The sequence below is a fragment of the Carica papaya genome, chromosome 4 (genome assembly GCF_054855325.1).
Source record: "Carica papaya isolate Zhongbai chromosome 4, ASM5485532v1, whole genome shotgun sequence".
Classification (NCBI taxonomy): domain Eukaryota; kingdom Viridiplantae; phylum Streptophyta; class Magnoliopsida; order Brassicales; family Caricaceae; genus Carica; species Carica papaya.
Genome location: NC_142312.1, coordinates 7,375,354 through 7,519,532, shown reverse-complemented (window position 1 = coordinate 7,519,532; position 144,179 = coordinate 7,375,354). Strand labels below are relative to the sequence as shown.

The window sequence follows — 144,179 nt, the reverse complement described above, 5'->3', positions numbered from 1 at the left end:
CAAGAGGAAAAAATTAAATCCCCAATTCATTGGGTCATTTTAAATCTTAGATATAATTGGTAGGTCCAACCAAAGACTAGCACTACCTCCAGCGCTATCCAGAGTCTATAATGTGTTTTATGTATCCATGTTATGCAAGTACAACCCGAACCTCTCACATATCCTGTCCCACAAGCCTATTTCACTACAGAAGAATTTATCCTATGAGGAGGTACCGATAGACATTGTAGACTAAAAGAGTAGAGTATTTCACAACAGAAAAATTTCATTCATCAAGATCTTATGGTAGAATCAGACTTATAAAGAGGCCACATAAGAACTAGAATCAGACTTCAGAGCTCAGCACTCCCACATGTTCGACTGACTGAGAGGGTGATAAATTTGAGAGACCAAATTTTTCTTAAGTGGAAAAAGTTGTAATATCCGAACCCAAAAATCAGTCCGGGATAATCTTTTTTATTTATAAAGTTATATAAATAATTAATTTAATTTTTATTTAAATTAATTTAATTTAAGTTATTGAAAAAAAATGAAATAGGGAGGAAATTGAAAATAATTTTGAAAAAAATGAGTAAAAGTTTGAATAAATTGGGTGTTTTTGAATGAAAACTTGAAAATAGGGAGCAAAATCATAAAAAGAGAAAATTTGGCCATGTGGGATGGTCCAATCAGCAGCCATGGCACACTAGAGTATGCCACGTGGCAAACAGACGCTGACATCAGTGCCACACGAGCGATCCACGTGTCTGGTGATCTGACATCCCCGATCACGTCCCACACGCATGAACGACTTAGATGCATTCTCCCTTTAAGCGCGATCGGACGGACGAGATCAATTACGATAAATAGTCTAGATTTGATCACGCAATAAGTCTAAACAGGCAACGATCGGATGACTCTCCTTACTACATGTCGACGTGAATGGATGACCCAAATCAATATGGGATAGGTATTTAAATATCGCATCTCAGAGAACCCTAACCCTACCTACACCTGCTCTCTCCGGAGAAGAAGAACCAAACGCGGGAGAAGGAGACTGACCTCCAGTCGCCACCACATCGAAGCAACTGCCGACTGCAAAAAAAAGGTAAAATTTTTCCTTTCCTGCTCGAAATTCAATTCTGAGTCTCCCTGTGGCCACATCGGAGTAAAAAGGACAATAGGTGAGCTAAAAACTACAGACAAAACCCAGTGGAGCCACCGTAGCCAAAACTCTAAAACTCCTCCAATGAGCCCCTTCTCATTTCCTGTTTCATTTGACCATTGTGTTCACCGTTCTTTTCTATATATATTGGCCAAAGAAGAAACTATAACTTCGAAGGAAAACAGATGGAGCCGCTGCACCCTGAGATCCACATGCCGGTAGGTTCAATTTCTTTCGATTTTTGGCCAACCAAGGCCCTCTAACATATTTTTCTGCAAGGATACGTGCCAAACCGACCAAAACCAGTCAAATTGAGGCAAATTGCCGCTTTAGGGGGTGGAGCCAGCGTCGGAGTGCGTTGGCGCCGTCATTCCGGAACCCTAAAATTTGCCGAAAAAGATTTTCAACACCGATTTTAGATTTTTAGGGTATTTTTATATACGTGACGAGTATTTTGATTACCACAGAAAAAATTCAGAGAATTCGAGACCCGTTAGGAGGTGTAATAGATAGTACAATGTTTCAAAATACTGATCTGAGTAAGAATCCCTCACCTTATTTACTGTTACAGTAAATTAAGATTTAATGATGGATAATTTTGGATTTTGTGATAATTAGAAAAAATTCTAAAAATAATTAGAAGTCACTAGTAAAGCCGGAATTGGTTAGATTATATTTTTACTGATTTCCTTTTTATTTTTCTGTAATGGCTAAATTGCTTATTATTATATTGTGCGTTGGTGGTTGTTTGGATGATGAGAATCTATATAAATGAAAGTTTGCTCGGTATCTTGGGAAATGGTGAACGGACATTGTACATAAGGAACCCTACTGAAGACATTACTTCAATCGAACGGCGCTGAGAAATCCTATACCATAAGGGTTTTGAGAGATATGGTTTACCTTCATATCAGACGGGGTATCGAGGCAATAGTTTTTTTGGTGTCCATTACCGAACGGGGTATGGAGACGACCGGATTAATTGTTAAATCTTGATACTGGGTCCACGAGTAGAGATATATCCCTATAGACTCGCAGGAGTCCCAGTAAGTAGCTTAAAAAGGAAGAATTGTTGATCCTATGCATGAAAAAGAAATGTTATTTGGATATTTATCTGCATAAGTTGATTTTAAAAAAAACTGTAATGGTAAGTATCGGATAGAACGTTTTAAAGTTAAATGTATTGTCTTAAAAAAAGGCTCTGTTAGTTGTTTTCTGATTTTTACCAACCTTCGATTTTCTGTATCAGTGATTAGTATTGTATTCTAGTTGGACTAGTATAGTTCACCCTTTTATTAACTATTTTATATCAATAATACCAAGTTCTAGATCCCGATTAAGAAGAGGATTGTTAGTAGTTCACTTCCCGAACTCCCTTTAGATGCTAGTGAAGGTTACCTATAGGATATCTATTCTTTTTTTTTTTAATTATCGTTTGTCTTTTTATGAACCAATCTAGAAATAACATTTCTGTAGTCTTATTGGGTATTCTAATTTACTGTGTAAAAAATTTAAACCCTAAAATAATTATTCGTTTTCGCATTTAAAATATAAATTCATTTCCTTTGAGATCTGGGCTATTACAAAATTAATCTGGACCGCATGATCAGATTAAATTTAACTATTCGATCACACCTAAAGAGAAAACGAATTTAGGTCGTCCATGCGCGCGGGAGGAGGTTAGGGCACTTGGATCCACTGGCACACTGACCGCCCGCGTGGCTTCCCATATAGAGGCATGGACGCGTGTCTGCCATACAACGGATGGCAACCGACTGCGCTGCTAATGTGGCAATCCACGTGGTCAATTTTTTTTATTTTTACTTTTCCCTTAGTTTTTTAGATTTATTTTTAAATAGATCATCCTATTATTTCTACTTTGACCCTAATTTTTAAAAATGTTTTCAAATACATACAAAACATAATTTTTTTAAATTTTTAATTTAAAATTAAAATAATAATTTTTCAAAATTATTATTATTAAAATTTAATTATCTCGAACCTTATTTCCGGACCCAAGTGTTACAATATATATATATATATAGTTCTTGTTATAATCATAGGATTTTATGTTAATACATTTAAAGGGCTTAAATTTTTGTTATCTGTTTTGGTTTTAATAGAATGTGTGCATGTAATTTACAAAACCCTTGATTGTTTTAATCATGGATTACTACTAGTTAATGGCTCTACTTAACACCATTCTCCTTTACACTCAACAACCTCTTCCAAAAACACACTCTTGTTGCATTAGTTAATATCTAGAGTTATACTATGAAAAAATGTTTTAAAAAATAATTAATTATCAAATGCTACAATCAAATAATGTAAACTAATATAAATTCCCACTAAATGCTATTACTGTTACAAAATTCAGAACATAAATGCATACACTTATTGAGACTATCTGCATCAGTTGACAGTTTCTTTTTTTCATTTTATATAAAGTGGTGTTATTTTTTTATGTGTTACTACTTGTGACATGGTATAATTGTTAGTACAATAGGTATATACTATTCTACTGTTTGGATAATAAATTTTAATCTTACACTAATTGATAATTTTTAGGAAAAAAAAAAAAAACTCATGGAAGGAAAATAACAATTAATCGTTGGATTTTTTTAATTTATCATGTAAGTTTATATATGTAAATTATTGTGCATAAAAAACTATTAAATTAATTGGACACGGTTAAAAGTTATCTGATACGGTCAATTGTATATTGAGTCTTAATGCATTAAATTAAAGTGTAGACTTTATTTGTATCTATAAAGACCAAATATGTAATTTATAATTTTATGACGGGACAAATTAAGAATATAAAAAATTAACAAACAAATTTACTTATAAATACACAGTTATGGTCATCAAATTATACGTAAAGTTTTTTTGTTATGATGTCTCATCACCAAAAATAGAGATATTAAAATAACTTAAAATACTACGTGCTAATTTGGAAGATCTAATACAGATTTCTTACGCTATAAACTAAACACAAAGATGATTTATTCTTAACAACCACATTTCCGGATATCTAAATTCCTATGAATAATATGTTATATAAGTTTTGAACTAGATGGGCCTACTGATTTGGGTTTTTAACACCCGACCCGACCCAACTTGACCCAACACTGAAAAAACAATTCTGATTGTTCTTTTTATTATATAATCAATTACAAGTTTTTCACACATTATTTAGAATAAAAATTACACAGATAACATCTAATTAAATCAACCAAATCTAAAAAGTCAATTTAATTAATTCAAATATATAAATCCGATAACTGAATAGATTTTTGAATGTTTTGATTTTAGGGAGAACTAAACAATAACATAAAATTAGCTGTTGAATAATCTTTTTCTTTTTTAAAAAAAAAAAAAAGTTTGTATTAAATAAATTAATCTATCAATTAGCTCGGTAAAAGAGAATTAATGTGAGGTGTGATGGAAATATGAAACGGTGGAAGTTTTAAAATTTGACACTTTTGGTGTTAGGTTTTTCAATTCGAAATTTATTTTGACAACGTAATTAAAATATTAATTAAGTTTACAAATTTAAAGAGAATTGAAGGATACGCCCATCGGAGCATTAGTTAACTGGTTTAATTAAACACTCTGATACTGAAATTGCCAAAATAAAACATATCAAAACGAAAAATATAAAAATGAAATTTCCTCTAATAATAACAGTAATAATCAAATTTCTTCTTTTATTATTATATATAAACTAAAAAAGATTATATTATTATTATTATGGTATTATAAGTGAATATTTTTATTATAAAATAATAATAATTAAAAGTAAATAAGTGTCCGCATAATCCGGGAGTTGTCTCCGAAATGTTGAAGAAAATGGGGAAATATTTTTAAGGTAATTAATTAATCAGTCAAACTTTTTTAAGTAATTTACATTCAAACCCCAACTTCCTTTGTCTTGAAAGAGAGAAGAGAAATACACAAAATATGTCAAAAACATTTTCTTTTTTATTTTTCAAAAAACAAACATTATATATAGATCATGGGTCGGTCAATATTACAAAACATGAAAGACCCCACCAAATCATATATATTCTAACCACCATATCTTGGAACTATGACTTCTTTCAACTAAACCTACAAACACCCTTCCCCCCTAATTACGATCTTGGACGAAGAGCATCGAACGGCCCGTGTGCGACGGCAGTTGTTGATCCCCACGGATTGATGGGAATCGAACGGTGGTGGGTGGGTCCAACCATCTGGATAGGCCGCGCTTCTACGGGAGTTGATGCGGATGCGGATGCGCCTGATGGTGGGACCGCAACGCGCTCACATGACGGACACATGGTGAGAGTCGTAGGTGGGGTCATCTGCATGTAGAATTGCGGGGAGAGTTTCAGTGCTCTCAGTTCTTGTACTTCTTTCTGCAACCGCCTGTTTTCCTCCGTCAGATTTTCACAGCATCTTTTCAGAAACTCGCAGTCCACTTCCGTTTGCTTCAACTTAGTCCTGTGCAAAACACGTTTTAGTGAATTGGACCGACCCAAAAGGGTATTATGGTAAATTAATTGTCAAATGACTAGAATACCCTTCGACACGAAGAAAAATCTCACCTTGCCCTTCTGTTCTGGAACCAGACCTCTACTTGCCTGGGCCTCAATCCCAGCTGTTTGGCCAAAGCCAACTTTTGCTTCTGCAGGCGTAATAAAAGCCAACCATTTGTTACTTAAATTACAAATATACCCTTCCTCGGAAATACACATCGAAAGCACGGGACTTTTTCGACCCGGCTGTTTGTTTGTTTGGTTGCCGAGAAAAACTCAAGGAAAGTGCACCACTTTTTCCTCATTTCACTCCCTCAAGTGGGTCAGGATTCAAGATCCGTACCACCGAAAACCCATTTCCCTCAGTTTCTCGCCAACCAAACAGACGACGCGAAAAAAATATATATATACTTACCGGGTTGAGAGTGTTGTGCTCCTTGAAGCTCTCCTCGAGGATCGCAGACTGATCTTTAGATAGCCTGAGCTTCTTTCTTGATGTATCACCGTCTTCTTCATCGCTGATACCACGAGAGCAAGCTCTCTCGATTTCATTATCCTCTCCGTTACCTTCTCGCTCGCTTCTCTTGCCGCTGACGCTAGATATGGTGCTGTTGGGAGAGGATACGCCTGCTTCCTCTTCACAATCTGTGGTTGACGGCAATCTGTTAACGTCTATTCCACGGAGGAATGATCTTGTCTCCGCCCGGCAGGCCTCGGAGTTTGGATCTGCATGGAAGATGATGGAATTAGCTACAGAAATATCAATGACTCGTTAAAAATAATTGGGGGTGATTGTTGTTAATATTGATTAGTTGTAAAAAAAAAATGTGTAGAATCAAAAGGGTTAAGAAGTTTGAGAGGTAAAAAGAAAACGATAACCAAAAAGTAGTGATTAGAGAGAGAGAGAGAGAGAGAGAGAGTATGCATATGTATATATACCTGAAGGTGAGGAGGAGAAGGGGAGATTCCAAGAGGGCTTATTGAGAGGTAAGTTAGAAGGGGGAGGAGGAGGAGGATGAGCAGAGGAAGAAGAAGAAGAAGAGAGAAGATTAAGGTGGAGAGGACGAGAGAAGCTCAAGGAGAGACTCAAACCCAGATCTTCCTTGTCAACCATCATTTCTGCAACTGGGTTTAAGCTTGTATAGTGTATGATTATTATAAGAAAGAGAGAAGGAATTGGTTGTTGAAGGAAAGTAAAGGAGTTTTATAGGTTTGAGGAGGTGAGGATAAAGGAAGTGAGGGGGGAGGGAGGTTAATATATATATACAAGTGCAAGTAGTGGTGTGTAAGTTGAATGATGACATGTTGTCAGAAACCCAATTATCTCAATCATGGCTCTTGCCTCCCCCCTCTCAAATAATACCTAACTCTACCCATTTACCTCTTTTACTTTCTAAAATAAAAAATAACCAAATAAAAAAACATTATTTTGATTTAAAAAAATGAAAGCCAAGTAATAGTAATAAAATTAGATGTGGCATGCAACATACCATGGTTGATGAAAATGGCAATGAGCATGCTGATTTTTGTTGGTGGGTAATTGATTATAATTAGTTTTGACGAAGGCATGCTTCATTCAAACCTTTTTTTTTTTTTTTTGACAATCGTTGATCAACCACCTCTCTCTTCGGTCAATATACCAAACATTAATCAATTCAAACTATTTATTTCTCCAATTAATGCTTAAATTCCTCTTCCCAACCAATGATTTAGTTCTCTTTTTAACCTACTTCACTCCATTTTATGCTTATTTTTACTCACTAATATCTTCTTCTTCTTCTTCTTTTTTAATAAAAAAAATTATAGATTCGAAAATAGTGTACTTTTACATATACAAACTTTTTAACCGAACTTGTTTAACTTGGGTTAGAACGATCTATCTTTTTATTAAAAATATATATATGTTTTATTGTAACTTTAAATTTTTTATTAATTAATGTAGATTTTTTTTTTTTTGGGAGGGAGGGGGGGATATAGTTGGGGGGAAAAGCCCATACAATGTTCACCAAATTAATGAGGAGTAGTCTTAGGGTCATAATTGTTTGTCCCAAATCCCAACTGGAGATGATGCAAAATCACAATGAATCTTCACACACTAGTAAGGGTGGGCCCACCACAGAACCAACATCAACGGCTGTGATCAAATCCGGGACGGAAACAACCAACGGCTGTGGGTTATTTGTTTGTGGGGTCCTCATATCCTGCGCTATATAATTGGGACCAAAAACCATCGAAGCCAGTTGAGCTTTGACAACCATCAAATCATGAGTGGATTGTTATGATTGGGACCAGACACACTAGCGTATGTGTGTGTGTGTGTGTGTATATATATATTAATTAAATAATAATTGTTATTTTATTTAATATTAATGAAATGTGGGACCCACATTAAGTCCTCCCTTTTTTTTATTTTTTAAATTTTATTTTCTGGAAAAAAAAAAAATCTCTCCTTTCTTTACCCGCGAGATATTACTAAGACAAAAGCGTCGTTGTCTAAACCTTTTCAATTAAAACAAACTCCTTTTCACTTTCCATATTGCACAGCCGCATTGGAGCGCGTGTTCATCGGTTACTGAAGGGATGGGGATGGAAATCGCGTGGGAAAGTAGGTGGTCCTAAAAGTAAGATAGCGTGTAACTCCTGAGATGAGATGGATCGGGTGTAAAAAATTATTTGATATCTCCTGTCGCCGCTATTAACCTTTTTACTAAAACCAAAAGATAAATTTTTTCATTAAAAAGTATTTACGTAAGTTCGACCTTGTAATATTTCTTCATTTTAGATTTTTTGAATTTTCAAAATATAACAATCCAAGTTATTTAAATTTTTAATTTTTTTTTTATTAATATGAGTTTTAGAATATATCTGTAATAAATCTAAAATTTGTAGAGAATTTATATCAATAATCCAGAAAATTTATATTTATCATTTGAAATTATCCAATTTATCTATGTAATTTATGAATATAATAATTAATTTTATATTATATTGTATTCAAAAAAATTAATGGTTTGAGGAGGAAGAAAACAAGGAAGGTACGTGGGCTAAGAGAAAGAAGACAAAGGAGAGTGGAGTTCACGTGGAAGGGGAAAGTGTGAAAATGCAAGTTTTTAAAAAAATTTAAAAAAAAAAAACGAAGGTCACGTGAACCAACATGTCTTAGCCTCGGTACACGTGCTCCACGTGGGGCCCAACGCACACGGTCGTGCGTTGTCATCTTGTCCCTCCACTCTCCGACACTCCCTTCCTCACAATCATTTGAAACTCCACAACCATAATTTCTTAATTTTATTTTTATTTATATTAATTTTATATTCTTTAAAAACCCCCTTCCTCCCCAAAATAATAAAATTAAAGATAATACTTTTAACATTTAAATAATAAAATGGAACGGAATGGAATTAAACAAGTTTTTTTTTTTTTTTTTACTTAAAATTGAATTTATACATTTTTATAACTTAAAATTAAATTAAAATGTTATTTAAAATAATAATTTAAATAAAAAGTAGGAACAAGCAAAGCACGTATACATCCCTATCCCCTATCTCCAGGTTTTCTTGTCACTTGGTTTCCATATCTTGTCCTGGATTTGCTGAATTTACAAAAAAAGCCCTTCATTTTCACTCAAATTACACATTAACCCCCAAACGGAAGCTCCCAACTTTGATAAGCTAATGATTAGATCCTTTATTTTATACATATACATATATATATATATACACACACACACACACACACACAACAAAAATAATGTAAATCATTTGTTTGAAGAGAGTAATTGTTGCCTTTTCTTTTTATTTTATGGGCATATCTTTTCTAAAGTTTCTAGAATTTTTTTTTTTTATTTTCTAAATTTTTTTTAACATATTTTAAAAAATTTTTATGTGGGAAAAAGAATTAAAAAAAAAATAATTTTATTTTTTTTAAAAAAAAAACTAAAAACAAAAAAAAAACTAATTTTTTAGTTTGAGGAATTTTAATAATTTAAATATATGAAATTTAATTTTTATAACACCAATTATTAGTTATTTTGAATATTAAAATCTCACTGTTTTTCAATATTAATATATTTGAATCTTTATATTTAATAACCGATATTTATGTTTGCCTTGAATTTTTATTTTAGGTTAGATGAAATGAAGCAAGTTGCATTATGGGGATGGAAGAGTTTAGTTAATCAATTACTTATAATATATGTTCGCATGTATATATATATATATATATATATACATGCAATCGAGGCCCGTTTCACGTGCATGCATCAATATTGCTATTTGCGAAGACATGACAACCATCAATCAAAGTTAAACCAAACAATTATGAATCTCATTGATTTCATATCTATATATATATATATATATGTCTTTTTAAACAGTTTCCCTAAATTATTGTTCTAATTTGGTACACTCATAATTCATATTTTGGTTCAAATTAGAGATCATAATTTCAGTATGTATCGAGCATAAAAATCGTATATATTATATTATAAAAAAAAATTTATTCGTTGTTGTATAAAGCTTTACTAATTTCAAATTAATTAACTTTCAAAAACTATTTTTAAAAAACTTTAAATCAGTTGGTGTAAATATATTGACTTACTTATATTTAGAAAAAAAAATTAATTTGCTTAAATAATATATTAAAATTAACTAAAATTTTTACCATTATCTATTAGAATCAGAACCATCTAAGAATTACACTGTATTATAAACATACTCACTTATAAGTACATACTATCCTTCATAAATTGTAATTTGAAATATATTAAACTTTGTTCTTTTGATAAAATAAAATTAATAATAAGCTCATCTCATAGAGTACTAAAATATGCACATAAATAACAATAATAACTTTCTTCTAATTTAGGGACTCACTCTGAATATCTAGGTTTTGTATAAATATATCATAAATAAAACAAAAAAAAAAACTTTCCCAATCTTTAATTATAATTTCCAACAAATAAAATATTAAGATATGATTTTAGCAATTTGTATTAAAATATAATTTTAACAATGTAATGACGCATAAATTAAAGAAAATAAATTTGTATTTTAAAATGCGGAGGTAAGCAATAATATTAGGGTTTACATTCCTTACAAAATAAATTAGAATGCCCAAAAGAGTTACAAAAATATTTCTACTACAGTGACTCGTAAAAAGAATCAAATAAATGATTTAAAACAACTATATAAATATCCTACGGGTTAACTTTCACTAGCTCTTGAAGGGATCCAAAAAATAAACTATTTACAACTTTTTTACTGATCGGAATCTAGATCTTAAAATGTTTAATAGAAAAGTGCTCTACACTAACATAATAAGAATATCACACTAATAACTAATATGAAAAATTGAAGGTTATTAAAAATTACAAAAATAACTAATAAACTCCTTAATTTAAATAAATTCATTTATCATGAAGAACACCGTTTATTACATACTTAACGTTATGAGTTTTTTTAAAAATTAACCTATGAAAATCAATATCCATACAAGTTTTCGATTTCATGCGCAAGTAAACAAGAAACGGCAATTTTCTTTTTTACCTGCTTATTGGTACCATTAGGGATCAACATGGATGTTCCCCTATGTGTGAACCCAATATTCAAATTTATTAATTAACCGACTGACCTCATACCCCGTCTGGCAATAAGCACAAAATATTTTATTGTCTCGATACTTCGTCTGGTATGATAGTGAATTATATCTATCAAACCCTTCCAGTATAGGACTTTTCAATCTCGTCCGATTAAGATAATATTTACGGTAGGATTTTCTATGTATCGGGCACGTCTACTATTTTTCAAGATACCCAATAAGCCTTTCACATAAAGATCTCAATCAACAAAACAACCACCAAGTGCATACTAGCAACTCATATCATATTCACATATTAATTAAACGATATTTATGCAAACAATACAATTTGATACCTTAATAACCAAGAAGCGTACTCAGTACCTTTATTTCTAATCAGTCAATCAAATAAGAAAATAACGATTATATAATCAATAAATAAGAAAATAATTAAAAATAATAATTAAAGCACGTCGAAAAATAATAATCAATTTAGGTAGCATATGAAAATGAATAGGCAACATAGACAAATTAGGGCAAATATAAACTGACCGATTCCAGTTCCATTAGTTATATGTAATTATTTTTAGGATTTTTTCTAATTTTTCATAAAACATAGTATTATTGATTATTAAGACTCAATTTACCGTAACAGAAAATAGGGTGAGTGATTCTTATCCGGATCAATGTTTCAAAATGATATACTATCTACTACATCTCCTAATGGGTCTTGAATTTCTTAATTTTCTCTGCATAAATTAAAATATTCGTCACATACCTTAAAATAACAAAAAAAATCCAAAATCAGTGCTAAAACCCTTTCTAAAAAATTTTAGGGTTCCGATGTGGCGACGCTGCTGTGCTCCAGCGCAGGCTATGCCGCCCACGGCGGTGATTCGCCTCGACCTTGCTAGTTTTGACTGATTTTGACCAATTTTACACGTATCCCAGTGAAAAAATACATTAGAAGGTCTCGGTTGGCCAAAAAATAAAAAAAAAATCGACATACCAGTAGGAGGATCTTTGGGTGGGCCAGTTCGGTTGGTTCTCCTACACGACTGTGGTTTTTTCTTTGGCTAACTTATACAAAAAAAGACGGTAAACACAATGGTTAAAAAATTGTGTGAAATGAAAAACGTGAAGGGGGTTATCAGAGAAGGTTTATGGTGGGTTCTGGCCATGACAGTTCTGCAACATTTTGCTCACAGTTTATGGCTCATTTGCAGTCTCTTTTACTCTTATATGGCCACAAGTAGGCCCAGAATTGAATTCCGAGCATGGAGGGGAAACTTTTACCTTTTTTGGTAGTTGGCGGTGGCTCTAGTGCGGCGCCGGGGGGATATGCCTCCTTCTCCGGCATCTGGTTCTTCTTCTCCGTCAAGGCTTGAGCGGCTAGGGTTAAGCTCTCATGTGACCTGATGTTTAAATACCTATCTCGTGTTGATCTAGACCGTCCGTTCGGGGACACGTGGAGCGAGCAGGACCTTTTGATGATTTTCTATTTAGGATACTTATATAGACGAATCTAGATCGTTCATCGCGATCAATCTCATTCGTCCGATTGCGTCTAAAGAGAAATGCCTCTAGGTCGTTCGCGTTGGTGGGATGCAATCTGGGCCATTTACGTGGAGGCGATGTCAGCCTGCCTGCAACGCGGCGTGCTCTGATTCGCTTAGGTTACTGACTGGGTCATCCCACGTGGTCGAACTTTCTCTTTTTTGGATTTAGCCTCCTGTTTTCAATTTTTCTTTCTAAAACATTCTTCATATTCAAAATTTTGCCCATTTTCTCCAAAATTATTTTCAATTTCATTCATAATCCTTTTTTTTTTCAAAATTTAACAAAATTGGATTGAAATAAAATTATATTAATTATTTGTATAATTTTTATAAATAAAAAAGATTATCCCGGGCCAATTTTGGACCCGGGTCTTGCAACTAATCTATCCATATAAATAAATTTGATTAAGAACAATTTTAGGTGATTTACGATACTAACTTCTAACAATTTATTTTATGTTTTGTGTATATATATTCATTTCAAATCAATAAAATAAGTGAGCTCGTAAATTTCTTACAAGCTATCAAATCTAAGTTCATAATTTCTTCTCTATTTTCATCATTATTTAGCTAACATAGGTGAAATTATCAATTATTTATTCAAATATATGATTTTGATTTAGAAAGTTCTTACAATTCTTGTGAACTTGACCATCTTAACCAAGATTGAGAAAGGAGACAAGTTGTCAACATTAATTTCACGTGAGCATAAATGATTGTTGTGATTGCACATTGTCATTAGAAGGGTGACTAATTAGTACACAAGAGATAATTTGTTGATTTTTCACTTAAATCACATTCTTGGTAGCTTGAGGAGTGCATTGATCATTAGATACCTCACTAGGAGCCTTAATTGCATTATTAATATATAGAAATTAGCAAGAATCAAACCTTTGTCCAAGATGATCAAATCTTCCGGTGAAATAACTATCTCCACTGAAAGGATATTGAAAAAAGAATGACTAAAGATAATTAGAAAATTATAAAAAAAGGTAAGAAAGGATCAACTTCAATTAGAGTTGAATATTCAGAGTTATTATATGTGTTATAAATCTGATACATATAATCACTTATTAAATTTTTACTTCATGGTTCAAAATCAATTTAATACATATGTTAAGCAAGTAAGATTTGAGAATGATTATGAATTCACTTTTTATTTATTACAATAATTTTCCCGTACTCTACAACAAACTTCATCTATTAACACTCTTCAACAAAATGAAGCTATTTAACGTAAGTACTGCCACTTACTAAAGATTACTCTCATGTTGTGATTTCAAGCAAGTTTACCAAGTTCATTTTGACGAGACAACATTCTCACCGTAACATATTTAAGCAATTACACTCCCATTATGCTTTTAGATGGTAAATCATCATTTTAAATATTACTTTTTCTTCTTCTTTCTTATTTTTAATTAAGAGTTTTTGGTTGTCTTTGTTATAAATGCTATTTAAATAAAATTAGTGATAAATCTTAAGCATGTGCATCTTATTCTATTTTTGTTTGGTCTCCATACGGTTAAAAAGATTATAAAGTATATGATTCTACTGTTAATTCCATTTTAATCTCTTGTGATTTTGTTTTCTATTAAGACATATTTTTCTTTTCATGATGTTTAAAATGCACACCCACAATAAATAACTCCCTTGTGATCCCACTTTCCATTATTGATGATGCCATGTTGTAAGTTACAAATGAGATTTATATTTTGCTCAACTTTCCTTTAATGAACCTACATCGGCATTGTTTACTATTGTTTCTCCCGTGCGAACTCCTGGCAAAAAAAATACCACATTAAGAGCATGTTTCATGTGTTTAATGCACTCAAACCAAAGTAGTTTACTTGTAGGACTGTGTTCAATAATCTCTAAGGCAAGGATCACATTTCTTTGATCACTATAGCAACTTCATCAATTACCTTTTACCCACTTTCACAGTTTCTCTTTTATACTCATATTCATCTTATACATTGTGTTTTTCTTGTTGTAATCTCTTTTGGAGATGAGCTCAAACATTTCTCTTGGATTCTTAAAAATCTTTATTGAAAAGATGTTATGAATTGTGAACTTGATGCACTTGGAAAAAACCGAACATAAATATTGGAGCCACTAAGTCCTAGGAAAAACACTATTAGTTGTAAATTGGTTTATAAGATCAAATGGAATAGAGATGATACCATTTAACAATAAAAATCAAGCTTAGTTATAAAAGGCTACACATAAGTTGAGGGTCTTGATTTATGATACTTATACTCTTGTGGCAAATTGGTCACTATTGATGCTTCCTTGTAATATTTTTCATCCATCATTAGGAATTACATTAACTAGATATGAGCAACACTTTTTTACATAGTGACTTGATTAAATAAGTTTATATGGACAAACTCCCTGGATATGGTGTTTAAATGATATAAGAGTATGTTGATTATATAAGTCCTTAAACAATCTTAAAGAGGTCTCATTTAATAGTATTTTAATTTTTTTAGTACTCTTCTACATTATATTTTCAAGTAATTTGAGTTGAACCATTCTAGTTTATGTGGATGATCTTGTTCTTACGAGTAATGGTGGTCTTAGTTGCTAAAAATTCAAACAAATATCTGAACACTTCTTTCAATATTCGAGACTTTTTTCCTTAATATACTTCTTAGATATTGAAGTTACACTCACCTTCTAGGAATTTCTTTATGTCGATGAAGGTACATTCTTAATATTCTTCAATAATATTGCATGCTTTAAATTTGACCAACTTCTTTTACTATGGAACAACAACATTACTTATCAATTACCAGGGTGCAACTATTTATGATCTTGGCTAGTATTTTCGTCTTATTTACCACTTTTTTTATCTCGTCGTTACTCGGCCTAACATCACATATGTTGTTTACATTTTTAACTAGTTTATACGAAATCTTAAACAACATCATTTAGACGCAACTTTCTGCATTATCTATTATTTTAAGTTCTCTTCAAGTCATTGTATTCTTTTTCCTTCACCGAGTGATCTCTCTTTTGGAGTTTACTGTAAATCAGATTAAACTAGTTGTTTTATGACTCAACTCTCTATTAATAGTTTTATTGTCTTTCTTGGAACTTTTTCATTATCATGGAAGACTAAAAAATAAATTACTATTTATTTTTATCCAACGAAAGCTGAATGTCGATCTATGACTGTTACAACTAGTTAGCTTATTTGGTTTTACTATTTACTTTATGTACTTAGTGTTTATTATTCTCAACCTATGTAACTTTATTATGATCACTAAATTGTCTTGCTTATTGTTATCAATCTCGTGTATCATAAGCGTGCCACCATTTTAAATTTTATTATTATTTTGTTTGAAAAAGTGTACAATACATAAATATCGTTATTTCTCTTTGTCTCGACCATTCTCTAATAACATATATTTCTACTTAAAGCTCTTGGTCGTTATAAATTTCATTATGTATTGAATAAATTAGACATTCTTGACATTCATGTGCTAACATGAGGGGGAGATATTAAAAACATAAATTATAGCAAGTTGTATTAAAGCATGATTTTAGTAAAATCCACATAAATATATTTAAATAGGAATGATTTAGGAGATTTGGTATGCTCATTTTTAACCATTTATTTCATGTAGTTATTTCTTATGTTATATGTATATATATATTTACATCAAATAATGAAATAGATGAGGCGCTACAATCTCTCCTAGAATATGCCTTCATAATTTTAAAATTAAATATTAATGTCTTATAAAGTATTGACATAAATTATATTAATTTACTAGTCAAAAGAACAAATAAATTCAAGATTTTTTAGTAATTTTCATATATTAAATTATAGTAAAATATTACTTTTTTACTAACGTACTCATTAAATTATTTTAATCATTGGTATCTAATAAATTGACGTACTTGTGTACTTTTTTTATATTAAAAAAAATTACACATAATAATAATAAAAAAAACTAAGTTATTATAAAAACTAGACAAATTTTGCTGAGTAAAAAACCTAATAAAGCAAAGCAATCTCATAAAATATTTTAAATAGCTTACTTTAAGATTAGACCAACCTTCAAAATAATAATAATAATAATAATAATAATAATAATAATTATTATTATTATAATGATGATGAGACCAATTATAAGAATCATTTTTAATATATAATACGTGGGTAACCTTCCCAGAAACAAGGTACTGTTTTAAGGCAAGCTCCCATATATATATATATATGTATATAATTGTGTGTTTGTATATGTGTATATATAGATGTAAAAAAGGTTTAAATCATAAAATATTTATATTTAATGCGGAAACATATAGAACAAAGAGTCAACATGTGGCACGAAAATATCCGAATGTGAACCCTGACAGAGCCTTACGCGCGACGCAGTCACGGGACTAACTCTATCCCTTAGATTAACAACAATGATATTCTAGATGATGCGGATGATGATCCAACGGTGGAAAGAGGTGAAGCTGTAGATAACGCGTGAAGCAGGAGCGTAGAGATAAAGGTTTTTAACGATGAAAGATGATAATAGTATACATGGGAAGATGTAGAGCGACAAGATGTCGGGTGATGATTGAGGGTGTCCCCACGGGTGCGCATGATAGTTGTCCCACGTGTCTCCTTCAATTATGGATCTCATTTCGCTACCCGACAATACCCCATCTCGTGGGTCCCACTCTTTCACCGTACGAGGCTCATCTCCTTACCCACGTGAATCGCACGTGAACCCGGCCCCCTTTATTTTAATTATAATTATAATTTGTTTGGTAATAGGCCAATCATTATTTTTTAAATATATAAATCAATTGAATTAAGTGGTCCTTCTTCGTTGACAGAAGTAGAAGAGATAACTTGTTGGGGGCAGAAAATGATGAGAGTCGAACAAGAAAATCATTTTATGCATGATTTGATGTGACATTACAATGTTGTCTAATATGTTTATATATTAGAAATTCAATTTTAATTAGATAATTTTTTAATTAAAAGAGTAGTAAATTGTTCATTTTTATTATTTAACTAAATAATAGGGTTCCACATTATTTATGTTCTGCAACCAAAGTAATTTTTTTTAAAAAAAAAAAAAAAATTGCAGAAATTAGAAAGTTATAATGGTACTTTTTAACCCAAAAGTAGTAATAAAAAATTTGAGATATTTGGAAATTTAATATTTCTGTTTAGGAAAAAAAAAGAGGAAAATTGAATAATATTTATTTTAAAAAATGATTAAAATAATGGAAGGGCAGAAAAGAAATCCATAAAAGGAATTATGATTATTCAAGTCACATCATGGGGCCCACTTCATAAGCTCCATGTGAAAGTCACGTGAAGAAGACCCCCACCCAACAGGTAGTTCACCAATTAAGACCCACAATGAAATGACAAAAAGACCCCTGGCGGGTTATAGGGAAATCAATCATGACGGATGGATGGGTGGCTGGAATTTCAGGTTAGAGTGGGTCCCAGCGATAAGACCGGTCAAGTTGTCAGCATCATCAAGAATCTTGATCCTTTGAATGATTTGATCATTTGTTTACCCACCAACCACAACACCCTTTCTTTTGTTTCATTGCTTCTTTCCCAATTATTTTTCCTTCATTTCCCCATATATACATATATATATATATAATAATAAAAAACATTGAGTCACCGTACAATTTCTTTACATGATGAATTGGTTTTTAGATTTTAAAATGGATTTATGATCCAATCTAAGTATGTTTTGATGGTATAATTATATTGATCTTACAAAAATTTTTGTGGTTATTTTTGGAAAAAAGTTATGTTCAAACAAATTAATGATTACAATTATTAAGGTTTATAAATTAATATAGTGTTATTAAAGTCTCTTAAATGAACCTTATAACTATTTACTAATAAAAAAATTAATTATTCATACTATCTTTGAACCAAGATAATTTTTAAGTGATATAACTCTTACAATTAGATGGTAATTAAACTATTCAACGATAAATTTATTTCAGTAAGGTTTATTATTGATAGGTTTGATGAGAAAGTGAGTAATTATTAATCTTTTCGTATTTGAAATAATAAATAACTATAGTTACAAATAAGAAAAAAATTCATATAATTACCATGTATATTTTAATCTACAACAAAACGTATACTAAATTGAATAACACATAATTTTTATCTCGGCAAGCAAGTAACAAGTAATGCAAACTATGAAATTCATATGTCACATAACAAGTGATGAACCTATAAGCTAATAAACAAATCCATATTGTAAGCAAGATTATGGAGCCTAAATATATAACCAAGGTAACAGACAATTTTAAAGCTTAAATGGGCTTTACAAACTTTTAATTGTAAATCTATCACTCAAAAGTGCTAAATATTCATGTTTTTGAGGCTTTGAACTACAAATATATATTGCATTTTTCCTATCCCTATTGATGTAGGATGGTAAATGTTGCACACTCTTAACATTAAAGTGTACTTCTGATTATGTTCAAACAAACTAAATACTAAATTATGTTCGATCAAAATAAAATCCATATATCTAACATAACAGTTAGTCTAAAGTGAACATTAATATCGTTCATAAAATAAAAAAAATCTAGTAAAATTTATACTCGTCTCTTACGTGCTATCAATTGATACTTATAAAGTCTTTAAGTAAAAAATATATATCGTATTTTTTTTTCTTAGCACTACTAATATACAATGTTAAATATCACATAAATATTTTAAAAAAATGACGACTTCAATAAACTAAATTTAGAGTCATAAAAATTTATAGAAACCCACAAATGTCAAATGAAAGAAAAATAAAAGCTTCAATAAGCTCTATAGATTGTGTTCCTACTTTCCTTCTCAAATTTTGTTTACTTTTATTTTTGCAGTTAATTTGAATAGTATATTTTGTAGAGTTGATTGTTTATATTTCTTACTATTATCAATTCCATTTGAATGTTTTATTTATTTAAAAATTAATATTTCATCCATTTTTAATTTGTATGTGAGTATCTTACATATTCTAACTCAAAAGCTTGATTTTATAAGTTACAAATACATATCGTAGTCAATATAATATTAGAAATAAAATTTTTACGAATTATAACTTTCAAACCAAATATTAACTCAAATTCGTTTAGCTATGTATACTCCTAAATTTCCTTCACCCTTCAACATTATTATGACATTTTTAGCAATTAAGATAAATGTTAGATAGGAAATACAACGAATAATATATAACTATTACTTGAGATTTTTAAAATTAAACTAAAATTTATTTAGTAGATAGACTTTTATCGATGTTAGTAAATCAAAGATATTTAAATTTAATTCGAATAGTATTCAATCAACTTTTTCATATTGACTAAGTAAACTGTTTCATTAACTAATAAAATTTATCTTTTAAAATAATTTACATTATTTTTTTGTAAAGAATTAATTTAAACTCTACACATTAGGGTCCTAAAAGGAGTGCTACTAACATACATCAAAAGCATGGTGTCTCCATGTTTAGAATATGATTAGTGAATAAATAATATCTCATATATTACATGAACATATTATAAAATAAAAAATTAGTAAAATATTCCTTTAGAGTCTATACAGCTATCAATCGCACTCCATATCTTCTTCTTTTAAAAAAATGTTTTGAGGTTTCAAAAGTACATGAGTGGGTGGAGTTTGACCAACTGTTCTTATTGACTTTAATTTTATAAGGGTTTTTTTTTTTAATTTTTTTACTTCTCTAGTCGAAAAAAATGCATTAATTAATTAATATATATATATATATACACGTAAGTTACAAACTTTTAGAACGTTAAATACATTAATATCCAAAATGGATTCATAAATTTTTATTGAATTATTAATAAAAATAAAACACTATTTCTATGATCTTTCTGTAAAAGGCCCGAAATTTTTTTAAAAAATATATATATTAAAATAATAAAAATAAATAATAATTAGAGTTTACATTCTTTACACAATAAATTAAAATGCCCAATAGAGTTACGATAATGACCATTCTATATTAGTTTATAAAGAAAGACCAACGATAATCAAAATAAATAAACAGATATTCTAGTAGATTAATCTCTACTAGCACTTAAAAGAGAGTCTGAGAGGTGATCTACTTACAACTCTCTTATTGATCGGGGTTTAGATCTTGATCTTTTTGATCTGAAATGGTTAATAAAAGGGTGAGTTACACTATCCCACTAAGAATATCACATTAATGACTGATATGAAAAATCGAATGTTGATAAAAATTACAAAACAACTAATGGAGCCATTGATTTAAGTAAATACATTAAACTTTAAAATGTTTTATTCCATACTTATCATTATGGGTTTTTTCAAAATTAACCTATGAAGACAAGTAATCAAATGACATTTTAATTTCATGTATAAGATCAGTAATTCTTACTTTTTAATCTACTTACTGGAACCTCTGGGGTCCATAGGGATATCTCTCTAATCATGAATCCAGTATCTCGATTTGACAATTAACCTAGCCGTCCCTATACCCTGTCTGGTAATGGGCGCCAACATGTCATCCCCTCGATACCCTGTCTGGTATGAGGTAAACCATCTTTCCCAAACCCTTTCGGTAAGGAACTTTTCAGTCTCGTCTAACTGATGTAATGTCCACAGTAGGGTTCCTTATGTATCGGGTCCATCCACCCTTTTTTAGGGCACCCAGTAAGCTTTCATATACATAGATTCTCATCGTCTAAATAACCACAAATCGCATATTACTCATTTACAGATCAATTTAAACAACATCTAAGCAAGCGATATAATTTACATAACTAAATAACCAAGTAACAAGATAACTAAATAATCCGTACAGGAGAACCCAAGTAAACCAAATAACCGAAAACACAATTTAAACTACCAATTTAATGCACACAATGTAATAGTAAAAATTTTAAGCAATATAGGAGAAGATAAATAGTAAACCAGGATAATCGTACACTGACTAGTTTTGGCTCCATTAATAATATGTAATTATTATTAGATTTTTTTTAATTGTTACAAAATACGGAATTATTGATTATTAAGTCTCAATTTACTGTAACAGAGAATAGAGTGAGGGATCCTTTCCCGGATCGCTGTTCGAAATACCGTGCTAACTACTGCGCCTTTTGATGGTTCCCGAGTTTTTTGAATCTTCCCTGCAAAAATTAAAGTACCCATCATGTAGCTAAAAATACTCCAAATGGACAAAATCAGTGTCGAAAATCTTTTTTGGCTAATTTTAGGGCGTTGTCGCAGTGCTCCGACGTAGGCTCCACCACTTGTGGCAGCGGTTCGCCTCGACGAGGTCGATTTTGGAAAGTTTTGATCGATTTTACATATACCCCTGCAAAAAAAAATGTTAGGAAGCCTCAATTGGCCAGAAAAATAAAAAATTGAACCTAACGGAGAATTAATCTCCAGGTGCGATGGCTTTGCTGGTTCTCCTTCGCAACTGGATTTTCTCCTTCGGCTAGCCTGCAAAAAAAGGGACGGTGAGCGCAACGGAAAAAGAATCGTGTGAAAAGAAAAACAGAAAGGGGCTCATTGAAAGATTTTAGAGTTTTGCCTACAATGGCTCCACCGGGCCTTACTCACAGTTTTCGGCTCATCCGCTATTCTTTTTGCTCTGATATAGCAGCAGAAAACTCAGAAGTGAATTCCAAGTGGGAAAGTGAAAATTTTACCTCTTTTAGAAGTCGACGGTGGCTCTAGTGCGGTGGCAGCTTGGGGTTGGTCTACTTCTCTAACGTTGGGTTCTTCTTCTTTGACGAAGGCAAGTGCGGCTAGGGTTAGAGTTCCTTGTCATCCGATTTTTAAATATCCATCCCTTATCGATTTGGATTGTCCGTCCATGTCGACGTAGAGCGAGGAGAGTCATCCAATCGTTGCCTATTTAGGTTAATTGCATGGGCGAATCAAGGTCGTTCACCATAATTGATCTCTTCCATCCGATCACGTTTAAAGAGAGAATGCATTTGAGCTGTTCCTGCGCGCGATAAGTGATCGGGACTGGCACATCGCTAAGCAGCGGATCACCTGCGTGGCACCGATTTCAGCTTGTTTTGCCACGTGGCATACTCTGATTCGTTGTGACTGCTGACTGGGTCATCTCACGTGGCCAAACTTCTCATTTTTTGTGATTTTTCCCCATGTTTTCGAACTTTCTTTCAAAAACACCCCCCTTATTCATAATTAACCTCTTTTTTACAGAATTATTTTTAATTTCGTCTCTAATTTATTTATTTTTCAATAATTTAAATAAAATAAAATTAAAATAATATTTTTAATTATTTATATGTATATCTTATAAATAAAAAAATTTATCACCGCCCAAATTCTAGGCCCGGGTATTAATACTCTCCCCCTTTAAGAAAAAATTTGGTCTTTTAAATTTGTCACCCTCTCACTCAGTCAAATAGTTAGAGGCACTGGCCTCTGAAATCTGATTCTATCTCCCATGCGGCCTCTCTTTATGTGTGATTTTGCCATAAGATCTTGACAAAAAGAATTTTTCTGTTGCGAAGCACTCTCGTCTTTCGGTCCACTATGTTTATTGGTACCTTCTTATAAGATAGATCCTCATGAAGTGAAAGGGACTCGTGAGACAGGATATGTGAGGTGTCCGGGTTGTATTTGTGTAGTATAAACACATTAAACACATTATGAACTCTAGATAGCTCTGGAGGTATAGCTAGTCTATAGGCAGACGTACCAATCATGTCCAAGATATCAAACGGTCAAACGAACTGGATATTTAATCTCTCCCTTTAACTAAACCTGCTTATTTTTTTTTAAATGAGTGACTTTAAGAAACACTCAATCACTTTTCTCAAATTCCAAATCTCTCATTTCTGTGCCTACTTTGAGCTATCTGGATGTTCTTTCTAATTTTAACTATCTTGCTTGTAGTCTCCTCTACAAGATATGTACTGAACAATTTTCTATGATCCACCTCCTCCTAACATATCGGCAATCTACAAGGGCGGCTATATAATATCTCGTACGGGGCCATGCTAATAATTGTTTGGTAGCTGTTATTGTAGACGAACTCTATCAAAGGTAAGTGATCATCCCATTGACCCTCGAAGTCTAAAACACAAGTTCGGAGCACATCCGTCAGTGTGCGAATTGTCCTTTCTGATTGTCCATCGGTTTGAGAGTGGAATGCGATGCTAAATAACAGTTTCGTTCCCATGGCTTGCTAAAAACTAGACTAAAATCGAGAAGTGAACTTAGGGTATGTGTCAAATACCACTGTCACCGGAACTTCATGTAACCTGACCATCTCCTGGATATAGATTCTTGTTAGCATGTTCAGAAAGTGAGTTATCTTGATAGCCAAGAAGTGAGAGGACTTGATGAGCCAATCAACAATTACCTATATAAGATCATGTCCTGAGCGTACCTTAGGCAACCCTATCACAAAGTTCATAGTGATATGTTCTAATTTCTGCTTTGGGATTGATAATGGCTGAAGTCACCCACCTGGGCGTTGATACTCAACCTTAACCTGTTAATATAAAAGACACTTGGAGACAAAATTGACTTCTCTCTTTTCATCCTGCTCCATAAAAACTGGGATTGCATACTTTGATATATTTTAGTACTTTGAGGGTGTATGACGAACCTTGGGCTACAAGACTCTATCATGATGTCCCTTTTTAGTTCACTGTCATCTGGACTCTCTCGTGAAATCTGAGCAACCCATCAGCAAAGATCTTGATTTCTTTATTTACCCCCTATTCTACATCATTCTCGAGAGTTGTTAAGATGGAAACAGTCAATTGGGCTCCCTTTAATCTCTAAATCAGTTCGAGTTGGACTGTCAGACAGGCTAGACATGTAACCATTTTCAAGTTTTGAAGCCGTATTTGTTGTGCAGCCCCTAATAACCTGCATTCGAAAACCATTAAGTGAGCTAACATACCTACACTTTTTCTACTGAACACGTCAGCTACCACATTGTCCGTTCCCGGGTGATATAAAATCTTACAATCATAGTCCTTGAGGAGCTCTATCTAATGCCTCTGTCGCATGTTGAGATCTTTTTGAGTGAATATATACTTCAATCTCTTATAGTTTATGTAAATATCGAAAGTCTTCCCATACAAGTAGTTGCACCAAGTCATCAGGGCATGAATAATGGCGACCAATTCCAAGTCGTGAGTGGGGTAATTTTTTTCATGATTCTTCAACTGCCTAGACCCATAGGCTATGACCTTCCCATGCTGCATCTGAACACAATTCAATCCCAAATAAGAGGTATCACTATATACTGTGTATCCACCCATCCTACTAGGTAGAGCCAAAATATATGCGGTAGTCAACCACTTCTTGAGTTCTGTAAAACTCCATTCGCAATCCTTCTTGCATTTAAACTTAACGTTCTTCTTTGTGAGTCGGGTCAAATGAGCGAATAGGCTAGAAAACTCATTCACAAACCTGCGGTAATAATTTGTCATTTCTACAAAGTTGTGAATCTCCTTAACTGAAGTCAATTTCTCCCAATAAAGTACTGCCTCAACTTTATAAGGGTTCACTAATACTCTATCCTTTGATATGATGTACCCTAGCAAGATAGTCTGCTCGAGTCAGAACCTACATTTGTTCAATTTTGCATATAATTTTTTTTCCCTGATAACCTGTAAAACCTGAGCTAGGTGGTGGGCGTGTTCTTCTCTACTCTTTGAATAGACCAAGATAATATCGATAAACATAATGATGAACTAATCTAAAAATTGTCTAAAAACCATGTTCATAAGGTCCCTAAATATAGCTGCCGCATTGGTTAGCTCAAAATGTATGACCAGTAACTCATAGTATCCGTACCGAGTTCTGAAAGCTGTCTTGAAAATTTCTTCTACCATGACCTTTATCTAATGGTAACTTGAAGACATGTCTATCTTGGAGAAAACCTGTGAACTCTGTAACTAGTAAAAAAGATCATCAATTATGGAGAGGGAGTATTAGTGACTTTGTTTAATTTTCTGTAATCGATGCATAGTCTCAAGGTCCTATCCCATTTCTTTGCAAACGTGACTCCAGCACCCTAAGGAGATATATAGTGTCAGATGAACCTATTATTCTGCAATTCCATGATATGTTTCTTCAGTTTTTTCATCTTTACACGACTCATGTGGTAAGAGGAAACTTAGATAGATTGGGTACCAAGTTAAAGGTTTATGGTGAACTCAACTTCCCTATCTACTGGTAGTCTGGGTAGTTCATCAACGAACACATCCAAAAATTCTCAGACCATGAAGATTTCTTGAATGCAAACTTCTTTTTCAGGTTCGTTTATTATAGAAAAGACAAGCGAGTAAAAAGGTCACAATAACGAGGTAATTGCCATGAGGAAATAATACTTAAAACTTTTATTAATTTGTAAATAACTTTTTGTTAGGAGGGTTGAATATAAGTTTCATATAGAAACAATCTATGGTGGCGTGATACGCTGCTAACCAGTATTTTTCCAAGATTATATAAAAAATTTCTCGTGTCTATTGCTATTAGGTCTACACTTAGTTTCCTATTTGTTATGTTTACGATGTAAGTTTTGTATATAACCTCCCCTACCAGTATCATACCCCCAATAGTAGACACAAATAGTACAAAATCAAGTTTTTCAAGTGATACATTCAAGTTTTTTACAAAAGTATGTGAGACAAACGAGTGTGAAACACCAGTATAAATCAAAATATGTACGAGGTGATTACAGATAGTGTAGTACCCTGTATCACGTGCAGATTGGCTTTAACATCCTATTCAGTGAAGTTGTAAGCTCTGCCCTAAATAGGAGGTCTGGTCTGATTCTGATTTCACGGCTATTCTTTCGCGTAGTGTTGGACACTTCTACATATGCGGTAAGTATTGTTGAGATGATAACATGGTCGGTCCCCATAATCCTTGTCATAATGAACCAGCGCAATGGGTGCGGGCCTGCGGTGCAGAATCGAGGGTTTAAAATTTTTCACAGCTACACGGAAGATACGAAAGTTCCGCTCTACTAGCTGTGCCTTGGCCAGAACGACTGAATAGATACTAAACTCAAATACGTACAACTGCAGTCTTATCTCAAGACGGAGGCCTCACTCGAATTTCTTTGCCTTTCTGTTTTCATCCATCATACTCTCGAGGCAATACCGGCCTAATTCTAGAAACTTTGGGGCATACTCTGACATTGTCATATCACCCTATTCCAGATGTGTAAACTCTATCTCCTTTATGTGCCGAAAGTATTGAAAGCCATCAGAAACTGTTGCCAAGTGACTGTACCAGGTGTGCAAACTTCATTTTTTTTTTGTAATTTTGCTCCATGTTTTCAAATATTTTTTCAAAAAGATCCCCATTTTTAAGAATTTAATTCTTTTTTTTTCAGAATTATTTTTAATTTAGTTCTTTATTTTTTCTCAATAATTTAAATAAAATTGAATTAAAATAATATTTTTAATTATTGAATAAATAAAAAAATTTATTCCGAACTAAATTCTTGGACTGAATATTACACTTTTAGTAATTAGTGTTGAATTTTGAAGGAGTGATTTTACTTTTTATAGCACTAATATAAGTCCCGATAAAAAAAATCAAATAATTCAATATGTAATGATTTGGTACCTAAAATTTCAATGCATATGTGTGTGCATATACATGTGTATATATCATATATATATATATATGTATATTGGATTAGATCAAAATTGGAGTAGATGAAATTAGTCTCTGAAATTTTGGGACTAAAGACTACATGCAAATAAGCAGGGCAATTAATTAGATGTTAGTAGGATTAGAGGGCAAATCTTAATATTAATTATAATTAATTATTACTAACTTTTTCTTTAATTGAATGGACAAACTACTCAAAACCCAATTCCAGGAATCAACCCTTGCTCATGATTGACTTGTGTTTTTTTTTTTTTTTTTTTTTTAAAGTTTTTGTTAATATTTGCACACACACACACACACATATATATATATATACAACTTTTATCAGAAAAGATTCTGCATGAAAAAGGTCAGAGTAAATATTTTTATAATAAAGAAAGAAAAAGAAATAATAACATGAAGAATATGCTCTGCCATGTTAAGTTGTAAATGTTTCCAATTATTGATTTGTATAATAATATGAATCATGGGTTATAACCATCATTCATTCTATTTTATAAAATCCCATTATAATTACCAACAGATCTTATACACCAACATCTGAGTTGTAAGTAAGAGTTTCATTCTTTGCATTCATGTCTTATTATTTTATGTTTACATACATACATACATACATACATACATACATAATTTTCAAATAAAAATCTGCCAAATATCACTTCCCAACTAGTAAAAGGAACTACATAGGCAAAGGAGAAAAAAAAAATGGTAAATTTAAAATTATTCATTGATTAACTAAATTCATCAAATAATTATTTTAATTAACATAAATGATATTTAATATTTAATATATTTTTTTTTCCCCATTCTGTTAATGAAATTTGATTAATTAAAATTTAAATATATGTTAACATACAGATGATGCCTGATAAAAAGGTTTTTTCAACATCAGCTTTTTTACAGCTTTTCTTCTTGTCTAAAGTTTAATAGAACTTCAAAATATAATCAATCATTAGAGCCCTCCTGAAATATCAAAAAAGGATCTGATTTCACTCATTGCCAGTATTTTACTTCTTGCTGTTCAAAATTCCCATGAAATAACATATATATATATATATATATAAGTCTAAAATATAATATTTTGTGATATATAATATAAGAAGCAGTTCATATGTAAATTGTTTGAATTTATTGCTTAGTTTATTCATGTGAACTTTTTTTTTTACATTAATTATTAGAAGAATGTAAACTACATGCATGATATTACATAAAGTATAAAAATATTATTATTATTTTGAAAAAATAATGGAATGTGCTATCATAAAAGGACATGAATCTATATAAGTAATGAGTACACATTTCAATTCATTTATGTGTACGTATATTGTATGTATATGTTTTTTTCCTATAAAAAATAATATGTGTTTGTAGAAATAAGTAATGTGTATATATTCATATGTATATTTTTTATTTTAAACCTTTTTAACCACCTCAATTTCTTTTTGAAAATTTGTTTTAAACAAAATATTATCTTCTATAATAAAATTTATGTGACAAATCTAATTTCAAAATTAGTAGGTTCTCTCGTCACAAATTTAATTATTGTGTTGTTCGTCATCATTTTATTAAATGTACTCTCGATTTTGTCTTTGTATCTCAACAAATTTTATTAATATATCTTGATAGTTGTTTTTAAAACTTAGTTTTTGAATTTAAATTGCATCAAGATATCTAACTTGAGTTTAAGATATGATGTTGACATAAAAAAGTATGAATCTTAAATGAGTATGTGACAACCCGAACTCCCATCAAGAGTCCTAATCGTACGCACACCATATCATGGTAAAATAATATATAAAAATACATTGCGCAACAAATTTTAAAATAATAAAAAGTACATCCCTTACATACTTACCTCAAAATATCCAATATACATTAGACATGTTTAAACTTTAAAATAAATACTTACTAAAAATAAAATAATTAACATTAAGTATTGTTCGAATTAAAATAAAAATTAAACGATTTCCTAGCAAGTTTTTCACTGTTCAGGAACGGGGTTCTAAATATCCTGATATAGAAGAAATTGATAATAAATAGGGTAAACTTAATATGCTCAGTAAGCATGTAAGTATCAATAAATAATATAATAATCTGTCCAAGTTGGTAGAAAACATAAAACTGCCGACGAAAATGATTCAAAATACTTTTCTCTTTAATTCAGAAAACACATGGTATCTACGCCATAATTCATTAACCAAACCTTATAAATAAGTTCATTCAATACACTTTTAAATCAGTATCATAATTTAGAGTATAACCAATTCAATAGATAACATAATTCAATATTTAATATCACAATTTAAACAATAAGCAATTCAGTAAATACTAATTTAGTATCTCAGTATCATAAACGTTACACATGACTTCCTATTTATTTCTATCGGTTTATATTCAACTAAAATAATTTCACCGCGCGATGCCATTTTTGCCAATATTAACGAGAACAGTGAGGATCTCCTCTAACTCATCTATGCATCACAGTTCAGTTCACAATTCACAGTTTCTAGTATATATAATACAGTTCACAGTTCTTATCGCTTCGCCACATTTAGCTAAAGTCGTATTCACGGGTAGGATTCACCACAGTCATGCCAAAAGGCTACACACACTCACCCCTTGGTGATATCGGTTAAATGAGTTTTTCAAATCTTTTAATATTCAACTCACTAATAAATTTTTTAATTTTTATTATTTAATATATTTTATACTTATAACACACATACTGTAACTATTTATCACCCTAAACTCTTCTACATATCCTTAATATACTCTAAATTACATAACAAGCAGTATATATACGAATTCAGTTATCAAAAATAGTAAAATAATTCATCAATAATTTTAGTAGTAAACATAAATAAGAACACAACAATCAGTAGTAAAATTATGTCGAAATCATACGCCTAATTATAAATTATTAAACGTCACAGTTTTAATATCTCAGAAGGATTAAACTATATTTGTAAGTGCTTACACACTTACATGATTTTCGTCTAAATCTCATTCGTAAAATTATCTTGATTATACAAGATCAACTTGTTATAGTGATATTCGTATCGAGTTAGTAATAACTTGATTATCTTCTAATTTTAGTGTCGAGACTTATTCTTAATTCTAAATCGGATAAATAATTTATTAAAATTAAATACGATTAATTAATCATAAATCTAAAATAGTAAACCATCAGAGTTTTTTTTGAACTCACCTACCCGAACCGACCTCCTAGAACTCACTATGCACAACTACCAGAATTATGCGTGCCTCCACATGGCCACTTTCGCTTGTCGCTGATCGGCATCGTTCACCACCGCAGACTAGCAAAAATTCATCGCAAAGCGCTTCGCGCCCACAAATCTTACACAAATCCAGTGGAATCGCGCCGGAGGGAGCCACAGAACAGCAAAATGCATGTCGGGCTGCCGTAGAATCGTCTTTTTCTCTTGCGCACCGCCACGTGTAGCACCGGCTTCTCCTCCTCCTTTTTCTTGTTTTTCCTCTCCTCTCTTTGCTACCGATTGGTGGTAACTGCAACCTCTCCCTTCCTACCTTCTTCTCTCTCGAGATCGGTGCAGGAAAAGAGAGATAGAAAGATATATATTATATAATATATATCTTTCTATCTCTCTTTTCCTGCACCGATCTCCTTCCCTCTCTTTGTGTTTTATAGGGAGGAACGAGAGTCGTCCTGCACGATTCGTCTTCCTCGGCGTGCAGGTCTCCTCTTTCTCATTTTAGGCCAGTGGTAGAGACATGCACACCTCTGATTCTTCATCTTTCCCGACCAGAGGCAGACATGCCTCTGGTTTTTATTTATTTATTATTCTTTACCTAAAATGATGTCGTTTTAGTCTGTAACAGAGTAATTATATAGATATTAGAATTCTCTTATCTTTATAGTAAAGTGTATAATATAACTTGGAACTTGAGTCTATAACTCTAAAATAAAAATATTATAATGACTAAAATATATATTAACTAAATTCTCTAATAAAAATATGATAATAAATGAACTATATATTAATAAACTAAATTGTAATTATACCTTAAACTAAAAATTGATTTCTAAATTATATCATTTTATGTACAAATATAAGTAAATAACACAATCAATACGATAGCATAGCAATTAAAATCTTTAAATTTTATTTAAATATTATGAATTTTAAATATAATTGAATATGTAAAATTTAATATTTGATAAACGTATTATAAACCGGTGAATGTTAATTATAATATTTAATTTAATATAATCAATAATTTACTTATTTATATCATTATTAGTAAGATTATGATATAAGCATCAACCAATCATCTTCATTTCTAAAAAAAAAAAGTACAAGAAATGCAAAAGAAGAAAGTAAGATATGTTTTATAATTGCAATTTCTGTGTTTTGAAAACAAAAAGGGTGACTGGACATGGCTGGTACTGCACCCACCTTTCTTTCTCCTCGACTGTCCCAAACCAACTTGCACTTCCATTATTACCGCACATGATATCCTACGTGGCCGCACAAATTCCCATGCAAACAAACCTACTTACACGTGCGCTTTTCGGTCAAACTTCCCTGGATAACGGTCAAATCATTTGTCCCCTTCCCTCTCACCTTCTTAACCGGCAGGGTCGGTGACCGCTGCTACCAAAGAACTCTCCGTCGTCCGATCAACCGACCGCCAATAATCAACGACCGTGGATGGTTGGAGTTCTCACACGTGCACGTGCAAGCATTACCGAGAAAGTGCATCGCCAGCTTTTTGCGTGGGTAATCGATTCAGAGCATATTGGTGGGACCCACGTGTCTCCTCCATGGAACCGGCTGAGCTGGTTACCATGTGACTAACGGCCGAATCATTGCTTCAATCACTACCAACAGTTAATCAACGTTTTAAAAGCTCGAGTTAAGATTCTTGCACGAACAAACACAATTTAATTATTTTTTAAATTACATAATTAGTACTTTTATTTATAAAAATATAAAAATTGATACATAAATTTTCTTTTTTTAATAAAAAATATATGTATGTATAATCAAGCAAGGGAAAAAAAAAGATAGAGATAATTGCGTTTGGAAGGCAAGTTTGGTTGGTGCATAATTGAGAATTATATGATATAATGGCACATGGAGAAGCTTAATCATTTTATAATGATAATGATAGTAGTAAAAAGGGATTATGAATAGCTACCACCTAACCAATCATGTCTTTAATTACTTCAAATGATGAAAGTTTATATATATATATATATGATTTAACACATTTTAATTGCAAATCAAATTTCAAGACCCACGTGTAATATATAATTATATATTAATCAATAAAGAATGAGTTCAAATTGGTATATAATTAATTATATGTTCGTTTTGGGCTATAACGTATTAAATTAAATTAAGTGGGTGGGCAGGAACATGGCCTACTAGCACTAGTTAATTATATAATGTACACGAGGCACTATTAAGCTGTCATGAGCCTTCTTATCCGGTTCTATGTTCAACTTTGTTTCTCATTTACTTTAAATTTTTCCCTTTCTGGATGTTTGAAAATTTCTTCGTTTTTACTCTAGGAACAGACTTGAGTTTCATTCACTTTAGCCAAATTACTCATCCCATCCAATAACAAATATTATTTTTAATACATACATATATATATATATACATATAAATACTTTTATTTAGACTTTTTAGTAGTTCACTAAAGTTGAAACTTAAATTGAAGGGAAATGAAAGTTGGGTAGCGAACAAAAAACTCTCTTTTTCGAAATGCTTTAACAAAATCACATGAACTTTTTCACACTTTTTCTTGCACTAACAATTCCTTCTTCATCAATCTTCTACTGTAAAAAGTAAAAAAAAAAAGAAAAAGTATAAATATAAAAAGGGTTGAATTCCATTTTGGAAAAACAAATGCCAACTAAAAGTACATATAAAGAATTTTTTCTTTTTTTAAATTTATGTGATACCTTCAGTAAATAAAATTCAAAGTAATTTAATGGGTGTGGACTATTTATTTATATAATTATCTTTTGGTGACAAATTATTAACTACTTTTACGTGGAATAAAAAAAGTCATAAAAAGAAGGTGACACGTGCAAAGGAATTGCAGTCACGTGCTACTCCAAACCAGAACAAGTAATTTTCCTTTTTTTTAAAGAATAAGTAAATGAAATTTGACTTCACGTGCATCTCTGGGCCATTAGCCTAATAGAGCTACATGCTTGAGGGCCCATTAGCCAAAATGCAGATCACCTATTATTTTAATTCATAAAACAATATCAATAAGTAAATAAATCTAAAATAAATGAAAGTATCTAACTTAAATTTAAAATATTATTATTGATAAAGTGTTGATTCGATTCGAGATAGGGTACGAAGTGGCAATTTCTTGATTAAACCTGATGAAGCATCTACAAGGGAAAGTTTGTGGTGAGTTTCAACATGTCTTGAGTCCATGATTTGATAATTGAATTTTCTACCAAAATTAGAAATATCCGAATGTAAAATATTAAAACGAGAATGTATACATTAAACTACCTCGACAAATATCATTGTATGATAGATATCAGGAAAATTAGTTGTTTTTATGATGTTAGAGAAACTATAAATGTAATAACTGAGAATATATATATATAAAGAAATAAATAAATAAATAAAATAAATAAAAGAGAGAGGGAAGAGTGAAAGGAATGATGTAGATTAGATTAGGGGAAAAGAAAAGGACGGCTGGGATGAGCCATAATGTAAGTATAAATAGGTTGAGGAAATAGAAAAAAAGAAAAGAAAAAAAAAAGGAGAAAGAAAGAAAAAGAAAAGAAAAAGAGAGAAAGAGGAGAAGAGAGCAGTCGAGGGAGATATAGGGGATAAGTGAAGGAGACGACGAGGGTGAGTGAAATCGCAGGGAGAATTCAAAGGACTGGAGGAGTTGAGTGAGTTGTGGCTGAGGGAGAGGAAATAGAGGCAAGAGGTAAGGGAATTTAGAGTTTCTGACTCGGTATGATAAAACAAGACCAATTCTACTTGTATTTTTTTCTTTTCTTAGAATCGGTTGAATGAGGTGATCGGGAGTGAGGGAGAAGAGGTGCGGATGAGGTTATTAAGTCGAATATGGATATTGTAATCTCTATTGTGAGGAGGTTTTGTGTGGATAGAGTAGAAGTGGTCATGTGAGAGTATAGGTTGAGCGAAAGTTGTGTAGGCTAGGGCAAGGTCATAAGATCTGAGTAGAAGTGGTGGATTGAGTGTTATGGAGTGAAGAAGGGGTCGTGACGTGGTTGATGTGCGTGTGTGGCCATTACAGGGCAAGTGTGACTGTGTGAGCGAGCAACTCAGGGCGTCTGGTATGTACGTGTATGGCAGACACTGGCTGAGGATTGTGTGTATTGAGTAATTGAATTTATGTGATTTGGTTTATGTGTGAGTGTGTGTGTGGCTCCAGAAGAGCCGTGACGCGATCGGTGTGCGTGTGTGGTGCCATTCCAGGCTGAGTGGGACAGTGTAAGTGAGCATTCCAAGGTGGCATCTGGTGTGTGCGTGTGTGGCAGAGACTGGCCATGTAATACCCAAATTAATTTATACATATAATATTTGATTTTTTTAAAAATTTAATTTAATATAAAAATGAAAAAAAATAGGAGGAGGATGAAATTGAAAATAATTTTGAAAAAAAATGTGAAAATTTGGGTTTTAGGGGTATTTTTAAAAGAAAAATCAGAAACTGAAGATCAAAATATAATTTAGGAAAGTTATCCCACGTAGAATGCCCAGTTAGCAGTCCCGACGAACTAAAATGCACCGCGTGGAAAGGGACGCTGACGCGGTACCACGGAGGAGGCAGGCAATTTGCGTACCCGCAATTGGACAGTCAGATTTAAACGCGATCAACAGTCCAGATCTACTTCCTATTTAATCGCGATCGGACGGTCAAAATCAAATGCGATGGATGTCCCAGATTAAAAAGAGACAGATATAAATAACATTCTTCATACAAAACCCTAACCCTAACCGCCAGACACCCTCGTCGGAGAAGAAGACCCAACCGTTGGGAAGGGAAGCCGCCACCACTCGCCGTCACGCCAGAGTCACTTCCTATCGCCAAAAGAGGTAAAAGAATTTTTTTTTGCTCGGAATTCAATTTTAAACACCCCCATGGTCGAATCGGAGCAAAAAGACTAGTGGATTGGCCAAAAATCGTGAGCAAAGCTTAGCTGCACCGCTGCGAAAAATTTCAAAAAATGCCTCCAATGAGACACTTCCCGATTCTCATTCTGCGTAATTATTTCATAATTGTAATCATCGTTTCCTTCTCTACAGGTTGACTGAAGCAAAACACCCAACCGCAAAGGTGAGCCGGTGGAGCCGCCGCGCTAGAGAACCCTGCCGCCGGTGAGTTTCAGTTTTTCATTTTTTTTTGCCAACCGAGACCGCTTAACGTGTTTTTTCACAAATTGATGCAAAATTGGTCGAATTCGGCTGAAAACAGATGACCCGAGGCAAACCACCATCGCTGGGGCACGACGGAGCTGCCGTGCAAGAATTTCAGAATTGGTCAAAAAGAGGTCTTGACACCGATTTTGGATTTTTTAGGATATTTATAGGTACTTGTAGCGCGTTTCAATCCCCTGAAAAATATTCAAGGAATTTGGGGACCTTCAGTAGACGCAGTCAACAAGTTTAGCTTTTCGGACATCAATTTGAGTCAGAATTCCTCATCCTATTCTCTGTTATGGAATTGAAGTTAAATTAACAATAAATATAGTATTTTGTGCAATATACTTGCCCGACCGCCATCATACTATGTTCATAGTATGAACAGTTTTTTGAAATTGTCAATATAATGGAATGGTATGACTAGCCCCGAAGGCTCTTTCCGTCTTTTATGATTCCATAAAATTTTTTGATTTGTCATTTATATTCATGAATCATTCATTCTAATCACAATTCTATAGAGAAATTGATTGTAGCGCTCGGGGAAATTGAAGAAATTGAAGGAAAAAAAAAACGTGTGTGCCACGTCAGCAGGCCTGGCCAACCAGGACCTGCCACGTGGCAAAACCACGTCGACCGGGGACGGGCCACGTTAGCGATCCGCGTGCGCGCGATCGGACGGCCCATATCAATCGCGCGCACGGACGGCCCAGATTTAATCAAAAACGGACGGCCCATATTAAAACAAAATGGACGGCTAAGATCAAAAGGCAAAAGGGTATAAATTAGACCCCCACACAAGACCCCAAACCCTAGCCGCCTGCCCTCGCCGGAGAAGACGAACCAAAAGCCGGCCGCCGCCGCACCGGAGGAATTTTCGACCGCCGATCGAGGTAAATTTCATACCCCCGACTCGTTTTTCCACGCTGATTTCCCCAGTGGCCAAATCGGAGCCAAAATCCCGGCCAAACGGCCGAAAAACACGGCCGAAAGCCAGCGGCGCCGCCGCGCCCCTTCTCAGTTTTTGCCTCCGATGAGGCCCTTCCCGGCCTCCGTTTAATGCAATTTTTATATCACCGTGATCACCATTCTTTTCTCTACAGGTTGATCGGAACCGAATCACCAAAACACGAACTTCACCGGAGAGCCGCCGCACCCGAGAGCACCGCCGCCGGTAAGCTTCGGTTTTTCGTAAATTTTTGGCCCCCCCGAGGGCCGTAGTGTTGTTTTATCGCAGGAACCAATGCGAGTGTGGCCGAATTCGGCCGGAAACGGCCAACCCTAGGCGAACCGCCGCCGCAAGCGGCGGCGCCGTCGCCGGAGCACGGCGGAGCCGCCGTGCCGGAGTTGCGATATTGGCCGAAAGGGGCCCTGGGCCTAATTTGGGATTTTTTGGAACACGTGCAGGTACCAGTAGTGCGTTTCAGTTCCCCGAGAAAATTTCAGGAAAAATTAGGGACAGCCTGTAGGCGCACTGTGAAGCCGTGTTCGGACCCTGAAATGGGTAAGGACCCCTCACCCTATTTCGTATCACGGTCTTAAAGTTCAATAAATGATAAAACGATATTTCATGAATCAACGAATGTGTGAAATTGCTTAAGGTAGCTAATGGAGCCCGAGTCTAGTGTGTTTGTCGGTTGACTGTTATTTGGCCTGTTTACAGTTTTAAATGCAGTATGAGATTTGATATTTTCATTTTATAGTTTCTTGTGCATATTTTACTGTTTTATTGATTATGGATTGAATGACTGGGATATTGATGCTGTATGTTGTCTGTTTGGCATAAATTACCGTTTTGCTTGTTTGTATGTGGATTAATGATGCTGACTGAGGAAAAAGAGAATGAAAAATTACGTAAATGGGTAATGGTATAATGTGGTCAGCCTGACTAGATATCCTGGGAGATGGTGGACGAACCGGGTCCGTAGGGAACCCTACCGGGATTGTGGTCTCCCATATCGGACGGGGTATGGAGATCTTATGTGTTTTGGCGCCCATGTCGGACGGGGTATGGGGACGGCCCGTTTCACCCTCATACCGGATGGGGTAATGAGGTCTATGTTTTGGCGCCCATACCGGACGGGGTATAGGGACGGCCCTGGAATATGATTTCAGGTGTTAAGGGTTAATGGGTAGCGGGACCCCTATGGATCCCCATGGATACTAGTGGGCTGGTAAATGAGGAAAATATTTTGTGTAACGATTGAATTACGAAAAGCTTGATAGGTATTATGTTATACAGTTTATATATATGGTTTCATAATGATGATGATGTTATTGCTTTCGTATATTGTTTTATGAATTTCACCGTGGTAAGTGAATGGTAAAGGTTTTATTATTGATAAAAGGATTTGTTGTAAATTATGCTCCATTGGTCTTTTTGTATTTTCTACCCACCTTTACCTCCGTGACGGTGAGATATCGTGATGTCTTTACTGGGCTAGTGTAGCTCATTCCTTATTTAATCATTTCAGATCAAGAAGACATCGTTCCCGAGCCGGTTCCGCAGAAGGACGACGAAGGGGACGCCTAAAGACTCCATAGTCACATTCGTAGCTTTTACTTTCAAATTTCTCCTTTAGGTAGTTTGATCTTTTATATTTTGTGAGTACGTTTTTGGTTTTAGTGTAAGGGATGTTATTCAAATTTTGACTTCGCTTCCACATTTGATATTTATAATATAAATTCCATTATGAATTTCCGGGGCCGTTACATTGATATTCTATTAATTTATATTATTTTGATTTCATTTCTATTATATGTTAATATTCAAATCAAACAGAAATAATAGTACGAAATATAGGATCTTTAGAAAATATCCATGATTAATTATAGGTTATTAATGGAGCCAGAATAAAAAATTATTTACTATTGATTTTATTGATTGATTTTATAGTTTAAATGCATGATAGTATCTGATTGATCGCTTTTATAGATTTGAATGCATGTATTGTTTGTTTTAAGTGATTACAGTTGAATTGAAAAACTGAATATTAAAGGTAAACAGGGAACTGTGTGATTAAGTGAATGGATGAAATGGTGGCCTTATTGGATATCTTAAGAGATGATGGACGGACCGAGTGCATAGAAAAACCTACCGTGAACGTTGTTTCATACCTGACGGGGTATCGAGACTTAGTAATTTGTTACTCATACCAGACGAGATATGAGGATGACCCGTTTCACCCTAATACCGGACGGAGTATTGAGGTTTCGTAATTCGGCACTCATACCGGAATGGGTATGGGAACGACCCGCTAATTAAAAATGTTAAAGGAAAGGGTTGACGCATTGTGGGACATCCCTATGAACCCCCATAGATACCATTAGAATTATAAAAGAGAAAATTGTTGTTATACTTAATTGAATATGAGATAATGATATGTATTATATTATTGATTCTACAGGTTATTTTTGTAAATCTCGCTACGGCAAGTAGGCGCTAAATGATTTTGTTTATGATAAATGAATTTGCTTAATTAAGAGCTTCATTAGTTGTTTTAATTTTTCTACTAACCTTTATTTCTGTATCGGTGAGTAGTGAGATATTCTTACTGGCCTAGTGTATAGCTTATTCCTTTATTAACAATTTCATATCAAGAGGACCAGGATCTAGAGCCCGATCCATTAGAGGGTTGCGAGTAGGATGCCAGTTTTATTTATTTTTTGTTTGTTTCCTTAATTTTTTGTATTTCTTTCAAAGGGTAATTCCCGTAGTACTATTTTAGAATTTAAGTTACTGTGTAAGGAATGTAAACCCTAACTGATTATTTCTCTTCTGTACTTAATTTATGATTTATATTCTTTAGAATTTCCGGGGTCGTTACAGACCGAGCATGGTAGGGACTGAGTATGTGAGTTTATGTGATTTGGTGTGTGTGCGTGTGTGTGTGGCCTCTATGGTTGTGGTGGCAGGTGGGGTGATGAATAGGCAGAGGGCCTTCAATGGCCAAGAGTTGTGTGGGAGGAAGCAGTCTATGTGGACTCGGATGTTGGTATGTATGGTCTTTACAGGCCTTTGTCCTAGGTTTGACATGGAAAGCTAGTTGGGTGGGTGTGGCCTTTCTAGGCTAGGTATTTACCGGTTTTGGTATAGGCTCGGGTGTCTAGGATGTTAGTATGTGTGATCTTTACAGGCCTTTGTCCCAGGTTGGAGATGGAAAGTTGGTTGGGTGGATATGTGGGTGTGAACTTTCTAGGCCGGGTATTTGTCGGTGTTGGTATGGGCTCGGGTGTGCAGGTGGGGTCTTTACAGGTCGTTGCCCCAGGGGTATTAATGGATAACCAGCTGAGTGATGTGTGTGGGTGGACTCTCCAGGCCAGAAGAGAGGAAGGTATGGATGTGTAGTCGGTAAAGACTGATTGGTTCTGATACTGAGGTTGAGTAGTGGACATAGGTGAACTGTGAGTGTGTTCAGGACCATAGCTACGAGTGTGGTAGGAGTATTTCAGTGTTAGTAGGAGTAAGCAGTATGTGCAATTGAGTGGATATAGGTAACAAAGTTCTGGGGAAATGGCCATCTTAGGGTAGAGATGGGAGAATGGATAGGTGGGAGTGAGGGTCTAAATGAGGAATGTTGGGGTGGGAAATTTCTTGGTTTCTATATTGTAATCTTAAGTTTTATATTTTCTTACATGGCCTATTGATGCTCATTACTATTATTTTCAAATGTGTTAGATTCAAAGTCGAAATCAGAATGTATAACGATGGAGCCCCACACTTAAAGAATGGACGCACACTAATATAAGATGCTTATTTTATACGCATGAGTGCACACACTGTACCAACCTTAAAATTATAGTTGTTGTAACATCGAATTATGCGAATTAACCATGCACTCTCTAGATGTTTAATGGAAACGAGGTGATTATTACTTTTAAGGAATGAAATGATAGAAATTTGTTCCATGATGGAGAAAGTTCTTGAATTGGGATGATAGGTGGTGGTAATGCCCCATTTTTAGGACAAGGCCTTACAATAAATCATATTTTTGTCTTATGTCCTTAGTTTTCAAAAGTTTGAGTTACAGTTTTAATATGCCAGAAAATAAAGTAAGTTCTCAAGGGTATATAAAAGATTTCCTTATTGTGGTGGAATAGCATAAGCCATAGTCCCTCTATATCACATATGTTTCTCAAATTCGTGTTGCTAGTGTTTGCTTTTTTTGGTTGTTTCAGAATTAATGAAATTTTTAATCATAGAGTCTTAACTCCATTTTTTATTGGAGTTTTAATGCACTTACCTACATATTTTTATTTTTGAGATTGAATCCACAAGTCGATATCATATTGTCATTTTCAATTAACCAGATATACTCTAGTAACAATTGTCAAATATTAAACATAAAAAAAAAAGAAAAAAAATTAGACTCATTTTAAATTAACTGAAATGATTATCTCATTATTATTATTATTATTTTCAAATTTTCCCTCAATGCAAACATGGTATTAGACTCAAATAACTAAGGAGTGGTATCCGTTGCTCATTTAATCAAGGACATGGTATAATAATATAGCATACATCACTCTATTAATATAATATCATGTTAGTGTTAAGTAACTTCAATTAGTAAGGGAAAATTGCGAGATATAGTTAATGAGAAATAATTTCAATTTATTTAAGAATTATAATTAGTTATATTAAAGATTCAAGTATCAAATTTTTATATAAGAGCAAAAAAAAATTATATTCTTCTCTTACTACAACCTTTCAAAAGTCATAAATGGCACTTCTTTTATGAAAAATTATTGATATTATAATTTATTATTAATATTAATATGACCATAATTTACCAAGTTTTTAGAAGAATATCTTTTTGTCAAATTAAAAAAAGTTTCATTTAATAGAAAATAAAAAATAATTACATCACCTAACTCTAATTAATATAATATTAGAGATTTGTGTGTGCTTGCATAGTGGTTAACAAAAAAATTATTTAATTAATATAATTTTATTGTGAGTTTATGGGAAAATCATCCAATATTTAGGTTTTTACGAGGATATTTTTCCTATAAGTGTCTAATTAATTTAATTAAGAATTTCCTTAATTGCTTAACAACTATGAGATGAAAGACTTTTTATGTACCAATCTATATTAATATTTTGTATAAATAAATTTAACAATAATTTTACTAATATTATCCATATGTGTTAATTTGTATATCAATATATTTAAGCATATTAAAATTTATTTATTTACTATTATATGTTTATTTTATACTTAAAATACGACATTCTTAAACTTATTAAAAATATTGAAAAAGTTTAAACTTAAGGACAAAAAAAAATATAACTTCAATATGTAAGAATGTATGTACTCAGTAATATTGGAAAACATCGCACGACATTTTTTTTAAAATAATTTTTCTGAAATTAAAAATAATATATTAATATTAATTATAATTATATATTATATAAATAAAATTTTAAATATTATCTATTTAGATTTTAAAATATAGAAATAATAGTACATAAATATTAAAATATAAAGTTTAAATTAATTTAAAAAAATATAATATGTATATAAAACGGGATATAAATTTTAATTTATTTTAAAAAAATAAGTGAGTAACGCCGCCCAAGCCCACTCGATCCACAAAAACAGATTACGTCGAAGAAACATGAATGAAAAGCATAATAGATGGAAATGGGAATTCATTTAGTGATTTTTATTTAAAAAAAAAAAGGATATTTAGCAAGTAATTATAATTTAAAAGAGCAACCGCTTATGACTACTTTCCCTAAACAAGTAAATTATTACAATCAAATATTTACTTTTTCCTTAAAAAATATATTACACTTAAAAAAGAAAAGACATACACACACACACACACACATATATATATATATATATATATATATTCTCTCCATGTTTTTAACTTCTTCTTACCAAATCTCCTTAAAAAATAACAAAATATATAATTAAAAAGTATTGATTTGCTATTTATCCTCTCCATTTTTGGATAAAGAGCTCTCACTTTTAGAAAATCTCTCTCCAAAAAATCCTACAATAATTACATAAATTCCTTCAACAAACAACCTTATTAATTGAAAAAGTTTAGAATCTTTTTTTTTTTTGAAGAATATCAATAGAATAAAATTGAAATCAATATAATATATTATATATATATATATATGAGAATATCCACTCTACTAAAAATATATATTTCTTTAATTGGTAAACATTCTCCCCAAGTTTAGAGTAACGTTGGTCAATTTTAGTACCCAAATTTGTAATGAAATTATATAAATGATGTTTTTACTCTTTCAAAGTCAAGAGTATTTTCTGTCCAATTTTAAAGAGTAGAGTGGTTTAGGAAACAAAATGTAATTTGTCCAATAATTTCTGTGTTAACCTTACAGAAATCTGTATATATATGTGTGTGTGTGTGTATCTTAATGCTAATCTCTCCCCCCACCCCACTCCATCTTAAATTTGTGCATATTAATATTTTATTTCACATTCATAGGAATTGAATTCATGTCCTAAAGAATTCAATATATGGGTTGGGACAAGATTCAACATGCAAATAAGTTTCTACTTCCATATTTATATGATTAACTTTGGTAGAAATTAGGTGGGAATTAAATAAATAATTGATGATATTTTCTAAAAAAATAAGTTAAAAGTAAAAATAAAATATTAAGATAATCAATAGTTTCACCATAATTCATTAATAGCATAATAATCTAATTTTATTATAATATTTGACTTTAATTTATTAATATAATTAAATTACATTTTATTATTATAAATTATTAAAATTTTAGAAAAAAAAATATATTATGTGATTGACTTTATTTCTTTATTAATAAGTCAATACCCATAATTTATTTTCTCAATTAGTCCTGTAGTGCCTTTTTTCTATTTCAAAAAAGTACACAGTTCAGAAAAATAAAAAGAACTATTGGATTAAAAATTCATCCTAAATAATAACTGATATAGTTTAAATAACTATATCTTATATATATATATATATATATATATACATATTGCTTTAAAGGGAATGATGGTATCTTATAAGGACAGATCATACGGTAATTTCTCGCTACCTCTGCAACTGGCTGCAGTTGAAACCCTAGAGCATGGCGTAACCCTAATATTCCACAAACATCTCACGACTTGAATTAACTGAAAAAGCTAATATCCCTTTCCACAAATCTCAACCATTCATTCCCTACACACCCTTTTATCAAAAGATTAGTAATCACTCGAAAGAGAAGTGGAGTTGGAAACTACTTATCAAGTCTCAAACCTAAACCTAATCCGTCCTCGAAAACATTCAAGGCATCACCTCAGTCTCAAACCTAAACCTAATCCGTCCTCGAAAACATTCAAGGTATCACCTGCATGCATCCGATATATTTTTATCGACTCAAGGTTGTGCTGGAAATTGGTTTCCCTTATCCAAACTCTTTATACCTCCCAGTTCAATCTTGAAAGGAAGGAAACAAAGTTGACCGAAGGCAAGACCTGCAACCGCACATACTTAGGTGCAGCCATAGTCCTGGTATTCATCTAAAATAAACAGCAACATGCAAGCAAGTTATTGAATATCCATCCAAGAAGCAACCACATTGACCCCTTCATTGCATTGTTCCTGGTACTCGTGATAAATATATCCACACATCATCCAGTATGTACAATTTATGCTTGCTATTGCTAAAGATAATCCCCAAAAGAATAAAAAACTGCATTTACAAAAAGAACATAACACAAATTCTTGTTTATGTCTTTAGCGATATCATTCTAGTCATTTGAGTACAGCAAATGAGTTGGACATGAGAAAACATGATATTGGTGCATAAAGAATGATGCAGAAAGAAGAAAAAAAATCAAAGTTTCCAAAGACAGTAACTGCCAGAAACTCCCACTTCCAGCTTAAGTGAGACACAAATTGGTCCAAAAGTAGCTGACTTCAACATGAGTTTGATGCAGATTGTAAAGAAGACAGCTCATTAGGAAAAATCGACACATTCAACAGGAGATTAATCATATATATACTCAGTCATATCCCAAAACAGATTTTTAAGGAATCTGTTCAATTAGTAAAGAAAACGACATCCTAAAAACAATGTTAAGGGATATTGAAAACAGTATTATATTTAGCATTTGCTATACTGACATGACATGTAGGAAATTAGAAAAGAAGATATTTATAGAGTAGAGCACACATGACCACCCAACCCCCCTTCTTTCTGCAGAAGTCTCTTAAGAGTTAAGAGGGGAGGAAAAAAAGGGCATAAACCAAAAATAGCAAGAAATATGGGAGTTCAAAAAAGTTGACGAGAACTAGTTTCTTCAAATTTGTAACTACAATAGTGAGAATCACAAGCTTGTTCAATTCAATCATGGCATACATTGAACATGCTACATACTGCACTCTGTAGACACCTTAGTGAATAAGTATGATTTGACGAAGTTTCTTTTTGTAAAATAAAAAAATAAAAAGTATAAGATTTGACAAAGTTTCTACTAACAAACAACACAAATGGTTAAGTTGGCATCAATACAAAACATTGCAAGTCACTGTCTATTCTACTCTTATTCCTATATGATGATAGAATTTCCTACAATTTTAAACATCAAAATTTTGAAAAATGGTAAAAGATTTACTATGTGCTCATCTCTAAGTAAGTTTAAGCTCCCAGGTTGGATAAATAAGCAGTAACTTGTTTAAATAAAAATGCTTGTTATAAGAATAAGTACTTTATATTTTTGGTGAAAAGAACTAAATTTATATAGATAAGCAACCACATAATTAAAGAGATACACTTAACCAAGGGAAAAAAAAATTAAAGAAGAGCTTAAAAATGCTTAAGAACAATAAAAAACAACCCACTTGTTGAATTAGCAAACAGGTAAATAATTGAATGGGTGATTATAAGCTATTCTTAAGTAGAGCCAACCACCCTCTTAAGAATGTCCATGTCAGCTATTTTGGAGGAAAAAAAAAGGAAATCACCATGCCCATTCACATATTTTCAAAGGATAATGGTGAATTTCCTTGAGATAATTGATTATGCTATCTTTCAACTTGAAGCACCAAATATAATATAATGTGGAAAACAGGCATCAAATTTGAGACTTTCAACCTCACCAGGGCTCTTATTGGCAAAGCTTAATTGAAAAGATAAGAACTCTTCCAGATCAAGGAAGCAGGCAGGACCTCCATTATAAAATTCTGTAAGGAATAAGGATTTTGCAAGCTAAGTACAAACTTGCTTCTCTGCCCCCCAACAATGTAGGGAAGCCTGTCAAACATTATAAGCAATTGAAAACTTAGAAATTTCTCAAATAAGGCTCTAAATTCTCGAGAGATAACATTACCATTCACACGGAACTGGAGATTAAAAAAAAACCATTGGAAATTCATCTGTTCATCCAAATTTCTGTCATGCATGTCTTACATCTGAAAATTGCCAACAAGGATAAATAAATTCTACTCTGTCCTGCGTTCCTACCCTTTTGTGCAACTCAAATGGAAAACAAAAGAGACAATATATATTTTTTTCATATTTACTTTTTTTTCCTTATGAGTGACATCTTTTCCTTTTTACAGAATCCATTTCATTATACCTAAAATTGAGGTCTCACTGCTCTAGAAGCCGCTTTCCTTTCTCTCCTAGCTACTCCAAATGTATCACCACCATATCTATCTCTGTAAAAGGCAATACAGAACTGTCAGCCACCTCGTTTTAGAACGGAAAAAAAAAAACAGAAAACAAAATCCAGCCATTTAAACGATATTGAAAAAAGAGTTAGACCTCAGTATTAGGAAACCCGAGTATAGGTGAGCAGATCTATATCTGCAAGAAGCAAGATTAGAGTTCCAGTACCAGCTCACAGGCATCAAGAGACATATGAAAATACTTCTACATAGACAGGCATGTATGGATCTCCTTCATCATCATCCATTTATCTCATCTATACATATAGAAAGAAAGAAAGGAGGCATACCTTAACAGGAGGATCGGCAACTCTATAAGAATCAGCCGTCATTCCCACCAACCACAATCCAGGAAAAACATTCTGCAACAACAACCCAGAAAAAGAAGAGCAAGAACTTAATCAATCACAATAATGAAAATATGAAGAACACGGCTTTCCCTTGACAATTTATGGAGTACTCATCAAACAAGGAGGACGAAGAAGATCAACTTACATCGAGCTGTTTCTGCACAATCTTGGGACGTTTCTTGGGCCTGCGGGCCGGCCTGGAACCCGTCATGATGAAGACGTCTTCCTCAATCTCGTCCCTCGAGAGCGAAATCCAAAACTTCAACTTCTCCTTTTTCCTGTCACCTCCCGCCGCGCCTGCTGATTCCGCTGCTAATCCCCTGAGTCTCATCGATTTGGGCTCCATGCTACCCGCTCTCTGCTTCCCCTCTTGAGCTCCACAGTCGCCGCCGAACATCTCCTGCAACACCCCATTTTTGGTAGAGCAAGCAGGTCCTCTTCTAGGCCTCAAATTCCAGGGCCTCTGCACGGCCCCCTCCTCTTCCTCCTCACCTTCTACGTCCTGTTCCTCCTTTACCGGTTTGTCCCCTTCCTGTTCCCCCAAAGCCGTAACCTCTTTCTGGGTGTTCTGGGTTTGGCCGGCGGGTCTAGCGGAGGAAGAAGATGGAGTAAGAGAGGAGAACGAAAAGCGGTGGACGCGGGTAGAGCGGGATCCCACTCGCGAAGTCCTGACGGCGGAGAGATGAGCGCGGTCAGAATCGGAGTCTGGGTCTGGTTCCGATTGGCGGCGTTGGGAGTTGGGCGATGAAGTAGCGGTAGCAGTTGTGGTGGAATGGGTTCCCCACTTGAGGAAGGAGAGAGAGAAGTTGTGAAGAGGCTGCGACTTCACAGGTGCGGTTGCCATTGCATTTACATACAAAACCTACACACACATCAAATATTCAATCACATATACTGATGCAGATGAAGGCTTCTATCTGGGTAACAGAGCGATGATGGTGTTTGTGATGAGTGATGAGAGAGAAACCCTAGAGAGAAAAAGAGAGGGAGGAGCCAGAGGGTGGTGAGATGAAACCAGGGGAAGCCGATGTTTTGTTAGAGAGAGAGAGAGAGAGAGAGAGGTGATGTGTATTGTGTATGTGTAGGTGCTGCATATATTTGCAGTTTCGCACTCGCAATTCCAAAAAAAAAAAAAAAAAAAAAAAAAAAAAAAAAAAAAAACCGAAAGCGCAGATGGGCTGGGTTTCTTTTCTACGTTTACGGGATGTGTTCTTCTTCTTTAATTTGTTTTACAGATTTTACCCTTACCTTTTTCTTTATATCCTTCTATGTCCTCGATATTCTCCCTTCCAATCATGGTCCCATTGGCAAGTGCGTTTCCCATATACTTACTTTGACTTTCATCAAATAGTCTACTTTTTATTTTTTTATTTTTTTATTTTTAAAAATTAAGAGTTTGAGAGTATTTAGATGCATAAAATAATAGAAAGGTAAGAAAAGTGCATATCCCAAAATTAATACTCTTAGGAAAATTAGGTTTTAATGTCGAAATCCAAAATTTATATCACATTTTGAATAATCTTAATCGTATTTAAAGTAATTTACAAATTTGGTCAAAATTAATACTTTGACCATAAAATCGGTCCTATATGTGATTTAATTTACATATAATTAAATAAGATTGTTAACTGAGGTAAAAATAATTTATTAACATATAATTTTGAAATGTCCAAGGTTAATAGTAAGTTATTAAGATCTTATGGCAATAATTTTAAGAACAAATTATTAAATTAGTTTCAAATTTTAATATTTATTATAATTTGATCCATAATTATTTTTTATTATAATTTGATTATAAACGTTTTCTTTTTGTTTCTGTAACACCCGAAGTATATTATTATTATTATTTTTTTTTTCAATTTATTTTATTTAGTAATTATTGGAATTTTATTTGATTTTTTATTTAATTTAATTTAATTTGATTTAATTTAATGAAAATAAAAATAATAATAATGATAAAATTGGGTAAAAATATTATTTGGATTTAATTGAAATTGATTTTGAGAAAAAGTGGTGAAAATTTGGATTCTGGAGGTGTTTTTGAAAAAAAAATCGAAAATCGGGGGGTCAAAACACAATTTAGAAAAGTTGTGCCACGTCAGCAGCCACGTCAGCGGCCCGGTCAGCAGCCCCGGCCAACCAGGACGTGCTGCGTGGCAAGAAAACGCTGACCAGGGGACGGGCCACATAGGCGATCCGCGTGCGCGCGATCGGACGGCTCAGATCTGTTCCCGCGCGCACGGACGGCCCAGATCAAACATGCGCACGGACGATCCAGATTCACGCGCACGGACGGCCCAGGTTCAATCAGGTACGGACGGCCCAGATTTAATGTAACGGCCCCGGAAATTTAAAATAAAATATGTGTATTAAAAATGTTAAATGCGGAAGCGAAGTCAAAATTTCGATTAACATCCCTTACACTAAAACCAAAAACGTGCTCAAAATATAAAAGATCAAACTAACTAAAGGAGAAACTCGAAAGTAAAAGCTATGAATATGACTATGGAGTCTTTAGGCGTCCCCTTCGTCGTCTTCCTGCGGAACGGGCTCGGGAACAATGTCTTCCTGATCTGAAATGATTAAATAAGGAATGAGCTACACTAGCCCAGTAAAGACATCACGATATCTCACCGTCACGGAGGTAAATGTGGGTAGAAAACACAAAAAGACCAATGGAGCATAATTTACAACAAATCCTTTTATCAATAATAAAACTTTTACCATCCACTTACCTCGGTGAAATTCATAAAACAGTATACGAAAGCAATAACATTATCATCATCATGAAATCATATAAGTGCTTGGTATGTCAGCAGGTCAAAGCAGAACATCAATGCCCAGGTGGGTTACTTCAGCCTTTACCGATTCCAGAGTGGAAGTGGGAACATATCACCATGGACTTCGTATCGGGACTACCCAAGGCACGATCGGGACATGATGCTATATGGGTAATTGTTGACCGACTCACTAAGTATTCCCACTTCCTGGTCATCAGAACGACTGATTCTTTGGACAAGTTGGCAAGAATGTATATCCGGGAGATAGTCAGACTGCATGGAGTCCTAGTGACAGTGGTATCCGACAGGGACCCCAGATTCACTTCTCGGTTTTGGAATAGTTTTCAGCAAGCTATGGGAACAAAGCTATCTCTTAGTACTGCCTTCCACCCCCAAACTAATGGACAATCAGAGAGGACAATTCGTACGCTTGAGAATATGCTCCGAGCTTGTGTCCTTGACTCCGGGGGCCATTGGGACGACCATCTACCCCTGATAGAGTTTGCCTACAACAACAGCTACCAACCAAGCATCGGCATGGCCCCATATGAGGCGCTATACGGGCGTCCGTGCAGGTCACCGATTTGTTGGGAGGAAGTGGGCGATAGAAGATTGTTCGACCCGGAGTTGGTAGAGGAGACCACGTCCAAGATAGTTAAAATCAAGAAGAACATTCAGATAGCTCAGAGTAGGCAGAAGAGTTATGCAGATACCCGGAGGAGAGACCTAAGCTTTTGAGAAAGGCGACCGGGTGTTTCTTAAGGTCACTCCTTTCAAGGGAATTAGTAGGTTCGGCAGGAGGAGAAAATTAAACCCCAGATATATTGGACCCTTTGAAATCTTAGACAAGATTGGTACCGCTGCCTACAGACTTGCACTGCCTCTTGAGCTCTCCCGGGTTCATAACGTGTTTCACGTATCTATGCTACGTAAGTACAACTCGGACCCTTCTCATGTCTTGGCTCATGAACCGCTTCCACTCTAAGAGGACTTGTCCTATGAAGAAGTATCGGTCGGTATCACGGACCGAGAGAGCAGAATACTCCGCAACCAGGAAATATCATTTGTAAAGGTCGTGTGGCAGAACCACACGCCCAGGGAGGCTACTTGGGAACTGGAATCAGAATTTAGAGCCTAGTATTCTCATCTGTTCGATCAAGAGTAAGAGGCAAATTTGGGGGACCAAATTTCTTTAAAGGGGGAGAGTTGTAACGCCCAAACAATTGGATATTTTTGTAATTTTCTTATAAATTGTTTTTATTAAGTTTATTAAAAAAAAAAGAGCGACATGTCAGCAGCCACGTCAGCAGGCCCAGTCAGCAGTCCTGGCCAACCAGGACCTGCCACGTGGTAAGACCACGTCGACCCGGGGACGGACCACGTTGGCGATCCGCGTACGCGCAATCGGACGGACCAGATCAAACGTGCGCACGGACGGCCCAGATGTAATCACACGGACGACCCAAATTCAATCAGAACGGACGGCCCAGATTAAAACAAAATGGACGGCTGAGATCAAAAGGCAAAAGGGTATAAATAGAACCCCCACACCTGACCACAAAAACCCTAGCCGCCTGCCCCCGCCGGAGAAGACGAACCAGACGCCGGAGGAGCCGGCCGCCGCCACCCGCCGCCACACCGGGGAGATTTCCGACCGCCGATCGAGGTAAATTTCATACCCCTGACTCGTTTTTCCACGCTAAATTCCCCTGTGGCCAAATCGGAGCCAAAATCCTGGCCAAACGGCCGGAAAAGACGGCTGAAACCCAGCGGCGCCGCCGCGTCCCTCCTCGATTTTTGCCTCCGATGAGGCCCTTCCCGGCCTCCGTTTGATGCAATTTTTATATCACCATGATCACCATTCTTTTCTCTATAGGTTGATCGGAGCCGAATCACCAAAACACAAACCTCACCGGAGAACCACCGCACCCGAGAGCACCGCCGCCGGTAAGCTTCAGTTTTTCGTAATTTTTTGGCCCCCCGAGGGCCCTAGGGTTGTTTTATCGTAGGGACCGATGCAAGTGTGGCTGAATTCGGCCGGAAACGGCCGAAAACGGCCAACCCGATGCGAATCGCCGCCCAAGCGGCGGCGCCGTCGCCGGAGAACGGCGGAGTCGCCGTGCTGGAATTACGATATTGGCCGAAAGGGGCCCTGGGCCTAATTTGGATTTTTTTGGAACACGTGCAGGTACCAGTAGTGCGTTTCAGTTCCCCGGGAAAAATTCATGAAAAATTAAGGACAGCCTGTAGGCGCACTGTGAAGCCGTGTTCGGACCCCGAAACGAGTAAGGACCCCTCACCCTATTTCCTATCACGGTATTAAAGTTCAATAATGGTAAAACGGTAATTCTTGAATCGACGAATGTGTGAAATTGCTTAAGGTCGCTAATGGAGCCCGAGTCTAGTGTGTTTGTCGGTTAACTGTTATTTGACATATTTTACAGTTTTAAATGCAGTATGAGGTCTGATGTTTTCATTTCATTGTTTCGTGCGCATATTTTATTGTTTTATTGATTATGAGTTGAATGACTGAGAAACCGATGCTGTATGTTGTCTTGTTTGGCATAAATTACTGTTTTGCTTGTTTGTGTGTGAATTGATGATGCTAACTGAGGAAAAGGGGAATGAAAGGTTATGTAAATTGATAATTATATAATGTGATCAGCCTGACTAGATATCCTGGGAGATTGTGGACGGACCGGGTCCGTAGGGAACCCTACCGGGATTGTGGTCTCTCATACCGGACGGGGTATGGAGACCCTATGTGTTTTGGCGCCCATACCGGACGGGGTATGGGGACGGCCCGTTTCACCCTCATACCGGACGGAGTATTGAGGTTTATAGTTTTGGCGCCCATACCGGACGGGGTATGAGGATGGCCCTGGAATCTGATTACAAGTGTTAAGGGTTCACGGGTAGCGGGACCCCTATGGATCCCCATGGATACTAGTAGGCTGTTAAAAGAGGAAAAATATGTCGTGTAATGATTGAATTACAAAAGGCATGATAAGTATTATGTTATACAGTTTATATGATTTCATGATGATGATAATGTTATTGCTTTCGTATACTGTTTTATGAATTTCACCAAGGTAAGTGGATGGTAAAGGTTTTATTATTGATAAAAGGATTTGTTGTAAATTATGCTCCATTGGTCTTTTTGTGTTTTCTACCCACCTTTACCTCCGTGACGGTGAGATATCGTGATGTCTTTACTGGGCTAGTGTAGCTCATTCCTTATTTAATCATTTCATATCAGGAAGACATTGTTCCTGAGCCCGTTCCCGAGCCCGTTCCGCAGGAAGAAGACGAATGGGACGCCTAAAGACTCCATAGTCATATTCATAGCTTTTACTTTCGAGTTTCTCCTTTAGTTAGTTTGATCTTTTATATTTTGAGCACGTTTTTGGTTTTAGTGTAAGGGATGTTAATCGAAATTTTGACTTCGCTTCCGTATTTGACATTTTTAATACACATATTTCATTTTAAATTTCCGGGGCCATTACATTTAATCCCAATTAAATTGCGAACGAATGATCCAGATTTAATCTTGATGGACAGTTGAGATTAAAAGGCAAAGGGTATAAATAACCCCACCCACACCTGACCAAAGAAACCCTAGCCGCCAGTGCTCGCCGGAGAAGAAGAACCAGACGCCGGAGGAGCCGGCCGCCGCCACCCGCCGCCGCACCGGGGAAGTTTCCGACTGCCGATCGAGGTAAATTTTCTCCTCCCTGCTCCTTTTTCGATGCTGAGTCCGCCTATGGCCAAACCGGAGCCAAACCACCGGCCAAACGGCCGAAAAATCCAGCCGAAACCCAGCGGCACCGCCGCGCCCCCACTTGGTTTTTGCCTCTGATGAGGCCCTTCCCGGCCTCCGTTTGATTCAAATTTTATACCACTGTGATCACCGTTCTTTTCTCTACAGGTTGATCGGAGCCAAACATCAAAATGCGACTCAAGCCGGAGGAGCCGCCGCACCCGAGAGCACCGCCGCCGGTAAGTTTCGATTTTTCGGTCCACCGAGGGCCCTAAGGTTATTCTATCGCAGGGACCGATGCAAACGTGGCCGAATTCAGGTGAAAACGGCCAACCCGAGGCGAATCGCTGCCGCATCGCAGGAGCACGGCGGAGCTGCCGTGCCGGAATTGCGATATTGACCGAAAGGGGCCCTAGGTCTAATTTGGGATTTTTTGGGACACGTGCAGGTACCAGTAGTGCGTTTCAGTTTCCTGAAAAAAATTCAGGAAAAATTAGGGACCGCCTGTAGGCGCACTGTGGAGTCGAATTCAGACCCCGAAACAGGTAAGGACCCCTCACCCTATTTTCTATCACGGTATTAAAGTTTAATAAATGATAAAATGGTATTTCATGAATCAATAGATGTGTGAAATTGTTTAAGGTCGCTAATGGAGCCCGAGTCTGGTGTATTTGTCGGTCAGTTGTTGTTTGTTCTATTTTACATTTTTAAATGCAGTATGATGTATAATATTTTCAGTTCATAGTTTCGTGTGTATATATCACTGTTTTATTGATTATGGGTTGAATGACTGAGAACCTGATGTTGTGTGTTGTCTTGTTTGGCATAAACTATTGGTTTGCATGTTTGTGTGTGATTTGATGATGGTGACTGAGGAAAAAAGGAATAAAATGTTACGTGAATTGATAAATGGATAATGTCGACAACCTGATTAGATATCCTAGGAGATGGTGGACGGATCGGGTCCGTAAGGAACCCTACCAGGAACGTGGTCTCTCAAACCGGACGGGGTATGAAGACCTTCTGTGTTTTGGCGCCCATACCGGACGGGGTATGGGGACGGCCTGTTTCACCCTCATACTGGACGGGGTATTGAGGTTCATGGTTTTAGTGCCCATACCGGACGGGGTATGGGAACGGCTTTGAAATCAGGTTATAAATGTTAAGGGTTCACGGGTAGCGGGACCGCTATGGATCCCCATGGATACTAGTAGGCTGGTAAATGAGGAAAATATGTTGTTTAATGATTGAAATGCAAAGGTGTGGTAAGTATTATGTTATACAGTTCATATGATTTCATGATGATGATAATGTTATTGCTTTCATATGTTGTTTTATGGATCTCACCGAGTTAAGTGGACAGTAAAGGTTTTTATGTTAATAAACGAGTTTATTATAAATTATGCTTCATTGGTCTTTTTTGTGTTTTCTACCCACCTTTACCTCCGTGGTGGTGAGATAGTGTGATGTCTTTACTGGGCTGGTGTAACTAATTCCTTACTTAACCATTTCATATTAGGAAGACATTGTTTCCGAGCCCGTTCCGCAGGAAGACGGCAAAGGGGACGCCTAAAGACTCCGTAGTTATATTTATAGTTCTTATTTTCGAGTATCTCTTTTAGTTAGTTTGTTCTTTTATATTTTGAGCATGTTTTTGGTTTTTGTGTAATGGATGTTAATCAAAATTTTTATTATACTTCCGCATTTGACATTTTTAATACACATATTTCATTCTAAATTTCCGGGGCCGTTACAGTTTCAAACATCCAATTTCATTTCATTTCCTAATTAAAAAAAATCTGAAACTTATTAAATCAAATTTAATACTTTAAGAAAATAATTCAAAAGAATAAATTTAACTAATTAATTAAATTAATCAATTAGTAACAATAAAGTAATAGAAACAATTAATTTAATCGATTAGTTAAAATTATTTTTTGAACTTTTTTTTAGAATATTTAAACATGATCGAACCAGTTTTAACTTTTCTATTAAGAAATAGAAGAAAACTACATATTTAAAATATATAAAAAAATATTGTAATAAAAATTATTTAAAAATTAAATTATAATAAGTATCAAATTTCGAGATTTTAACCTCTACAATAATAACATTGATAATATATATATATATATATATAATAAGATGATGGTGGCCAATGGAAGTTGTCAATGACTAAGCCCTTATGAATTAGATATTCATGGTCAAACTCATGTCTCATGGTTAATTGTCATAAAAAAAACCCCAAATTGATTTAGTTGGCAAGTGTCTCAGTCTCACTTGTCACATGCATCATGCCTTTTCACCACGTTTTCCATGTGTTATACACTGTTATAATCATGTTACATATATTTTATTTCATTAGACGTATCATGTGTTCTACATTTTCGTTAAGTCAATTAATGAAAGTATAATTAAGAAAGTTATTCTTCATCTAATGTTTCTTTGATCATGTATGAGGATAATGTTTAATCTATTACTAGTCTCGTATCTTACAATTATTTTTTGCAATACTATTGATAATATGATTGTAGATTTTTATTTTTTGGTAGTATTATGTGGTTTGGTTTTACTTATTTATATAGGACACTATTCACATTTTTTTTTACATATTTACTATTATTTATATGTGTGTGTGTGTATATATATATTACTGTACTTTATGCTCCCTAGTTTATAATGTATGGCTTTAGCTTAAAACATGTTTTATTTATAACCTGTTGGACCTAATCAATGCTTGTGATATGATGATTGAGTCACTTACATTTATTAGGAGTCTATTAGAGGCAAAAAGCCACATAAATCGATGCACCCATTCATGCATATAAAGTCCAAATTATTCTCTACATAGAGTTAAGGATATGCACGTAGGGCCTAATAAGGTAGTCATAAGCTGGCTTAACCTAGAGGGTCTCATCACTTGAATAGCTACATGTAATCTTGTCCCTACTCTCATTATCCCTCCTAAAATAAACATGGGAAATTTTAAGATAGATCTTGGTTGGAAGGAGATTCACAAACTCCTCTCATTTCTAAACACCATCCTCATTGATGTAGGAGGCAACATTCTTCTCGAGATTTGGACCTAGAATGTTTCCATTATTATAAAGGATAACAAACCATCAGATGACCACATATCAGAGCATAAATTAATTTTTTTTCCTATTCTTAATGTCTATCTTAGTCTGACTTTTAATACCTAGATATACTTGAGAAGAATTTTCAAAGTTCTTGAGCTCCCTCGAGGAAGCTGATTAACATCAATGGCATTCTTAGTAGGTAAATATTTAACCTTTGGGATTTTGGCCAAAAGAATATGGTGTTCATGGAGAAGACACCATACCAGTTTTATGAGGAAAGCACCATTTTGGGTTTTATATCCTTAATACCCATACCACTTTTATCTTTAGATTGACACACCCTACTCTAATTAACAAGAGGGATACACCTTTGTCTCACATGGTATCTCCACATGAAATCTTACCTAAGCTTATCAATATAGTTCAAAATGAGATTAGGTAATATGGTCAATTACATGATGTACGTAAGGATAAAAGATGCCACTAATATAATAAGGTTTTTCTCCTAGCCATGAAGAGGTGGGGATTTGTCAACCCACCAAATTGGAATAAATTGATTGTCAATCTCTAGTGCATGGTGTTAGTACCCATAATATGGATGAGTGGGATGCTTAAGTACTTTTCAAAATTGTTCGTAGAGGGAATGGTACTAATATAACACCCTGGCCGGAAATTTGACCTGTGATAATTTTATAATTAATAAAATAATATATTAAAATAATTTAATTTTTATTCTATTTTAATTTTGTGAAATTTTTAAAAAAAATGAATTTAACGATGAAATTAAAAATAATTTTAGAAAAAAGGGAGAAAATGTGAATAAAGAGGGACGTTTTTGAAAGAAAAATTTAAAACAGGAGGTAAAATTTCAAAAAAGAAAAATCTGGCCACGTTAGCAGCAATGACAAGTCAGAATGCGATGCGTGGTGGAGACACTGACATCGGTTCCATGCAGGCAATCCGCATGCCTGGGTGATCTGACGGTCTAGATCGCATCTTGCGCACACGAACGACTCGGATCTGTTTCCTCTTCAGACATAATCGAACTGATGAGATTGATTATGACGGACGGTCCTGCTCGCACACGTGATTCACATAAACAGGTAACGATCGATAGTTCTCCTTGCTCCATGTCGACTCAAACGGACAGTTTAGATCTAATGAAAATGAGTATTTAAACTCCTTTTCACAAAGAACCAAAACCCTAGCCGATAGAGGGGTGACCAGAGAAAAAGAAGAATGATGGTCGAGAAGTGAACCAAATGTCAGAGAAGGAAACCAACCACCATTGTTGCTGCACCAGAGTCACCACCGACGCTGAAAAGGTAAGATTTTCCTCCCATCTACTTGGAATTTAATCCTAAATCTCCCTATGCTCATATTGAAGCTGAAAGGCTGACAGGTGAGTAGAAAAATACGAGCGAAGCTCGACCGAGCTGCCGCAGCCAAAATCTAAAACCCCCTCTGATTAGTCCCTTCCTATTTTTCGTTTTTCATAATTTTTTGGTTGTTGTGTTCCTCGTTTCATTCTTATGCAGGTTAGCCAAAGAAACACTCTAACCGCAACGAAGGAACAGTAGAACTGTCGCACCCAGAGACCCTTCCATCAGTAGGGTTTCAGTTTTTGCCTTTTCCAGCCAGCATAGGCCTTCTAACTTGGTTTTTTGCATGTTTCCATGCAAAACAGGCCAAAATCGGCCTAAACCAGCCGAAAACGGCTAGGCTGAGAGGAATCCCCATCGCGAACGACAGAGCCAGAGTTGGAGCACAGTGGCAGCGTCGTGCCGGAACCTTAAATTGGCCAAAAAAGTTTTAAAATACTTAATTTTGACTTTTTAGAATATTTTTGGATACGTGACAAATATTTTAATTTTCGCAGGAAAAATTCAGGAAACTCAGAGACTGCCAGGAGGCGCAGTGAAAAGTAGAATATTTCGAACACCGATCCGAGATAAAAATCTCTCATCATTTTTTTCGTTATGGTAGATTGAAGCTTAATAATCAATAATATTATTTTTTGTAAAAATTAAAAAAATCATAAAATTACAGTTCACTAGTGGAGTCGGAATTAGTCAGTACAAAATTGCTTACTTTATCTATATTTTTCATTGGTTGCTAGACTGTTATTGTTGCTTACTGCATGTACTTTAATTCATAGGTTTAATTGCTTTTTGTTTATTGATTGTCCAACTGTTATTTTTATCTGTTGGCTATTTTGAAATAAATGCCCTAATTATATTTTTTAATTGTTAAAGTGTGAATTTTTATTGTTTGCTTAAATGTTGTTATGTTGATCTGTAATTATGAAATAGGATGTTGGTATGCAATTGGTGATTGGTTGATGATGCGAACTCATGTATGAAAGACTTACTAGGTACCTTGAGAAAGGGCGAACGTGTAATGACCCCGGAATGTCCAAAGAAAATAAATTATAAATTAAGCGCGGAAGTAAAATGAATGGTTAACGTTTACATTCCTTATATAATAACTTAAACTACCAAATAGTGCTACGAAAATTACTCTTTTGAAAGAAATATAAAAAAATAAGGAAATAAGCGAAAAATAAATAAAACTCGCATCCTATTCGCAACCTTCTTGTGGATCATGCTCTGGATCCTAATCCTCTTGATCTGAAATGGTTAAATAAGAAATGAGCTATACTAGTCTAGTGAGAATATCACACTACTCACTGACATAAAAATGAAGGTTAGTAGAAAATCAAAACAACTAATAGAATATTTAATTAAATAAATGCATTTATTAATAACAAAACAATTTACCGTCCACTTACCGCAACGAGATTTATAAAAACATCCTATAGAGACAGTAACATAGCAGTTATCATGATTTTATATGGAATCGGTATCCTGCACACATTATAAATCCTTATTCAATAAATCAAACAACAATTGTCCCTTTTCATCAGCCTGCTGGTATCCATGGGAGTTCATAGGGATGTCTCTGTTAGTGAACCCTTTCCTTTAACATTCTCAATTAACGAGCCGTCCCCATACCCCGTTCGGTATGAGCACCAAATTACTAAACCTCAATATCATGTCCGGTATGAGGGTGAAATGGGTCATCCCCATACCATGTCCGGTATGAGCGCCAAATTACCAAGTCTCGATACCCCATTCGGTATAAGACAGTTCACGGTATGGTTTTCTATTGTACCCGGTTCGTCCACCATTTCTCAAGATACTCAGTAAGGCTGTCGTTTCATCTATTTACTTAATGACACAATTTTCTATTTTTTCTTCAGTCTCTATTTCCCAATTTAATGGTAATCACATAAATCAAACAATACATACATTCAAAACTATAAAATCGATCAATGAAATACTATCATGATATTAACTGTAAAATAATTCAACATAATCAACAATATATAATTTTCGATTCTGCATCCATTAGTAACCCGTAACTAATTATGAATATTTTCTAAATTATACAAAATACCCTATTATTATTTATTTAAACTTCAATTTCATAACAGAGAATAGGATGAGAGATTCTTACTCAATTTGATGTCCAAAAGGTTAAGATGTTGACTGCGCCGATTAGCGGTCCTCGGTTTCCTGAATTTTTTTTCAGGGATTAAAACGCACTATAAGTACCTACAAATGTCCCAAAAAATTCAAAATCAGTCTCGGGTTCTATTTTTGGCCAATTCCAAAATTTCTGCACGGCAGCTCCGCTGTACTCCAGTGACGGGCAGCGGCGGTCCGCCTCGGGTTAACTGTTTTCGACTAATGGTCTATTTTACATCAATCCTTGTGAGAAAACACGTTAAGGGGCCTCAATTGACCAAAAAAATACAAAAAATTAAATTTCACAGGTGGTGGGGCTCTCTGGTGCGGCGACTCTTCCGACTCACATGCGGTTGGGTGTTTTGCTCTGATCAACCTCTATAGAAGAAAATGGTAATCACAATGGTAGAAATATTACGTAGAACGGGAATCAGAAAGGGTCTCATCAGAGGCAGTTTTTAAAATTTTTCGCGGCGGCACCGTCGAGTTTTGCTCGTAATTTTCGGCCAATCGGCCAGTCCTTTTGCTTCGATTTAGCTATAGGGATGTTTAAAATTTAATTCTGAGCAAAGGAGAAATTTTTTACCTCTTTTAGCAGTCGGAAGTAGCTCCGGCGTGGCGGCGGGTGGCGGCAACTCTCTTTCCCCGCGGTTGGGTCTTCTTCTCTGGCGAGGGTGTCTTGTGGCTAGGGTTAGGGTTTAGTGTGAAAATGGTTATTTATATTCAGCCTCATTTAATCTGAGCCATCCATCGCGTTTAATTTGGACCGTCTGATCGCGATTAAATAGAGAGTAAATATAGACCGTCCATCACGATCTAATCTATACCGTCTGATCGCATTTAAATAGAAAGTAAATCTGGACCGTTGGTCACGTTTAAATCTAACCATCTGATCGCGTTTGGGGAAGGAATGTATCCAGACTGTCTGTGCGTGCCGGAACAGATCTGGGTCATTCGATCGCGGGTACGCGGATCACTCGCGTGGCATCGCGTCAAAGTCTGTTGCCATGGGGTGCACTCTGTTTCGTCGGGGTTGCTGACCGGGCATCCTACATGGCACAAGTTTTTTAAATTGCATTTTGACCATGTTTTTCGATTTTTCTTTCAAAAATATCGCCAAAATCCAAAATTTCACCCATTTTTTTCCAAAATCATTTTCAATTTCTTCCTTCATCAAATTTTCTTTATTTTTACACTAAATTAAAATTAAAAAATTAAAAATTACAATTATAAATTAATTTAATTTATATTATATTAAATTTGGGCATTACAGAACGGACCTAGTATATATGAAGAACCCTACTGTGGATATTATCTCAGTTGAATAGGGTTAAGAAGTCTCATACAAGAAGAAGTTAGAAGGTATAGCTCATCCTCATACCGGATGAGGTATCGAGACGGTGGTACGTTTGACACTCATTACTAGACGGGGTATAGGGACGACTGATTAATTGACAAATTGAATATTGGGTTCACACATAAGGGGACATCTTTATGGACCCAAGGGGTACCGGTAAACAGGTAAGGAGGTAAGTTTATTGTTTATTATTTATGTAAATGTATAACGAAAATGATATTCGAAGTATTGTTCTCATAGGTCAGTTTTGAAGACTCATAAAGATAAGTATGAAGTAAAAGTTTTTATATTAAATAAATTTATTTAAAAAAGAAAATGACTTCGTTGGTTGTCTTATGAATTTTTTTACTAAACTTTGATTTTCTGCAATCGATGATAAATGTAATATTCTTACTGGGTTAGTGTAGCTCATTCCCATTTTTAATCGTTTCAGATAAAAAATGTAACACCCACCAAATTTTTTTTATTAATATACATAAATTTTTTTATTTATTTTATTTTAATTTAATGAAAAAAATTGAATAAAATTGATAAAGGATTAAATTGAAAATAATTTTGGAAAAAATGGATGAAAAATTAGATTTTAGGGTATTTTTGAAAGAAAAATCAGAAACCAGAGGTTAAAACATAATTTAAAAAAATTTGCCACGTCAAACGCCCGGTCAGCAGCCCCGACCAATTAGGACGCGCCAAGTGGCAGAGGCGCTGACGCGGGAGGCCATGGGGGGGGCACATGGATGATCTGTTTGCTCGCGATCGAATGGCTGAGGTCCGTTCTCGCGCGCACAGACGGCCTGGATGCGCTCCCTTCCAAATACAATCAAACGGCCAGATTAAAAGCGACTGGACAGCTCAATGTGAATCGCGATGGATGGCCCAGATTGGATGGTGATGAACGATTAAGATTTATTCCCTATTTAATCGCGATCGGACGATCTAGATCAAATGCGATGGATGACCCAGATCAAAAGTGGATGGGTATAAATAACCCCCATCTACACCAAACCCTAACCCTAGGCGGAGAAGATGACTCAGCCGCCGGGGAGCCGACCTCCGCCACCCGCCACCGCACCGGAACCATTTCCGACTGCCAAAAAAGTTAAAAAAATTTTTTTTTGCACGAAATTCAATATTAAGCTCACACATGGCCAAATTGGAGTGAAAAGACAGGTCAATTAGCCAAAAAACACCAAGGAATCCCGGTGGCGCAGTCGTGGGGAATTTCACAAGTTGCCGGAAGCGAAACACCCAACTGCAACATGAGGCGGAGGAGCCGCTGCACCAGAGAAGCCAACCCGAACGTGGTACAGGGTATGTACACTATCTGTAACTATCTTGCTCATGTTTTGATTGATATTGGTGCATCGCATTCACTTGTTTCACCTATTTTTGCATCAAAATTTAATGTATTACCTGATAAACTTGATTCTATGTTTTTTATGTCTACTGCTGGGAGTATGACACTATTGAGAGAAGTTATCTACAGGGCTTGTGTCGTAGATATAGCAGATAAGAATTGAGTGTAGACCTAATAAAATTAGACACGGGGAATTTTGATGTAATTTTAGAAATGAATCGACTAGCAGCGTATCCGCCACTGTAGATTGTTTTAATAAGAAAGTTGTATTTAATCCTCCTAATAAGGAGCCATTTACAAATTAATAAAATCATTTAGCATTTATTCATTCATGGCAAATTTTCGTATTCGTCGAGTACTTTAACTCTACTGTTTTCTCTAACTAGGCAAACCCAAGAAAGAAAATTATATTGAAAAGATTCCGGTAGTCCGAGACTTTCCAGATGGTTTTCTGGATGAACTACCTGAACTGCCAGTGGACAGAGAAGTTGAATTCACCATAGACCTCTAGTGAGGCACCTAGCCTATTTCGATTGCTCCTTACCGCATGAACCGTGTTGAGATGGAGGAATTGAGGAAATAGATCACTGAATTGCAGGACAGTGATTTTATCAGATATAGTGTGTCCCCTTGGGGAGCCGGAGTCACTTTTGCTAGAAAGGGAGATGAGACATTGAGGTTATGTATTGATTACAGAGGGTTGAATAAAGTCACAATCAAGAACAAGTATTCCCTTCCCAGGATTGATGACCTCTTCGATCAGTTGCAGGGTGACCAGGTCTTCTCCAAAATAGACCTGTGTTTAGGTTACCATCAAGTGAAAATCAAGATAGAAGAAATCTCCAAGACAGCCTTTCGAACCAGGTACGGACACTATGAGTTCCTGGTTATACCATTTGGGCTAACCAACACCCCAACTATCTTCGTGGACTTGATGAACAGGGTCTTGGATCAATTTGTTATCGTGTTCATCGATGACATCCTGGTTTATTCAAAAAGCGGAGAGGAACATGCTCACCATCTAGCTCAGGTTTTACAAGTTCTCAGAGGAAAGAAGCTGTATACAAAATTGAGTAAATGTAGATTTTGACTTGAGCAGACCACCTTCCTAGGACACATCATATCAAATGATAGAGTGTTAGTGAACCCTGAAAAGGTTGAAGCAGTGATCGACTGGGAGAAATTGACATCAGTTAAGGAGATCCGTAGCTTTCTAGGAATGACGGGCTATTACTGCAGGTTTGTGGAAGGGTTTTCCAGTATAGCTACTCTCCTGACCCAACTCACAAAAAAAAATGTCAACTTTGAGTGGAATAAGAACTGTGAAAGATGTTTTTCAGAACTAAAGAAGCAGCTGACTACTACACATGTACTGGCCTTACCGAGTGGATCGGGGGGATATACAGTTTACAGTGATGTCTCCTATCTAGGCCTGAGTCGTGTTTTAATGCAGCATGAGAAGGTCATAGCCTATGGGTCTAGACAATTGAAGAGTAATGAGAATAACTATCCAACTCATGACTCAGAGCTTACCGCAATCATACACGCCTTGAAGACTTGATGCCATTATTTGTATGGAGAGACCTTTCAGATCTATACCGATCACAAGAGTTTGGAACACATATTCACTCAAAATGATCTCAACATGCGTCAGAGAAGATGGATAGAATTTCTTAAGAACTATGATTGCGACATCTTATATCACGTGGGTAAGGGCAACGTGGTAGCTGATGCACTCAGTAGAAAAATACAGGTACATTAGCCCATTTGATGGCTTCAGAATGCAGGTAGATTGGGGCCACACAACAGGTGTGGCTTCAGGACTTGAGGAGAGTCACATGTTTAGGTCACCTGACCGTTCAGCCTAAGTTAATATAGAGAATAAGGGAAGCTCAGTCGACCGATTCTGCCATAGTAGCCCTCAAGAGAGATGCAGAACAGGAAGTTAGCTCAGAATTTCGAGTCTCCGCCGATGAGTTGCTCAGATTTTAGGATAACGTGTGTATTCCAGGTGACAGTGAGTTAAAGAGGAACATCATGACAGAGGCCCATAGCTTAAAGTTTGCTATGTATCCTGAAAGCACTAAAATGTACTAAACTATGCGACCTCGATTTTGGTGGAACGGGATGAAAAGAGATGTAACTGACTTTATTTCTGAGTGTTTAGTATGTCAGCAGGTCAAGGCAGAGCATCAACGACCAGACGAGCTACTTCAGCCATTATCGATTCCAGAATAGAAGTGGGAACATATCACCATGGACCTCGTGACAGGATTACCTAAGGTACACTCAGGACATGATGTTATCTGGGTAATTATTGACCGGCTTACCAAGTCTTCCCACTTCTTGGCCATTAGGATGATCGTTCATTGGACAGGTTAGTAAGAATGTATATCCGAGAAATAGTCAAATTGCATAGAGTACAATGACAGTAGTGTCCGACAGGGATTCCAGATTTACTTCTCGGTTTTGGAATAGCTTTCAGTAAGGTATGGGAACGAAGTTATCCCTTAGTACTGCATTCCACCCTCAGACTGATGGACAGTCAGAAAGGACAATTCGTACACTTGAGGATATGCTCTGAGCTTGTGTCCTTGATTCCGGGCGCCGTTGGGATGACCATATACATCTAATAGAGTTGGCCTACAACAATAGCTACCAAACGAGTATTGGTATGGTTTTGTATGAGGCGTTATATGGGCGCCCATGCAGATCGTTGATTTGTTGGGAAGAAGTGAGCGATAAAAAACCGTTCGGCCCAGATCTGGTAGAGGAGACTACATCCAAAATAGTTAAGATCAGGAAGAACATTCAGACGACTCAGAGTAGACAGAAGAGTTATGTGGACACCCGGATGAGAGATTTGGAATTTGAGAAAGACGATCAGGTGTTCCTTAAGGTCACTCATTTCAATGGAATCAGTAGGTTCGGCAGGAGAGGGAAACTGAATCGCTGATTTATTGGATCATTTGAAATCTTAGATAAAATTGGTATCGCCGCCTACAGACTAGTATTGCCTTTAGAGCTTTCTAAGATTCACAATGTGTTTCATGTATCAATGCTACACAAGTACAAACTGGACCTCTATCATGTCTTGGCCCACGAGCCTCTTCCACTCCAGAAGGATCTATCATACGAGAAAGTACAGGTCAGCATTGTGGATCGAAAGAGCAGATTACTTCGCAACCGAAAAAGTTCTTTTGTAAAAGTCATATGACAGAACCACACACCGGGGTAGGCTACATGAGAGTTAGAATAAGACTTTAGAGTCCAGTATTTCCACCTGTTCGATTGAGAGTGAGAGACAAATTTGAGGGACTAAATTTCTTTTAAGGGGAGAGGGGGGGAGTTGTAACACCCACAAAAAAATTTTTAATTAATAAATATATATATTTATTTAATTTAATTTATTATATTATATTATATTTTAATTTAATGAAAAAAATTGAGTAAAATTGATGGAGGATTAAATTGAAAATAATTTTGAAAAAAAATGTGAAAAATTGGGTTCTGGGGGTATTTTTGAAAGAAAAATCAGAAACTGCAGGTCAAAACGCAATTTGAAAAAAATTTACCATGTCAAACGCTCGATCAGCAGCCCCAACAAATAAAGACGTGCCAAGTTGCAGAGGCGCTGACGCAGAAGGCCACACAGGGCCACGTGGGCGATCCGCGTGATCACGATCGAACGGCTGAGGTCCGTTCCTGCGCACACGGACGAACACTCCCTCCCAAACGCAATCAAACGGTCAGATTAAAAGCAATCGGGCAGTTCAGAGTGAATCGCGATGGACGACCCAGATTGGATTGCGATGAACGATCCAGATTCACTTCCTATTTAATCGCGATCGGAGGGTCTAGATCAAACGCGATGGACGACCCAGATAAAAAACGGATGAGTATAAATAACCTCCATCTGCACCAAACCTTAACCCCTAGCCGGAGAAGATGACCGAACCGCCACTCGCTGTCGCACCGGAACCCTTTCTGATCGTCAAAAAAGGTAAAAGCTTCTCATTTTGCACGAAAAAATTGCTGTACATTTATTTTTTCTTTTTGTTTAAATAATTTTTTTAAATTATAGATGAATTTAATATATAATATGTATATTCATATGTTATGTATATAATATATTTTAAAAAATTAAAATATTTTACATAATCAAGTTCATTTTGATTTAGTCTTTAGTCTGAATCTTTCTTTAAATTTAATATTTTATTAGTTTGGATTTCAGACTGTCGTGCGCTCCGCGTAACATTACTTTTTCTTTTTAATTTTATTTTTTTTGAAGTCCTGACTTATTCTGATTCCCGGACTGTTAACGAGGTTAACTGTGACGGGCCGGGCCTCCTTCTAAAATGGATGCGGGTCAGTACCCGATCCAATATCATCGTCATCAGAAAAACCGTTTCTGTCGCTAGTGCAGTATTACTATCGACTGATTAAACCGAAGAGGATTTTTTACCGCTAAAATTCGAGCTTGGAGTAGCAGGTGGTCAAGCGAAATGACGGAAACTCTGGAACTCCCAATCATTGACCTCTCGTCTCCGGACCGTATCTTCACCGCCAACTCCATCCGTCAGGTTCTTTCTTCTTCCTCCCTCGTGTCCTTTTTTCTTATGGGTTTTTCAATATGTGCAGTAATTTCAATCTATGGTGATCAGTGCTATCTGTTTCCCTCGTTTCCACATGCTTTAAGCGGAAAATTTTGAAAACTAGTCATTCGTCCTTCATATAGAAACGCTTGGACTTCTACTTTTTTCTTTTGTTCTTCCAATTTGTTGAGGGAAGCCGGCCTTTGAGTCATGATTCAGCTCAGGACTGTATCAAGACAAATTGACGCGGTTTAAGTTTCCTGAAAAATGGCGTGAAGTGCGCATAAGTTTATGCGTTGTAGTGGCTATACAACAATATAATGCTGCTGTCTAGTTTTTTGAGAGTAAGCAATCCCGAAGCTTTCTAGTTTCTTTGAGAAATTTAATACTGGAGTATTATTCAGACAATTAACTTGGTTTTTTTTTTATAGAAAAAATAAAAGAAGTATGTTTGGAAAGACAGAAGAGGAAAGTAAAGGGATAGTGCAGCAACTGCTTGTTGACCGATTCTGCAGCAACGGCTGTTTTATTCTCATGTTCTGTGCCCGAAATATGCAGTTTAACATATTCATCTTAACATAACACATGATAGTAAAAACTAACATTTTTATTAAGACTAAAACTCATAGGGAGAAAAATAGATTTATAGATGGAATTGAATATGCAGTATTTATAGACAAAAGTATTCGGTTAGTGGAGAAAAATCAGTATACGTCTAATGTCAAATAAGGATCAATTAGGACAACGATAAAGCATTAGGTTGAGGTCTTATTTGGGGTTAAGATAATAGCTATAAAGAGTCATCGATTCCCCAAGAAAGAGTAGGAGACTAAGGCAAGATATTACTTTTCTATTGTCTACTTTAATTATCAGAAAATATTATAAGTTGTCTTCTCTCTTCGAAAGTTATATATTGCCTTATTTTGACAAGAGCCAAATCTCCTTTGTGAATTATCTCCTCAGGCATGTACCAAACATGGTTTCTTCTATCTCGTGAATCATGGTGTTGAAGAAGGTTTGCTTGAGAAAGTTTTTGAGGAGAGTAGGAAATTCTTCTTACTCCCCTTGGAAGAGAAGATGAAATTGTTGCGTAGAGAAAAAAGGGGTTACACCCCATTATATGCAGAAAACCTTGATCCCTCTTCAAATTCTAAAGGTTTTGTGAGTCCATCATTCTCGTTTGTTGCTCTTCTAATATCTTGTTTTAGCTATGAGTTTTATTCAGGTGCTACTGAAGCTTGTAAAATGACAATGTTGTCCAATTGATAGGCTAATTTGCAAAGTGGATGAATCGGGAATATATTTGTTTGTTAGTCAAGATGCTTCTGGACCTTCATGGTTTATGTTGTATTTTGCTTTATCAGTCTATGACTTTTCAAACATAGGAGAGGAACTACAATGCATATAACAAAGGTCCTTTGTTGTTAATTCATTCATACTTCCATATTATGGAAGTAGAAAATGGAATTGGAATTGATAATTTTAACTGGCTGGAAAACAGGTGACTCAAAGGAGGGTTTTAATATCGGTCCTTTAGAAGGTGCTAAAGCTCAGAACAACCTGAATCAATGGCCGTCAGAAGGTACCATTAATTTGTCTGCCTGTTTGTTTTCTTTCTTTTATTGTTCTTATAACATATCTTTTGGATGTTTATAGATGGGTTTTGAACAATGGTGACTTTAAAAAGCATTTCATAATTATATTATTTTCCTAAATTTCCTGATTTATTGTTTTCTGTTTGAGCTGCACTTCCTTATTCTACATGAAATTTTTTTATCTGTGGTTAAAACAATTGATTTTGTAACTGTTATGACTTGGTAATTCCAGAACTTTTTCCATCATGGAGACCCACTATGGAATCTTACTATAAAAAAGTCCTGTAAGTACTAATTCTCCATGGAGTTGAGATGCATGTTCCCATTGCATGGTTTTTAGCTTAGAGAAAATGCCTGAACAGATGATGATCCACTGTATTTCAATGTAATCCTCATGTATTCATCTTTATGTTCCACAGCCTCCATGCTAGTGTTTTGAGAAATTTCCTAGTATTTACCTGATGTAGGACAAATTAGGATTAATTTGCCTACTAAGAAGTTGGTGAAAAAACCTAGTAACCAAATCTAGGATTTTTAGGCATCTCACTTAGGTTGATTGAATCACATAATCAATTATATTCTCAAAAAATTATTATTGAATACTTGAATGATTAATAAGTAAAATTACAAAGTTATTTGTAATAATCTCTAAGTAGCTTTTCCTAACTAAAATTAAACTAAGTAGTAATATAATAGAATTAAGAATACTAATTATAATATAAATTGAAAATAATACTAATAAAATAAACTATTAACTCTAATAAGACTTTTAAACAATAAACTAAAAATACTCCAACAATAAATAAAATCCTAACATGGCTATACGCCATCATTACGACAAGCATTCTTCTTGCATGAGATATAACGTTCACTCAATGCATAGTGTTTCTTTTTTCCACTGAATCCTGCAGTCTTTTTTTTTTTAATGTTCTTTGAATGAGGAGCTTGTAGTCTGGGCACAATGGCAGTTTCTCTAGCAGCTAATTTGATTTGTTGGATCTTAGTATGTCTTATTTTTTGCATGTTGTGCATTTGTTGGGAAAAAGTGATATGACAGGTTAATCATGCTTGGTCTTTAATTTGCTGTCTCAGTTCTGCTGGTAAGAGATTGATCCATTTAATTGCTCTGGCCCTCAATGTGCATGAAAATTTCTTTGAGGAAGTGGGAGCCTTGGATGAACCTGCAGCATTTCTTCGTCTTTTACACTATCCAAGTATAATGAGGCATTTCAGTTATTTATCTTTTTTTTTCTGTTATCATCTTTTGTTTTATTGCTTTCTTTAGTTGGTGGTGTATCATGAACAATCTTTGGTTAGGAAGAACAACTGAAGTCTTTCCTCTTCAAGACTTAGGAAGGAGTCTTATGCTATTACAATATTTTATACTAAATATTTATGGGCAATTTTATATTGAGAAGGAAAGGAAGAAGAAACATTGGAATAATTTCCAACTCCATGGTGAATTTGTTATGGTTTTTGTGTTTTAGTATATATCTTAGTAGTGTTTAGATAATGGTAATTAGGTCTAAGATAATTCTGTAATTAGGAAGTAGGTGCATGTTCAGTTCATATGCAATATTTTATGTTTTGTGCATGTTTATGTGTTGTATTATGTATGGATTTATTAAATAGATGTAGAGACTGCAGTAGGTATGATGTGTTAAGTAGGGTTGACGTTAGTAGGAGAAAAATAGGGAGAAAACAGAGAGGGAGGGGGGGGGGGGAAGAAGTTGGCTGTCTGGAATTAACTTCCAGAGTTACTGCTTCTAGTTGCTTCTTCTTCATGATGTAAAAAGCCTTATGATGCTGCTGTTTAGTTGTATGCAGAAAAATTTGTCAAAAAAGTTTTCTGAGTACTTAAACTCTAAGAGATCGTTGGGTCTCCTGTTAACGAGTCCATACTATTAACAAAATCCCATAACTGGATTCTGTATAAGGACTATAACAGAAGTTTTCTCTTACAAAGCTTAATCTCTCTCTCTTTCTCTCTCTACCCCAATAGGGAGGGGGTTTGGGCCATAGATAGTGTAAGACAGATTAGGGATTGTTGGCCTACTTAGAGGTAAGAGGCCAAATTTATGTATTGTACCTAGATTTCCTTAGATATCACTCATAGTACCTTAAGGTTTGGTTGCCTTATACAATCACAAAAGAATATCGTTGTAAACTTCTCCCAACAATGTTTGTATTTTCTAAAATATTAATTACCTGCATTTTAGACTTTTGCCTTAATTATAAACTACTTATGACTAAAAATCATAATAAGAAACTTAAAAAATTTTAAACCATAAATGAAATCCTAAAGGTACTGAATCCTGTATTTCCCAAAAGCATGATCTTGTGGACATGCCAAAAATTATTGGCAAACTTTGCAACTGCATATCCTCACTAAAGTGAAAATATTGAAGCATCACAATAAGAAAGGAGCAGGAAATCTTGTAGGAAAGATGAAATCTATAAATCTACAAATTTATGCCCCACATTCATCCTTGAGCTAAGCCTTTGTACATTTTTCGGGTTAAGATCCTAAGCAATATCAAGATCTTTGCTGCCATCAGCTTATTCTGGTGTCTTTTCTTTTCTTTTTTTAAAGTTTTACTCATTTGCCAATTGATGTGGAACAGGCTAATTATTTGCCTAGATATCACACCCAACAAGAGAAATTCCTTGAGCATCATATATAAGGATTGGTTGCATTGCAAACTACAGAATATTGTGCAGTTCTCTCAAAGACTCTGCATTCTCTTGAAAGAAATACAAGTACTTATTGACTCTTAGTTCTAATTTAGTTATCACTAGAAATCTTGATAGGAAACTTAAGAGTACTTTAAATTATACATAAGTTCATAGTGCTGATAAAAATGCTGATCTAATTCATATAGTTACAACCAATAGTAGATTTGGAAAAGATATAACCTTTGATCTATTTATGAAACCATATAATATTGCGACCAATTGTAGATTTGATTGAATACAGTTGTCAATGTATTCAGGAAACCCAATTAAATATCTTTTGCATCAATTTGTGCTCTTTGTTTTTCAGTGCTTATAAAAGAAAATTCACTTACCTTACTCTATAGTTCACTGTATGACAACCAGGGGTTGATACTGGCCACTGAGGTTCCACTAGAATGTTGGAAATGATTTTTGAGGCTGGTTTTTAATGTAAATAAATGAATATAAACGTTTTTCTTGAAAAGAGTAAATATAAAGAGGATGCCTGTTTTTATCATTCGCATGTTTTCCATATTTTAATAAGTTAAAATCAACTTTAAAAAAGAGATTGATGAATTATTTCAAGAAAAAAAAAAGAAAAAAAAATTGATGAAAACCCCACACGTTATTTTAATAAGTATACACCAATTCTCTACGCAACAAAAATGTTGAAAAAACCTCCTTAAAGAGCAATTTAGTCAATGGCTAAGCAAAAACTAAAAGTTTATTTTTATTGATCTCAAACTTCAATGATGCAAGCAAATGGAGGGGAACTCGCACTAAGATCCTATGAGCAAGATGATTACAATCAAATGAGCAAAAGAGTCCTCCCAATCATGGACTCTCGGTATTTCACATTAGAGAGTCGTTTATTTTTCTTGAAAGATTCATAACTAGACACTCATAATTCTAAGGCACATTGAAAGATTATGGACACTTGATTATTCATTCTTTTATAACCGAATCCATCTCTCCTCATAAATAGTTTCCAACATCAAGTAAATCTCCTAATAATTCAAGAATTCTTATCACATCAAGCGTGACTGGGTTTCAAAAGGTTTGCATCATGAAAATCGAGAGTTTTCATCAATTTAGAGTTCTTGTCAAGATAAGAGAGGAAGAATTCTATTATTACAAGTTTTGGCCGGGATTACATGCTTCTTCATCTAATAGTAGAGAATTCTAGATTTTCTCTTGAATCTTCTTCTAGATTTTCTCATGAATTTTCTCCTTGATTTCTTCTAGATTTTCTTCTACATTTTCTGATAGAAGAGGAATTGTTTTCTACTTCAACTTGAAAGCTTTTAAAATATTTTCAATTCAATTTCTACCACAAGAATTAATTAAATATTAAAAACCAAATCCATGTGAAATAAAACATGACGAATTCGGCCATGACACCACCACTTTTCAATAGAGTAGACTTTTATTTTTATTATGTTTATGCTTCTTAAATTAATATTTTTATAGATTTCTAGATAAAAATGTAATTAGAGTTTTTTAAAAATTTAGTTTTTGAATTCTAGTAAAATTAGTAAGACTTATGCTTATATAAAAGCCTTACTCATTTGGTTGTAAAAGATATTGAAATTTGAGATCAATGAAATTTAAACTTTTAGCTTTCCTTAGTCATTGATTAATTTGTTATTTATAAAGGTTTTTTCAAACTTTTTGTTGAGTGGGAAATTAGTATCTACTTGTTAAGGTAATTTATAACGTTTTCATTAATCTCTTTTCTTGAGTTGATTTTTAACTTATTAAGATATTTCTTGTGATATTATAATCAATTCATTTTTTTCTGTTACCTTAGTTTGCAATCACATGTTAATTGTAGGTTAAATAGGAAAAATTTGTTTAGAAATTAAGTTTTTATGCAAAATTGTATGTTGGGGTTTTTGATTACATTGGTTGATCATAGGTTCCACATAATTGGATTTTAATGTAAATAAATGAACATAGAAGTTTTCTTGAAAAAGAGTAAATATAAAGGGGAGGCATGCTTTTGTCATTCGTATGTTTTTTTGTTGATTTTGGAGGAAAAAAAAATAATTTTATTTATCATTCTTTAACTTGTTATATTTAGGGTATTTATAAAATTCATATTCTATTAATAGAAAATTTTTTACTTTATTATACTTCTAATTATATAAGATTATTATTTTTATAAAATTCTAATTATATAATATCAACGAATTAAATAATAAACTAAAATAATTAACTACTAAAATATAGTAGTTAACATTTCTAAAAAGTATTCTAATCCCTATGATATTATTTCATCTCAGTGTGTTAATCCTGAAATCCAAGTTGATTCTTTTATTTTCTTTTCTTATTTCTATAACATTTTGTTTATGAAGCTTAAATCTAGGTTCGTATTTCAACTAGATTTGATTGATCAGGATAGATATATTAGAATCTATAGATGTAGATATGTAAGACAAATTTCAAGGAAAGGTGGCAAGTCACAATCAGTCATCTAGTGGGCGCTTCTAGCCAATTGATCATGTGCCTCTTAATTATTTTATTAAAAAAGGGATCCTTATAATTCTGATTTCAGGTGAATTGAGCTCTTCTGATGAAAAAGTCTATGGTGCTTCTGCTCATTCAGATTATGGAATGATCACCCTTCTTGCAACTAATGGTGTTCGAGGACTTCAGGCATGTTTGATTCTTTACTGCAATCCTTAGCTATCATCCTTGATATGGTTATTTCTTGTTATATCTCAGGTTTATACTGCTTATAGGTTTGCAGGGAGAAGTTCAAACAACTACGAATCTGGGAGGATGTCCCTAATATAACTGGGTGAGTCTAAGTTGTCCACTATTTTCCTGAACAAAAGCTATCTGGTGTGAGGAGGGAAGAGTCTTTTGATCGAAACTTCTAGATTTTGTTTGGCTAATGTGCTTTTGTTGTAAGAAAGTAAAGTTTGGATGAAGATTTAAAAATAGAACGATCTTAATTAAAAAGAAAAATCCAAAATTGGCTTTTGATAAAGGTAACATCAGAAACCAAAATAGATACTTCGCGTAGAATGTGCTCAAATAAGGATATTATCTTTAATAAATATTTTTTATCAATATTACCTTTGTTGATTGGTATGCTCAATGTATTTTTTTTTTAAATAAAGTACAATTCTACTTTTGTCATAAGGAATTTACCATTTTATAATAAATTATTCAACCATTATTAAAAATGACGCAAAAAATTAAGAATTAAAGTAAATTTTGCATCATTAAAATGCTTGTGAGAAAAACATTATATTTTGAAAAAGTCATTATTCGGAGAAAAGAAATTTAAAGAAAAAATTCATAGTAAAATTTAGATTATTTGTAATAGTTATTTTTATTGTTGTATCATGCTTGGTGATTCTGACATCTAACCCTAATTCTACATCCTGATTAATAAAAGCAGTAGCTCCTACAGTTTACATTGACAACACTTTTTGCATTTTTTTTTCCTGAGGCTATATTGTTTTCACCTAAAATGAACTTCAGTTAAAAGATATTCTTACAATATTTTTAACTGATAACATCACAAGCATCAGTTTGGCCAAACTAGCACTAATTGGTCAAGCAACTACTTACATTTTCCTTGGAAAAGTTTAATGAGGAAACCAGTAGTTGTATGATGCATGGGATTAACATGCTTTGATGTTTTAACTAATTAGTATCACTACTTTCTGAGCTTTCTAGAATAATTGTCGAGAGTGGTTTCCAGGCAGAGCATCTGTATTGCTGTTGCACACCATGATAATTAGTAGTAGTCCCAACTTGGTTTTAGGTGTATATTCTTTTTTTTCCGAGCCTCATTACTGTTGGTTATAATCTAACAGGCCTTTGTTGTTTTCTTTTTGAATCAATAACAGGGCCTTTTTTGTCAACATAGGAGATATGATGGAGAGGTGGACCAATTGCTTGTTTCGGTAATTTGCTGTGGTTTTTCTTGTTAGAAGACTTACGAGTTGAGAGTTCTCTTCTTTTTTTATTTTTCTTGCTAAAATCAGTGTAGATGCTTGAGTTTCAAACTATTCTTTATTATGTAGATTTGTACCCCTGAACTTGTGCTCCGCTGTTATCTACTTGCAGGTCAACACTGCATAGAGTGATGCCAGCAGGACAAGAGCGTTTCTCTGTAGCCATCTATTTCTTCTCCATTTTTGTGTTTCCATTTTGTTTTATAACTTTCAGTACTCTTGCAAGTTAATATACAATGTATAGGATATGAATTTCCCGATGTTATACCGGACTAGCCCTTCTTAAAGCAGTAAATCAATAACTTTATCACGAAGAAACATCAGACTTGTAAACCAAAACAGAGAATATTTTAGAGGGTGTATAGGATTGTCGATTTGCTGCTTATGAATAGCTTTAAGTACCTTTAATATGCACTTTTTAACATAAAAGTATGGTGCTTATTAGGTTCCTAATGGTGATATCTTATTGTAATATATAGATTTTATAAGCTTTTTTTAATCAAGAACAACTGATTATATTTTACAAGTAGCAGTAATACATAATTGCTTATTTTTAAACTAAGCATTTACCTGGATTATGTAACTTCAAGTATCCTAATGCTTTAACTATATTTCTTTCCACAATCCCAAGCACCATTTTGGCGGTGAACCTCAATCAATTGACTAGATATTTGATTTCTTAGTGGAATCTTTTGTACTAGAGTTAGCTGACTGCTGGCCTGCTTCTGAAAGATGTCTGTCCATTGTTAAAACCTGGTTAAGATAGTCCATTGTTAAACACCAGCCTATTTCCCTTTGCTGTTTCTGTTACTGCTGCTGTTCCTTTTTCTCTTTTTCTTACTGTAAAAAAAAAAACTGGCATTCAAACTGGAAGTGGGAATAAGATTCAAATGGTCAGATAGGTTGAAATGTACTAGTCTCTTCTAGGCTGTAGGGCTGGTGAAGTTTGTAGGTCAGGTGGCATATTCCTGTTTCTGGGAGAAAATTTCTGTTTATTTTAATGATTTCAAGATTTTCTCATTGCATTGCTGGAAATGGGTCTCCTACATTAAGTGGTTATTTGAAATTTTGAGGCAATTTAAATATTAAACAAAATGGACGTGTTTCAAATGGCTTCAAATGAAGTTATTTGGCCTATGCTGCCTTCCATGAACAAACAAGAACATCTTTTCCATTTCAAAGTTTCTTGTGTCATTTTACTTTTGTTGAGGTCGGCCTTATATTTCTTCTACTACCGAGTTTTTAAATTGCAATATTTCAGGTGGCATTTTTTTTAGATCCTAATGAAGACTGTTTAGTGGAATGCTTGGAAAGTTGTTGCAGTGAATCATGTCCCCCAAGGTAAACTCATGCGAATAGTTTATTTTTGGTCAACTTTCAATTTGTTGGTTTTGTTTTATTCAGCAGGAAAACTATGAAGAACTCGTCGTTCCTAGTGAACTCCAGCTTATGGTTGTGAATTTTGACAAATTGATGACCTGATGTTCATGTGACTCGATGGAATACCTTGGGGTCATGGATATATATGTTTTCTCTTGGAAGGGACCATGGACATATTATGGTTGGCATAAAATGAGAGATTGTATATGGAAGTGTAGCAATTGTGCAAACAAAGCCTGCTTACCTCCCAAATTCTGTCTGTTCTTCCCCTTCCTGTCTTACCTCCGTGATTTGAAATTTCTCCCAGGCAGAAAAATATTTGAACATGTAGAATAGAAACATATCCCTACAAAGAAAATTGAAACAAAATCTCAAAGTTGTAGCTTGTTTCTAGTTGTCTTCCATAATAGCCTTTCTTTGTGCTTTTTATTTTGTTCTGCTTGTATTTCCTTGTATTGCAAGCAATGCTTTTTCAAGTCTTTTCTTCGAAGTTGTAATGGTTGTATATGATCAAGGATTAGGGATAACTATACTTGTTTGTGAATGCAGATTTCCTCCTATACGCAGTGGGGATTACCTGACAGAGCGATTCAGGCTTACATATGGCTCATGAGGATGTACAAGTTGAAGTCCATGAGCATGTATGCTAGATGGAGGATGATGGTCTGTTCTTCAATACGGGTTTGCAAAACTAAGATCCAGCTTAAGTTGATGTATATATGTATGTGTGTGATATAGGAATCTCTTTCTCAAGGTATCATTTCTCAAAAGTCATTTAAATTTACTCTTGAGATAGAACATCCAATATAAAAATGGAGATTGTTGAAGTACCTTTATATATAAAGTTTGAATTATTTTGATAATAAATATCATATATGTTTTAACATCTGACATTGATATTTTCTATTTATTCTTTTAGGTACTTCTTTATTTTCTATTTATAACTTAAAGAAGTAGAAAACCTGAATTTTTATTCGTGTTGAACATGAGATTTTTGTTTTCCTGCTGTTGTAACAGTCCCAGAAATTTAAATGAAATATATGTATTAAAAATCTCAAATGCGGAAGCGTAATAAAAATTTTGATTAATATCCCTTACATAATAACCAAAACGTACTCAAAACATGAAAGAACAAACTAACTAAAAGAGATATTCGAAATAAGAACTATAAATATAACTATGGAGTCTTTAGGCGTCCCTTTTGCCGTCTTCCTGCGGAACGGGCTTGGGAACAACGTTTTCCTGATTTGAAATGGTTAAATAAGGAATGAGGTACAACAGTCCAGTAAAGACATCACACTATCTCACCGCCACGGAAGTAAAGGTGGGTAGAAAACAAAAATGACCAATGGAGCATAATTTATAACGAACTCGTTTATTAATATAAAAACCTTTACTGTCCACTTAGCTCGGTGAGATCCATGAAAACAACATATGAAAGCAATAACATTATCATCATCATGAAATCATATACACTTTATAACATAACACTTACTAGACATTTGCATTTCAATCATTAAATAACATATTTTCCTCATTTACCAGTCTACTAGTATCCATAAGGATCCATAGGGGGTCTCCGCTACCCATGAACCATTAACATTACAACCTGATTCCAGGGCCGTCCCACATACCCCGTCCGGTATGGGCGCCTAAACTATGAACTTCAATACCCCGTCCGGTATAAGAGTGAAACGGGCCGTCTTCATACCCCGTCCGGTATGGACGCCAAAACACATAAAGTCTCCATACCCCGTCCGGTATGAGAGACCACGTTCCTGGTAGGGTTCCCTACGGACTCGGTCCGTCCACCATCTCTCAGGATATCTAGTCAGACTGTCCACATTATCCATCTTACATTTTTCCTTGATCTCAATCATCCAATCATACACAACATGTAAACCAGTAATTGACACCAAACAAGACAGCACAGTATCGAGTTCACCATAATAAAGGAAATCATGATTTATGCATACGAGATCGTAACATAATTACATCAAACATCATGTTGCATTTAATACTGAAAATTAGATCAAACAATAACAGACCAACACTGTATCAGACTCGGACTCCATTGGCAACCTTAATCAATTATACATTTATAAAGTCACACAGTATAGTTTAATTATTTATTTAGTATTAATACCGTGATAGGAAATAGGGTGAGGGGTCTTTACTTATTTTGGGGTCTGAATTCGACTCTACAGTGTGCCTACAGGCTGTCCCTAATTTCCCTGAAATTTTTCTGGAAAACTGAAATGCACTACCGGTACTTGCACGTGTCCCAAAAAATTCCAAATCAGACCTAGGGCCCCTTTCGGCCAATATCGGAATTCTGGCACGGCGGCTCCGCCGCAAGCGGCGGCGATTCGCCTCGAGTTGGCCGTTTTCGGCTAAATTCGGCCACACTTGCATCGATCCCTGCGATAAAATAACTCTAGGGCCCTCGGTGGACCAAAAAATCACGAAAAACCGAAACTTACCGGCGGCGACGCTCTCGGGTGCGGCGATTCCTTCGGCGTGAGTCGCGTTTTGATGTTTGGTTCCGATCAATCTGTAGAGAAAAGAACGGTGATCACAGTGGTATAAAATTTGCATCGAAAAGAGGCCGGGAAGGGCCTCATCAGAGGCAAAAACAGAGGGGGGGGCGCGGCGGCGCCGCTAGACTTCGGCTGGATTTTTCGGCCGTTTGGCCGGTGGTTTGGCTCCGGTTTGGCCATAGGCGGACTCAACATCGAAAAACGAGCTAGGAAGAGAAAATTTACCTCGATTGGTTGTCGCAAACTTCCCCGGTGCGGCGGCAGGTGGCGGCAGCCGATTCCTCCGGCGTCTGGTTCTTTTTCTTCAGCGAGGCACTGGCGGCTAGGGTTTTGTGGTCAGGTGTGGGTGGGGTTATTTATACCCTTTGCCTTTTGATCTCAAACGTCCATCAAGATTAGATCTGGACCGTTCGATCGCGATTTAATTGAGATTAAATCTGGACTGTCCATCGCGATGTAATCTGGACCGTCCGTGCGCGCGGGAACGGATTTGGGCCGTCCGATCTCACACACGCGGATCGCCCACGTGACCCGTCCCCTGGTCAGCGTTTCATTGCCACGCGGCATGTTCTGGTTGGCCGGGGCTGCTGACCGAGCCGCTGACGTGGGTGCTGACGTGGGTGCTGACGTGACATAACTTTTTTAAATTGCGTTTTGACCCCCGATTTCCGATTTTCTTTTCAAAAATACCACAAGAATCCAAATTTTCACCTCTTTTTCTCAAAATCAATTTCAATTAAATCCAAATTATATTTTTACCCAATTTTATCATTATTATTATTTTTATTTTCATTAAATTAAATTAAATTAAATCAAATTAAATTAATTAAAAATCTAAAAAATTCAAATAAATAAAAACAAAAATAGTAAGATAAAAATTAAATTACTTGGGTGTTATAGTTGTTTTTATGGAAAAACTGGGTTAGAGTTTGTATTAGTCATGAAGTTTATTGTTATATTCCCAACACCAAAATCTTGTCTTTGAGTGGTTCTCTGTAATTATCTGTTTCAAAATTTGTTTTTCTTTTTTTAAAAAATAAAAATGTATTAGTATATTAGCATGGTACCAAAAATAAAAAAGATACCAACTCATTTATAAAAAATTTATAATGTAGTTAGCATATCAATGACAGTCCCAAAATCCTTCTCACTCATCATATCATGTTCCAACATGGTTATCCCAAAATAATTAAACCACCTATCTCTTAATTAATACAACCTTACTTCTTTCCCCTCAAATGCTCTTGCATTTCTTTCTTTCGCAAAAACGCAAAAAACGGTCAATGGAACCAATGTAGAAACATTACCATTGATTTTAAGCTAATCTCAAGCCCAAATTTCATCCCTAACATCCCAGCCATAACTCAGTTAATCCCTAGCAGCCCTTAAATTATACACCACAAACTATAGGAGGGCACCATAAAAGTAAGTGATTGCAAGTTTCCTCTGCACACATACAAAGGTAGCATCTATTAACAATAACTTGCCCCCTCCTTTTTAATTTGTCAATAGTGAGAATACTTTTCCTGCTTGCTTCCCAAGCAAAAAAAACCGCTCTATGACGAACTTTAGAATTCCAAATTTGCTTAAAAGGGAAATCCCAACTGTCATCCCCATCCCCACCAAACAACATTTTGTAGTATGATTGGACATAAATTTTTTTCCTTTTTTCTAACTTCTAGGAGACCTGATTTGAACCCTCTTTCACATTCTGCTTCTCCAAAAGCGCCAAAAGTTCTTCGAACTCTTGAATTTTTCAGTCATTTAAGTGTCTATTCACTATAACAGACCATTCGACACAATCATGCAAATCCGATATGCATTAGCCACCAACATCGATTTTGAATAGGCAATCTCAAAAATTATGGGAAACTTGTTCTGCAAGCTGTCATCACCAATCCATTTGTCACACCAGAAATTGATTTTATTCTCTTTCCCCATGTTCCATTTAATACAACTATAGAACTTCGACCATTGTTTCATAATATTCTTCCACAAGCCTCGTCCATGAGGCCTAGAGCTGACCCCAGAGCATACCGCATTCAGATCACCCCAGCGGACAAACACAATTTTTCTCCACAACTTGTAATCTTCATTCAAAAACTTGCATAATCATTTTCCTTAAAGTGTCAAATTCATGTTGACAAGAGATCTTATCCCCAAACCACCACTATGAATCGGTTTTTTAACCTTCTCCCAGTTAACTAAATGGTACTTCCTTTTTTCATCTTCATCACCCTATAGAAATCTACATTGAATAGCTTCTAATTTCTTTCCAATTTTTTTGGGGATTGTGAATGTCGAAAGGTGGTAAATAGAGAGATTGGACATAGTGCTTTTGATTATAGTTAAGCTGCCTCCCTTTGATAGGAAATTCCTTCTCCAACCTGCAAGTTTATTTTCAAACATTTCAATAACCGATTCCCAGGTATAATTATCTTTAAATTTAGCCCCCAAAGGAACTTCTGAATATTTCATAGGAAACATCAATGCCTTGCACCCCAAACCTTGGCATATTCGATGTCATCCCCATTACTCCCTGCTCTAGCAAGCTTTGATTTTAAAGGTTTATTTTCAGCCTCGATGCAACCTGAAAACAATGAAAGATACATCGAAGGTGTAACAGATTCTTGATATCTGGGTGGCAAAATATAAATGTGTTATCAGCGAAGAAAAGATGAGAAACTTCAATCGCGTTTGACCTTTGTTGCGATTCATTGAATTTATTTTATGAAAATAGATTATATCTCATCAAATGAAGTTGTCATCTCGATCTTATTAGAGAAAATTTCAATCTTATAGTTTAAAATAATATTCTAACATAATATTATTAATAATAAATATTTTTTTTATATAGGTTACAATTTTTATTTAGAAATGTTAATTTAATTAAAAATTTAAATATAATTAGAAGTATTTTATTAAAATATTAAAAAATTTATACTATTTAGGAATATGATATTAATGAAAAATCATATGCTATTTATGAATATAATACTAACTAAGATTTCATATTTACTATTTAGCAATCTAATACTAATAAAAATTTCATATTTAATTGAATTTTAACATCTTATTTAGGTCTTATAAATGCATCTATAACATTACCCCCTTTATGGTCTTTAAGTTTGTTCTCAAGCTTGAAATATGGATATAGTTGGCTCGTTGATTTTTTCTTATTGCTCAGGACCAGTATCACATTCAGTCTCTAGGTAGAACAACCATTTACATTGGTGACCCTGAACAAACGGTTCATCGCAGTTATAATACAACCTCACTTTCAGCTTCCTTTTTGTTATCTCTGCTCTTGTAGTTTCTTTATAAATGGAGAGGAAACATTAGCAGATTGTGTTGTAATATTATTGTCATGCAAAGTCAGTATTTTCTAAACTGAATTGTTAGGCTTGATTGTGGATGGGGAAGAGTTACTATAATTGTGTTTGGTCATAGTCATAACTGCTGTTTACTTTCAAAAGCTCAAGTCATGTTCATTGCGTGCATAAGAGTGGTAGATGATTGCATCTCGACCTCTAATAGAGAGAATCAATCAGTTCTATTGTGAACAAACTTACATGCTGATCAACTATTGAATTTTTGTTTGTGTTGAACATGAGAATTTTGTTTTCCTTTTCATGGAGAAACTGAGTTAGAGTTTGTATTAGTCATGAGGTTTATAGTTTTGGTTTATATGTCTTTTTGAACATATCCTGTAATTTCTGAAGGAGAGTTTATAGATCTTAGAACAGTTTTAATTTTTAAGGTGACTCTGCGAGTACATTTCTTTTAAGGATATATATTCAAATTACCACTGTATTAATGAAAATTGTTCAAACAAGGTTTTATACATTTCTTTTGTTGAAATAAGACTTTGTATCTTTAAATTTTGTCAATATTGTCCCTTGCTCTTAACTACAATTATAATCTTATCACTTTGATACTCGCGTTGTAAATGGTGTGGCTTTGTGGGCCTCAATGTTTAAAACACTTATCAGCATGGTAGACGAGTGTCTACCACCCTTAGTTAGGTGTAGTTACCTTTATCTAATTTCTCTGACTTTTTAGAGAAACAAGAGCTGTGTTTGGGAGATCAAATCCAACATCATGAAACTTCCCTTCTCTCTTTGACTTTCCCTCCACTCAAATGTCTTCGATGTTATTGGGTTTCGAGTTAGAGTCCCTCTCCTCAGCCAGCAACGACAATAGTGTTTCCTATGACCTCAATCTTTGTTAGACTACTAAAGATGTTGTGATTGCCAATGATGAGTGAGCGGTTGCAATAATCTCTGGTAAAGCACATGTTTTTCTAGAGCTTTAAGGAAGATATGAAGATACTGTCGGATGATTGGGGCTTCTAGGAATTTGAAGAAGTTCTTATGGAGGGATTTGGTGCCTTGTTGCTTGCTGGATACGGCTGTTATGAAGGAAGAGGAATAGAGAAGAAAGCCAAAGAGGATGTCAAGGTGAAGCAGTACGAGCAAAGAGCCAGTAAGGAAAGGTTAGGGTTCATAAAAGAGAAATCACAACTGATTGGCTCCAAGAAGGAAAAGGAAAAAAAAAAAGAGTCAACATGTGAGAGTGACACATGGTTTAAAGGATAAAATTGTTAAGAATTTGGTTGTTGTGAAACTATGAGTGTGATGAAGAAGTCAGAGTACACATGGACATCAAGGTAATAGGGTTATAACTACTCCTAAAAGTGAGAGCCAATATGGACAAAAAATTACAAGTGCAAGGCTTATTTCAGCTAAAAAAAAAAGTTCAATGACTTATTTGCACATTTTTATTAATACAAGAGTGTTTTGAGTATATATCATATTTCTTTTAAATATTCTACGCAGTTGTATACTTTTAGCAAGGTTGTTTGATGGAATACAACACCTTACTTTTTCTTGTAATAGCTTTCTTGGTTTAATAAAGTTATTCAAAGTACCACTTAAAAAAATAAAAAATAAAATTAAGTTTATAAATGTATAAAAGCGTTAGTATTGAATTTTTTAAATATAAAAGTAAAATTAATTTTACTCTACGATAAATATATCTGATGATTATTTATTTAAATTTATAAAAATATTTGATATTTTATTTATTTTAAATTTTTAATTAAAATTATAATATATAAAATAATAAACACCTAATTTAGTATATTGAACTATTATTTATATTTTATTTTTATTTTAATTATTTTTTTTATTATAATTTAATCTTTCAATATTTATTATTTTTTTAAAAATATTAATTTTATTAAGAAATAGACAGATGTATTTAGCGTAAAAAAAAATTATTATTTTTCTATCATTATTATTCTTTCTCACTCTATTTTTGCTAACATTTCAATTTTTATAATAAAAAATAAATAAATAAATAATTCCAAATAAAAATATTTGGATTTGTTCATCTTGTCATTCTCGACTCTATCTCATAGTCTCTCCTCTCTTTTCCAAGTCCATGAACAACCAAGTAGCTCAACGCTCCAAATCATTTTGTTGTCTTCACCTACAAGATACGACAATTGCAAAAGAGAACTTCCATTCCGTATAGAGGGAGATGGCAAAGCTCTACATGGACTCATATTATATTATGCCGGTGGGCTCAAAGGTGACAATTCATATGATTAGATTTCTGTCATTACTAATTTAATTCTCAATTCAGAAGTATGAATCAAATAAATCAAAATATCTCAATTGGTTTCGATTTAAATAAATATGTATGTTTATATGTCATGTACATAATTTATTTTTAAAAAATAAAATAGTTCTAATCTTTGTTTTAAAAACTTTATTAAATTATTTAATTTTTATTCAATTCTGTTCTAAATGCTCTTTTTATGCAACAATAATTTTCCTTTAATCCCCACCTATCCTAGTTCCCGGACTGTTAATAAGGTTAACTGTGACGGACCGGGCCTCCGTCAAAAAACAATGCGGGTCAGTACCCGATCCATCATGTCGTAATCAGAAAAACCGTTTCCACTCGTTTGTGCAGTACTACCATAGACTGATTAAATCGAAGAGGGAATTTTTACCGCTAAATTCGAGCTTGGAGTTGCAGCAGGTCAAGCGAAATGACGGAAACTCTGAAACTCCCAATCATTGACCTGTCCTCGCCGGACCGCATCTTCACCGCCAACTCCATCCGTCAGGTTCTTTTTTCTCTTTCCCTTGTGTCCCTTTTTCTTATAGGTTTTTCAATATGTGCAGTAATTTCAATCTATGATGATCAGTGCTATCTGTTTCCCTCGTTTCCACATGCCTTAAGCGGAAAATTTTGAAAACTAGACATTCGTCCTTCACATAGAAACGGTTGGACTTCAACTTTTTTCTTTTGTTCTTCCAATTTGTTGAGGGAAGCCGGCCTTTGAGTCATGATTCAGCTCAGGACTGTATCAAGACGAATTGACGCTGTTTATGGTGTCAAATGTGCATAAGTTTATGTGTTGTAATGACCTATACAACCAGTATATAACGCTGTCTAGTTTTTTGAGAATAACTGATTGCAATCCCGAAGCTTTCTAGTTTATTTGAGAAATTTAATTATTCAAAAAAAAAAAAAAATTCTTTGAGAAATTTAATACTGGAGTATTAATCAGACAATTAACTCAATTTCTTTTTTAACTAAAAGAAGTATGTTTGGAAAGAAAGAAGAGGAAAGTACAGGGATGGAGGATAAGAGATTTCTCAAACAGAAAAAATAAAAAAGAGAACGAAAAGAGGAAATTTGATTTCATCACATGAAACTTCTAGTGGAAGATTGATTTTACCTCTCACACTAGTTTCTTGACATGGTGACCGCATTGCATCTCCACTTAACTTCAAGCTATTCATCTTAAATGAAATATAATACTAAGAACTAACATTTTTATTTAGACTAAAACTCATAGGGAAGAAAATGGTTTTATAGATGGAATCAAAATTGCAGTATTTACAGACAAAAGTATTTGGTTATTGGAGAAAAATCAATATACTTCTAATGTCAAATCAGGATCAATTAGGACAAAAATAAAGCATTAGGTTGAACTCTTATTTGGTGTTAAGGTAATAGTTATAAATAGTCATTGATTCTCCAGAAAGAGTAGGAGAATGAGACAAGATACTAGTTTTATATTGTCTAGCTTTATTATCAAAAATATTATAAGTTGTCTTTTCTCTTCGGAAGTGATATATTGCATTATTTGGACAAGAGTCAAATCTCCTTTGTGAATTATCTCCTCAGGCATGTACCAAATATGGTTTCTTCTATCTCGTGAATCATGGTGTTGAAGAAGGTTTGCTTGAGAAAGTTTTTGAGGAGAGTAAGAAATTCTTCTCACTCCCCTTGGAGGAGAAGATGAAATTGGTGCTTAGAGAAAACAGGGGTTACGCGCCATTATATGCAGAAAAGCTTGATCCCTCTTCAATTTCGAAAGGTTTTGTGAGCCCATCATTCTCACTTGTTGCTCTTCTAATATCTTGTTTTAACTCCGAGTTTTATTCAGGTGCTACTGAAGCTAGTAAAATAAGAGTGCTGTCCAATTGATAGGCTAATTTGCGAGTGGATGAATCAGGAATATATTTGTTTGTTAGTCAAGATGCTTCTGGACCTTCATGGTTTATGTTGTATTTTGCTTTATCTGTCTATGACTTTTCATAGGAAGGAACTGCAATGCATATAACAAGATCCTTTGCTATGTTGTTAATTCATTCATAGTTCAACATTATGGACATAGAAGATGGAGTCGGAATTGATCATTTTGACTGGCTGTAAAACAGGTGACTCAAAGGAGAGTTTTAACATTGGTCCTTTAGGAGGTGCTAAAGCTCAGAGCAACCTGAATCAGTGGCCATCAGAAGGTATCATTAATTTGTGTGCCTGGTTGTTTTCTTGCTTTTATTGTTTTTATAGCATAACTTTTGGATGTTTATGGATGGGTTTTGAACAATGATGATTTTAAAAAGTATTTAATAATGATATTATTTTCCTAAATTTCTTGATTCATTTTTCATTGTTTGAGCTGCACTTCCTTATTTTACATGAAATTTTTTATCTGTGGTAAAAAATAAAATTTGATTTGGTGACTGTCATGACTTGGTAATTCCAGAACTTCTTCCATCATGGAGACCCTCTATGGAATCTTACTATAAAAAAGTCTTGTAAGTACTAATTCTCCATGGAGTTGATATGCATGTTCCCGTTGTATGGTTTTTAGGTTAGAGTAAATGCCTGAACAGATGATGATCCACTGTATTTCAATGTAATCCTCATGTATTCGTTTTTATCTTCCTCAGCCTCCGTTCTAGTGTTTTGAGAAATGTCCTAGTATTTACCTAATGCAGGACAAATTCGGGTTAATTTGCCTATCAAGAAGTTGGGGGAAAAAACCTACATATCCGGATTTTTAGGCATCTCACCTAAGGGTTGATTGAATCACAATCAATTATGAGAAAGTCTCAAAAATTTTTTATTAAATACTTGAATGATTAATGACTGAAGTTATAAAGTTATTTATAATAATCTCTAAATAACTTTTTCTAACTAGAATTAAATAGGAAATAATATAGATTTTTGGAAAACAAATATTTATTTATTTTTTTTCTCATATCATTTGTAATATTACAATCAGGATATATACAGCATTTGTATATATAAATAAGGAAATTTACATTATTGTAGGGATTGTAATTGATTCTACTAATTAATTATATCATTATAAGAAATATTATAAATGACAAGTATCTTGATTAATGGTGTAACGGAATATTATAATCAACACTCCCCCTCAAGTTGGTACAAAAATATTATACATGTCTAACTTGCAAACAAGTTATGAAAAGATTTTTTATAAAGTCTTTTAGTGAAGACATCTGCCATCTTTCCACTAAAAAGCACATGATAGAGATAGAGGTATAAGGAGCTATCGACAACTTTCTATTTTATGAAGTGTTGATCAATCTCAAGTACTTTGTTCATTCATGTTGAATTGGATTATGGACAATGTTAATGACTGCCTTATTATCACCAAATAAGGATAAACTTTTTTCTCTGAACAGTTTTAATTCTTTTATTAGTTTTTACAATCATAATAATTCACATATTTCTTGGGTCATTATTCTATATTCTACTTCAGCACTGGAACGAACAACTATATTATGTGTCTTGTTTTTTCTAGTAATCAGGTTGCCTCCTACGAGTGTGCAATAACCAGTAGTTGATTTCCTATCATCTAGAGATTCAGCCCAATTAGCATATATAAATGTTTCTATTTTACAGTAATAAATTTTTAAGAAGAGCAGACATTTTCCTAATACAGATTTAAATATCATAATATGCGGAAAATGACATGTAAATGAAGCTCGCAAGGATCATGCATGTACTGATTTACTAAGTTAACTGCATATGTTATATTAGATCTGGTATGTGAGAGATAAATAATTCTTTCAACCAATCTTTGATATCTCCCCAAGTTTACTGATGTATCAATTCTCACTTGTAGTCTATGATTACTTTCAATAGGAGACTCTATCGGCTTGAAACCCATCATATCAATCTTTTCTAATAAGTATAGAATATTTTTTTTTAAAGAAATGAAGATCCATTTATTAGATATGACAACTTCAATTCTTAAAATGTGCTGCAGTTTTCCTATATCGTTTATCTTAAACTTTTGAGTAAGATGTTCTTTCAATCGAGTTATCTCTCTTGTATCATCTCGAATCATAATAATATCATTTACATAAAAATGAAAATAGTGACTTTACTCTCATAATGTTTGATAAATAAGGTATGATCAGCACTGTTTTGTTGATATTCAAAAGAGATCATAACTCTTTTAAATCTTTCAAACCATGCTCTTAGAGACTGTTTCAGTCTATATAAGATCTTTAATTTAGAAACCTTCACTTTTGTTCTTTCATCTTTAAATTTAGAAAAAATCTCCATGTATACCTCTTACTCGAAGTCTCTATAGAGGAAGACATTTTTTACATCAAACAGTTGTAAGTCCCAATCAAAGTTGGTTGCATAAGATAACAATATCTTAATTATATTCATTTTTGTGACAGATGTAAATGTCTCTTGATAATTTACTCAGTTGGTCTGAGTAATCTTTTTAGCAACCAATCTAACTTTGTACCGTTCAATCGACCCGTCTATTTTGTGTTTCACAGTAAACACCTATTTGCAATCAACCATTTTTTTTAGTGGAGGTGAAACAAGCTCTCAGATTTCATTTTTTACCATCAGTTTTTCAATCATGGCTCTTTCCATTTGGGATCCTGTAAAGCTTCTCTCAAATCTTGTAGAACACATATAAAGGAAACAGATAAAATAAATGCTCTATAAAAGAGAGATAAAGAGTCATAACAAACAAAAATAGACATAGAGTGCTCAGTGCAAAACCTGATTTATCTTTTAAGAGTAATAGGTTTATCCATATCATCATATAAATCATAAAGTAAAGGTAGCTTACCAGTACATTTAGGAATTATGGAAGATTTTTAACCTAGGGCAGATTGCACGATGGTTCATGGCTTTCTGTTGAGTAACATATCTTATTATTTAATTATTTTAGTTTATTATATGTAATTATAGCTCTATGAGAATAATAATCTTATATAATTAGAATTTTAGTAAAATAAGAATTTTCCTATTTCTAGATTAGAAATTTTATAAATACTTTAAGTATAACAATTTAAAATGTGAGAAATAAAATTATATTTTTTTTGTCAAAATCAACACTTTCTCTGTCTTATTCATCCTTGAATATCTGTTCAGGTCTAGTCTATTCAGGTGCCCAACATTACCTTCTTAAATGAGACCTTTCGAGTTAGAACTCTCCTCTGGGACTATGATTGTCAAGAGTCAACAAATTGAGTATAATCTCTTCCTTCTCATTCTCCACTAAAGAGGTGTTGGGCTTGAACTGAAATAATGTTTGGATTCTTTAAAAGTTACATTCATAGTTATAAAGTATTTTCTAAATAGAGGATGATAATATTTATGATATTTTTTAGTAGAAAAATAGCCAACAAATACACACTTAAGAGTCTCGGGTTCCAACTTGCCCATATTTCTAATATGGACAAAACAAACCTATGCAAACGCCTTAGGGAGAACAATATATAAATTTTTTTCCTTACAAAACCTCTAAAGGACTTATAAAATTAAGTGTTTTCAAAAATATTCTGTTGATAAGATAAATGACTAAAAGAACCGAATCTCCTTAGAAATTTTAGGTAAATTCATGGTGAACATAAAAAATCGAGCTACCTCCACTATGAGTCTGTTTTTTCTTTCAGTAACATCATTTTGTTCACTAGTGTACGTACAACTCGTCTGATGGATTATCTCATTAAGCTCTACGTAGGTACAGAATCCACAATTCATATATTATGTACCGTTGTCTGTTATTAGTATCTTAATTTTAATATCAAACTGTGTACATATCATTTTATGAAATAATTGAAAGTATGAGAACATATCACTTTTTGCTTTTAATAGATAAATCTATATTAATTTAGCACAACAATCAATAAAAGTATCAAATCATTTACGACCAGATTAAAAATTTTTTTAAGTAGATTCTCAAACATTAGAATGAATAGTTATAAAATTGGTAGGTTTTCAAACATCACTTTTTGCTTTCAATATATAATGTATATTAATCTAGTACAACAATTAATAAAAATATCAAACCATTTATGACCAGATTAAGAGATTTTTTAAGTAGATTTCCAAACATTTGAGTGAATAATCATAAAATTAGTAGGACTTCTATGGTTACTCACATAATAAGAATTTTTTTTATGTTAAGTTAGTTCACATGCATCACAAAAAAAGGAATCTATTGAAGTTCTTTTAAACAAATTGTGATATAATTTTTTTAAAGTAAAGAAAGAAGGATGTTCTAACCGTCGATGCAACTGTAGAATTTCCTGATTGACCTCTGTTTTCCTAAATGTTGCTTAATTCTCAATTACACTTTGACTTTTATACAAGACATACATTTGAATAATAGGGAGGTAAACAAATATGAATCTCTTTTCAACACCATGTAAACACTATAGATGGATACTTGCTGTAACAGAATTGTATGGAAACTGGGTGAGAGGTATGAGTTTTCTGTTAAATCGTTCTATACTCATATTATGGGGGGCCGATTAGTGCAAGAGTGCCCTATTCCCAGTCTCTCAAATCTAGAAAAATTTTGCTCCTCCTAGAATGACTTTTTTTGCATGGGAGGCCTGTAGAGAAAACATTTTGACTATTGATAAGTTGATGAGAAGGGTATGATTATGACAAACAAATGTTACTTATGCATGACTGATGCGGAGTCTTGCAACCACATTTTACGTCAGTGTCCTATTGCTCATGGCCTTTGGTGTGTGATATATGATTTATTGGGCATTAATTGGGTTAGGACTGGTTTGGTTAGGGATGAGGTGTGGGCTTGGGATGGGTTATGTAAAGAAATAGTTTGTGCAAAAATTATTCCTTTGACTGTTTTCTTATGGAAAGAAAAAAATAGTATGGCCTTTGAGAGCAAAGATGCAGAGAACAGTAGGTTTAAAAATAAATGGTTACATTATTTTGGATGTATCTTGTTAGATCATGACATTATTAGGATGGAAGATTTTGGGCATGTCATTGACACTTAAACACAATTGTAAAGGTTTTGTATATGGGTGGTGTTCTCTTTGGCACCTTGTGAATAATATCTTTTTTATCTAAAAAAAGACATATAAGCTCACTTGCAGTCTATCAGTGTCAATTCTCTTTCTTGTTTGAAGATTCTAAAAAATATAATAATAAGGAAAAAAATTTAATTTCATAATTAAGATTTCTTATGAGAACACTAATGAATAAAAGACTGTCAGAGGTATATGATCTATTTGGTATACGGATGTTTTCTTATTTAATCCAAGGAAAATAGGTTAGGAAGTCTTTACAAGTGTCTGTCGTGTATCTGTTAACTCTAAAATTTATGATTCAAGAATTAAAATTGAAGATAACAGAAAGATAAATAATACCTGATTTTATCATATTTGATGCACTAATAGTTGATCAAGAATTATCTAAACTAGAAATAACCAATCTCTTTGCTTTTGTCATGGTTTAAAATAATAGAGAAAAGACTAATCTCACAGGGATAGAACAAATCTTCTAATAAGCACTAACAGAGTTGGGAACAACATGATTAGATCGAAAAAGGGAAATAAGTTGTGAGCCCAAAGTTGGTGATCGAAAACAAACCAGTTCAGCAAGGAAGCAACGGCAAAAGGCGGCTCAGCTTAACGAGCGGACGGACTAGATTGGAGTAGCTCAGTGCACGGAAGGTCCAAATCTGGTTGTATCCATGAGAGGGGGAACATGGTGGAACGCTCAAATTGGCAGATCGTCGGAACCGCGGCAGCTGAGTGAAGGCAAGTTTGGAGAGGCGCGATTTAAGCTGGATTGTGTGCAACAAGGCCAAATATGTCCCAATTGGGATTTTCTGGTAGTGGTGCGGCCAGATTCGGGCTTTTCTAGGAGGTGCGTGTGGCTCATGCGCTTCTGCTGCTGGCGACGCATGTGACTCGCACGCTCTGTAAACAATCACCGGAGTCGAGGGGTAGGCCGATGGTGAGGTTACAATTCGATTTGGGGTGATGGTGAGAGTAAATTTTAATAGATGGGTACCAACTCAACCTATTGTGGTATTTTAGGTTTCAGAAAAAATTTTGAAATTAAATATCTAAAACAGTCTTATCTTGACTCTAATATCATGTAGATTTTTGGAGAAATATTTATTTTTTATTTTCTCATATCACTTGTAATATTATAACTGAAATATATAGGATTCCTATCTACGAATAAGGAAATTTACATTATTATAGATATTTTAATTGATTCTACTAATTAATTACATCATTATAAGGAAGATATAAAGGAAAAATATCTCGACTAATAGAGTAATGAAATATTCTAGTTAACAAATAATAATATAATATAATTAAGAATACTAATTATAATACAAATAAAAAATAATACTAATAAAAGTGAACTCTTAACTCTAATAAAACTCTTAAAATAAACTCAAAATACTCCAATAATAAATAAAATCCTATGATGACTATGCGCCATCATATACCACAACCATTTTTCTTGCATGAGATATGATGTTCACTCAATGCATAGTGTTTCCTTTTTCCACTGAATTTTGCAGTCCTTTTATTTTCGTGCTTAACGTTCTTTGAATGGGAAGTTTGAAGTCTGGGCACAATGGCAATTTATCTAGCAGCTAATTTGATTTACTGGATCTTAGTATGTCTCATTTTTTGCATGTTGGGCATTTGTTGTGAAAAGTGACATGACAGGTTAATCATGCTTGGCCTTTTTTTTTGCTGTCTCAGTTCTGCTGGTAAGAGATTGATGCATTTAATTGCTCTGGCTCTTAATGTACATGAAAATTTCTTTGAGGAAGTGGGAGCCTTGGATGAACCTGCAGCATTTCTTCGTCTTTTACACTATCCAGGTATAGTGAAGCACTTCAGTTATTTATCTTCTTTTTTTCTTTTACCATCTTTTGTTTTATTGCTTTTTTTAGTTGGTGGTGTATTATGAACAATATGTGGTTAGGAACTTAATGAACAGCTGAAGTGTTTCCTCTTTGAGACTCAGGAAGGAGTCTTATGCTATTACAATATTTTATACTAAATATTTATGATCAATTGTATATTGAGAAGGAAAGGAAGAACGAATATTGGAATAATCTCCAACTCCGTGGTGTTGTTGTTATGGTTTTTGTGTTTTGGTATGTATCTTAGTGGTATTTAGATAATGGTAATTAGGTCTAAAATAATTCTGTAATTAGTGAATAGGTCCATGTTCTGTGTGTAACACCCAACATTTTATTTTTTCTTATTTTTAATATAATTATTATTTATTCAATTTATTTTAACTTATTTTATTTTAATTTAATGAAAAAAAAGGTAAAAATTTGTTAAAGATTAAATTGAAAATAATTTTTAAAAAAAAGGGGTAAAAATTTGAGTTTTGAGGGTATTTTTGAAAGAAAAATCGAAAATTGGGGGTCAAAATGCGATTTAAAAAAATTGCGTCACGTCGGATGTCCGATCAGCAGCCCCGACCAACTAGGACGCACCAGGTGGCAGAGGCGCTGACGCGGGAGGCCACACGCGGGGGAGCCACGTGGGGGGAGCCACATGGGCGATCCGCGTGCGCGCGATCGAATGGCTGAGGTCCGTTCCCGCGCGCATAGACGGCCCAGATTGAATCGCGCACGGATGACTCAGATTGAATCGCGTACGGACGGCTCAGATTGAATCGCGATGGATAGCCCAGATTCACTCCTTATTTAATCGCGATCGGACGGTGCAGATCAAAAGCGGATGGGTATAAATAACCCAATTCGTACCCAAACCCTAACCCTAGCCACCAGAACCCCTCGCCGGAGAAGACAGCCCAGCCGCCGGGGAGTCGATCGCCGCCACCTGCCGTCGCACCAGAATCTTTTCCGACTGCCAAAAAAGGTAAAAAATTTTCTTCTTACACGAAATTCAATTTTAAACCAACTCATGGCCAAATCGGAGTGAAAGAACCGGCCAATTGGTCGGAAAATGCCACCATGGAAAATTTCACAAACCGCCTCCGATGAGGCCCTTTCCGATTCCCGTTTCGTGTAATTTTTTCACCACCGTTTTATCTACAGGTTGATCGGAGCAAAACACCCAACCACAACGTAAGCCGGAGGAGCTGCTGCACTAGAGAGCTCTGCTGCCGGTAAGTTTCGGTTTTCTAGGTTTTTTCGGCCAACCGAGGGTTCTAAGTGTGTTTTCTCGCAGGAATTGATGCAAATTTGGCTAAATTCGGCCGAAAACAACTAACCCAAAGCGGATCGCTGCCGCAAGCGATGGCACCGTTGTGGGTGCGTGGCAGAGCCGCCGTGCCGAATTTCCAAAATTGGCCGAGTAGGCCCTGAGACTGATTTTTGGGTTATTTGGGACATTTGTAGGTACCGTAAGCGCGTTTCAGTTCTCGAAGAAAAATTTAGAAAACTTAGAGACCGTCCATAGGCGTAGTAAATCATTTAGTTTTTCGGCGTCAAATCAAGTAAAGACCTCTCACCCTATTTCCTATCATAGATTTGAAGTTTGAATAAAGAATAATGCGGTCTTTTGTACAAATTAAATGGATGTGCATAATTAATTACGGAGTGCTAATGGAGCCCGAAGCGGACATTATTCTCTGTTGATTGATCTTGCAATATAAAAGTATGATGGTTTCTGGTTTATTTATTTTATTATTTAAATGCATGTATTATTGCCTTACTTGACTACTGTTTGATTTTGGGATATAAGATCTGATTGCATGGCCGGATACATGTTTATTTGTTTAAGTAATTATGTTTGATTTGGTAACAGAGACTAAGAGAAAATAGGAAATGGATGTGATCTAATAAACAGATAAAATGACAACCTCATTAGATATCCTGAGAGATGGTGGACGGACCGGGTTCATAGGGAACCCTACCGTGAACGTTGTCTCATACCGGACGGGGTATGGAGACTTAATAATTTGACGTTCATACCGGACGGGGTGTGGGGACGGCCCACTTCACCCTCATACTGGACAGAGTATTGAGGTTTAATGTCTTGGTGCTTATACCGGACGAGGTATGGGGTCGACTATGTAATTAAAACTGTTAAGGGAAAGGGTTCACGTGTAGCGGGGATATCCACAATGATAAGTGAACTGTAAATGATTTTACGATTGATAAACGAATTTGCTAAATTTAGTGCTTCATTGGTTGTATTTTTATTTTCTACCAACTTTTGCTTTTGTGCCGGTGATATAGTGTGATGTTCTTATTGGGGTAGTGTAGCTCATTCCTTATTTAATCATTTCATATCAAGAGAATTTGGTTCCCGAGCCCAATCCGTAAGAAGACTGCGAGTAGATGTTAAATATTTTATATTTTCATTTACTTTTATCATTTTTTGTGTTTTTTTAAAAGAATTCATTTCGTGATGTTTGTTTAGTATTTTTAAGTTATTGTGTAAGGGATGTAAATCTTAACTTCTTATTTCGCTTTCGTGCTTAAATTATTATAAATTTTATTTTGAATTTTCGGAGTTGTTACACTATGCATGTGCAATATTTTATGTTTTGTGTGTGTTTATGTGTTGTATTATGTATAGATTTATTAAATAGATAGAGGGACTGCAGTAGGTATGATGTATTAAGTGGGGTTGATGTTAGGATAAAAATAGGGAGAAAACAAGGGGGGAAGTTGGCTGTCTGGAATCAACTTCCAGATTTACCGCTTCTAGTTGCTTCTTCTTCATGAAGTAAAAAACCTTATGACGTTGCTGTTTAGTTTTATGCTGAAAATTTTATCAACAAAGTTTCTTGAGTACTTCAAACTCTAAGAGATCGTTGGGTCCTCTCTTAACGAGCTCATACTGTTAACAAAATCCCATAACTAGATCCTATATAAGGATTATAACAGAAGTTTTCTCTTATAAAGCTTAATCTCTCACTGTCTCTCTACACCAATAGGGAGGGGGTTTGGGCCATAGATAGTGTAAGACAGATTAGGGACTGTTGGTCTACTTAGAGGTAAGAGGCCAAATTTAGGTACTGTACCTAGGTTTTCTTAGATATCACTCCTAGTATCTTCAGGTTTGGTTGCCTCGTATAATCACAAAGCATATCATTGTAAAATTCTCCAAATAATGGCTGTATTTTCTAAATTATAAATTACCTGCATTTTTGACCTTTAACTTAATTATAATCTACTTATGAGTAGAAATCGTAATAAGAAATGTAAAGAAAAAATTTAAACCCTAAATGAAATCCTAATGGTGCTGAATCCTGTATTTCCCAAAAAGCACGATCTTGTGGACATGCCAAAAATTACTGGCAAACTTTGCAATTGCATATCCTCACTAAACTGAAAATAATAAAGCAACACAACAGGAAAGGAACAGGAAATCTTGCAGGAAAGACGAAATCTATAAATCGACAAATTTATGCCCCACATTCATCCTTGAGCTAAGCCTTTGTACATTTTTTTGGGTTAAGATCCCAAGCAATCTCAAAATCTTTGTTGGCATCAGCTTATTTTGGTGTTTTTTTCAAGTTTACTCATTTGCCAATTGATGTGGAACAGTTTATGAATTATTTCCCTAGATATCACCCTAACAAGAGAATTCCTTAAGTATCATATTTAAGGCTTGGTTGCATTGCAAACTACAAAATATTGTGCAATTCCCTCAATGACTGCAGTATTCTCTTGAAAGACATACACTTATTAATAGACTCTTAGTCCTAATTTAGTTATCACTAGAAATCTTGATAGGAAACTTAAAAGAACTTTAAATCATGCATAAGTTCATAGTGCTGATAAAAATGCTAATCTGACCCATATAGTTACAACCAGTAGTAGATTTGGGAAAGATATAACTGTTGATCTATTTATGAAACCATATAATATTGCAACCAATGGTAGATTTGATTGAATACAATTGTCAATGTATTCAGGAAACCTAATTAAACATCTTTTGCTTCAATTTTTGAATCTGACCCATATAGTTACAACCAGTAGTAGATTTGGGAAAGATATAACTGTTGATCTATTTATGAAACCATATAATATTGCAACCAATGGTAGATTTGATTGAATACAATTGCCAATGTATTCAGGAAACCTAATTAAACATCTTTTGCATCAATTTTTGCTCTTTTTTTTTTAAATAAAAAGTGCTAATGTGGTATTATAAACCTAGTACCAAAAGAGGTACTGCCCATGTACAGTAAATTTACATTATAGTAAGGGTATCAATGACAATCCCAAAATCTACTCCACTCATCATGTCACGCCTCAATAACATATTCCCAAAAAAATGAAACCGCCTCAATCCATTCACCAGATTTTCCCTTCCCTCAAAAACTCTAAGGTTTCTTTGTTTCCAGATGATCCACATCATCGTGAGAGGAATCAAATTGTTGCAATCATTTTCAAGCTTGAACCCACTCCATGCCCATATTTCTTCTTTGACTGTACCAGCCACTACCCAATTTAGCCCCAGAAGTCCATACACCATGCTGCATAGTTCATAAGCCACAGGGCACTGCGAAAGAAGATGATTACAGGTCTTCTCAGCTGACAACCACATGTAAAACCTGTTGACAATAGAATGACCCCTCGAGGCTAATTTATCTTGTGTCAAAATACATCCCCTAGCTGCCTCCCATGCAAAGAAACCAATCCCAGGAGTAACTCTAGAATTCCAAATCTGTTTTGCTGGAAAGTTACAGGTTCTGTCACCCCATTCACCCCTGATGTAGTAGTAATAAGACTTAGCAGAAAACACCCCATTTTGATTCAGCCTCCATTTCAAACAGTCAGCAGAATTGTTCAGTTTCTGGACTTCCAGAATACATAACAAATTCTGGTAATCCTGGACTTCCCAATCGTTCAAATTTCTGCAAACATTCACTTCCCAACACCTGATGCCATTGTGCTCCCGATACGCCTCCTTGACCACCATATTTCTAGATTGGGCTATCTCAAATAATCTTGGGAAACAGCTCATGAGACAGCCCCCTTCAATCCAAACATCTTTCCAAAATCTGATTTTATCGCCACAACCAATGCTCCATTCAATACAATTCTGGAACTTGTGCCAATCCATCAAAATTTTCCTCCACAGACCAAGACTGTGGTTTCTCCTTGTTCTGCCAGGCCCCTCTCTGTCCGGAGTATTTCTCCATTTTGCCATAATAACCTTTCTCCATAGTCTATCTTCATCTTTGAGGAATCTCCATAACCATTTCACCCTAAGAGCAGTATTTAGATTAGTAAGCGATTTTATTCCAGGGCACCCATGTTCAACAGGTTTCTTGATGTCACCCCAATTAACAAGGTGATATTTTCGGAATCCCTCCTCATCTCCCCATAAAAAATGGCATTGAATAGACTCCAATTGCTGAGCAATTTTAGCAGGTATCGTAATGGAGAACAGGAAGTATATTGGAAGGTAATGTTTGCTCCTTTTTTTAATGCTTATAAAAGAGAACTGACTTACCTTACCTCTATAGTATGACAACCAGTGATTGATACTGGCCTCTGAGGTTCCACTAGGATGTTGGAAATGAATTCTGAGGCTGGTTCTTAATGTAAATAAATGAACATAAAAGTTTTTTCTTGAAAAGAGTAAAGATAAAGAGGATGCTTGTTTTTGTCATTCCTATATTTTCCAAAAAGTATTCTAATCCCTATGATATTATTCCATCTCAGTGTGCTAATCTTAAAATCCAAGTTGATTCTTTTCTTTTCTCGTAACATTCCGTTTCTGAAGCTTATATTAGAATATTAGAATATTAGAATCTATTGATGTAGATTATAAGACAAATTTCAAGGGGAAGGTGGCAAGTTGCAATCAGTCATCTGGTGGGGCTTCTATCCAATTGACCATGTGCCTCTTAATTATTTTTATTAAAAAGGGGAACCCTTATTTCTGATTTCAGGTGAATTGAACTCTTCTGATGAAGAAATCTATGGTGCTTCTGCTCATTCAGATTACGGAATGATAACCCCTCTTGCAACTAATGGTGTTCAAGGACTTCAGGCATGTTTGATTTTTTTACTGCAATCCTTAGCTATCATCCTTGATGTGGTTAATTTTTGTTATTTCTTAGGTTTATACTGCTTATAGGTTTGCAGGGAGAAGTTCAAACAACCACGAGCCTGGGAAGATGTCCCTAGTATAACTGGGTGAGTCTAATTTGTCCAATATTTTCCTGAACAAAAGCTCTCTGGTGTAAGGAGGGAAGAGTCTTTTGATGGAAACTCTTAGATTTTGTTTGGCATTAGTGCTTTTGTTGTAAGAAAGTAAAGTTTGAACGAATATTTAAAAATAGAAACGATCTTAATTAAAAAGAAAAATCCAAAATTGGCTTTTGATAAAGGTAACATCAGAAACAAAAATAGATACTTCGTGTAGAATGTGCTTAAATAAGGATATTATCTTTAATAAATATTTTTCATCAATATTACCTTTATTGATTGGTATACTCAATGTATTCTTTTTTTAAATAAGGTACAATTCTACTTTTATCATAAGGAATTTACCATTTTATAATAAATTATTCAACCATTATTAAAAATGACGCAAAAAATTGAGAATTAAAGTAAATTTTGCATCATCACAATATTTTGAAAAAGTCGTTATTCAGAGAAAAGAAATTTAAAGAAAATATTCATAATAAAATTTAGATTATTTGTAATAGTTATTTTTATTGTTGTATCATGCTTGGTGATTCTGACATCTAACCCTACTTCTACATCCTGATTAATAAAAAATAGTACCTCCTACATTTTACATTGACAACACTTTTTGCATTTTTTTTTTCCTGAGGCTATATTGTTTTCACCTAAAATGAACTTCAATTATAAGATATTCTTACAATGTTTTTAACTGATAACAGCACAAGCATCAGTTTGGCCAAACTAGCACTCATTGGTTAAGCAACTTATTACATTTTTCTTGGAAAAGTTTAATGAGGAAAGCAATAGTTGTATAATGAATGTGATTAACATGCTTTGATTTTTTAGTTACTTAGTATACTACTTTCTGAGCTTTCTAGAATAATTGTGGAGAGTGGTTTCTGGGCAGAGCATCTGTATTGCTGTTCACACATCATAATAAGTAGTAGCAGCCCCAACTTGGTTTTTAGGTGTATATTCTTTTTTTCCCAGCCTCATTACTGTTGGTTATAATCTAACAGGCCTTTATTGGTTTTTTCTTGAATCAATAACAGGGCCTTTATTGTAAACATGGGAGATATGATGGAGAGGTGGACCAATTGCTTGTTTCGGTAATTTACTGTGGTTTTTCTTGTTAGAAAACATATGAGTTGAAAGTTTTTTTCTTTTTTTCTTTTTCTTACTAAAATCAGTGTCGATGTTTAAGTTTCAAACTATGTTCTTTATTATGTAGATTTCTAACCCTGAACTTGTGCTCCGCTGTTATCTACTTGTAGGTCAACACTGCATAGAGTGATGCCAGCAGGACAAGAGCGTCTCTCGGTAGCCATTTATTTCTTTTCTGTTTTGTGTTTCCATTTTGTTTTATAACTTTCAGTATTATTGCAAGGTAATATACAATGTATAGGATTTGCGTTTCCTGATGGTATGCTGGATTTGCTCTTCTTAAAGCAGTAAATCTATAACTTTATCAAGAAGAAACATTAGACTTGTAAATTAAACACAGAATATATTAGAGGGTGTATAGAATTGTCGATTTGCTGCTTACGAGTAGCTTTAAATACCTTTAATTATGCACTTTTTAACATAAATGTATGGTGCTTATTAGGTTCTTGACTGTGATACCTTATTGTAATATATAGATTTTGTAAGCTTTCTTTTCTTTTTTTACCAAGAACTACTGCTTATGTTTTACAAGCAGCACTAATACATGATTACTTATTTTTAAACTAAACATTTACCTGGATTATGTAACTTCAAGTATACTGATGCTTTAACTATATTTCTTTCAACAATCCCAAGCACCATTTTAGCGGTGAACCTCAATAAATTGACTACATATTTGATTTCTTTGCAGAATCTTTTATACTAGAGTTAGCTGACTGCTGGCCTGCTTCTGAAAGATCTGTCCATTGTTAAAACCAGCTTAAGATAGTCCATTGTTAAACACCAGCCTATTTCCCTTTGCTGTTTCTGTTACTGTTGCTGTTCCTTTCTCTTTTTTTTTTTTCTGTAAAAAAAGAAAATTGATATTCAAACTGGAAGTGGGAATAAGATTCAAATGACTTCGTAGGTCAGGTGGCATGTTCCTCTTTCAGGGGGGAAATTTCTGTTTATTTTAATGATGCCAAGATTTGCTTGGTGGAAATGGTTCTCCTACATAAACCGGTTACTTGAAATTTTGAGGCAATTTAAATGTTAAACAAAATGGATAAATGTTTCAAATGGCTTCAAAGGAAGTAATTTGGCCTATGCTGCTTTTCATGAACAAACAAGAACATCCATTTCGAAGTTTCTTGTGTCATTTTACTTTTGTTGAGGTTGGCCTTATATTTTTTCTGTTACCGAGTTTTTAAATTGCAATATTTCAGGTGGCATTGTTTTTAGATCCTAAGGAAGACTGTTTAGTGGAATGCTTGGAAAGTTGTTGCAGTGAATCATGTCCCCCAAGGTAAACTCGTGTGAATTGTTTATTTTCAGTCAACTTTCACAAGACGAGTTACTTCATAGTTTTCCTGCTGAATAAAACAAAACCGATGACCAGATATTCATGTGACTCGATGGAATACCTAGGGGTCATGGACATATATGTTTTCTCTTTGAAGGGATCATAGACATATTATGGTTGCCCTTAAAATGAGAGATTGTAGTTGGAAGTGTAACAATCGTGCAAACAAAGCCTGCTTACTTACCAATTTCTTTCTGTCCTTCCTTGTCAGGACTTGCCTTGGGCATGAGATTCACCAAAACCAGAATTTGGAATAATATGGAGTTTAAATATTTGTGGGTAACTTTGAGAAATTTAAAAGGTTGGGGTAGATTCTGAAATTAAAGAAATAGAGAGGACAGAATGGGAATTTCAGAAAAGAAAAAAGAAGATTTTTGAAAGAGAGAGGGAAGGTGTTGGAGGGAGAGAAAAAAGGAGTTTGAGAGAGATATGAAGTCAGGGAAGAGAGAAGAAGAGAGTTTGAGGGAGAGAGAGAGAGAGAGAGAGAGGAGTGTTTAGAGAGAGAAAGTGTAACGATTCCGAAAATTCAAAAGAAAATATATATAATAATCTGGATGCGGAAGCGAAATAAAAGATTAAAATTAACATCCCTTACACAATAATTTAAAAGTATTAAACAATATCACAGAATAAGTTCTCTAAAAGAAATACGAGAAATGAGAAAATAAAGAAAACTATAAAGCATCTAATATTTACTCGCCGTCTTCTTGTGGATCGGGCTCGGGAACCAGGTCCTCCTAATCTGAAATGGTTAAATAAAGAATGAACTACACTATCTCAGTAAGGACATCACACTATATCACCGCCACAGAAGTAAAGGTTGGTAAAAAATTAAAAACAACCAATGGAGCACAAATTTTAAAGCAATACATTTATTTGAAATAAAACCATTAACCCTTTTTCTTATCTTTGGAAAACTTGTGAAAACAATTTATAAAGACAATAATATCATACAGATCACAATTTCATATATAATCAGTAACATAAAACACATCATAAATCCGTATTCATTAATAATAACTGATTATCACCGTTTCTCATTTTCACCAGCCTACTAGTATCCATGGGGATGCATAGGGATCCCCGCTACACGTGAACCATTTCCCTTAACAATCTTAATTTCAGGGTCGTCTCCATACCCCGTTCGGTATGAGCGCCAAAATAATAAACCTCAATACCCCGTCCGGTATGAGGGTGAAGCGGGCCGTCTCCATACCCCGTCTGGTATGAGTGCCAAATGACCAAGTTTCCATACCCCGTCCGGTATGAGACAACGTTCACGGTAGGGTTCCCTATAAAACCGGTCTGTCCACCATCTTTCAGGATATCTAGTGAGGCTGTCATCTTGTCTATTTATCAAATAACATCCCATTCCTATTTTTCCTTAGTCTCCATTACCAACTCAAACATAAATACATAAACAAGTAACGTGCATCCAACAAAGCAAGCATATCTTAGATTTTCAAAATCAAACAGTAATGAAGTAAGCAGTGATACATGCATTTAAAACCGTAGAATAGATAGATCAGATACTATAATGCATTTAAACTGTAAAATAAATCAAACAGGAATCGACAGAAAATAATGTCTGGTTCGGACTCCATTAGCAATCATAATTAATTATGCATATCTATTTAATTTATACAAAATACAGTATTACTATTTTTTCAAACATCACATCTATGATAGGAAATAGGGTGAGGGGTACTTACTTGATTAAACGCTGAAAACTAGATCGTTAGTGCGCCTACGGGCGGTTCTTGAGTTTCCTGAATTTTTCCTTGGGAACTGAAACGCGCTTACGGTACCTACACATGTCCCAAATAACCAAAAATTCATACCCAGGGCCTACTCGGCCAATTTCAGAATTCCGGCACGGCAGCTCTGCCATGCTCCGGCGACGGCGCCACCGCCCGCAGCGGCAATCTGCCTCAGGTTGGCTGTTTTTGATCGTTTTTGGCCGAATTCAACCAAACTTGCATCGGTTCCTGTGAGAAAACACATTTAGGCCCCTTGGTGGACTGGAAAAACGTAGAAAACTGAAACTCATCGGTGGTGGGGCTCTCCAGCGCGGCGGCTCATCGGGCTCACGTTGCGGTTTGGTGTTTTGCTCCGGTCAACCTGTAGAGGAGGAAACGATGATCATAACGGTGAAAAAATCACATCGAACGGGAATCGGGAAGGGTCTCATCGGAGGCGAAAACCGAAACACCCTGCGGTGGCGCCACTAAGTTTCTGCGGCGTTTTTCGGCCAATTAGCCAGTGCTTTCTCTCCGATCTGGTCATAGATGGGTTTAGAATCAAATTCTGAATAAATGGTAGAATTTTTACCTCGTTTGGCGGTCGGAAATTGCTCTGATGCGGCAGCGGGTGACGGCGTTCGGCTCCCCGGCGGCTGGGCTGTCTTCTCCGGCGAGGGGCTCTAGCGGATAGGGTTAGGGTTTGGGTGCGGATGAGGTTATTTATACGCATCCGCTTTTGATCTGAGCCGTTCATCGCTTTTGATCTTAGCCGTTTATCGCTTTTAATCTGCACTGTTCGATTGCGATTAAATAGGAAGTGAATCTGGGCCGTTCATCGCGATTCAATCTGGGCCGTCCGTGTGCATTCAATATAGGCCGTCCATGCGCAATGCAATCTGGGCCGTCCCTGCGCGTTTTTGATCTGAGCCGTCCGTGCGCGCGAGAACGTATCTCAGCCGTTAAGATCGCATGCACGCGAATCGCCCACGTGACTCCTTCCCGCATGGCCTCCTGCGTCAGCATCTCTGCCACCCGGTACGTCCTGGTTGGCCGGGGCTGCTGACCAGGCGGCTAACATGGCACAACTTTTCTAAATTGCGTTTTGACCTTTAGTTTCCGATTTTTCTTTCAAAAATACTCAGAGAACCCAAATTTTCACTCATTTTTCCCAAAATTGTTTTCAATTAAATTTTTAAACAATTTTTACCCATTTTTATTATTATTATTTCTATTAAAATAAAATAAATTAAATTCAATTCAATTTAAAATTACATAAATAATAATTATATTCATACAATAATAATTAATAATAAAAAAAGGAAAGTTTTGGTGTTACAGAAAGAGAGAGAGAATACAGAGATGAGAAAGAGAGTATTTTAGAGAGAGAGAGAGAGACTGATTTTAGAGAGAAATAGACTGTAGAGAGAGAAAGAAGCTGTTAGAGAGAGAAATAAAGAGAAAAGAAAAAGATAGCAGAGAAGAAAAGAGAAAGATATTATTTGAAATCCATGTCGAAAAATTACATGCCTTCTTTATCTTTACAATCAGTTATTTATAGACACCAAATGGTGCATAAAATTCCTTCCAATCGTTGTTATTGTTGCTGAAGTGATATTTCCATTGTAATTGGCATCGGATGGAGGAAGAAGATGAACAGTTGGGCTGGTTCAGAGATGAAGGGTTAGGCTGGTTCTCTGTGAGGAACCGTTCTGTGAAATTTTATCTTTTTCTTTTCACTGCAGCCATTTCGTAACAATTCCCTCCCCTTGAGAATTAACTTTGCCCTCAAGGTTACAACTTTAAAATATTTGTGTCAAATGATATTATTACTACATATTATAGTATATTATATAGACATTTATATTGTATATATAATTATTATACTACAAAAGAACTCCATGTGGATATGTTGCATTATTCTTTTGTTTGCTATCTAGAGATTGATCCTTTTTATTTTTTCGTTTTTCTTCCTCACATGTCTCTATTGCCATGACTGCTTTTTCATTACACTGATGTCCTGGAGAATATTTTTCCCCACATCTGTAACTAAGATTATTCCTCTTCAATTCCGTATGATTTAAATTCTTTAAGGGTGTTGTTTCTTGAAACTTCTGAATTTTAGCAGAAGTTTCAGTGATGGAAACGCTAACTTTAGAATAAGTTATAGAGTGTTTTAGCTTTTTGTGTCGGTTGATGGCATCTACTGCTTGTTCTTGTCATAAAGCCAACTCAAATGCTTGAATCAAGGTGTGTGGCCTATGCATCTTTACCGTTGGTCGAAGTTCATCCTTCATACCACTTATAAAACTGGAGATGAAATATTTTTCAGAAAGTTTAGGATTCTTCATTAATAACAGAGACCTCATTTCTTCAAATTTTTTTTGATACTAGACCTCCAAATCGCCTACACATTCCACCTCGAATACTTCTTATTCAAACATATTTGGGTCATTTGTTAACCCATGAAACCATATTTCTACCTTGTCTCTAAAACACAATGATGTTGTTTCCACTTTCCTTTCTTACGAGATGTTGAAAACATGAAAATATTTATTGCATCGTCTTATCTATGTTCTAGGATTTTGTCTATCAAAAATAGGAATGCTAGTCTTTGGGATAGGATTACCGGTTTGGTTGCCTCTTTGATCCAAATTACCAATCCCAATTTCCTTGATTTTTGGGTTCGGTAATATTCCTCTATCAATATTTAAATTAGAGGTAGAGGGACTTACCCGACCGGTTGTTTCACTAATTCGCATACTGCTTTACAAGATTTCGGTGAGCCTTTCCAGTTGTTATTGGTCTACTATGGCTCGGGTTTGTTGTTATGATTCATACATTTTGGATATAAAATTCTAGAATTTTTTATCCATCTAATGTATATTTTCCTCAAGAGTTTGTATCTTATGCGATTCAGACACTGTAGCTTTACCCATATTTTTCACCATGCTTATGAAGTTTGCAAGAGTTTCATCATAATCGAGCTGCTGCAGCTACCAAGTTGTCAGGACTTGCTTTGGGCATGAGATTCACCCAAACTAGAATTTGGAAAAATATGGAGTTTAAATATTTGTGGATAACTTTGAGAAATTTAAAAGGTTGGGGTAGATTCTGAAATTAAAGAAATAGAGAGGACAGAATAGGAATTTCAGAAAAGAAAAAAGAAGATATTTGAAAGAGAGAAGAAAAGATTTCGGGGAAAGAGAGAAAAAGAGTTTGAGAGAGAGATGAAGTCGGGGAAGAGAGAAGAAGAGAGTTTGAGGGAGAGAGAGAGAGAGGAGTGTTTAGACAGGGAAAGAGAGAGTATTTTGGAGAGAGAGAGGGAGAGAGACTTGTTTTAAAGAGATAAACACTGTAGAGAGAGAAATAAAGGGAAAAAGAGAAAGATAGCAGAGAAGATAGGAGAAAGAAAGTAATAGATTAAGAGAGAGATATTATTTGAAATTCATGTTGAAAAATTACATACCTTCTTTAGCTTTACAATCATTTATTTATATGCACCAAATGGTACATAAAACTCCTTCCACTCGTTGTTATTGTTCCTGACGTGATGTTTCAAATGTAATTAATGTCGAATTGAGGAAGACGATGAACAGTTAGGCTGGTTCAGAGGTGAAGGGTTAGGTTGGTTCACTGCAAGGAGCTGTTCTGTGAAACTGTCTTTTTTTTTTTTTTTTCACTGCAGCCATTTCCTAAAATTCCCCTTCTTGTCTTACCTCCGTGATTTCAAATTTCTCTCAGGCAGAAAAATATTTGAATGTGTAGAATAAAAACATAAACCTATGAAGAAAATTGGAACAAAAGCTCAAAGTTGTAGCTTGTTTCTAGTTGTTTTCCAAAACCCTAACCAGCCTTTCCTCGTGTTTTTTTTGTGCTACTTGTCTTTCCTTATATTGCAAGCAATGCTTTTTCAAATCTTTTCTTCGAAGTTGTAATGGTTTTATATGATCAAGGATTAGAGATAACTATACTTGTTTGTGAATGCAGATTTCCTCCTATACGCAGTGGGGACTACCTGACAGAGCGATTCAGGCTTACATATGGCTCATAAGGATGCATAAGTTGAAGTCCATGTGCATGTATGCTAGATGCAGGATAATGGTCTGTTTTTCAATTTGACTGGGTTTGTAAAACTAAGATCCAGCTTAAGGTGATGTATATATATGAGAGTATGTGATATAGGAATCTCTTTTTCGAGATATCATTTCTCAAAAGTCGTTTAAATTCTTGACATAGAACATCCAAATAAAAATGGAGATTGTTGAAGTATCTTTATTTATAGAGTTTGAATTATTTTTAGAATAAGGATCATATATGTTTTAACACATGACATTGATATTTTCTGTTTATTTCTTTTAGGTATTTTATTTTCTATATATAACTTAAAGAAGTAGGAACCTGAAATTTTGTTTGTGTTAACGTGATATTTTTGTTTTTTTTGCTATTTTTATGGAAAAACTGAGTTGAAGTTTATATTAGTCATGAGGTTTATAGGTTTGGTTTATATATGCCTTTTTGAGCATATCTTGTAATTTTTGAAGAAGAGTCTATAAATTTTATAATAGTTTTAGTTTTTAAAATAACTTAGTTGGTACATTTCTTTTAAGAATATAGATTCAAAATATTATTGTATTATTAAAAAATATTTGAATAAATTTTTGTACTTTTTTTTTTTTAAAATAAGACATTTTTAAATTTTGTTGTACTGTTCCTTGCTTTTAACTATAATTATAATTTTATCACTTCAATGCTCATGTGGCAACTAGAGTGGTTACGTGGGTATCAAAGTTTAAAAAACTTGCCAGCATGGCAGACACATATTTATCACGTGGGCTAGTTTGGCTACTTAATTTTTCTGACTTTTTAGAGAAATTAGAATTGTGTTTTGGAGATTCAATCTAACATTAAGAAAATTTTCTTTTTTCTTTAACTTTTCCTCAACTCAAACGCTCTTGGTACTATCGATTTCGAGTTAAAGTCTCTCTCCTTGACTAGCAACAACAACAATCTGTTGTCTATAGCCTCAATCATTGTTAGACCGCTAAAGATGTCGTGACAATAAATGATGATGGTCACAATGAGCAATTGCAATCAACTCTGGTAGAGCACGTGAAAAACCTATAGCTTCAAGGAAGATATAAAGAGATCGACAAGTGATAGGAGCTTTCAAGAATTTGAGGAAGTTCCTTTGGAGGGATTTGGTGCTTAGCATGAAGGAAGAGGAATAGAGAAGAAGACTAATTAAGACATTCGGGTAGTATTAACAAATAGCTGAAAAGGAAATGTTAGGATTTATAAAAGAGAAATTTCAATTAATTGACTCCAAAAAGGACAGTGAAAAAGAAAAAGAAAGTTTATTTGTAAAAATAATTACAAGCAAACACATGAGCTTAAAGGATGAAATTATTGAGAGATTACATCTCATTGAGTTATTGTGAAGCTATGAGAGTGCAATGAAAAAGTCAAAGTACACTATGTTGATATTGTAGATATTGTCTCCCAAGTGGACATCAAAGTTACAAGGTTATAACTAGTATTAAAAGTAAAAGCTAATATAAACAAAAAAAATTAAAAGTACAAGACTTATTTCAGCCAAAAAAAAAATACAATGGAATACAACACCTTGCTTTTTCTTGTTATAGCTTAACAACATTATCCAAAGTATCATTAGGGAAAAAAATGAAATTAAGTCTATTCATGTATAATAAGTTTGTATTTAAATATTTTAAATATAAAAATATAATTAATTTTATTCTACTATAAATACATATATGATGATTATCTATTTAAATTTATGAACATATTTGATATTTTATTTATTTAAAATTTTTAATTAAACTTATAATATGTAAAATAATAAACACCTAATTTAGTTTTTGAACTATTATTTATATTACATTTTAGTTTTAAATACTGTTTTTGTCATAATTTAATTGTTGAGTTTTTTAAAAAAAAAAATTTAAAACACTAATTTTATTAGAAAATAGACAGAAAAATGCAAGTGGATTAAGGCGTGTTTAGCGGAAAAGAAATTATTGTTTTTCTACCGTCATCATTCCTTCTCTCTAATTTGCTTATCTTTGGATCTTTGGGAACAAAAAAATAATAAGGAAAAAAAGAAATAAATAATTCTAAGAAAAGATATTTGGATTTGTTCATCTTCTCACTCTCAGCTCTCAATCTCCTTGTCTCCCTCTCTTTCCCCAATCATCAACAACCTGAGTAGCTCAACACTCAAATCATTTTATTGTCTTACAAAGAAAAAAAATTTCGCCTACAAGAAACGACGACTGTGAAAGGGACCTCCTTGTCTTCGGCTTCAGCGTCAAATAAGAGAATATAGAGGGAGATGACGAAGATCTACATGGACCCATATCGTAATTAGCCGTTGGGTCCAAAGGTGACACCCCATATGACTAGGTTTCTGCCATTATTGGCCATCAGCTCCTATTACTATACAAATTGTGTGGTTACTGCCTCTATTTTTTAGATTTTTTGTTATTTTGTTAAACTGGATTATTGTATTATGATTGAATACTGTGATCTTTTTGCCTTTACTTTGTTCTAGTAATTACTAGCGTGGAGTTAATGAATAATAGCAGGAGAGGAAGAAGGAAGATGGAGGGAGGAGGAAGAAGAAAATGGAGAATAAAAGACAGGAGAGAGCAGGTGCAATTGAGTCGGCCACTGCTGGATAAGGTTTTTTTTCCTTTTTTTTTTCTGGCCAAAAAAGCCTAAGCAAATTCTATTTCTTCTATTTACTTTATAACACAATTAATCTTTTGAAACATAACTATGAGGTTTGACCTAAATTGTAATAAAAAAAATTAAGACTGAAATGTAATATTAGTCGTAATTTGAAAACTAAATTGAATATTTTGCTTTATATGAAAAAATGTTAAAATAATAATCTATATATATATATATATGTATATAAGAAGGAATGTATGTTAAAGAAGAAGTTGACATGTAACATTCTGATATATTAATATGTGGTTATACTAATTCTAAATTTTTAAAATTTTAATTCTATTAAATAACACATTTAAGTTACATAAAAGCATGACATTCTAATGTGTTAATTACATGATGGAATTACAAAATTAATTTCATATTATTTTAATTTTATTAAAATAAATAACTGCTGAATTAAATAATTTTATCGACTTTTGAATTAGTTTATCTTTACTAAAAGCTTACAAGACAACCAATAAAGAATACTTCTAACTTCAATATTTTAAATTTAATATAATAATAAGTCCTTATGTAACACCCAAATTTTTTATTTTATTATTATTGGAATTATTTTGATTTTATTTTATTTTAATAATTAATTTATTAGGTAATAATTATGTAGTTTTAATTTAATTTAATTTAATTTAATAGAAATAAAAATAATAATAATGATAAAAAGGAGTAAAATTATTTTTTGGATTTAATTGAAAATGATTTTGAAAAAAAAAGGTGAAAATTTAGATTCTGGAGGTGTTTTTGAAAAGAAAATCGAAAACTGGGGGTCAAAACACAATTTAAAAAAAATTGCGGCACGTCAGCAGCCTGGTTAGCAGCTCCGGCCAACCCAAACACGCCGCGTGGCAGAGACACTGATGCGGGAAGGCCATGGGGAACGGGCTACGTGGGCGATCCGCGTGTGCGTGATCGGACGGCTGAGATCCGTTCCCGCGCGCACGGACAGCCCAGATCAAACGCGCGCACGGACGACCCAGATTGCACGCGTGCGGACGGCTAAGATTGAATCACGCACGGACGGTACAGATTCATTTTCAATTTAATCACCATCGGACAGTTCAGATTAAATCGTTATGGACGGCTCAGATTAAAAAGGGAGAGTTATAAATAATCTCATCCACACCCAACCCCAAACCCTAGCCGCCAGAGCTCTCGCTGGAGAAGACAGCCCAGCCACCGGAGGAACCGACCGCCGCCACCCTCCGCCACACTAGGGCACTTTTCGACAGCCAAACGAGGTAAAATTTCTCCAATTGGCTCGGATTTCGATGCTGAACCCCCCTGTGGCCAAATCAGAGCCAAATCACCGGCCAATTGGCTGAAAAATGCCCCCAAAGTCCAACGGCGCCGCCGTGAGTTTTTTCAATTTTTACCTCCGATGAGGCCCTTCCCACTGTGACCATCGTCATTTCCTCTACAGGTTGACCGGAGTAAAACACCAAATCGCGACTCGCACCGAAGGAGCCGCCGCACTTGAGAGCTCCGCTGCCAGTAAGTCTCCGCTTTTTGAGTTTTTTCGGCCCACCGAGGGCCTTATGTGTGTTTTATCACAGGAACTAATGCAAGTTTGGCCAAATTTAGCCGAAAACGACCGAAAATGACCAACTCGAGGCGGATCGCTGCCGCTTGCGGTGGCGCCGTCGCCGGAGCACGGTGGAGTCGCCGTGCCAGAATTTTGAAATTGGCCGAATAGGCCCTGGGACTGATTTGGGATTTTTGGGGACATGTGCATGTACCGGAAGTGTGTTTCAGTTTCCGGAGAAAAATTCAGGGAATCTAGGGACTGCCTCTAAGCGCAGTGAGAACCTGATTTCAGACTCCAAAACAAGTAAGGATCCCTTACTCTATTTCCTATCACAGTATTAAAGCTTAATAAATAATAAAACGGTATTTTATGAATTAATAGATATGTATAATTAATTAAGATTGCTAATGAGGCCCGAACCTGATGTATTTGTCGGTCTGTTCCTGTTGATGTATTTTACAGTCTAAATACAGTATAGTATTTGATGGTTTATTCTGTGGTCTCGTATGCATGAATCACTGTTTAATCTATTATGGTTTGAATTATTGTGAACTTGATGTTGTGTTGCCTTGTTTGGTGTGCGTTACTGGTTTATGTATTTATGTTGATTGGGTAATTGAGACTAAGAAAAATAGAAAGAGTATTTGAATTTATAAATGGATAAGTCGACAGCTTCACTAGATATCCTGGGAGACGGTGGACGGACCGGGTCCATAGGGAACCTTATCGGGAACAAGATCTCTCATATCGGACGGGGTATGGAGATTTTAAATATTTTGACGCTCATACCGGATGAGGTATGGGGACGGCCTGCTTCACCCTCATATCGACCGGAGTATTGAGGTTTATGGTTTTGGCGCTCATACCGGACGGGGTATGGGGACAGCCCTAGAATTAAGGTGAATGGTTCACGTATAGCGGGAACCCCTATGGATCCCCATAGATACTAGTAGACTGATAAAAGAAGAAATTTGTTGCCTGATGATTGAAATACAAGAATATGATATGTATTATGTTACAGAGTGTGCATGATCTTATGATGTTTATAATGTTATTATTTTCATAAGTTGTTTTCATGAATCTCACCGAGGTAAGTGGACAGTAAAGAATTTTATTATTGATAAATGAATTTGTTATAAATTATGCTCCATTGGTCGTTTTTGTTTTCTACCAACCTTTACTTCTGTGACAGTAAGATGTGTGACATCTTTACTGGGGTAGTATAGCTCATTCCTTACTTAACCATTTCAGATCAGGAGGACTTAGTTCCCGAGCCCGTCCCGCAGGAAGACGGTGAGTAGATACCTAAAGATTTTATAGTTTTCCTTGTAGTATTTATTTCTAGTATTTATTTTAGTTAGCTTATTCTTTCATACGTTTAATACGTTTTGGTTATTGTGTAAGGGATGTTAATCAAAATATTTCATTTCGCTTCCGCACTTAGAATTTTTATATATGTGTTTCCTTTTAATTTCTGGGACCGTTATAGTTGGTATCAGAGCTGCATTCCTCGAACTCGTCCCTTACACAATAATATTTAGAGAAATACCAACCAATTAATCGTTACTCAACCCTTCCTTGTGAAATGCAGGTGTAGAGAGATGAGGAGAGGAAGACCCCCACTAAATCGAGCAGCCCGGGATGATTCGCTTCGAGAAGATGTGGACAGAATATTTGAGATGCTAGAAAGGATCATTGCTGCCCCGCAAGGCCGAGAGGAGAGAAGGGAGTTACCCAACCCTTCCCCATTACCACAGGTTAAGCCACCGCTACAGCAAGTGGATCCCGAGCCACCCCGGCACGAGCCTGCTCCTCCACAGTACCCCCCGACACCACCGTCGCAGTATAATCCAGTGCCCCAGCCACAGTACTACCCGGCACTGCCACAGTATAATCCAGTGCCCCCATTATATCAGCAAGTGCCACCACAGGGCCCTCCAGTCTATCCTCCACCCGGCCCAGTCCCTCTTCCACGGGACCCAGCTCCTTCCCTGATTGACCCAAGCTACGTAGAGAGGTACAGGAGACTGAACCCTTCCACTTTGCAGGGGAGTCCTCTTTCGAAGATGCCCAGTACTAGTTGGCGGAGACAGAGAAGGCTTTCAAGACATTATGAGTGGTTCCTGAGTAGAGGGTTACCCTTACTTCCTACATGCTGGTGGGGGAAGTAGGTCATTGGTGGGAGTTCAAGCAGACCACCCTGCCTACACCAGTCACTTGGGAGTAGTTCTTAGCAGCCTTTCATGCGCAGTACCTCCCCGAGCACATCCGACATCTAAAGGAGATGGAGTTTGTCCATCTGGTCTAGGGAAACATGATGGTATCAGAATATGCTCATAAGTTCCTAGAGCTGGGCCAATACTCCCTTGAGACATTGATAGATGAGGGCAGGAAGGCTAGAAGGTTCCAGTGGGGCCTCCGCCCAGAGATCAAGCAGCACTTATTGGTACTAGAGCTCAAGACATATTCAGCCGTTCTGGTAAAGATGCAGATCGTGGAGAGGAGTTTCAACACCCTTTCTCAGTCAGCAGGGAGTCACAGACCCTCAGCTCCACCCCACAGACCAGCACCTACTGCGTTTGTCCAACAAAATAAGAGGCCCAGACCGGCGATCCAGGCTCCCCCTCAGGCTCCAGGGGCAGCACGTGGCAAGATCTGTCAGCACTGCGGCAGGGATCACGGGGACCGACCATGCTATCGCCTCAACAACACCTGTCGCATATGTGGTAGTGCCCAGCACTATGCGAGAGAGTGCCCGAGGAACCAGAACCAAGGAAGACCTCCTTTTCAGGGCAGGGTTTACAACCTCACACAGCAGGATGCCGATGCCGACCCGGACGTGGTACAGGGTATGTACACTATCTGTAACCATATTGCTCATGTTTTATTTGACACTGGTGCATCGCATTCATTTGTTTCACATGTTTTTGCATCCAAACTTAATGTATCACCTGATAAACTTGATTCAATGTTATTTGTGTCTACTGTTGGGGGTGAAACACTGTTAGGAGAAGTTGTCTACAGGGCTTGTCCCGTAGAGATAGCAAATAGGAAACTGAGTGTAGACCTAATAGGGTTAGACACGGGGGATTTCGATGTAATTTTAAGGATGGATTGGCTAGCGGCGTATCACGCCACCATAGATTGCTTTAACAAGAATGTTGTATTTAATCCTCCTAATGAGGAGCCATTTACAAATTAATAAAATCATTTGGTACTTATTCCTTGATGGCAAGTTTCCTTAATTTTCAAGTACCTTAACCTTGTTATTTTGTCTAACTAGGCAAGCCCAAGAAGAAAATTTGTATCCAAGAGATTCCAGTAGTTCAAGACTTTCCAGATATGTTTCCGGACGAACTACCCAGACTGCCAGTGGACAGGGAAGTTAAGTTCACTTTATACCTACAACCAGGCACCCAGCCCATTTCAGTTGCTCCTTACCGCATGAGCCGCGTTGAGATGGAAGAGTTAAGGAAACAGATCACTGAATTACAAGACAGTGATTTTATTAGACACAGTGTGTCTCCTTGGGGTGTCGGAGTCTCTTTTGCCAGAAAGGGAGATGGAACATTGAGACTGTGTATTGATTATAGAGGATTGAACAATGTCACAATCAAGAACAAATATCCACTTCCCAGAATTGATGACCTCTTCGATCAGCTGCAGGGTGCGCAGGTCTTCTCCAAAATAGACCTGCGATCAGGTTACTATCAGGTGAAAATAAGAACAGAAGACATCCCCAAAACAGCCTTTCGAACTAGGTATGGACACTATGAGTTCCTGGTCATGCCATTTGGACTAACCAACGCTCCGACCATCTTTATGGATCTGATGAACAGGGTCTTCAGAGAATTCTTGGATCAATTTGTTATTGTGTTCATCGATGACATCTTGGTCTACTCAAAAAGTAGAGAAGAGCATGCTCACCATCTAGCCCAAGTTTTGCAGGTCCTCAGAAAAAAGAAGTTATATGCAAAGTTGAGTAAGTGTGGATTCTGGCTTGAGCAGATCGCCTTCCTAGGACACATCATATCGAAGGAAGGAGTATCAGTGAACCCCGAAAAGGTTGAAGCGGTACTTGGTTGGGAGAAGTTGACATCAGTTAAGGAAATTCGTAGCTTCCTGGGAATGGCAGGTTATTACCGCAAGTTCATCGAAGGATTCTCTCGTCTAGCGGCTCCCCTAACCCGACTCACAAAGAAGAATGCCAAGTTTATGTGGAATGAGGATTGTGAGAGAAGTTTTTCAGAATTAAAGGAGCGGCTGACCACTGCACCCGTACTGGCTTTACCGATCCCGGAGTGAAAGTGGGAACATATCACCATGGACTTCGTAACGGGATTACCCAAGGTACGTTCAGGACATAACTCCATCTGGGTAATTGTTGACCGGCTTACCAAGTCTTTCCACTTCCTACCCATCAGGATGACCGATCTCTTGGATAAGTTGGCAAGAATGTATATCCGAAAACTAGTCAGATTGCATGGAGTTCCAGTGACAGTGGTATCCAACAGGGACCCCAAGTTCACTTCTCAGTTTTGGAGTAGCTTTCAACAGGCTATGGGAACAAAGTTCTCTCAGTAATGCCTTCCATCCTCAGAGTGATGGACAATCAGAAAAGACAATCCGCACACTTGAGAATATGTTCCAAGCTTGTGTCCTTGACTCTGGGGGCCATTGGGACGACCATCTACCCCTGATAGAATTTGCCTACAACAATAGCTACCAAGCGAGCATTGGCATGGCTTCGTATGAGGTGTTATATGGGCGCCCATGCAGATCGCCGATTTGTTGGAAAGAAGTGAGCGACAGAAAATTGTTCGACCCGGAGTTGGCGGAGGAGACCACGTCTAAAATAGTTAAAATCAGAAAGAACATTCAGACGGCTCAGAGCAGGCATAAGAGTTATGCAGACACTTGGAGGAGAGATTTAGTGTTTGAAAAAGGCGACCGGGTGTTCCTTAAGATCACTCCTTTCAAGGGAATTAGTAGGTTCGGCAGGAGGAGAAAACTGAACTCCCGATTTATTGGACCTTTTGAAGTCTTAGACAGGATTGGTACTGCCGCCTACAGACTGGCACTGCCTCCAGAGCTCTCCAAAGTCCACAATGTGTTCCATGTATCCATGTTACGCAAGTACAACCTAGACCCCCTCATGTCTTGGCTCATGAACCGCTTCCACTCCAAGAGGACTTGTCCTATGAGGAAGTACCAGTCGGTATCACAGACTGAAAGAGTAGAATACTCCGCAACCGAAAAATATCATTTGTTAAGGTAGTGTGGCAGAACCACACACCAAGGGAGGCTACCTGGGAACTAGAATCAGACTTTAGAGCCCAGTATCCCTATTTGTTCGACCAAGAGTAAGAGGCAAATTTGGAGGACCAAATTTCTTTAATGGAGAGAGAGTTGTAACACCTAAATTTTTTATTTTATTATTATTGGAATTATTTTGATTTTATTTTATTTTAATAATTAATTTATTAGATAATAATTATGTGGTTTTAATTTAATTTAATTTAATTTAAAAGAAATAAAAATAATAATAATAATAAAATGGGGTAAAATTATTTTTGGGATTTAATTGAAATTGATTTTGGAAAAAATGGGTGAAAATTTAGATTATGGTGGTATTTTTGAAAAGAAAATCAAAAATTCGGGGTCAAAATATAATTTAAAAAAAATAGTATCACGTCAGCAGCCCGGTCAACAGTCCCGGCCAACCAGGACACGCCATGTGACAGGGACGCTGACACGGAAAGCCACGCGGGATAGAGATACGTGGGTGATCCGCGTGCGCGCGATTGGACGGCCCAGATCCATTTCCGCACGCACGGACGACCCAGATCTCACGCGTGCGGACGGCGGAGATTTGATCACGCATGGACGGCTCAGATCGCATCGCGATGGACGGTCTAGATTTATTTCCAATTTAATCGTGATCGGACGGCCCAGATTAAATCATGATGGACGGCTAAGATTAAAAAGGGAAGGTTATAAATAATTGCATCCACACCCAACCCCAAACCCTAGCCACCAGAACCCTCGCCGGAGAAGACAACCCAGCCACCGGAGGAACTGGCCGCTGCCACCTGCCGCCGTACCGGAGGATTTTTCAGCCGCCAAACGAGGTAAAATTTCTCCCCTTGGCTTATTTTTCGATGCTGAACCTCCCTGTGGCCAAATCGGAGCCAAACCACTAGCCGATTGGCCGAAAAATATCGCCGAAGTCTAGCGGTGCGGCTGCAGGTTTTCTCAATTTTTGCCTTCGATGAGGCCCTTCCCGGTTCCTGTTCAATGTAATTTTTATACCATTATGACCACCGTCATTTTCTCTACAGGTTGACCGGAGCAAAACACCAAATCAAAACTTGCACCGGAGGAGCCGCCGTACCCGAGTGCTTCTCCGCCGGTAAGTCTCGGTTTTCTGGAATTTTTTGGCCCACCGAGGGCCATAGGGGTGTTTTATCACAGGAACAAATGCAAGTTTGGTCGAATTCAGTCGAAAATAGTCAGAAATGGTCAACCCGAGGTGGATCGCCGGAGCACGGAGGAGTCGCCGTGCCAGAATTTTGAAATTGGCCAAAAAGGCCCTGGGTCTGATTTGGGATTTTTTGAGGACATATGCAGGTACCATAAGTGTGTTTCAGTTTTTGGGAAAAAAATTTAGAAAATTTAGGGGCTTCCCATAGGCGCAGTGAGAACCCGATTTCAGACTCCCAAACAAATAAGGATCTCTCACCCTATTTCCTGTTACGATATTAAAGCTTAATAAATGATAAAATGGTATCTTTTGAATTAATAGATACATATAATTAATTAAGGTTGCTAATGGAGCCCGAATCTGATGTATTTTTTGATCAGTTGTTGTTTGATTTATTTTGTAGTTTTAAATGCAGTATGGTGCCTGATGTGTTTATTCTATGGTTTCGTACGCATGAATCACAGTTTCATTTATCATGGTTTGAATTATTGTGAACCCGATGTTGTGTTGCCTTGTTTGGTGTCCATTACTGGTTTACGTGTTTATGTTTGATTGGATAATTGAAATTAAGAAAAATAGAAAAAAGTATGTGAATTGATAAATGGATAATGTCGACAGCCTAACTAGATATCTTGGGAGATGGTGGACGGACCGGGTCCATAGGGAACCCTACCGGGAACGTGGTCTCTCATATCGGACGGGGTATGGAGACTTTATGTGTTTTGGCGCCCATACCGGACGGGGTATGGGGATGACCCATTTCACCCTCATACCAGACGGGGTATTGAGGTTTATGGTTTTGGCGCCCATACCGGACGGAGTATGGGGACGATCCTAGAATTAAGTTATTAATGTGAATGGTTCATGTATAGTGGGGACCCCCTATGGATCCCCATGGATACTAGTAGGCTGATAAAAGAGAAAATTTGTTGTCTGATGATTGAAATACAAAAGTATGATATGTGTTATGTTACAGAATGTGCATGATCTTATGATATTTATGATGTTATGGTTTCTCATAAGTTGTTTTCATGAATCTCACCGAGGTAAGTGGACAGTAAAAGTTTTTATTATTGATAAATGAGTTTGTTATAAATTATGCTCAATTGGTCGTTTTTGTTTTCTACCAACCTTTACTTCTGTGTTTGTGAGATAGTGTGATGTCTTTACTGGGCTAGTGTAGCTCATTCCTTACTTAACCATTTCAGATCAGGAGGACTTGGTTCCCGAGCGCGTTCTACAGGAAGACGGCGAGTAGAAGGCTAAGAATTTATTAGTTTTCCTCATAGTATTCATTCATAGTATTTCCTTTAGTTAGTTTATTTTCTCATACGTTTAATTCGTTTTGGTTATTGTGTAAGGGATGTTAATCATAATCTATTTTATTTCGCTTCCGCACTTAGAATAAATTTATACATTTCCTTTTAATTTCCGGGGCCGTTACAGATTGGGTAATTGAGACTAAGAAAAATAAAAAGGGTATGTGAATTTATAAATGGATAAGTCGACAGTCTCACTAGATATCCTGGGAGACGGTGGACGGATCGGGTCCATAGGGAACCTTACCGGGAACAGGGTCTCTCATATTCGACGGGGTATGGAGACTTTAAATATTTTGGCGCTCATACTGGATAAGGTATAGGGACGGCCTGCTTCACCCTCATACCGGACGGGGTATTGAGGTTTATAGTTTTGGCGCTCATACTAGACGGGGTATGGGGACAGTTCTGGAATTAAGGTGAATGGTTCACATATAGCAGGAACCCCTATGGATCCCCATGGATACTAGTAGGCTGATAAAAGAGGAAATTTGTTGTCTGATGATTGAAATACAAGAGTATGATATGTGTTATGTTACAGAATGTGCATGATCTTATGATGTTTATAATGTTATTGTTTTCATAAGTTGTTTTCATAAATCTCACCGAGATAAGTGGACAGTAAAAGGTTTTATTATTGATAAATGAATTTGTTATAAATTATGCTTCATTGGTCGTTTTTGTTTTCTACCAACCTTTACTTCTGTGACAGTGAGATAGTGTGACATCTTTACTGGGCTAGTGTAGCTCATTCCTTACTTAACTATTTCATATCAGGAGGGCTTGGTTCCCGAGCCCATCCCGCAGGAAGACGGCGAGTAGATGCCTAAAGATTTTATAGTTTTCTTTATAGTATTCATTTCTAGTATTTACTTTAGTTAGCTTATTCTTTCATATGTTTAATACGTTTTGGTTATTGTGTAAGGGATGTTAATCAAAATATTTTATTTCGCTTCTGCACTTAGAATTTTTGTATATGCGTTTCATTTTAATTTCTGGGGCCGTTACACCTTAACAAATATATTTTAGTTAATATTATTTGAAATAATTAAATTTTTTTAATGTATTAAAGTAGGAATTTATATTTAAAAATTAATTATATTAATTATTAATTAATTAGTTGTGTTTTTTAGTCTTTTTTATAACTTTTCATATACTTTTTACTTTCTCACTTCTATATATATAGACCATAAATATATTCTCATCAAGTCAAAAATCTTGTATATACACCTATATACACACAGATACACATATTAACATCATCCTCTAAAAACTAAAAACAAAAGTATAAGAAAATATAATATAATTAAGCTCTCTGAAAACCCTAATCTGTCTTCTTCTTCTCTCAGCCGCCTCCCCTAAACCACCAAAACCCTAAACCGCCAATCCCAAGATGCTAGTCTCTCTCGACGTCGCTTTAGCGAAAAAAAGGGATGCGCCACCTTGCCCAGAAACAAACTGATCCACGAAGATGGTTAAGATAAAGTCGGAAGAAAATCACTCTCCATTTTCTATTGAGCACCAGAGTATGGAGGAAGGGATGACGGACCGAGCGATGGAAGTAGAAGAGACACTGCCCGACCCAGAAGTGAGTCGAATACGGTGGAACGATGCGATTCGTGGAGGCTGACCATCTCGCGTCGATGGCAAGCGAGCAGGACCCGGTCCTAACGTTGATGGGAGGAGATGCGAAATAAGGGGCGGTGGAACAATCTGGTGTAACATGCTCTGTGTGTTTGAATGAGACCCGAACGCTCGCGATCTAGGGGCTGTTTGCGGAGGATGAGCCGATGGTGGAGGCAACGATGGTTGCCGATAAGCCACCAACAGTAGCGGCTCTCCCTTATCCTGGTGTGACCCGACCGGCGACCGATGGTGGATACTGTGATTGGGGATGGGGCTTATGGAATGGGCGGAGAGGCGATAAATTTTAGGCAACTTACAGGAAGAAACCACAAATCACGCACCTTGAGGAATCATCTTCGCCACAGAAAGCACCGAATGTAAAACCCTCATTTAGAGATAGACTCATCAATAATCATCAGGATGCTAACGACCGAGATGAAATTGAGATCAGGGACGAAGATGTTAATCTTGGCATGGAGAATATAATACCAAGAATCAATTTTTCAGATAAGGTGCATAACCTCCTAGCACAAAATATGAAACTTTGATTACTCGATTGTTTGGGAAGCCGATAGGATATAAAGCACTCTAGGTAAAACTTCATAGCTTATGGAAGCCCATTGATCGATTACACCTGATTGACCTTGATAATGATTACTATATGGTCAAGTTCCACTCGATTGAGGACTATCTGCACGTTCTAACGGATGGCCCATGGGTTATATATGGCCATTACCTCATGGTGCAGCCTTGGTCCCCCAGTTTTTCTACTACTAACCCTGATGTAACTAATGTGGTGGCCTGGGTGCATTTTCTTGGCCTCCCTATCCATTATTACCATAAGAGCATGCTTAGAGCTATCTCCAGGGTGATAGAGAAGGTATTTCGTATTGGCTATAACACTGAATCTACAAAACGGGGCAAGTTTGCTCGATTGACTGTTGGAATTGGCATGACCAAACCACTTATTTCTAAGTTCATGCTAGATGGGTGCCTACGGAGAGTGGAATATGAGGGTTTGCCTACTATATGCTTCGAGTGTGTAGTTTACAAGAGCTTTAAAGGTCAATGTAAGAAAAATGTTGAGATAGAGATTGAGGTAGGCAATAGTGGAAGCACAGACCCCAAGGAACAAGATAATGTGGTGGTGCTAGATAAAAACTATAGTCTTTCGATGCAAGTATAACGCAAAGGGAGAAAAATTGGAAGGGCCCTATCTTACCAAGGAAAGGACCAGATATCCTAAGAGAAAATAATAAGAACGGGTCAAGATTTAGTATGATTACGGACATGGAAGGAGCCCTAGAAGGACCAAACTAGCTGGTGGTTAAAACCCTAAACATCTTAGGGTCTCAAGTGAGAGACAACCCCTAAGGAGCAAAAGGAAAGCGTCGGTGGTGGAAGACAGTGATTAGAAGACGATGGATGCCCTTCCCGAAATCATGGGTTCGACTATGCTAGTCAATACTAAGCCCACAATTGGACGTATGATGCTCATGATTAATATAATCGGAGAATCTAGCGGGATAAAGGTACGTATCAACCCCCATGGTGCAGGAATGACTAATAATGAGAAGTTTGTAATAAGTCAGGGAACTACTACACTGGAACCTTCTAAGAATGTTGTTATAATAATTAAAGATAGGGCAAACCAAGACCACGAACTCAATCGATCCTCCCCCCATAGCTCTATGCCACCAATGATCTCCTTGAGAGATTGCATCAGGCTGACAGTCAAACCTCCTGATAGACTTGGTATCAGTAAAGGCATAAAAATTAATAATTTTTTAAAAAAACAAGGTAAAGATAAGAAAGGGAACGAGGAAACTATATCCATTGATTCCACTATAATCAACCCTCTTTTGTCCAAAATTCAAGAGCTTGTCAATAAGGATGTAAGCCTCGTTTTGAGCACTATCGATGCTCTTCAGAAAGAGCAAGCATAGTCCCTCTCTTGAGCATCAGTTCCTTTTTCCCTTACACCTATCCTATGGATTGCTCATTTCTTGTATGGAATTGTTAGGATGCTGCAAAAGCTCATCTACGGTGCGCCTTAAAATTATTTGTCAATAGCATAACCGTACCTTGGTTGCGTTATTGGAGCCTAGGACGGCAGGCGAAAAAGTGGATAAAGTGATCAAGAACCTGGGCTTCGACTATTCCCATAGAGTTGAAGCGGTTAGTTTTTCAGGGGGCATTTGGATGAAGTGGAGAGAGTCTATCTAGGTTACTTTCGACTGCAACTATCTTCAGTTCATCCACTCCATAATAAGTAGGAATGATGGTCGGGAAGCTTTTTCGCTCTCTATTGTCTATGGGAGCCCAAACCCCTAGAAACGAAAAGACCTTTAGGAGGAGCTCACCACTATCAGGCATAACTTGGATCGCCCTTAGCTCCTTATTGGGGATTTTAAAGCCATCCTGGAGTCGGACAACAGAAGAGGGTGGGCGGTTAAATGGTCTAAAGGCTGCACTCTTTTTAACTAGTTTATTGATGTTAATTCTTTGCAGCAGCTTGATTATGTAGGGCCGAACTTTACATGGTGACGCGAGACCCTTCTTCAATGGCTTGATAGAGCTATCTGTAACCAGAGATGGTTCAACCACTTCCCGGTGGCCATCATTCACCACCTTTCAAAAGTGCAGCATGATCATAGGTCTATCCTGATTACCACACCCGTCACTCTCACAATAAGGACCCCAAGCCCTTTCGGTTTTTAACTGTGTGGCTATCCCACCCCGATTTCTCTAACTTGGTTAGGAGAAATTGGCAAAACCATCTTTCTATCAAGAAGAACATCAGTAACTTTAGCAAGATTATGAAGGACTGGAATATAAATGTGTTTGGCCATATCACTAAGAGAAAACGTATTCTCCCAGCAAGACTGGATGGGATCCAACAGACATTAGAGAGACACCACTTTGTTCGGCTCCAAGAGCTGAAAAATTCCTTAAAAAAGGAATTAGAGGGGGTGTTACCGCAAAAAAAGATGCTCTGAAAACAAAAATCTCGATGCAATTGGATTTCTCTAGGGGACAGGAATAGCAAATACTTTCATGTCCAAACCATCTCTAGAAGAAAACAGAACAAAATTATTATGCTTAAAAATGGTGATGGTAACTGGAGTACCGATGAAGGCCAGCTTCGGGTAATGGCCTCCACCTTCTTTGAAAACCTTTATACGGCAGAAGAGGGTCCCATACTACAATATGTTGTTAGAGACTTGTTCCTAAAGTTAACAGCTACGATGGTTGCTTAGTTAGACTCTAATATTACAAACCATGAAATTTACAATGTTTTATTTAGCATGCACCTGTTGAAGACCCCTGAAGTGGACGACCTTCATACAGTGTTCTCCCATAACCATTGAGAGATTGTAGGTGAGTCGGTATATGCAATAGTCAAAGATATCTTTTATGGCGAGCAACTACCTACTAAGATCATAAGACCCTTATTATCCTTATCCTTAAAGTTGCTAGACCAGAGACTATTAAAAAATTTCGTCTGATCAGTTTATTAACGGTGTTATATAAAATTGTTACTAAACTCATTACCGATAAACTCAAGCACCTAATGCCTTTTTTTGTTGGCCCTACCCAAGCTAGCTTTGTAGCCAGTAGGAATATCACGGATAACATTATTATTGCCCAAGAAGTTGTCTACTCTATGCGACATTTGCGGGGAAAAGACAAGTGGATGGTCGTTAAGGTGGACTTAGAAAAATCTTATGATCGCATCCGTTGGGAATATGTGGAAGACATTCTGCTTGATGTTGGTCTCCCTCCTAACCTTATCAGAATCATCATGCAGTGCATCTCCTCTTGTTCCATGCAATTATTGTGGAACGGCTGTCTCACCCAGGAGTTCCGGCCTACTGGAGGCATTTGATAAAGGGACCCCCTTTCACCCTATATATTTGTGTTATGCATGGAATGACTCTTCCATTGCATCAATACTCGGGTAAGAAATGGTACGTGGAAGCCAATCCGCCTTGGTAAGAAGGGTCCTGCCCTCTCACACCTCTTTTTTGTAAATGACCTGGTACTCCTTGGGAAAGCCACTGAAGACCAAACTCAGGTTATAAAGGAAGTCTTAGAGGATTTCTGTGCCAACTCAGGCCACAAGGTGAGTGTGACCAAAACACTTACTTTTTTTTCCCATAATGTTACCACAAGTGAGGCTAGTCGTATTAATAAGATGTTTGGGTTTCAAGTCTCTAATAATCTTAGTAAGTATCTAGGAGTTCCCTTACTACATAAAAAAGTTAACAAAAATACTTATCATTACGTCCTTGAGAAGAGTAACCAAAAGTTATCTGGCTGGAACACTCACCTTCTTTTCTTTATAGGGTATTTAACTTTGGCTAAATTCGTCCTTATGACTACCTTTGCTTATGCTATATAGACCATGGCCTTTCCTAAATCCCTATGCGATCATATTGAAGCGGTGGTCAAGAAGTTTATCTGGGGTCAAGGGAGTGATAACCGAAAAATCAACCTTGTCAATTGGACTAACATATGCATGCCTTACGATGCTGGGGGGAGCAGACTTCGGTCTGTCCATAGGTAAAACCAAGCTTTCCTGATAAAATTTGATTTTTTTTATGGTTGTGAAGCTCGATCTACTATGGGTCTAGGTCCTCACCCTCAAGTACAGATAGTATGGCTTATCGCAGAGTTACAAGTCGACATGACCAATCTCTCATCTTTGGCACAACCTTAACTATCTTTGGACATACCTTCGTATGAGCATCAAATGGTCAATTAGATCGGGGAGAAATGTTAGGTTTTGGGAAGACTGCTGGTTAGGAGACCTAGGGTTGCTTAAGCTTTTGGCTTTCGCACCTATTGCTAAGCACGATCTCAATAGATGTGTCAGTGATTACGTGATGTCGTCCAACTAATGGAACTAAGTGGCCCTATACCGGGTGTTGCTGATGGACACGCTGCTCTAGATGGCTGCAATATCAGCCCCTAAAGATGACATTATCCCGAACTCTTACTTTTGGGGTATGACGAGCTCTGGGTGTTTCTCGGTTAGCTTGGCTTACACCTTCATAGAGAGTGATCATTGGCACCTGGATGATAGAAATTGGAGAGACATTTGGCGTTGGCCAAGTGCTCAATAAGTGCGTACATTCCTCTAGTTGGCTGCTAAAGGGCTTGACGAATTGAGAGAGATACCAACGTTACATCTCCTCTACTGCAAAGTATAGTAGGTGTAAAGACCCTATTGAGGATGCGGATCATGTCCTCCGTAATTGTAGCGTGGCTAAACTGTTGTAGTTGAAAATTATACCTGCTAAAGCCCATTTAACTTTCTTCTGTGGTACTGTTGACAAATGGTTCATGTTGAACCTTAAAAATAACTTGCCTTGGTGCAAGACAGTTCAGGATTGGAAAATGACCATTGGCCTTACTTGCTGGAGCTTGTGGAACTATAGGAATAAGTTTGTTTTCTAAGAGAGTGAGAGTAGCATCGATGAGCTTGCTAAGGATGTGTCCCTCATGACTAATTATATTTTTATGACTAATAATATGAATCTTTACTTTTTTTCAGGTATGATGCACATGTCAGAAGAACTTGTACCTTGGCAGAAACCTCCCAGGGGTTGGTAGAAAGTGAATACTAATGGTGCTTATCATGCGGCTACCAACCTCGCCTGCTGTGGCGGACTTATTAGGGATGAGGATGGTGTCTGCCTGAGAAGCTTCAGCAGGAAGATTGGCAAATATTCTGTGCTTTAGGCCGAACTTTGGGGTGCTCTTGATGGCCTTCAACTCGCTTGACATGCTAGGTTCCGTAGTATTATCTTGAAAATGAATAGCAATTTAGTGGTGCAGTTACTTACTAAGGAGGATTATGGTACTAATGTGCATGTTGCCATCGTTCGTGAGATCAACCACTTACTATTACAGGATTGGCAAGTCAGGATCCAACATATCTATCGCGAAGGAAATAGATGCGTTGATTGGTTGGTGAATGTCGGCTTCTCTCTACCGATGCACCTTCATTCTTATGTTCAAGTGCTGAATGATCTCCAACAGCTCCTCACTGACGATATCATGGGTGTCTGTTGGCCCCAGATATGCATGACGATCTCTTAATTTCTTTTGTCTTTTGCCTCTCCTTGTACGAAAAAAAACAAAAATATAAAGTCACCATTAAATATGCATCACAAAAGGGAGATCGTAGTTCAATATTGTAAGAGAAGTTTATGAAAATTTATTAGAATTTTTTTCTTCTCCTTATAATCTTCTTAGTTATTACACATGATCTTTTCCTTTCCCTAATTTTTATTTGATGGAGTGATATATATATATGTATATATAGACATTCTGAGTTCAAATTTCAATAGCTTTACTCTTTTATTGTTTTAATTTGTTGTTAATGTATAATTCAATTTGTTACTTAATATTATGTAATTAATTTTTTTTAAAATATCATATCATTTAAATAACATATTTATTACATTTATAATTAAATTTATTTTATATTTACATATATTTTAAAAGCTCACAAGACACTAAAGACCAATAAAAAATAATTATACTTTCAATATTCTAAATTTAATATAACCATAAGTTCTAAACAAATATCTCTTAATTAATATTGTTTGAAATTTAAAAAATTTTAATGTATTAAAGTATGGAAAATGAAAGGGTTAATTTAGGATTTAGATATAAATTTATTATATTAATTATTAACATAAAAATATAATTACAGTTAAATTATTAAAAAACAGAAAATAAAAATATTTTCTTATGTACTAATTTTTTTTATATATAAAATTCATATATTATATCAATTTGATTTGTGAGGGTAGATATGTTAGAATCTATTGATGCAGATATATAAGACAAATTTTCAAGGAGAAAGGTGGGAAGTTGCAATCGATCATCTGGAATGGTCTTATCCAATTATAATTTTCAAAAGAAGATCCCCTTAATTCTGATTTCAGGTGAATCAAACCCATATAATGAAAAAATCTGTGCTGCTTCTGCTCATTCAAATTGGATGTCTTCACTAAAATCCTAAGCTATCATCATTAATATTGTAAAGGTCCAAACTAAAAGAAAATAATTTATTATTTAAATGCGAAGCGAATAATAGAGTTAGGATTTTCATTCCTTACATAGTAAATTGGAATGCTCAATAGAGTTATGAGAATGTCTCTTTTACATTGGTTCATAAAAAATAAATAAATGATAATTGAAAATAAATAAATAGATATCCTAGGAGTTAACATCCACTAACACTTAAAGGGAGTTCGGGAGGTGAACTACTCACAACCCTCTTACTGATCGAGATCTGAATCTTAGTTTTCTTGATATGAAGTGGTTAATAAAAAGTTGAGCTACAATAACCTAGTAAGAAAATCAAACTAATCATGGATACGAAAAATCAAGATTGGTAAAAATTACAAAACAACTAATAGAGCCCTTGATTTAAGTAAATACGCCTAACTTTATTCTATACTTACAGCAACGGAGTTTTTTCAAAATCAACATATAAAGACAAGTAACCAAGTGACATTCTAATTTCGTGCATAAGATTAGTAATTCTTTCTTTTAACCTACTTACTAGGACCCCTAGGGATCCATAAAGATACTCTTTAACTCATGATCCCAGCATCTAGAATGACAATTAACCCGACCGTCACCATACCCCCTCCGATAATGGGGGGCCAAATATATCATCACTTCGATATCTCATCCGGTATGAGGGTGAAACATATCTCTCAAACTCTTCCGGTATGGGACTTATTAGCCCTGTCCAACTGAAGTAATGTTCATAATAAGGTTCCCTATGTACCGGGTCCGTCCACCATTTCTTAGGGTACCCAGTAAGTTTTCATATATATAGATTTTCATCATCCAAATAACCACCAATCGCATACCAACACCTTATTCCGTATTTACAGATTAACCTAAAAGACATCTAAGTAAGCAACACAGTTTATCATAACCAGGTAACCAAATAACCAAATAAATAAATAAATAGTGCAAGGAAAACCAAATAAATCATATAATCGAGGACACAATTCAAACCAGTAATTTATTGCACATAATTCAACAGTAAACATTTTAAGCAATACATGAGAAAATGACAGTAAACTAGGGCAATCGTACACTGACCGATTTCGGCTCCACTTGTAACTTGAAATTATTATTAGAGTTTTTTAATTTTCACAAAACATGAAATTATTGATTATTAAGCCTCAATTTAACGTAAAAAAGAATAGGGTAAGGGATCCTTACTGAGATCAGTGTTTCGAAATGCTATACTACCCACTACACCTCCTAGCGAACCATGGATTTCCTAAAATTTATTTGTGGGAATCAAAATACTAATTATGTATTTAAAAATATTCCAAAAACCTAAAACTGGTGTTAAAAATCCTTTCTGACCAATTTTAAGGTTCCGGTACGGAGGCATTGTTGTGCTCCGGCACCAGCTCTGCCGCCAATGATAGCAGTTCACCTCGGCCTGGCCGGTTTTGGCCAGTTTTACATGTATCCCTGCAAAAAAAAAAATACATTAGAAAATCTTGGCTAGCTAGAAAAACCAAAAAACTAAACCTACTGGCGGGGGGGTCTCTGGGTGCGGCGGCTTCACTAGTTCTCCTTCACGGTTGAGGTTTCTCCTTCTGCTAACCTACACAGAAAGGGACGGTGAACACAGTAGTTAAAGAATCGTGTGAAACGAAAAACGGCAAGGGGGTCATCAGAGGCGGTTTAGGATTTTCATCGCGGTGGCTCCGTCGGGCTTTTCCCATAGTTTTTGACTCACCCGTTATCCTTGTTGCTTCGATATGACCACAAAGAGACTCAAAATTGAATTTTGAGCAGGAAGGGGAAAATTTTACCTTTTTTTGCGATCGGGGTGGCTCCGATGCAGCGACAGCTGGAGGCAAGTTTTCTTCTCCAGCGTCTAGTTCTTCTTCTACGGCAAGGGCTGGCGGCTAGGATTAGGTTCTTCTGCGAAGAGGAGTCTAAATACTCCTCTCTTCTTCGATCCGAGCTATCCGTTTGTGTCGACTTGGAGCGAGGAGGACCGTTTGATGGTTTCTCATTTAGGTTGATAATGTGGATGAATCCAGGCCATCCATAACGATCCATTTCGTCCTTCTGATCGCATCTAAAGAGGAAATATATATGGGTAGTTCACGCGAGTAAGATGAGATTTAGGCCGTTGGATCGCTGGGTGCACAGATCGCTCGCGTGGCTTCCTGCGTGGAGCCAATGTCAGCGAGATTACCACGCGGCGTGCTCCAGTTTGCCGAGGCTACTGACTAGGTTGTCTCATGTGGTCGAAATTTCTTTTTGCATTTTAACCCACTATTTTTATTTTTTCTTTCAAACATAATCTCCGAATTCAAAATTTCACCCATTTTTCTTAAAATTATTTTTAATTTCCTCCCTAATTTATTTTTTCTTAAAAATTCAATAAACTTAAACTAAAATAAATTAAATTAATTATTTATATAATTCTTTTACAAATACAATAATAAAAAAATCATCCCGGACTGATTTTCAAGTCTAGGTATTACAAATATCGTTATTTTGTGCTATATCTTGGGGTTATATTGCTTATAGGTTTCCTACGGAATTGAGAAATTCAAACTACTATGTTGCTAAACTGGTTATTGTTAAATAATGTTTAAGATTCCGTCATGATTAATAAAAAATAATAACATCTACGTTTTACATCAACAACAGTTTCTATAGTTTTTTACTGAAACTATATTGTTTACATCTAAATATAACTTTAACTACAATAGTTTTTGTAATAACCAAGCCCAAGGAAGAGGAGGAAGCCCAGCCCAAGGTTTGAAAATATAAAAATTTATAAATAAAAAAAAGAAGCCTTAGTGGAAAGGGGGACAGGGGTGGTGAAGAAGAAGAAGAATGAGGAAGAGGAGAATAAGAAGGAGAAAGAAGGAAATATGGCGCACGGACATGCGTTGTTGGTCGTGCGTTGCCAAAGAAGAAGAAGAAGAAGGATGAGGAGGAGGAACTACGGTGCACGGCGCACGCGACCGAAAAAGAAGGGTTGTGCGCGGTGTTGGGCACGTGGCACTCGATGTGCGGTGCTAGGTGCATGGCACACACTGCTGAAGAAGAAGAAGTAGAGCATGATGTTGAGTAGACTTGATCTGCGTGAGGCAGTCCATGATGCGACATTCTGGATATGTTTGAAAATCTGTGCGAGGCTGAAAATCAAGGGATAGGAGAAAGATACCGAAATTGCACTCCTCTGAGTCAGAAGCTCAAATTCAACACCGATTTTGGTAAATTTTCTTCTACCTTACATCGGTTATTCCTCTTTTAAATTAAATCATTAATCATATGTATGAAATTTTTATCAAAATCGGGAATAAGAAACTGAAAAGGGAGCCAATGATATAGAACCAAAGTTGTTCAAAAACTTTTCGATTTCTTCTTTCGTTGGAGATTCTGGTAAGAATTGAGTTAATTTTCATTCGGGGATCTCATGTTTTTCTAAAATGATTTATTGATTTCAAAATAATTAATTTAAAAGTTTGATGGATGATTTAAGTTTTATTCTGGAAGGTGTTTCATAAAGTTTCATATGTATGTGAGTGAGTGTGTATTGAGCTCCAGTGTTGTATAAGGTATATGTACAATAATATGGATACAGATATATTGTGCGTGAATGAATAGGTAAAGATAAAATTATACATAAGCTGACGTTTGTTTAACGTATAAGATTTCATGTATAAAAGTATATGCATTCTAGGGTGTGTGTACTTATGTAGCTATATATATATATACATGATTGTATAATATGTGTTTATATATATATATATATACGAAGCTGTACAAAAATGTAAATATTGGTATGGGCGTAATTAGTCCTACGCATTGAATCCATATGTGTGCAGGTGTAAAATAGTATATGTATTTACGCAGGTATATAAACCACTTATATGCATATTTAAAGTACGATTATTGATGTATGTATTTTGTATGGGTATAAACAGTGGTATTTAGGTACGTTAGTATTTAAAGAATTTGTATGTATGGAGTTATATAGGTGAACGTGAGATATGTGCTTACATTTTATATATTTATAAGTATCGTGAGATTATGATTAATATATTTACAGTAGTTTATGTATGTTAAATCATAATTAGATGAAATATGTATATTGTAAGAAAGTATATATATGTATACATAATTAGAATAGGTTTATGGTTAAACATAATGGTACCAAGATAAATCTAAGTAATATATGTAAATATAGATTACGGTTGTTTGTTGCTTAAGTAGTACGTTAGGTATATATGTAATACAATGTAAATTGTATATGTTGAATATACATGTATGTATGTGACTGCGTACTCAAATAATTGTGTGTGTGTTTAATATACACACAAGTTCGTTGTTATGTATACTCGTTATGGGCGGAATGAGTGCGCATGTTAGTTATGTGAATAGGTGTGTGAGAGTGATGAGATTGGTTGTTGACAGTGTGAGTGAGAATATAAATTAATACCGTTGTTGAATGTGAATTTTTTTAAAAAAATACAAATCTAATATTTGGGTAGAAAATGAATAAAATCTGAATACTGTTTTAGTTTCTAAATTTGAAATATGAAATAAAAATAATCTTTGAATAAGGAAAAATTTACCAGGTATCATGGGAGAGAGTATACGGACTTAGAACATAGGGTGAACCCTATCGTGGATATGTCCTCAATCATACGAGCTAGAAAGTCTTATACCGGACAAGGTTAGGAGTTAAGTAATTACGCTCATATCGGATAGGGAATTAAGATAGTTTATAATTGTGGAGCACATTACCGGACAAGGTAAGAGAATGGTCGATGAATCATAAAAGAAATATTTGTACATCTGCGCGTAGTGGGGATCTTTATGGGCCCTCAGTGATGCCAGTAATAAAATTGACAATATGTAATGGAAATAGAAATGGTAAGTAACCTTGGTTTCAACGAAATGGCAAGGAACACAAGTGTTGCATTTATTGAGATGCATATTGATTGTACTTTTCACAGTGATTCTAAAGATTTTTTAATGGTTATGTGTATGGATGATTGCCAGTAAGAGAAAGGAATAAAGATCTTTTTCAGTAAAAGAAAAAAAATGATGGTTATGATTATTGTTCAGCTTTGGATTTTATTCGATTAAAATTTATATTGGTTTTATTAAACTTGTATGAATGTGTGATGACATATTTCTATTTTGAACACTATTTTATTCTTACTAAGTCCGTGAAGCTCACTCCAATTCACACCTCAATGCAGATTAATTTAGGTCATGAATGAGTTCAAGATCAAAGGAAGACTTTGAAGAATCTTTTAGCTATCTTGGATATTTATTGTAAAGTAGATCTGAATATATTAGTGTGATGTAATTGTGAAATATTGTTGTGAGCCTTGTGAATTGTGACTTCGTACAAGGGATGTATTGTTGATTTATAAATATTAGCATAATATTGCTCAAAATTTATAAGGTTTATATATGTGGTAATGCTCCATTCTCTCCAAAGAAAGCGGATCGTTATAGTTAATATCAAAGTCAGGTTCTTGGAAACCATTCCTTATATCAAGAGGTTTAGGGTTCTTATGACATTTGAAGTCAAAGGAAATTAGGTGACATGCACCTTAGAAGACGTTTTGGAACTTCCTCCAAAAACATAGGAAAGTAGAATTGTAATTTTAAAATTGTGAGGAGATAGGAATCACATGAGTTGGAATGTGATAAGTCTAGCAAATAAGAGGTTAAGGCATCACTCTAAAGTTAATTGGGAATGGTGAATATGTGAAATTGTTAGAGGCTTAAACTTTTATCGAAATGTTGACCCAATAAAAGAAAAACAATAAAATAAAATTATGGGAGGGAACTAAATTTTTCTCGATTTTGGGAAAAAGGATCTTTAAAAGGGGGAGACCCTCCCAAAGCAAGAGAAAATTTTTCAAGAAAAAAAGAAATTCCCCAAGCCAAAAAAAAGGAGGGCCAAAGGGTCTATTATTATTGATTGTGTCGTGACCTATATCAAGATCATGACATAATAGAGAACTTAGAGGTTTGGACCATTCTTTCATCTTAGAGAGCTTCAATATAGTCTCAATTACCTAATTACTTACCTCGTGGATATTATTGGGTTTTCACCATAGATGACATTTTTACGAAGCGAGGCAGCTTTTAGCCTCCTACTTCCCCTATCAATGCTTTTGCAAACATTTAGGATTTTAGTGCTCTAATATGACTATCTTCAACAATAGGCATTACTAGGGATATTTTGGTTAATGGATAATTTATCTTCAATCGATTCCTTATGAAATAGAAGAGCCTTTAGAGATCAAGAAGAAAGCGATCAAAAAAAAAAGTAGACTTATAAGGAACATTTTAAAAGACCAAATAATTATCTAATATTTTGATGAATCTTAGAATTCCCCATTAAATTTCCTTTAGAAAGAATGAATATCCTGCTTGTTCCAAATTCCCATCAAGGTTTTACATTGTGACTTATGTACCTCGTGGATAAAAGCAATTTTGGAGATGAAATAAATCATGTGCCTAGTGAATACAAAAAAAAAACGGTGCTAGTAGGTGAAATAAAGTACGCCTAACTTGTATTTTCCTAAGTCTGCTACAAACTCAAAAGAAATACAATTCCTAAAATTAGTAGCCCGAATATTAAAAACATTTGCAAGATCAATTAACCATTCAAGATTTGAATAGATTTTAAAGTTCTGTGTGAATTTTTTTTTTCTTCCTTTTCGTAAGAAATAATATTCTACTTTGGTAATAATTCACATGATTGATAAAAAAAATTATATTGAATGAGACAAAGTAAACCTTATTAGTATTCTTATTCTTGAAAGTCTTTGTTCCTCCTAAATTAAGTTCTAAGGAAGAAGAGGATGTCCTAGGGATATGTTTTGACCTTAAATCATTGATAATATAAAAATAAATATGGAATATAATTCTTTTATGCTAAAAGAGAGCACAAAAATGGATGCAATATACCAAGATAAACCCTTGAAGCCAACACTATCAGAGTGGCGAAACGTAAGTGTATTATAGACCCATAAACCATAACACATGAAAGTTTTCTCTTGAATGGAGAAAGAGAAATTGTTAATGGGATAAACATGATACTTATGCCACTAAACTATACTTATGAACGATCACACAAAAAATTGTGAAAACCAAAATGGTATAATACCTTGCCTCAAAAGAATAAAAGAAAATAAAGTTTTCTCATTAGTAGCAAGGCTATTAAATGACCTCCTGCATACAGAACTCATAATGACTATCAATAATGACTATAGATTCTATAAATCACCAAGTACACTCAATAAGGCTTTATAAAAAACTAACCGAGTTTTGAAGCAAACAAAAAAAAGGGCGACAACCGTAGATTCAATACCCTATAAGATTGACATTCGATTAGGATACAAAAAAAAGAACCTTACTAAAAGTTACATTTCTAAACATAGTACGATTATTAGTAAACTCAGATTACCTGAATTAACCCAACCAAACCTTCATTTGCTAGTAGCCATAATGATATGTTCTCAACACATAATCAAATATTTTAAGAAAAAAGGTACATCTGACTAGAAGCTTTTACTGAACGACCTTGTCCTTCCTAAATTAATTCCTAAAGAGAGAGTATCTCTGATAATATATTCTAACAACAAAATCTTTAGTGTGAATACCGACCGCATATCGTTTCCTCACACTAGAATTGGAACGTAAAATTTGTATGTTATACAAATACATCAGATAGACCATCAAAGTAGGCACTCCCAAATTAAAATTTGAACACATAAAATAATATTTTTTAAATCAACAAGGAATAAATGAGAATATGAAAAACCAATGCATCATATCTTAGGGTCATGCCTAAGAGTAATCACTTGCAATATTTAGAAGCGAGGGTGTAGTACTTAACCCTAGGAGGATTAGAATAAGTAGATAATATAATCAATCTTAGCCAACCCATTATGTGACTCTTCTATCAAATACTCCTAATGATTTTCAGTAAGAAATATAAATTCCATAATCACTTACGTAAAAAAAAAAATTTAAAAATGATGATAAAATATTCAAGTGCCTTGAAAACAATCCAAATTATGATGGGGTGGAGATACAATTGGACTCAACCAAGAGTAAGCTTGAAGGTCAAAAGCTGCCTGAAGAAGGAGGAGGAGGAGGAAGAAGGAAGCATGGTGCACGACGCACGTGGTCGGAAAAGAAAAGTTATGTGCGATGCTGGGCAAGCGACTTGCAGTGTCGAGCTCACAGTGTCAGGCGCACGATGCACGCTACTGAAGAAGAAGAAGTGAAGTCCAGTGTTGGGTAGACCTGATCCACATGAGGCAGACCACAACGCGGCATTCTAGATCTCTTCAAAGATTCATGCGAGGCCAAAAATTAGGGAACCGGAGAGATAGATCGAAATCGCACTCTTTCAAGTCAGAAGCCCAAATTCGACACCAATTTCAATAAATTTTCTTCCACCTTAAATTCAGTTATTCCTCTTTTAAATGAAATCCTTAATCATATATATGAAATTTTTAAAAAAATCAGAAATAAAAAACTAAAAAAGGAGCCGACTATATGAAACCAAAGTTGTTCGAAAACTTTTTGATTTCTTCTTTCGTTGGAGATTCTAGTAAGAATTGAGTAAGTTTTCATTTGGAGATCTCATGTTTTTATAAAATGATTTATTAATTTCAAAAAGATTAATTTGAAAGTTTGATGGATAATTTAAGTTCTATTTTGGAAGGTGTTTCATAAAGTTTCATATGTATGTGAGTGAGTGTGTATTGAGCTCCGATATTGTATAGGGTGTATGTACAATAATATGGATGCAAATATATTGTGCGTGAATGAATAGGTAAAGATAAAGTTATAAATAGGCTGCTGTTTATTTAACATATAAGATTCCATGTATAAAAGTAGATGAATTATAGGGTGTGTGTACTTATATAACTATATATATATGATTATATAATATGTGTTTATATATATATTGATATATACAAAGTTGTACGAAAATATAAATAGATATATATGTATGTTGGTATGGGCGTAAATAGTTTTACCCATTAAATTCATATGTGTGCAGGTGTGAAATAATATATATAGTTACGCAGGTATAAAAACTACTTATATGCATATTTAAAGTAGGAATATTGATATATGTATTTTGTATGGGTATAAACAGTGGTATTTAGGTACGTTAGTATTTAGAGAATTTATATATATGGAGTTATATAAGTGAATGTGATATATGAATTTGCATTTTATATATTTATAAGTATCGTGAGATTATGATTAATATATTTGCAGTAGTTTATGTATGTTAAATCATAATTAGATGAAATATGTATATTGTAAGAAAGTGTATATATATATATACATAATTAAAATAGGTTTATGGTTAAACATAATGGTACTAAGATAAATTTAAGTAATGTGTGTAGATATGGATTGCGGTTGCTTGTTGCTTACGTAGTACATTGGGTGTATGTTTAATACGATGTAAACTGTGTGTGTTGAATATACATGTATATATATGACTACTTGCTCAAATAATTGTGTATGTGTGTATGCATACTCGTTATAGGCGAAATGAATGCGCATGTTAGTTGTGTAAATAGGTGTGCGAGAGTGATGAGATTGGTTGTTGATAGTGTGAGTGAGAATATAAATTAATACCATTATTGAATGAAAATTTTTCTTTTAAAATATAAATCTAATATTCGGGTCGAAAATGAATAAAATCTCAAGAATATTTGAGTGTCTGAAATTGGGATATGAAATAGAAATAATCTTTTAATAAAGAAAAGTTTATTAGGTATCATGGGAGAGAGTGTATGGACTTGGAACATAGGGTGAACCCTATTATGGATGGGTCCTCAGTCGTATGGAGTTGGGAGTTAAGTAATTGCACTCATACGGGATAAGGTATTAAGATGGTATATAATTGTGGTACCCATTATCGGATAGGGTATGGGGACGACTGATGAATCGTAAAAAAAAATTATACATCCGCGCGTAGTGGGGATCCCTATGGACCCCTAATGATGTTGGTATATGTAATGGAAATAGAAATGGTAAATAACTCTAGTTTCAACAAAATAATAAAGAACCCAAGTGCTGTATTTATTGAGCAGCATGTTGATTGTACTTCTCACGATGATTTTAACAATATTTTAACTATTATGTGTATGGATGATTGCCAGTAAGAGGAAGGAATAGAGATCTTTTATAGTAAAAGGAAAAAAAAATTATGGTTATGATTATTGTTCAGCTTTGGAGTTTTCGACAAACTTTGCATTGTTTTTATTAAACTGTATAAATGTGTGATGATATATCTCTATTTTGAATACTACTTTATTCTTACTAAGTCCGTGAAGCTCACCTTAATTCATACTCCCAGTGCAAATTAGTTCAGGTCATGAGTGAGTTCAAGATCAAATGAAGACTTTGAAGAATCTTTTAGCTATCTTGGATATTTATTGTAAAGTAGATTTGAATATATTAGTGTGATGTAATATTAAAAGATTGTTATGAGGTTCATAAATTGTAACTCTGTACAATGAATGTATTGTTGATTTATAAATATTAGCATAATATTGCTCAAAATTTATAAAGTTTATATGTGTAGTAACGCTCATTTCTTTTCGGTGAAAGTGAGTCGTTATAGTTTTAACTAAACCTTACAATTTTCCTGAAAACGTTACAGAATATCTTATTTGTTGCTTATGAGCAGCTTTAAGTAACTTGCTCATGTTTATGCACTTTGGAACATACAAAAGTATGGTTCTTATTAGGTTCTTAAAACTAATATCTTACATTTGTAATATACATATACAATATATATTATTTTTTTAACCAAGAACAACTGCCCATTTTACAATCAATATCTCTTTTTCTTTTTTTCCAAACACGTAATTGCATATTTTTGAAATATTCCTTATGTCCTTCCACTCTCTATGTTATCTCTATGACGTGAAATATTTATTAATTTAATTAATTAGTTAAAGTTACTTTTTATATATATTTTTAAAATATTTAAATATGTATTAATTATTTTGTAATACCCAAATCCAATATTTGGCTTGAAATTAATTTTAAAATTAAAAAAATATATAAAAATATAAATTTTAAATTTATAAATATTTATTTAATGTAAAATTATGAAAAAAAACAAATAGATTGATGATGAAATTGAATACAATTTTGAAAAAAATGATAAAAAATTATGTTCGGAATATATTTTTGAAAGAAAAATTAGAAACTGATAGTTAAAATGCAATTAAAAAAAATTGTGCCACGTAGGACTGCCCAGTCAGTAGCTCCGACGAACCGAAGCACGCCGCGTGGCAAAGCACGCTGACTCAGTGCCACGTGGGAGGCCATACTGGCAATCTGCGTGCCCACGATCGGATGGCCCGGATGCATTCCTGCGTGCATGGACGGTCCAGATTTGTTCTCTCTTCAGGTGCGATCGGACGATTGCAATTAAACGCGATGAATGGTTCAAATTCATTTCTTCTTTAAACGTGATCGGACGGTCGCGATCAAATTGCGATGAACGGTTTAAATTTATTTCTTCTTTAAGCACGATCGGATGATCGAGATTAAACGAGATGAACGGTTCAGATTAATGCGAGAAAGGTATAAATATTTTATTTCACACCGAACTCAAACCCTAACCGCCAGCCCCCCACTAGAGAAGAAGAACCAGTCGCTAGAGAAGGGAGACGACCGTCGTCCATCGCCGCGCTGGAGCCACCTCCAATTGCTAAAAAAGGTAAAACTTCTCCTACTCGCTCGAAATTTGATTTTGAATACCCTCATGGCCAAATTGGAGCAAAAGGAACTGTGGATGAGCCGGAAGCTGTGGTAAAGCCCAGTGGAGGAGCTGCATGAAAAATCAAAAATTACCTCCAATGAGCCCCTTTCCGTTTCCTGTTTCATGCGATTTTTCTACCATTATGTTCACCATTTTATTTTCTACACGTAGATCGAAGAAAAACACCCAGCCACGAAGGTGAGCCGGTGGAGCCGCAGTACCAAAAAATTTTGCCGCCGGTAAGTTTTTTTTTTTAATTTTTTTTTTGCTAACCGATGCCCCTTAACGTATTTTCTCGCAGGGATTAGTATAACTCATTTATAAGATTTATATGTGTGGTAACACTCATTTTTTTTCAGTGAAAGTAAGTCATTATATTTTTAACTAAACCTTATAATTTTCCTAAAAACGTTACAGAATATCTTATTTGTTGCTTATGAGCAGTTTTAAGTAACTTGCTCATGTTTATGCACTTTGGAACATGCAAAAGTATGGTGCTTATTAGGTTCTTAAAACTAATATCTTACATTTGTAATATACATATACAATATATATTATTTTTTTAACCAAGAACAACTGCCTATTTTACAATCAATATCTCTTTCGTTTATTTTCCAAACACATAATTGCACATTTTTGAAATATTCCTTATGTCCTTCCACTTCCTATGTTATCTCTATGATGTGAAATATTTATTAATTTAATTAATTAGTTAAAGTTATTTTTTATATATTTTTTAAAATATTTAAATATGTATTAATTATTTTCTAATACCTAGACCCAAAATTTAGTCCGAGATTAATTTTAAAATTAAAAAATATATAAATTTTAAATTTATAAATATTTACTTAATGTAAAATTAGGAAAAAAAAATAGGTGCATGGTGAAATTGCAAATAATTTTGGAAAAAATGGGTGAAAATTTGGGTTCGGGGGGTATTTTTGAAAGAAAAATAAAAAATTGAGAGTTAAAACGTAATTAAAAAAAATTGTATCACATAAGGCCGCCCAGTTAGCAGCTCCAACGAACCGGAGCACACCATATGGCAAGGCACACTAACTCGGTGCCACGCTAGCAATCTGCGTGTGTGTAATTGGACGGCCCGGATGTGTTCTCGCGCACATGGACGGCCCAGATATGTTTCTTCCTCAGGTATGATCAAACGATCGCGATTAAATACGATGAACGGTCCAGATTCGTTCTCTCTTTAAACACGATCGTACGGTCTAAATTAAATTAGGATGAACAGTTCAGATTAATTTTCTCTTTAAACGTGATCGGACGATCGAGATCAAACTTGATGAATGGCCCAGATTTAAGGGAGATGGATATAAATATCTCACTTCACACCGAACCCAAACCCTAGTCGCCATCCCCCCCGACAGAGAAGAAGAACCAGTCGCTGAAGAAGGGAGCCAACCTTTGCCCACCGTTGCCCGTTGTCGCGCCAGAGCCACCTTCGACCGTCAAAAAAGGTAAAAATTCTCATATTCACTTGAAATTTGATTTTGAATACCCCCATGGCCAAATCAGAGTAAAAGGAATAGTGGATGAACCGAAAATCGTGGGTAAAGCCCAGCGACGCCACCGCAAAAAAAAACCAAAAATCGCCTCCGATGAGCCCCTTCTCATTTTTCATTTCGTGCAATTTTTCTACCATTGTGTTCACCACTCTATTTTCTACAGGTTGACCGAAGAAAAATACCTAGCCGCCAAGGTGAGTCGGTAGAGCCATCGTACTGAAAAATTATGCCGTCGGTAAATTTTTATTTTTCGACTTTTTTTGGTCAACCAAGGCCCCTTGACATGTTTTCTCGTAGGGATGGGTATAAGATCGGTTAAAACTAGCCGAAAACGACCAGTTCAAGGTAAACTGCCGCCACAAGCGGCGGTGCCATCGTCAAAGCACAGTGGTGCCGCTAGAAATTTTGAAATTGGCCATAAAAGATTTTTAACATTGATTTTGGATTTTTTGGGGTATTTTTATGTACGTGAAGCGTGTTTTTACCTTCACATAAAAATTCAGAAAACTTGGAGACCGCTAGTAGGCGCAGCTGAAAGTTTAGTGTTTCAAACACCGATTCGGGTAATAATCCCTCACCTTATTCCCTGTTATGGAATTGAAGTTTAATTATTAATAATACGGTATTTTGTGTAATTTAAAAAACTTTGAGAATTAATTACATGTTACTAATTGAGCTAGAACCGATTATTTATTATTGTTGTCATGTTAAACTGATTGATTGATTTTACAGCTTTAAATGCATGATAATATACTGAAATTGATAAAATGATTCAGTTATGTTTCCTTGATGCATATATTATTTGTCTTGCATTGATTTATGGTTAACTTGTGAAACTGAAAATTAAATATAAACAAAAAATTAATTGGTTAGGTGAATGAATGAATGATAACTTTACTGGATATTCTGGGAGATGGTGGACAGACTAGATACATAGGAAATCCTACCGTGAACGTCGCCTTATACCGGACAGGATATTGAAAATTGGTATTTTTGGTGCTCATACCCTACGGGGTATGGGGACGGTCCGTTTCACCCTCATACCGGACGGAGTATTGAGGGATAGTATTTTTAGTGCTCATTCCAGATGGTGTATGGGGCCAGACTGTTTCACCCTCATACCAGATGGGGTATTGAGGGATGGTACTTTTGGCGCTCATACCGGACGAGATATGGGGACGGCCGGTTAGTTGACAAGTTTTGATATGGGTTCACACGTAGTGGGACATCTCTGTGAACCTCCATGGATACCAGTATGCAAATAAAAATGGAAAATTGTTATTCTTGCTTACTTGAATATGAGATTATGATGTTGTGGAGCTATTGTCTCTATAGGTCGGTTTTGAAAATCTCGCAAACGGTAAGTATGCAATAAATGGTTTTACTTATGATAAATGAATTTACTTAAATTAAGAGCTCCATTAATTATTTTTTTTCATTTTTACTAACCTTCGTTTTCTGTATTGGTGAGTAATATGATATTCTTACTAAGTTAGTGTGGCTCACCATTTCATTAACTAT

The 144,179-nt window shown here is 35.1% G+C and overlaps 4 protein-coding genes and 1 long non-coding RNA gene across 16 annotated transcripts; 3 read left to right on the top strand and 2 right to left on the bottom strand.

Moving 5' to 3' along the window:
* Positions 1–5,108: 5,108 nt before the first annotated feature.
* HAT1 (Homeobox-leucine zipper protein 4 (HB-4) / HD-ZIP protein) lies at positions 5,109–6,914 on the bottom strand. The gene is made up of 4 exons (XM_022037937.2): positions 6,607–6,914; positions 6,083–6,393; positions 5,737–5,816; positions 5,109–5,632 (listed from the first exon to the last, which is right to left on the bottom strand). Exons 1-4 carry the CDS (start codon positions 6,782–6,784, stop codon positions 5,281–5,283), a joined length of 921 nt encoding a protein of 306 aa, XP_021893629.2. The 5' UTR covers positions 6,785–6,914; the 3' UTR covers positions 5,109–5,280.
* A 39,316-nt stretch (positions 6,915–46,230) lies between these two features.
* Positions 46,231–47,983, bottom strand: LOC110811464 (chromogranin (DUF1639)). 6 transcript variants are annotated; one of them, XR_015818373.1, is made up of 5 exons: positions 47,052–47,983; positions 46,847–46,918; positions 46,654–46,761; positions 46,466–46,547; positions 46,231–46,298 (listed from the first exon to the last, which is right to left on the bottom strand). XR_015818373.1 is itself a non-coding variant. In XM_022037978.2 (4 exons), exons 1-3 carry the CDS (start codon positions 47,748–47,750, stop codon positions 46,690–46,692), a joined length of 777 nt encoding a protein of 258 aa, XP_021893670.1. In that variant the 5' UTR covers positions 47,751–47,982; the 3' UTR covers positions 46,231–46,547; positions 46,654–46,689. The 6 variants fall into 6 exon arrangements, 2 of the variants coding, with proteins under 2 accessions (XP_021893670.1, XP_021893671.1); XR_015818374.1 differs by having other exon boundaries at positions 46,654–46,695; positions 47,052–47,982; XR_002539151.2 differs by having other exon boundaries at positions 46,231–46,547.
* A 19,211-nt stretch (positions 47,984–67,194) lies between these two features.
* On the top strand, positions 67,195–77,915 carry LOC110825163 (kihadalactone A synthase LFS-like). 7 transcript variants are annotated; one of them, XM_088217673.1, is made up of 11 exons: positions 67,195–67,353; positions 68,329–68,521; positions 68,867–68,947; positions 69,193–69,244; positions 70,053–70,174; positions 74,233–74,333; positions 74,420–74,478; positions 75,542–75,598; positions 75,762–75,807; positions 76,911–76,990; positions 77,579–77,915. In XM_088217673.1, the coding sequence occupies exons 1-11, from the start codon at positions 67,276–67,278 to the stop codon at positions 77,640–77,642; spliced, it is 933 nt and encodes a 310-aa protein (XP_088073799.1). In that variant the 5' UTR covers positions 67,195–67,275; the 3' UTR covers positions 77,643–77,915. The 7 variants fall into 7 exon arrangements, 6 of the variants coding, with proteins under 6 accessions (XP_088073799.1, XP_088073800.1, XP_088073801.1 ...); XM_088217677.1 differs by having other exon boundaries at positions 67,210–67,353; positions 67,435–68,521; XM_088217676.1 differs by having other exon boundaries at positions 67,211–67,709; positions 67,797–68,521.
* Positions 77,916–85,548: 7,633 nt separating this feature from the next.
* On the top strand, positions 85,549–108,829 carry LOC110811469 (kihadalactone A synthase LFS). Its single transcript, XM_022037987.2, has 11 exons — positions 85,549–85,708; positions 86,779–86,971; positions 87,315–87,395; positions 87,644–87,695; positions 93,933–94,054; positions 100,075–100,175; positions 100,263–100,321; positions 101,368–101,424; positions 101,590–101,635; positions 102,685–102,764; positions 108,551–108,829. Exons 1-11 carry the CDS (start codon positions 85,631–85,633, stop codon positions 108,612–108,614), a joined length of 933 nt encoding a protein of 310 aa, XP_021893679.2. The 5' UTR covers positions 85,549–85,630; the 3' UTR covers positions 108,615–108,829.
* A 13,480-nt stretch (positions 108,830–122,309) lies between these two features.
* On the top strand, positions 122,310–128,522 carry LOC148266234 (uncharacterized). Its single transcript, XR_015818371.1, has 2 exons — positions 122,310–122,779; positions 127,828–128,522. It is a non-coding gene; the product is annotated as an uncharacterized LOC148266234 (long non-coding RNA).
* Positions 128,523–144,179: the final 15,657 nt, after the last annotated feature.

What these genes read in the sequence shown, in the direction of transcription:
- HAT1 (XM_022037937.2), bottom strand. Translation starts at nt 6,784, where the DNA reads ATGATGGTTGACAAGGAAGATCTGGGTTTGAGTCTCTCCTTGAGCTTC. An exon ending in AGCACAACACTCTCAACCCG is followed by an intron (nt 5,817 to 6,082) that starts GTAAGTATATAT and finishes TTACGCCTGCAG; the next exon opens with AAGCAAAAGTTGGCTTTGGC. An exon ending in TTCCAGAACAGAAGGGCAAG is followed by an intron (nt 5,633 to 5,736) that starts GTGAGATTTTTC and finishes TGTTTTGCACAG; the next exon opens with GACTAAGTTGAAGCAAACGG.
- LOC110811464 (XM_022037978.2), bottom strand. Translation starts at nt 47,750, where the DNA reads ATGGCAACCGCACCTGTGAAGTCGCAGCCTCTTCACAACTTCTCTCTC. An exon ending in TTGTGCAGAAACAGCTCGAT is followed by an intron (nt 46,919 to 47,051) that starts GTAAGTTGATCT and finishes TTGTTGTTGCAG; the next exon opens with AATGTTTTTCCTGGATTGTG.
- LOC110825163 (XM_088217673.1), top strand. Translation starts at nt 67,276, where the DNA reads ATGACGGAAACTCTGGAACTCCCAATCATTGACCTCTCGTCTCCGGAC. An exon ending in TCCCTCTTCAAATTCTAAAG is followed by an intron (nt 68,522 to 68,866) that starts GTTTTGTGAGTC and finishes GCTGGAAAACAG; the next exon opens with GTGACTCAAAGGAGGGTTTT. An exon ending in TCGTCTTTTACACTATCCAA is followed by an intron (nt 70,175 to 74,232) that starts GTATAATGAGGC and finishes TTCTGATTTCAG; the next exon opens with GTGAATTGAGCTCTTCTGAT.
- LOC110811469 (XM_022037987.2), top strand. Translation starts at nt 85,631, where the DNA reads ATGACGGAAACTCTGAAACTCCCAATCATTGACCTGTCCTCGCCGGAC. An exon ending in GAATCAGTGGCCATCAGAAG is followed by an intron (nt 87,396 to 87,643) that starts GTATCATTAATT and finishes TGGTAATTCCAG; the next exon opens with AACTTCTTCCATCATGGAGA. An exon ending in TGGACCAATTGCTTGTTTCG is followed by an intron (nt 101,425 to 101,589) that starts GTAATTTACTGT and finishes ATCTACTTGTAG; the next exon opens with GTCAACACTGCATAGAGTGA.